Raw genomic sequence first — 144,179 nt, 5'->3', positions numbered from 1 at the left:
TCACATACCTTTTCCATCTTAGAGTAAGGTTTCAGCCTGAAAGGATCAGTCATCAACCATTGCTAAACATTTGTTAAGAGCTCAATGAAAATGCAGAAATGTTATTCCAAAATTCTGACATTTATAAATCTCAAGGAAGTGTGAAATATTTAGAAATAATCCTTCCTCAGATGAACAATATTTATCCAGTAAACACCACAAAAGTTTGCTAATGGCATTTAAAGAAGACCTGAGTAAATCAATGTGCAAAGTCTTGTCATGTTTGGAAGGCTCAGTTTCATCATGATGTGCTCTCTTCAAACTGATTGATCTATTCAATTCAATTCAATTCCAATTACTATTTATGGTTTTTTTATAACAGAAACCGACAGGTTTGTAGTGAAATTCATGTGAAAAATACAAAGGGCCTGAACTATAAGGCTAACTTTGAAAAAGAGTTAAGTTGAAAGGCAAAGAATATCTGACTTCAAGCCTCCTTACAACCTACAACAATCTGGACAGTAGATCTAAGTACAGAACAAACAATCCGGAGAGAGGGTGGGCTCAAAACGGAAAATAACAGGTTTTTTTTTACAAAGGTGTAAACAAAGTTCAGTGATAAAGGATAGTTATTTCCATACATTATGCCAGAGCTCAACACTTATGCACACAAATAGAAACTCTAATCCATCTATTATACTATATGCAAGAGTCAACTTAAAATGGATCCTAGTTGTAAATATGAAACCTAAGTCTGTAAAACTTCTAGCATAAAACATAGCAGAAAATGCCTATAATTTTTCAGTTAGGTGACAACTTATAGATGAGATACCAAAATTCATAATTGAATCCAATTATAAACTTATAAACAAATAAATTAATAAGTTGGGGTGGTGGAGAGATGGCTCAGTGATTAAGAGCACTGGCTGCTCTTCCAGGGTACCCTGATTCAGTTCCCAGTATCCACATGATGGAGCACAACAGTCTTCAACCCCAGGGGATCAAACACTCACCACTGACCTCCATAGACAGTGCACACATGTGGTGCAAATTATATGCAGGCAAAACACCCAGGGACATAAAACTAAATAAAAATAAAAATTATTAAGTAGGAATGCTCCAAACTCTAAAATGTCAGATATTGCAAAAACATTACTGAGAAAATGTAAAGACTTGACTGGGAGAAAATCTGGGCATGGAAATTTGGGGGTGTAGGATCTTTGACACTTTGATGACCCATTCTTGTGTCACAAGGTAAAGAATTTTCTGTGGTGTGTTCCTACCACCATGCTATTCTTCCCAAGGAAATGGGGCCAAGTGACTGTGAGATGACCAATTGATCCCAGGAGTCAGAGAAAGTGATCCCTTGAGCTGGTTATTGCAGTCACAGAGATAATGAAAGTAACTGATAAGAGGGTAGTGGGGCTAGACAGAGACAAGAGGGCTCAAGGAGTTTGAAGGGGGTTTGGGGATTTTAGTGTGACAGTGGGCCACACATCCCAGGACTGGGTGGAGACTTTCTGTTTTAGAGCACCATGATCTTTTTCTCTTCTTGAAAGTCCACCTGGATTTGACATTTTGGGACCAGTATCTGATTTTTCATTTTAGATAAACCAGTTCACGTGAATATGAAGAGAGGAAGGAAATTAGAGGAAATATTCTTTTTCTTTCTTTCTTCTTTCCTTCTTCCTTCCTTCCTTTCTTTCTTTCTGTATTTATTCATTCTTTCTCCCTTCCTTCCTTCCCTTTTTCCTTCTTTCTTTCTTTCATTCCTTACACTCTCCCCCCACCTTTCTTCCTTTCTTTCATTTTGAGACTACTGGCAGAAATAGTTAGACCAATAAAACAGAATGGAGATGTTATGTCTGGAAAACAATAATAACGAAATTTAAGTCTATGTGAGTATTTTAGTGTCCATGACTAAGTATAATTAAAGCAAGGAAAACTATTTACTGAAAGATCATGGTTATAGATCATGGACATATCAAACTTTGTCCTCCCAAAAAGAAACATAGAGACAATAGTAGTAGGTTTTCTTGGACTGTCAGCCCCAAAATCATGACATGGAAATTTATTAATTATGAATGGTCAGTCTCAACTTAGGCTTGTTTTTAGCTAGTTTTTTTAAACTTAAATTAACGCATTTCTACTAACCTATGTGCTGCCCCAAGGCTTGTTTACTTTATCTACATACTGTCCATCCTGCTTTCCTGCTTCCTCTGTGTCTGACTGGCTGGCCCCCGGCTGGCTGGCTCTTAGCTGGTTCTTGGCTGGCTGACGCCCCTTTTCTCTCTGCCTGCCAGCCTCACCTATCCCTCCCTTGCCTAGCTATTGACCATTCAGCTTTTTATTAGGCCAACCAGGTGCCTTGGGCAGGCAAGGTAAAACAGCAACACATCTTTTCATAGTTAAACAAATGCAGCAGAAACTAATGTATCTTTACATAGTTAAGCTAATATTCCACAACATAAACAAATGTAGCACATCTTTACATAGTTAAACTAATATTCCATAATAGACAATTATCTGAAGAGCAAAATAACTCTGAAAGACTCAAAGGCCCATTTGAGAATCTGTATCAACACAGTAGAGAAAAACAAAAAGAGACTATCCAGAAAAAAAAGATGGCTGATAAGATTTTCATGCATGAGACACCAAGGAATGGTTAAGAACAAAAGAAAAGCACAAGCTATCAATATCATGACAATTACCATATTCCCTAGGAATACAAGGCATTTTTTGATAACCACTAGCAATTCCTGTCAGAGAAACTCAAAGGAAATGTAGCTGCAACCCAGCCCTTCTCAAAAAGCGGACACTGTTATGCTGCATCAGAATGACAGCTGCTGCCACTTCCAACATCACGTGTTCTTTTGATCTCCCAGATGAGCTTCTTTGTGAGGGTCCACACTGTAGTATCCACCTCTGAGACTACACTGTGTTCTTTCACATGCCATGCACTACAGCCATCACCACAGTGAGTATATTCACACCTTAGGCCCTGGAGCTCAGGTCTCTCTGTGTGTGTCTTCACTTGAGATACTCCAGAGCATCATCAAAAGCTAGTCAGTACTCTGGACCATGGCTCCAAGACAGTTATACTTGAGTTAACACCAAAGATATCACAGCTACTGACACAGCTTGTCATGTTCCTGGAGCCAAGGACTCGATATGTGCTCATGTTCCAAACATTATCTCACCTGTCACTGAGAGCCAGCCCACATTCAAGGTTGGCTGTAAGGTTATAGTGCATGCACCACATGAAAGTCAAAACCAAAATTAACTAGCTCACATGTCTGGCCCCACAGCTCAGTTTTCTCTGTGCAATTCTGAGAGTTAGCCTAGAGGCATTATAGCTGTGTACACTCTAGTGTTCATATCCTCAACAGCCTTACTGCTTTATAAACACCTGAAGCTCACATACAGTTGTCTGGCTGTATTCCAGATACTACTGTCATCACTTCTGTATATCTCAGAGCCATATTAGCTTAGTCTTCAAGTCCCAGGTCTGTATCTACTTCATGGATATTACTTACCAGACATCAGTGCCCCTTTCCCCCTTAGTGAGTTCACAAGCCAGGATCCCATCAGCTACCACTTCCACATTAGAATCAAATACACAAAACCAGAAACCCCAAGGCTTCAGTGGCTTCTACCACTGCTATGGGCATCTTTAGTGTTTGTTATTGAGTATCTCTATAGCCTTTATCAACACCAACCTCAGCTACCCAACTACATGGAGCCTTTACTCCTGTACCTACACAGTATCACAACCACTGTATACCACCTAGCCAGCACAACTGCACCCTGAATGGGGAAAGTAAGGTATTCTCCAACCAAAACCAGCTTATAAATACATTGGAAGGTATAACTGTCCTAAGAAATTCACATTGGCAAACGATAAGAAACATGAAAAGCCAAAGATACATATCATCAAACAAATAATTCCCCAGTAGATGACCTCAAATAAATAAACAACTATAAATTACTTGACAGAGAATTTAACAGAGACTGAAGTTTTAAAACAAACAAAAACCCTGGAGCTAAGGAACACAATTAGTGAACTACAAATTTCTATGGTGAGCATTAGCACTGGAATTCATCAAGCAGAAGAAAGAATATATAAACTTGAAAGCAAGTTATCTGAAAATACACAGTGGACAATAAAAGAATGAAAAGAAGTAAGGAAAACCTACTAAAGTTATGATACTGCTAATATTTAAGTTAAAGAAGCTAAAACAGGAGAAAGATAAAAAATCTACAGTCTAATAAGGGAAATAACACCCATGAAAATAATTATTCAGGTACAGGGAAGTCAAACTTCTCCAATCAGATTCACAAAGAACAAGATGCTAGATGATAATCAAACAATCAAAAGCTAAGACAAAGTGAGAAACATTAAAAGATCAAGAGAAAGAAGTATATCATATATGAGGAAGTTAAAATAAAACAATTAGTGGACTTCAGAAAATGATAGGTCTGGAACAAGTGTGATAATATACTCAAACTCTTGAAAGGAGATAAATCAGCCATAATTTTTTTTTTTATCTAGCAAGGGTCAATTTCAGTCATAAAGAAGAGACAGATTCTTGGACATACAAAAGCTTATGAAGTTAATTGCTATTTGACCCAATTTGTAAGAAATACTGAAGTTCACCCAACTTGAAAACAAAACCCATTAATTTATAAAATGAAAAGATAAAAGTCATTGGTAACATTAATTTTATATACTTAATCAGAACTTTGTGATATTGCTATGGTGGGGTTAAATAAATCACTTACATCTTTAATAATAAAATTAAATAATGATATCTGGAATAATTTGTTAGGAGGCACACAATACTAAAATATAGATTTTTACATCAAAAATATAAATTGTGCGGCAGTTAAAATAAAAGCATAGGATTTTTGCTTTTATTTTATTGTTTTAATTTATGTGTAATGGATGTTTTTAGCACACACACACACACACACACACACACACACACACACACAGAGGCTAGAGGAAGATATCAGGTGTGCTGTTCTATTACTGTCCACCCAATCTCTTGAAACAGTCTGTCACTGAGCCCTGTGGTAGCCAGCAAGCCGCAGTGATCCTGTTGTCTCCACCCACCACCAAACAAATATACATCGGTGGGGCTATAGTCACCTGTGTCCATGTCCAACTTTTTTAGTGTTGAGTGCTAGGGATCTGAACTCAAGTCCTTATGCCTGCACAGCAAGCACTCTTACCCAATAAGTCATCTCCCAAGCCCCTCAAGATTATCTTATACCGCCTTCTTCATAGTCAAAAACAATGGGATAGGGGAGGCCCTCAGTCCATAAGGTCCAAAGGCAATGGCCAATTCCCAAAGAAAAAATAGAGTTAACAAAGGGCAATTTTGTTACCGTTAGATAAAAAAGAATGGTCCCCTGTTGCAGGACCTAGACACCATTTTACATGATCAAATGTTCTTCTTGTTGATGTCCTAGATAGAAGCTGTATGATAAACAGGATAAACAGGATAAATAGACTTTCTATATGGTTTCTGTCAATTTACAATGGAGAAATTGCTGTGGGATGTTCTCTATGCTGTGAATGTGTTGCTCTGATTGGTTAATAAATAAAGTGCTTATTGGCCAGTAGCCAGGCAGGAAGTATAGGCGGGACAAAGAGAGAGGAGGATTCTAGGAACAGGAAGGATGAGTCAGGAGATACTGCCAGCTGCCTCCATGAGAAGCAGATGTTAAGATACTGGTAAGCCACGAGCCACATGACAACTTTTAGATTAATAGAAATGGGTTAATTTAAGATATAAGAACTAGATAGCATGAAGCCTGCCACGACCATACAGGTTATAAGTAATATAGGCTTCTGAGTGATTATTTTATAAGTGGGCTGCGGGATTGCGGGGGCTTGGCAAAACCTGGAGAGAAACTCTCCATCTACAGGAAATAATGTTAACAATATACTGAACTTCTTAGTGATTCATTTTCCTCTCTAAAGAACCCCAAAGACAAATATGTAACAATAAGAACACTGGCATTCTGAGCTGGGCGGTGGTGGCACACACCTTTAATCCCAGCACTTGGGAGGCAGAGCCAGGCAGATCTCTGTGAGTTCGAGACCAGCCTGGTCTATAGATCGAGATCCAGGACAGGCACCAAACTACACAGAGAAACCCTGTCTCTAAAAACCAAAAAAAAAGGACACTGGCATTCTGATAACCATAACTAACTCCAATTCCATCTGCAATCAAGTGGGAGCTCACTTTCCCCTTCTCACTTTGACTGTTGGAATCTGCCCTTGCCAGGCCCTTCAAGAAATTCCATTAATGACCAATTCTGATTATAACTGACTCCTTTGCATCAGTTTTAAAAAATTGATCCCTTTCAGACCCTTTATCCTAACACACTACAACCTACCCACAAGCCATTGATATGTTTCAATGCAGGTTCAACAATTGACATAAGCCTTAAGGATACAGGCTACTATTTTCATTTTCTTTCTTTTTTTTTTTTTAGATTTTTTTTCAAATTTTTTTCTTTATTAAGAAATTTTCTACTCACTCTACATACCACCCACAGATCCCCCCTCCCTCCTCCCATCTCCAAGCCCTTTCTCCCAAGCCACCCCACATCCCCACATCCCCCAAATCGAGGTCTCCCATGGGGAGTCAGCAGAGCCCAGCACACTGAGCCTAGGCAGGTCCAAGCTACAGGCTACTATTTTCTATACAAAAACAAGTTGTACTTAGCATGGTTAAGTGGCGGGGCTGTACAATGGTGGCTGTCTGCCATTACAGAAGCCCAGGTTATTAGTGCTTCAGATTTCCAGTGTTCCAGTGCCTTCCTGAATCTAAGATCCTTAGATCTTTTCTTTAAAAGGAGGTGTTGGGCCATCAAGATGGCTTAATGTATGAAGGTGCCTACTACCAAGCCTGTTGACCTGAGTTAGATCACTGGGGACCCACGTGACAGAAAGCGAGAAGTAACTTCGGCAGGTTGGTCTTTGACTGCTACATGTGTGTGATGCCCTCCTAAAAACTAAGAAGTATGTTTGAAACAAAAATAAAAGACCACCAAAATATTTGAGATTCTTAACCAAATAGGCTTCTTGGTGGCAACAAGCCCTAGGTGGCTTTTCCAGATGGCTTTCACCACTTTTAGATCCCATATCCCCTTTCTTGTTTTCAATTCTGTTCATCCCAATTACAGACTTAAAGTACCAGATTAGAAATTATCTCAGGGACATTAACCATTACCTTTGACATCAATGACTGTTCCCCATCACCAACAATTTTTTTGATGGGATGTTACCATCTGATCTCTGGTCCCTTGTGAAAGCTGCTCCCTCCCTTCCACAAAATGCCCTGTGAACCTTTTATGTACTGTAATCCCATGACCCTATGACCCATCAGCAGCTCCAATCAGCCCCTGACTCTGGCTTGGCCACTAATCAGCTCTGAAGCAACTCCAAAAGAAAAGGGATTTTCATCTTTTGTCAGTGATTCTAACTTGCTGATTTGTGTGTGTGTGGCCGGGGTCCGGGGGATGCTGTTCTGGAAGGGATACATTATGAGCTCAAAGCAAGATTGCTATTGCTTCTAAGCAGGGCCTGAGAGATGTAATCACAGCATGCCTTTGCTACAGTTTGTTTTAGGGTGTCAGAACACTTCTGTAGAGAATTCCAAATTTTAGTGAATAGACTCAGATCACATGGAGTTTGACACTCAATGACCCATGCCATTTTACATCAATAGCCAGTTCCAAGAGAAAAATAATTGACATTATAAAAAGTGTTCCTCATCACAATAATAAGATGTCCATATAACCATACTGATACGAGCAGCACACAAGTGCCCTGCATAAGAAGACTGAATCACTTTCTTCTCCCCTTTTATTCAGTATGAACCCCTAGCCCATGAGATGATATTACCCCCATTCTGAGTGGGGGTTTCCTCCTCTATGAAAATGTTCTAGAAGACCTATCCAGAAGTGTTATCGCCTAGGTAATTCTAAATGCAGTCAAGTTGACAATAAATACTGATTATCACACACCCTTAGCATGGGATTTCTTCCAGAAATTTTAATTCTTTGAGGTCATTTTTTTCTCCAGAGTTAAATTTTAAGAGTCTTTGTTATACTGTTAGTTCCAGAATTAGTCATGACCCTAAAGAAAAATTCCATTTAAGTTAAGCAGCTACTCCAATTTTTCCATGTTCTTCATCCTCCAGCAATCCTTCCTCTACTCTGCCTTTATGGATTTGACTATTCTGAATAAATCAGATAAATAGAATCATAATACAGGGCCCTGTATGCCTGACTTAATTGGCATAAAAACTCAATATTTACTTTTTAGTTTATTAGCATAGACTGAAAGCCATAAATATATGCAGAGGATCCGGTGTAGACCTGTTGCAGACCCTGTGCATGCTTCCTCAGTCTCTGTGCCTTCATACATGTGTCAATCACATTGATTTAAAGGGCTTTGTTTTCTTGGTGCCCTCCAGCCCTTCTGGATCTTAAACTCTTTCCACTTCCTCTTCTGCAGGGTGTCCTGAGCCCTGAGGGGAGGGATTTTGTGGAGACATCACATTTACAGTAGATTGTTCCAAGGTCTTTCTCTCTGCATAATGTTTGGCTGTGGGTCTCTGTATTTGTTCCCATCTGCTGCAGGAGAAAACTTCTTTGATGATGGCTGAGCAAAACACTGATCTATGAGTATAGCAGAATGTCATTAGGAGTCATTTTATTGCTAATTTTTTTTAAAGAACAGTAGTATTTGGTTTTACCCTACGGCCCTGGTTTATCTAGTCTCAGGTTCTTGGTCACCCAAGCAGCATCGGGGTATGAGTTCCACCTGGTGGAGTGGGCCTTATGTCAAATCAGACATAGGTTGGTTACTATCACAAGATTTGTGCCAATATTGCACTAGCATGTCTTGCAGGCAGGACGGTATTGTAGTTTGCAGGGTTCGTAGCTGGGCTGGTGTTTACATTTCTCCTTTGCTAGAATGCAGAGTGGCTTCTTGTACCAAAGATGCTAACCTATAGGGGTGAAGGCTCTATTATCATTGACTTAGAAGCTAGTATCCACATATAAGTGGACAAATTCTATGTTTGTCTTTCTGGGTCTGAGTTACCCGACTCAGGATGTTTTTTTTCTAGTATCATCCATTTACCTGTGAGTTCATGATTTCATTTTTAATGGCTGAATAATACTCCATTGTATAAATGTACCACATTTTCTTTATCCATACATCTGTTGAAGGACGTAGAGGTTGTTTCCAATTTCTGACCACTATGAATAGAGTAACAATGAACATGGTTGAGGAGGTGTCTCTGTGGTAGGATGAAGCACCCTTTGGGTGCCCCAAGAGTGTATGTATAGCTGGATCTTGATGTTGAAAGTTATCAATAAGCAGTGTTTATTGATTTCTATTATTTTGTTGTGGTGGTGTCTGCATGTGGGGTGTGTGTGTGTGTGTGTGTGTGTGTGTGTGTGTATGTGTGTGTGTGTTTCCCCTCTTTTGATTTGCTGATCTGGGATTATTTATTTCTTGTGTTTTCTTGAACATGGTTATCCTCTTTAGGTTGAAGTTTTCCTTCTAGCATCTTCTGTGGGGTTAGATTTATAGATAAATATTGCTTAAATTTGGTTTTATCGTGGAATGCCTTATTTTCTCCATCTATTGTGATTGAAGGTTTTGTTGGATGTAGTAGTTTGGGCGGGCATCTGTGGTCTCTTAGAGTCTGTAGCACATATGTCCAGGACCTTCCCAGCTTTTAAAGTCTTCATTGAGAAGTCAAGTGTTATTCTAATAGGTCTGCCTTTATACGTTACTTGGTCTTTTTCCCTTGCAGCATTTAATATTATTTATTTGTTCTGTATAAGTAGTATTTTGATATTATGTGCCAAGGGGAATTTCTTTTCTGGTCCAATGTATTTGGTACTCTGTATGCTTCTTATACTCTGATAGGCAACTCCTTCTGTTGGTCAGGGAAATTTTCTTCTATATTTTATTGAAAATATTTTCTGTGCCTTTGACCTGGGTTTCTTCTCCTTCTTCTGTTCATATTATTCTTAGATTTGGTCTTTTCATAGTGTCCCAGATTTCCTGGATGTTTTGTGTCAGTATTTTTTTTTTAGATTTAACATTTTAGTGGACTGAGGTATCCATTTCTTCTATAGTCTCTTCAATGCCTCAGATTCTCTTCCATTTCTTGTATTCTGCCTCTGAGGTTCCTATTCAAATTCCTAGGTTTGTCACTTCCTGATTTCCCTCAGTTTGGGTTTTCTTTATAGATTCTGTTCCCACTTTGAAGTCTTGAATGGTTTTAGTCATTTCCTTCCACTGTTTATACGTGTTTTCATCGATTTCTTTAAGGGATTTACTCGTTTCCTCTTTAAGGACCTCTGTCATCTTCATAAAGGCTATTTTAAGGCCTTTGTCTTGTGCTTCAGTGATGTTGCGTTTCTCAGGGCCTGCTGTGGTAGGGTTGCTGGGCTCTAGTAGAGACATATTGTCCTGGCTGTTATTGATTGTGTTTTTCTGCTGGCCTCTAGGCATCTAGGTTTGGGACTATTTTAATTCTAGGTACTGATCTCTGGTCTTAAGTTTGTTGGGTGGGTGTTTTGTTCTTTGGTTTCTCTTGTCCTCTTTGGTTCTTAGACGTGTGTAGTGGCTGTGGGTTGCCTAGCAGAGAATGCTTCTGGGATCCTGCCAAATGTGGCCACTGAGGGTTCTGGGTAGAATGTGTTTCTAGGTATTAAAAGCTGACACTTAGGGATGGGGATGGGCTGAGGGGAGGAGGATTGAGGGGGTCCACAGGAGGGAGGAAAGCAGGGTGTGCCACCAGGATCTGCTTCGTACCCTAGGAATTGGATCAGAGAGTGAAGAGAGGCCACAAGAGGTACTCTGCTACAGAGTTGAGGATGAGACTAGGCGACTGAATTTGGAGGAGAGGAGAGAAAGTGAAGATTTGAAGCTCACTTATCTGCTTCAATGGCCGACTTGCCTGGTGGCTTCCTGGGTGTGCTTGCTGGAGTGGGGCTTGAGATAACAGGACGAGTGGAGAGGAGGGTTGGAGGAGATCTGTGTGATCTGCTGGGGATGGGGACAGGGAGGAGGGGGAGGAGGAGGAGGAGGAGGAGGAGGAGGAGGAGGAGGAGGAGGCTGTAGCAGGTAATCTATTTCAGAGTTGGGAGTGAGACTGGTGGATTGTATTTGGAGGAGAGGAGGGAGAGCCAAAGATCTGCAGGTAGCCTACCAGCTTCCCTGCCCAAAGTCCGGACACTTTCATATAGTGTTAATCATTTAATGTTCAAACAAGCAACAAGTATTAATATATAATAGTCAATCTATTTGAAAACATAATTAATTACACTTTGCAAATTTTTTCACTTAGAAATATTCTTACATTTCTCTAAAAATATGTGTAATCAGATGTTAACTGAGCAGAGATTTCATTGAAAATAATGCAAAACAAATGCAGAACACCTGGGAACTTGATAAATAGACCATACAACATCCACACAATGGGGTACTGTCATATTTGCTAAAAAGAAATTTTGTATGTACTAAAACAAAAGATTATCAATTTAACCTTTTAGGTTCAATGTCAAGAACAAATAGAATTATCAGCTACAGTTTAACTGTATGACATATAGTAACAGTCATCAGAAACGTGCATCAGAAACATAGTAACTTCCATCAGAAACAGTCAGAAGCATGATGAAGATTTGTTTTGTACTAAAACAAGGTGCAAGGGCAGAATAATTAAAACCTATAGAAGAATATACAATTTAATGAGATAGAATATAAAGCCCAAAGAGAGAAAAATATTTGTTTTATTTAGAAAATGGCTCTTTGTGGCTTCGACCATATCACTCGTTTGAGGCACAGTTCTTTATCTTTTGATCAAAGTATTTTTAACTGCTTATAATAATGAAAGTTACATGTTCCAGTTACTGAGAAAAGCCAGTTTCTCTTTCTTAATATTATTATTATTATTATTATTATTATTATTATTATTATTATTATTAGTGTGTGTTTGTGTGATGTGATGAGATGTGCGTGTAAGTGGGGACACACGTGTGCCAGGTATGTGAGGACAACTTTGGAGAGTCCGTTCTGTCCTTCCCCAGTAGGTTCCAGAGATTCAGCTTCAGTCACCAGGTTTTCATGAAAAGTGTTTTTACTCCCTCAGTCATTCAGCCAACTCACAATTGTGTCGTTTAAATTATATTTTCATTAATTTTTTTCTTGACGACTTTATACATGTATATAATAAATTCTAGTTCCTCTTACCTTCACATCCTATCTCTGTCCTCCCCTCAGCAATTCCCCTTCATGTCATTTTGTTTTGTCACTCACTGAGTTTAACCAGAACTGTCGGTGTGAACATGGGTTTGGAACTATCCATTAGAGCTTACTGGGTATGTCTATGAGTATCCAACTGAAGACAATATTGCCCTTCTCCCAGAATCAACTCGCAGCCAATAGTTCAGCAGGGTGAAATCCAGCCCCATGAGCCTCTCCCTCACAACACATGATTGATTACTGAGAGTCCCATTCTTATGGTTTGTCATGCCCAGAAGATACCATTTCATAGCCCTTCTTCCTGTCTTCTGGCTATTACAGTTTTTAGTCCCTCTTCCATACCATTCTCTGAGCATTAGAAGAGGTGATACAAATATCTCATTTCAGGCTGAGCACTCAACTGTTACTTATTCTCATCACTTTGAGCAGTTATGAGACTGCGTTCACTGTCATACTGCAAAGAGTAGCATCTCTGATTAAGGCTGAGAATAGCATTTGTCTCTGGGTATAAACAGAACTATTTAGAAGGTAATTTGAAGCGTGTCAATTTAGCTTTACAACAATAGTAAGGTTCCCCCCGCCCCCTGAAAAGTCGAAGGCCTCCTCAGCTATGGAATTTTATTGGGTTTATAGTAGCAGGAATTAATTCTTTCCTGTGGGGCAGGCCTCCAATTCAATCAGAGAGCAGCTGGTTTCTTTCTTTGCATTGTGTCGCTATTGTGTCAACGGGCACATCCTTCCATGCAGGGTGACATTGAACTTTCTATGGCTCACAGCTGAGTAAGACCATTGGTGCTCTTTTCCCCAAGCAGCTTGAATAGAACCTTCTGTCATTCCAGCTTGATTTCTCTATGTCTTGCCACAATGATGTATGATGTCTTCAGCAATAGGGTCTTTTTTTGGTTTTGGTTTTGGTTTTGGTTTTGGTTTTGGTTTTGGTTTTGGTTTTGGTTTTTTGAGACAGGGTTTCTCTGTGTAGCTTTGGTGCCTGTCCTGGAACTCACTCTGTAGCCCAGGCTGGCCTCGAACTCCCAGAGATCCGCCTGCGTCTGCCTCCTGAGTGCTGGGATTAAAGGCGTGCACTGCTACCACCTGGCAGCAATAGGGTCTTATCAGCTTGTTCCTGTTAGCAACCAAGAGAAATCACAAAAAGCCTACATTGTTTTGGGGGCCTGTGGGGTCTTCCTCAACAGCAACTCAAAAGGAAGTATCCCATACCCAGCACTGGGAGCTTTGTTTAATAAAGTTGGATTTTAGGAACCACGCAGCCATGCAGGATATTACCTTTCTGTTTTTAAACATCGGATTTTAAATTTTATTCTTTTTTATTAATTCTTTGGGAATTACATATCATGCCCTCTGATCACACTCATTTCCATGTCCTTCCATATCCACCCCCACCCTTGTGATCTCCCCCATCAAAAAAACAAATGAAAATTTTCATTTTACTGTCCAATTTGTGTTATCTATATACTCACTGGACCATGGTCAAACTCTCTCGGTGGCCTGCCCCTTTAATAGAACTGAGTCCTTCCCCTCTTGAACCCCTGTCAGAAGTCATCAATTGTGGAGAGCATTCAGCATCCTTATCACACTTTTTAGAGTTCTTCTCTCATGATATCTCTTTCATTGCTCTCCTACTCAGTTTGCTCCGCCAGCTCAACCATCCCATAAAATGAAAGAGAGATCTTGATAGAGGGAGACATTATGGAGTTAGGGAAAAACCTGGTGAGAGGGAAATTCCCAGGAATCCACATGGACGACCCCAGATTAGACGACTAGCAATAGTGGAGAGGGTGCCTGAACTGGCCTACCCTAGTAATCAGATTGATTATTACCCGAGTTATCATAGAGTCTTCATGTAGTAACTGATGGAAGCAGATGCAGAGATCCACAGCCAAACACCAGGCTGAGCTCCAGGAGTCCAGCCGAAGAGAGGGAAGAGGGATTATATGAGCAAGGAGGGTCAAGAGCATGATGGGGAAATCTACAGAGACAACTGAACCAAGCTCATAGGAACTCATGAACTTTAGACCGACAGCTGTGGAACCTGCATGGGACCAGACTAGACCCTCTGCATATGGAAGACAGTTGTGTAGCTGGGTCTGTTTGGGGGGCCCCCTGGAAGTGGGATCAGGATCTATCCCTGGTGCATGAGCTGACTTCCTGGAGCCCATTACCTATGGTGGGATGTCTTGCACAGCCTTGATGCAGTAGGGAGGGGCTTGGTCCTGCCTCAACTGAATGTATCAGACTTTGCTGTCTCCCCAGGGGAGGCCTTACCCTTTTGGAGGAGGGGATGGGGGGTGGGTTGGGAGGACGGAAGGCTGGAGGGGAGCAGGAGGAGGGGTGAGAGGGGGATCTGTGGTTGGTATGTAAAATGAATTTTAAAAATCCTTAAATTAAAAAAAGAGTTCTTCTCAATGGCTTCCTGTCTAGGCTATTACTTTTCCTTTGGGGGAGGTTTGGGGGAGTAGGGGTTGTCACAGAAGCCTTCAATGTCCCTCTTTCTCAACTGTGCACCTGCAATCATCAATATCACTGCAAAAGTAGTTGCCTTGCTCTTTACAGTCAGCAGGAACACTGATTATGTGCTTACACGTTTTCTGGCAACAGGTTTCAGACCTCGAACACGGCTCCCTGACTACAGTAGGACCACTGACCCAGACAGGGCCCTCGGGGGAAGCCCAGTCCATGGACACTAACCTAGCTCCAGGTGGCAGTGCAGGCCACCCACTTCAATATGGCCCCTGGGGGCAGCACAGCCTATGGACATCAACATGGCTTCAGGTGGCAACACGGGCCATGAACATCAATACAGACAGACTCCTGCTGCAGCAGGACCTTGGCCCCAGATATGGCCCTTGTGCAGCAGGACATATCTGGATATCACCATGGACTCAGATGGCAGGGTAGGTCATTCACATCAGCCTGGTCCTCCCCGCAGTCCCATCTCCAGTTCTGCCTCTCTCTCCATCACTTCCACCACTCCACTCCTCTCCGTCTCCCTTCTCACCACTACATACTCGCTTGCCTGTGCTAGGAGGCAATGGGCAGGCAGGCCCTGGGTGTCTTCCACCCACCAGGACCACCTCTTTTTACTTTTTTGTTAATGAAATTTGTTCTTTGACAATTGAATATATGTGTACAATGCAGTCTTATCTCTTAACTCCAACTCCCTCTCAGTCCTGGCAACTTCTCCATTCCTCCATCCATTTGCCACATTCATGTCCTTTGGTTTGGTTTTGTGACCTCCCTGACCCCATGGTCATACAGGTGACCCTAGTTCAAGTCATTGTTTAACAAGACACACTTTTTCTTTTATTCAATTAATAAGTTTTACTCTTTGACAATTTCTAGTCTTTCTTCTCCTACCACCACTCGTATTTCTCCCCACCCATGCTAGCCCCTTCCTTTATAAATCCCTTTTCCATATTCATAACTTTTGTTTGATGCCCCACAGATTTTACTCAAATCATCTGTGTGATCAGGGATCTGGAATCATCCAGTAGAGTCTGTGGGTACACAACTGTATAGTGTTTCCTCTTCTTCTTCCAGAATCTGTAGGGCCCCATGAGCACTCGCCCCACCCATATAGGAGGGCCTGACTTGTGAGAGTCTCGTGCCAGTAGACACAGCTACTGAGTTCATGATGGCCATGGCTGTGTCATATGTAGAAGATGGCATGTCATAGGCCTCTTGCCATCATTTATTGTCATCATTTTGTTTAGTCACGAGTTTTGGGAACAGTCACTGAAAAGAGAGGTTTCTTTGACTAAGGATATGAGTGACCTTTGCCCATGGGTACGAAAATACATATTTAGAAAGCAGGTTGGTGCTTTTCAGTTTAGCTGAGCAGAACTATTAAGTAGCCCCCAGAGCCTAAGACCTCCTCAGTGACAAATTTTGGACTAGATGAACAGTACTAGGCACGGATTTCCTCTTGTGAAGCAGGCCTCCAATCTAATCAGGGAGCAGTTAAGTTACCCCCATAATAGTCATGACTCTGTTGCACCAATGAGCACCTCTTACTGGAAGGTTGGCATTGTAACTCACACAGTTCACCAGTGGGTAAGACCACTGTTTCTTTTATTTTTTTCAAAGACTGCATGGCACTGGTACTATGAAAATTAGCCAACAGCTCCAACCTCATTCCAGTTTTGTTTTCCTGTATCTTGCATTCAAGGAGTGTTTTCTTCAGCAATAGGAACTTGTCAGCTAGCTCTTGTGGGTAGCCAAGAGCAACTAGCCTTTATCATCTTGGAAGACAAATGCTGCACATTCTTCCTCATATGTGGATCCTAGCTTCAAATCTTTAGAAGTGTGTGTTTAATGTGGAGTATCTGCAAAGGCCAGATACTTTCCTATTAGAAAGGGACTACTGAGGCTAGAGAGACCTTTAGGGAGAGGGATACTAGATCATAAGTGATATGAAAGTAGTTAGAGGGAATACAGAGGGTGGAAAAGCTTAAGGCAGGATGTGGGTAAGGGAATAGGGGAGACATTGGGAGGGCTAACCTAATTAAACGTTATATGAAAAACCCAAACAGAAACATACCACTCTGTAAACTAATTTCAAGTCAAGACTAAAAGCAGCTTCAGAGATCAAAGAACTGGTCTGGTCCTCACATCCAGTCCTCCTTGGCATTCTTTTGATTAATATCTGTTTGTAAAACATTATCATGGGGAAGGCTTCTCTGTCTGTGATATATCAAGATAAAAACAAGGCCACTCTGTACTCATTTATGAACACACAAAACATTGCTCAAATCACAAATATGACAAAATATCCATTCTCCCTAATAGCAGTAATGCTTGCTTATCAATTTTAGTCTTAGTCCAGTCTTTCCAATTTCTAAAACAAAAATTTATTTAGATACTAAATTGGAGAATTACTCAGGTTTTCTGACACCATTTGGTCTACCACAAAACCTCACTTCCTTAAACCCTCCTCTTAATCACCTAATATATCCCAAAACCTAAAAATAAGTCACCCTCTTTCTGAAGAACCCCATGAGTCTCCATGATGTGTGCTATTCCTGGGTGTTGGTTCAGACACAGGCATGCTCTTGGTGCTCTTCAGCTCCAAACTGCCACTCATGATCTTTAGCAAAACAGTTCTACTTTAAAGAATTTGCCTTACACAAATACTCTGAGATGTTAAGATATGAACAAGGATGCTGTGTATGCAATTCTCATAGAAAAAAATCCTATAAATGTTCATCACCAAGTGACTGATTAAATAACATGTGATACAAACTATATGAAAAAAATGTCTGTAGCTGCTAAAAAGCATTTTGTATAAAAACTTCAAAACAAAAATAAAATAAAATAATAAAAAACCTTCAAAACACTGCTGAAAGAAGTTAAACCTAAGGAATCAGACAGCAGTATTCTGTTTATGGGCCAGAATATTTACTATCCTTAGATGTCAACTCCTGTCAAATTTACCTACTGATTCAAAGCTATACCAATTGAATAATGGCTGGAGCTTCTGCATAAACTGATGAGTCTAAAATTCATATGAGAAATCAAGACTAAGAATAAAACAGCTTTGAAAAAGAGTGCAAGCAGAATCACATTGCTTGATCTTATGACAACATCAAGCTACAGTCTTTGAGGGCTGGGCAATGAATCAGTGGTTAAAGCACTCACTGCTCAAGTATGAGGATCAGAGTTTGGACCCTCCGAACCCACTTAAATGCCAGTTAGGCACAGCATCCCATCTGTAATTCCAGCCTTGGAAGGTGGAGGTAGGGAATTCCCAGAGCTAAGATGACTAGCCCTACCAGCAAATTCTGCCATGATGAAGAGACCATGACTCACTGAACAAAGTGGAAGAGCAATTGAGGATGATTTCCAACACCAACCCAGGGTCAGCACATGAATGCACACCATTGTACATGCATGCTCCCACACACACGTGCCCACACATAAACAAACATACATATGCAAACATATGCACATGACATGCGCATACATACAACAGAAAAAGAAAAACTATAAAGAACAAAAAGCTACAGTAATTATAAGACATCATGGCATCAAGATTAAGATATACAAGTGGATCAATGGAACATGGTAGATTCCAGGAAAAAAAAAAAAATAAATATATATATATATATATATATATATATATATATATATATATATATACACACAGATACTGTTTGGGTTACATATTAAATTTATACAGAAACAATAATATGGGTATAAAATATTCAAAAGTTATAGCTTTTAATTTTTTGGTGCTTACAGTCAAATAGGAGATTCTTAAATGAAATATGGGACAACTGATTTTTTTTTTTTTTTGATTTTTCGAGACAGGTTTTCTCTGTGTAGCTTTGTGCCTTTCCTGGAACTCACTTGGTAGTCCAGGCTGGCCTCGAACTCACAGAGATCCGCCTGGCTCTGCCTCCCGAGTGCTGGGATTAAAGGCATACGCCACCACCGCCCGGCGGAAAAGTACTTTAAAATGTTGTTTTTCGAGACAGGGTTTCTCTGTGTAGCTTTGGAGCCTATCCTGGAACTCACTCTGTAGCCCAGGCTGGCCTCGAACTCACAGAGATCCGCCTGGCTCTGCCTCCCGAGTGCTGGGATTAAAGGCGTGCGCCACCACCGCCCGGCGACAACTGATTTTTGACAAATACATAAAGGTAGCCAAGTGGAGAAAGAAGAACCTTGTCAATAAATAATAATGGAACTTCTGGATGTTGTCCTGATCAAAAAAAAAATTACTTTCACCTGTAACTTGCACTGTATTATAAAAACTCAAATGATATCAGTTGTTAAACCTAAAACTATAAAATTTTCAAAGATAGAAAATATACAACTTTTGTGATTTGGCTAGACAAAAATTTCTTATATATAACACAACCCCAACTGGTAAAGTCATTATTAATAATAAAAATAATTATTTTCCTATTAAAATCATTATTGTTTATAAAAACTAAAAACGACATGAAGGTAGGAGGGAGACCTGATGAGAAGTGCTCCAGTGGGAGAAGGAGGAGCATGAGAGAAGGGAGTGGGCGCCGAAAATGACGCAATTTAGTACAGGAATGCAAGAAATGCCAAATAACAAAGAAATAGATAAAATCTAATACTGCTTATCAAAACATTTGTAAGAGAATATGTGAAAATATTTTCAATACTTTTCTCTAACGACATTCTGCTATTATATTAAAAAAAAAAAAGCCGGGTGGCGGTGGAGGCAGCGGCGGCGGCGGTGGTGGTAGCGGCCGCGCATGCCTTTAATCCCAGCACTGGGGAGGCAGAGGCAGGGGGATCTCTGTGAGTTCAAGGCCAGTCTGGGCTACAGAGTGAGTTCCAGGAAAGGCGCAAAGCTTCACAGAGAAACCCTGTCTCGAACTCCCCCGCCAAAAACCAAAAAAACCTAAAACCTCTTACAAAACTGAGTGGAGTGGCCCATGCTTGTAGTCCCAATACTTCAGAGGCTGAAGTGGGCTGCAAGTTTGAAGTTAGCCTAGACTCCAATACCTTTTAACACCAACAATAACTTTTTAAACAAGACTTACAAACAAGATTTACAAATACTTCACTGAAGATATATGGGTGGCAAATACACATATGAAAAAATACTTAACATCTTTATTAGGCAAATGCAAATTTGAACTATGAGGTCTAGAAAAAAATTAAATGACTGGCCATAACAAGTACTAGCAAGGGTGGAGAGGAACAATTTTTTTTTTTTTTTTTTGGTTTTTCGTGATAGGGTTTCTCTATGTAGTTTTGGTACCTTTCCTGTAACTCACTCTTTAGACCAGGCTGGCCTTGAACTCACAGAGATCTGCCTGCCTCTGCCTCCCGAGCGCTGGGATTAAAGGCGTGTGTCACCTTGCCCAGCGAGGAACAACTTTTACATACTGTTTCTGCAGTGTAAACTGGTACCGCTCTGGGAAAAATAAAAGTTAGAACATACTGTATAATCCCAATACCCCATTCCCATTTCGTAAATCCAGATCCAATGAAAGTATATATTCAAAGAAACACTTGCACATCAATTCTCATATTAGCTTTATTTTCTGTAACTCAAATCAGAACCCAATGCCAATTGACACCTGAAAGGAAAAACCAACTATGGTAAAGACACAGTGAACTATTACTTGACATTAAAATGTGATGAACTAATAAGACACACAACATGGATGAAACTGAAATAATTATGTTGAGTGATAATAAGCCAATATCCCTCCCATGAGTAAATGTTCCATGCTTTCTTTTATATATTAGAGAATTAGATTGTGTTACTAGAAAGCAAATCAGTAGTTCCCTCAGGATAGGAATAAGGCATTGCAATGAGGCATCTTGGTGATGGCTAGGTTTTGTATGTTTATATGGTTATGGTTCCATATATGTCCAAACTTATCAAATGGTGCACTTTATGACAGTATTTGAAGTCTGAACCAAGGTTCCCTCAAGTACAGGGAACAACTGGTTAATACGAGTTTTTTTGCTTTTGAGCAAATATCTGGATGGTTTGAGAAACAGGATGAGTTATTCATGGCTTGCATTTCTATGTCTGACAGTACTTTTATAGTATTGTGTAGGGAAAGTATTCAGGGCTGGGTCATAAAATTTTCAGTTTAATGTACATGAGCTATATTTCAATAAAGTTATCATAAAAGCATGTGGCAGATTTATATACTAATCTGTAAAGATAACTGATCAGTGGAAAAGGAAAACTGAATACTGTACTCTAATTTTTGAAATGAATAAATTTGTACACTATGTAAGAATATGCAATGGGAGAACAGACTTCTAAGTTTATCACCAAAATGTGGAACAATAGAACCATGAGGGGTTGTTTTATTTACCTAATTAACACAATGTAAAGAGAAGTCATCCTTCTGTCAATACATAGGAATGACAGTGCCCAAAGAATGAGAATAACCCTGCTAAGGTTGTGAAACAAATCCCACAGCTGTTTTAGAGGGGAACCATCACACAAGAGAACCATAGACAGAAGCAGTCAGAATTTATAGGCAATATTCCTCATAGGCCCTGTCTATGAGTCTCCTCTATCAGATAGGTTGTCATCTGGTGGGTTGGCCTTATAATTGTCAGCTGTTATCTACTGGATCTTCTTGTGGACCCCATCAGGAATCATGCTGCTTTAGTAAAGTGAAAATATCAGATTCTCCTTAAATCCATGACTTCACTCCTTCTGGGTAGTTGGAAAGGCTTCCAGCACAAGGCATTTTTCCATGTCTAAAGGAAAAAAATCCAAATTCTTTTTATTCAGCCACTATTAGTCTAAAAACAAACACAGAGACAGTCCAACAAAACGTGATGTATATGTATATATATGAAAATCTATTATATACATGCATATACATACAGATATATACAGATATAATAGATTTTTCTTTTCTAACACTACCTAGGAGAAAATTATGTTGCTTGCAGGGAAATGTATGCAGAGATAGTTACATAAAGTGATTAAAACCAGTCATGGAAAATCAGAGAATTATATTAAGTGAATAGGCTGGTTATAGAAAAACTGTTACAGGACTGGTGAGGTGGTAGCACACCTTTAGTCCCAGCACTCTGGAGGCAAGGCAGGCAGATCTGTGAGTTCTAGATCAACTTGGTCTAAGTAGTGTGTTCCAGGAAAGCCAGCACTATGTAAAGAGCTCCTATCTCAAAAAATAAAATAAAATAAAAAAGTAGGAAAGAAATAAAAAGAAAAAAAAAGAAAACACAAAAAAAAAAGAATATGCAATGGAAGATCACATTATATATAGAAAAGAAAAACGTAAAATGATTTAAATTTGTACACTACGTAAGAATATGCAATGGAAGATAACACTATATAGAAAAGAAAAACAAAGTGATTTAAATTATTGTGTGGGATATTAATATGGGAAACTTTCACAGGGGTCACGTATCAGATATCCTGCATATTATATATTTACATTATGATTTGTAACAGTAGCAAAATTAGTTATTAAGTAGCAACGAAAATAATTATATGGTTGGGGGTCACCACAACATGAGGAACTGTATTAAAAGGTCAGAGCATTAGGCAGATTGAGAACCACTGGTGTATAGAATGATTCTGGCTCTTTTGGGAAAAAAAAGTACACACAGGAAGATAGGATCAAGCTTCACTTTCTTTGTGACTCCTACATATACTTTTTTTTCTTTTTTTTTTTTTTGTTTTAGTTTTGGTTTTTTGAGACAGGGTTTCTCTGTATAGCTTTGGAGCCTTTCCTGGAACTCACTCTGTAGCCCAGGCTGGCCTAATCTTATTCACACACCAAAGTTTTGGATATCAATTACCCACATACTGCCTATTAAAATACATACATGCACCTCAGACTTTCCTCCTGACATCTAGTCAGGTGTTGCCAAATGCCTAGTGGACATGCATTTGGAGAAAGCTAAAACTTGTTAACCTGGTAGGAAACATTATCCATCCTGAAATGAAACTACTCCTAAACCCCAAATAATCCCTGTGCTGTGAAGATCATCACCTAAAAAGGGGAATGAGTGTTAAGGTAGTATAGTAAGATGGGTTCAATTAGGAGAAAAGTCACCCGTGCCACCTGCCAGCTGTGAAGAACTCAGAGTAAGTATTGGTTAGAATTCTGATGGGGAGTGCTCAGGATGAGGTCTAACAAAAACATGAGTTAACTAGCTGACAGGACCACCATAAAAGGAATAAACTTGAAAAATAGTATGCTTATCTAAGCATCTGACAAGAGTGGGCAACTAATAATAAAAAATACTTCATTTTCATGCCTACCTTTTTCTTCTGAGATGACTGACACAGATGAAAGAGTCTAAAAATTTGAATTATAAATACACTCTAGATTTTGTGTAATTCTGGGCCATTTTGTGTTCTGTAATGAGTGTCTGGTGTAGTTCGAATAAGGGGGGATTGGAAATCCCTCTTATATTTAAGGGCCTATAACCTGCTTCCTTTTTGTATCAAGAGGGAGGGCACATTTGGAAATATGCACATATATGTATATACCATATATACAAACACACAGTGTAGGTACCATCAGTTATCTTTATTTGCATACGCCTTATTTCTGTAACTAGATTACAAGACCAGTAGTTTCTTTTTTTGCTATCTGGAGCCACAAATAGATCTAAGCAGATAACAATCACCAAGACACTGTACTTTTGATAGCTGGATCACAATTTCTTTAAGTAAAATGTTAAAAATCTGCTAATCTAGATAAGATAGAAATCAACAAACTTGTTTATCTCAAGGTTTAATATTCATTTGATACACCAAAAATGTTTTAGATTTGAGCTAGACCCTGTCACAGGTAATAATTTGTAAAAGATGTTAAGACAAAATGTGTGTACAGTTATTACCAAAATAGTATGCAAAACTCTTTGGGAATGTATAGCCAATCAGAATTTGGACACTGTTCAGTGTTACCTTCCATTTCTGGGTCATTTTACATTCTTTCAATAATCCCTTTAACTTCACGGAATATGGCAGTAAGAGTATTGTAACTCAAGTGATCGACTACTACAATTGAGCCCTTTCTAATATGTTCCTTTATGTTAATAAAGATGGCCACAGCACTAACAAGATTTGCTTTTGCCTCTTTTTGGTTAAAGATGAGTTTTAATGCTGCTAATGCCTTCATATTGATCATATCTCTGGCTGCCCTTGGATTTTCAGACATATTCAAAAATACTTTCAAAACAAGATTTCTAGTCTTACGATTTCCCTGGGACAGTAAATGGAAAAGCTCTGAAAAGTAACTCACGACAATGTAGTGATGAACAGACTCAGTAGTTAGCTGCCCTAGTATTTTTAATCCAGATTGCTGGCCGGGCGAGTTCAAGGGGAAAGACACAGTTTCTTTACACATATGCTTAACATGAAATTCAACTTTGTGTTGTCTTTCATCCCCAGAAGAATTCAGAGTAATAACAGTCTTTTTTATACCTTCAGGGGAAGAAAAACTGAGCAAGCTTTCAATAAGTGTCACCACACCCACTTCATTAATGAATTCCTGGGCAAATGGATGAACTTTATGTATACCCATTGCTATCTGTGCTATTTTATGAATGAGGGGATCAGTAGTTGACTTAAGTATGTTAACAAGCTTTTCAAATTCTGGGGAATCCAAATAGCACTCCATTTTGCAAGGACAAGCGAAGGGCTTGATGCCATTCATTTCTCTGATCTTGATTTGTTGTCTGATTTCATCTAAGGTCTGGATGCAAGGTTCAGAACCAAATGGATACTCGGGTATAGGCTGTAGGCTTGATCGCGTATTCTTAGTGGAGGCTGCTGTTGAAGTTTCTTCTTCGTTTGAGGCCAGCACGATATACGAAGAGGGCCTTCCCTCAGATGAGTCCTGAGATCTATAACCTAACACTGCTGGAGTTACAGCAGGAGCTTTGGGCCAAATGGTAACCTCAGACCAGTCCTTTGGCCTGTTTTTTTCATTAATTTCATCCACTGGCTGAGGTTTAACTATTCTGAACACAGGTGTAGGATTAGGATCAAAACCAGCATCATCTCCTTCCCAAAACCAGTTCCCAATAACATTCTCTTCCTCCTCCTCCTCGGCCCCTGACCTAGACTTGTGGCTGGCCCTTGGTGTAGGCTCTGACTCCTCAGTGCGACCCTGAGTACCAGTATTAGTTTTATTTTCACCCTTAGCAACAGAATTATTACTAACCTCTTCTCCCTTCCAGAACCAAGAATTGATGCCAGACTCTTCCCCAGCCCAGAACCAGGCGTCACTGGCCTTATCTTTACGCGTAGATCTCGCCACCTTGTTCTCAGCCTTATGGTAGTAATCCCATGTGCCTTTTCCTGGAGCCTTAGAGTCTGACCTCGCCCCTTCTTTCATCTCAGTACCTGCCTTGTTCTTAGACCCCGCCTTCATCTCCGCCACTGCATCTGTTCTAGTTCCTGCCTTCGGTTTTCCTTTGTCGCGGTTTTTGCCTGCAGCTCTGCTTGCATTGGCAGCCTCCCTCTCTGCCACCGCTCTGGCCTGGGCATTTGCCCTTTTTTCTAGTTTAGCCTGCGCTCTAGCCTTATTCTTTGCACCAGTCATGGCTGAAGCACAGCTACAGACACCTGTCCAGTCTTAACCTTAGTTCTCGGTTCAGTCCAGGCTACTCTCTTTACACTGTCTAACTTGGTCAGAGATGAACTTGGCAGAAAGAGTCAAAGACAGCTGTCAGTTTAGTAATTACAAAGGTCCCTTTTTGTCATACAGCCTCTATCAACGGCAGGGACAGAGGAAAGACTCGGGTTAGGGGAAGATGATGATTTCCAAAGGCAGAGCCGTTGAAAGCAGTCTTCTGCCAGTCCAAGGCTAGCACTGGAGAGACACCTAAGGTGGGAGAAAGAAATAGACTTTGAGTGTCCTCCAACCTTTGGTCTTCGTACAGACAGCTATGCAGAAGGACATGAACAGAGATTTGAACTGTGTGGTAGGAGATGTGGATTAGGAGAAAACTGCTAGCTCATTTCACTTCTTCCAAAGGTGCATCCAGCCCAAGTACTACCATTCTTTTGTCCCCATCAAACACAACAGTGATAGTAGGTAAGATTGCTTAGAGTAGGAGAGGCTAAAGAGCATCGAGCATCCAGGCCCTTTGGTCCACACTGGTACATACCATCAGGAACGTGTATGTCTTTAGAAAGGCCTCACACCAACTTGCACTGATGTGATGGGACTGTTTCCTCCTTCCTCACTTTCACTGTTGAAAGTCGTCCGGCTGACTTCACAGGCAGATCTATAGAGAAAAACACACGTGGGATTAGGATTTTGAGAATCTGACAGACTGACCCAAATTGTATCTCCAGGTATCTTAACGCTCCCTCATACCCTGTTCTCTCCTAGGGATTCTCTCCCCATTTTCTGAGCCACTATCTGCTGAATACCTACTGACTCAAGCTTGGCTCACTGCCCTCCCACTATCTGTAATGAATGTGAGGGCAGTGGCGTCTGGAAAGGTAGAAAACAATGGGTCCAAGGTAAGATCTGGTTTCACCCACTTGCCAACAGCCACCTCTACCACCCACTGACAGGTGTGCTCATGCTCACATTCATACTCACGTCAAATCCTAATGAAGTTTTGTTCTCTTTCTTAACTTCTAAGTGAACAGCTACCTACAGGTCTCCACAGCAATGATTCTCAACCTTCCTAATGCTGCGACCCTTTAATACAGTTCCTCATGTTGAGGTGACCCCCAACCATAAAATTACTTTCATTGCTACTTCATAACTGTAATTTTGCTACTGTCATAAATCTTAATGCAAATATCTGATATGCAGGGTATCTAATATGTGACCCCTGTGGGAAGGGTCATTCCACCCCCAAAGGGGTCGCAACCCACATTTAGAGAAACACTGCTCTACAGGAACCTGGAAAGAAACAGGCTAATGGATAAAAAGGCAACATCAGAAACAACCAAAAACACTAAAGGGACTGAGATGACAAAACACCCCTGAAAAGGTTTATAGCACATGCTCTTGTATACTCAAGGTTCTTAAATGTCTCCTACACGTCAGCTCCGCCCCAATTATTCCTCAGACATGCTCATGATCTGCAATCTTCCTGAATATACATCCTCCTAACCCTAAAGTAAGGAAATTTCCCATGCAGGGACTAAATTTCTTTCCCTGAAGGAAAATACAAGACATAGAAGTAGACAGTGGAACATATGCAACAGTATTTGGGAAGAAGGCAGGGGGGCTAATGAGTACAATAATTTCAGGACCACGGTTTGAAATACCAGACTCCCCATGTATGACTAGATCTTACCTTATGTGCTACCAATGCCAGACTCATCACAAAGCAGGATGCTCAGGAGATACTCTCCTTCCCACTAAAGAAGAATCCTCTGGCTGGAGAAGAGTCAACCTATAGAAACCAAGATACTGAGAAAAACATACAAGAGAGTATGTTGACCATGGTATAAAAATATTAGGTTTATATGCAGATTTCCAGAACCCAAGTTCAAACACCCCCTTTTAGAGAATCAGAAACCAAGTAAATGAACTCTGTAAACTCTCATCTGTGACCCAGACGGCCACCTTCAGAAATAGCACATTTTCTTGGACACTGCTTCTATACAAAAATATGAGGGACTAGGAAGAGTGGCTGGAGATGATATATGGGGTCCCATAAACAGATACTTAAATCCTATAGTAATTTCAAATATTCTAAATTGAACACCCACCTGCACAAAAACTTCTCCTTTACTTTAACTCCCATTCAAACATATAAAAAATCGTCAAAGTGAAACAGAATGTTGAAAAAATGTATCTTGAATATATCATATAATAAAATCATAATATCATATAATATCATAATATGACCAACTCCTTATCATGACCACTTGCTTGCAGTAAATTACGCACAAGATTCTAAATATAGAAGGGAATAAAACAATCAATCCTGTATGGAAAGCAGATGAACATTTCATTCTTATGTTCTGGTGCCCCTCTAATTATGTTTCCCCTTCCCCAGAATGCACCACTCCTACCACTCAGACAGGAGACTTTGCCACCAAGCAGAAGCCTATGGGAAGAGACAGGACACAAGGGCCTCCTGGAGTAAGGCCCAAGTAGCAAGGCAACTCACCACCCAGAGCTAAACTAGGCCCAGAGCTGGACACCCGCCCCCAACCCACCGACAGAGACCTCCAAGGGACACCACACTCCCCAGCGACCTCCAAGGGACACACACTCCCCTGCTCCCGCGCCGCCATTTCTCCCCTAGGCGCCTCCCCTACAACCTTTGCAGGGCCCAGACACCAAAAAGGGTGGGGAAAAGCCTGCTGCCCGGACATCTGCTCCGCAGGCCTCCAGACCATCACACCCAGCCGCCCTTCCCCCACCCCCGTGCCTGCGGCCCGACCCGGGCTCCCGCTTCCTCCTCACCGCCTAGGATCTCGGGGATCCGCCACCACTCCAGGGAGACCCCACGACCCGCTCGCCTCCACTGCACTGTCAGGGCCGGGCGGTGGTCCGCAGTGCGCGGCCGCCCCAGCCCTCGACACACCCCCACTTGCCTGGCCAGGCGCACGGCCCAGGTCTCCGGGCTCCCCCGCGTCCCGGTCTGCTCCCGCCCGTGCTCCGTCCTCCGCAGCTCCTCGCACTGTGCTCTCGCCGCCGCCGCTTTGCGCGCGAGTGCGATGGCAGAGCCGCGTCCCGCCCCCACGCCTCTGCACCAAACGGGCAGGGGCTGCTGCGCAGGATGCGGCAGGAGCAGCTCGCCTCGAGGGTGTCGGGAAGGGGCGGAGGGATACGGCGCACTGGGCTCGACGCCCCCTCCCGGGCCCACCCTAGTTCCGACTCCCAGTGGGCGGGGCCGGAGGCAGCCCCCCTCCACTCGGAGGGGTGGGTCGCGCCCGTGGGCTTCTGCAGACCCCTGTTCGTCCTAACCAGAGACCACCACCACTTTTCTGGCGCCACTACAGTGTGTGGGATGGCTGAGAGCTAGGGTCCATGAGGGCTTTGGAGTGGGAAGCTATAGAGAGGAGGTCTGGAGTTGGGGAGCAGGAGGGAGCAGCGGAGGGATACTGAGTGCTCCCAACACCAGGAGGAAGTTGGTCAGTGCCTGTGCCTCCCCGCACTCCAGCTCTGCTAAGCTTCGGTTCCCCCTCCTTTTCTGAAGGCTGTGGAAAGGGAGGAGGAGTTCTAGTACCGCAGCTGGAGAGGGGACAGGTAGCCTAGCAACAGCCTGCCAAGAGGGCTCTTGGTGCCTCTCCGATGTTTTTCTCTCAATGCTTCATGGAGTTCCTGGGGGAACAGAGATGAGAGCACCTTTTACAGGCCTCACCAATGCCCCAGGCTAAAGCATACTCCTATCTCTGGGAAACCAACCAGAGGTCTGAGCCAAGTCATTTTACCTTTTTTTTTTTTTTTTCTAACTTGGAATAAAAACTCACTTGGTCACATATGACATAAAAGAACTGGGGTTGGGTGGGGTGGATGATGGGAGGCCTTAGGTGATAGGTCAATCCAAACTAAGGATGTATGAAGAAACCTTAAGGAAAACTGCCAGTGTGCAAGCAATTTTAAAATATAATTTAAAAACAAAGGAGTTTGAACAGAGATGCTCTGCATGGGTGGACACTGCTGCTGTTCTTGGAAGAATGAGTTATTAAATAAAATTCCCACTGCCAAGCACTATGTGTTGTTGGTCAGAGACCCCAGAGCAGCATTTCTCAACCTGTGGGTTGCGATCCCTTTGAGGGGTCAAACGACTCTTTCACAGGGTCACATGTCAGGTATCTTGAATATCAGATATTTACATTAGGAATCCTAACAGTAGCAAAATTAGTTATGAAGTAAGAACGAAATAATGTTATGGTTGGGGGTCACCATAACATGAGGAACTGTATTAAAGGGTCCCAGGATCAGGAAGATTGAGAGCACTGCCCCAGAGGCACCCAAAAGAACATAAGCTTTGGCCCTGTTCTCAGTTGCATACCATAACTAGCTATTAAGCCTCTTGCTGAAGAACCACACATTTTATTTTTGTAGGACAGAAAATCAATCTTTTAAAAAAAAAATTTAATTTGTTCTTTCTTTTAAAAAACCCACACTTTTAACTCATAGCAATGGTGGAGAGGGCGCTTGAACTGGCCTTCCCCTGCACTCATATTGGTGACTACCCTAATTGTTGTCATAGAACCTACATCCAGTAACTGATTGAAGCAGATGCAGAGACCCACAGACAAGCACTTGGCCAAGATCCTGGAGTTCAGTTGAAGAGAGGGAGGAAGGCTTATAAGAGCAAGGAGGGTCAGAATCATGATGGGAAAAACCACAGAGACAGCTGACCCAAGCTAGTGGGAGCTCATGGACTCTGGACTGACAGCTGGGGAGCCTGCATGGGACCACACTAGGCCCTCTGAATGGGGGTGAAAGTTGCATGGCTTGATGTGTTTGTGGGTCCCCTGGCAATGGGACCAGGACTTATCCTGGGTACATGAACTGGCTTTTTAGAGCCCATTCCCTATGATGGGATGCCTTACTCAGCCTTGATACAAGGAGGAGGGGCTAGGTCTGGCCCCAACTTGGTATGCCAGCCTGTATTGACTACCCAAGAGAGGCCTTACCATCTATGAAGTGGGGATGGGGGTGGAATGAGGGTAGGTGAGCTGTAGTGGGAGAAGGGGAGGGAGGCAGAACAGGGTTTGGTATGTAAAAGAAAAAAAATTAAATAAAAGAAGAAATAAAGAAAGAAAAAAACATACTTTATTTTATATACAGTAATACAAATTAATTATTAGCAAACACTATAATACAATTATTTGATATAGCTTTAAACAGAGTAAATGAGAAAACAATCAGGTTACATAACCCCTCTCAAACAGATAAAGTGTGGGTAAAAACCAAAAATTTATAAAAGAGACAAAGAGAGGGTAGTCCTAGGTAATGAGGAGAGACAGAAAGTAGGCAAAAGGACATATGAGTCATGAAAGAGGATACAAAGCTATTCAGCTAAATCATAGTCACCCCCCCCACACACAACTTTAGTGCTGCAAGCAACAAAAATATATGAAGCAGGATTTCAGCTGATTATGACAAGCTAATATCTGGAAGAAGCCAAGGGCCTTCCAGAGGTCAAGCTGAGGCTCAGGGAGTCTTGGTGATATTGGTTTTTGATTATTAGCCGTTTCCTACTATGAATTTCTCGTGTGCTATTGTAGCTTTTCCACCATTTATTGGGCACCATTTCCCCTCTATTAATGGAATATTTAGATAACCTTCTGTGCTGACAGCTATGAACAGCCAGAACCCCAGTTCAAGCCTCCCTGTAATTAATCGTCATTGGCAGCTGCTGCGGGCTGCAGGAATATATTATAAGAACTCAGCTGGTTATGGCAAAGTCACTACCTGGAGAGATCAAGGAATTCCTCCAGAGGAAGCCAAATTCCAAGGAGCTTTTGGCTTGTTATATATCAGCTGTATTCTGTTATGAAAATCATGTGTGTCTTCATAGTTTTCCCAATTGATTTTTCCTTAAGAAGGGCTAACAGTGTGGACTGATCACTCTCTGGACATACACATTCAAGGTATTTGGAGAACAGCATTAGGAAAGGCTTCCTCTGGAATCAGATATCTCCCTTAGCCACATTCAAAGACTAACAGTAATAACACTCCACATGCAAGTCTCCTGATTTAAGGTAAATTCCACAAGGAGACACTGCCTAGGTCAGGTGGACATTAAGTAATAGTTTTACACAATTTAGCTCAGACCCTCCTTTCTTACAGCCTTACTAACTTTATAGACCTCTAACTCCTTACCTAATCACTTCTAGGAATATTTAGATAACCTTCTGCGCTAACAGCTATGCTCCGCCACCCCAGTTTAAGCCTCCCTGTAATTATCATCATTGGCAGCATCCGGTCAGGTCCATCCCAAGATGGAGGAAAGTACCTTATCAGAGATACCTCTGTACTCTCTAAGAACAGACTTAAGCATCCAGGCTACCCGTTTGAGAGGGCCTGGAGGATGTGCCAATTAAGCTTAAATTCCTCCTTTCCCAAATCTTACCTCTAGTTCCAGATCTCCCCTTAACTATCACCAGAGGCATCTAGCTGTACACAGGTTGCCTAGTGACAGAGCACACCTTCCCCCACCCTGCAGAAAAATGGCAGGTAGCTTGGACAGATAGGAGCCATAGGAAAAAGGCAGTTTAATTTTCTTCCATTGACCTAGCAACTTACAGATTCTTAACATTTTCTACCAATCATGTTTAAGACTATAGTGGAGCACATAAGATCCCTTTTCTTAGATATTACCTGAATTTAGCCTTTAGTTAATTCATTTCCCCATTAGTCACTTCCCTTTTGGGTTGCAAATGATAATTAACAATTACTGTGTCTCTGTGTGCTTCTTATCACCCCTCCATTTGACCCTGGAAGCCTGGCTTTGCACTGCTAAGGGAATACTGCTTGTAAGTGTATATATACCTGGACTTCCAGGGCACGGGAAGACGGAGAAGAGAAAAGAGAATGGAAGAACTAGATGGGTAAGAACTTGAGAGGAACAAACTGAGATGTGGAAGAACTAGATTGAAGGGCTAGAAGAGAGTACTAGAGGAACGAGATGGAAGATGAGGAAGAGTCACATGGGGAAGTCCTAGCTGGGTAAGAACAAGGTAAAAAGGACCCAGATGAAGCAGAATTAAGACGAGAGAATTAAGATAGAACTTAGAGGGAGCAGTAGATAAATATAGAGAGAAATCAGGCAAGAAAGGAGCTAGGCATAAAAACAGAACTGAAGCTGTGTAGATAGGATGTTATGCCAGAGGAATTAAAGCAAGTGGACTATAGAGCTCGGTGTGCTGAGATTCTATTTCCTGAAAATAGTCCTTGCTGTTAGTAGTTTTCTCTCCTGAGCCCCTGGGATGTATACTATTAAGGCTGGTCCTGCTAATATTATACAAGAGGCAGCATCCAGCCAGGACCATCCCCAGATAGAAGAAAGTACCTTATAAGAGATACCTCTGTGCTGTCTAAGAACAGACTTAAGCGTCCGGACTACCTGTTTGAGAAGGCCTGGTGGATGTGCTAATTAAGTTAACTTTCTCCTTTCCAAAGTCTTTTCTCTAGCTTTAGATCCACCCTTAACAATTAACTTAGAACTAAGGGTTCCAACTTACAGGTACATCCAGCTGTGATGTAAGTTGCCTAGCCAGGTTGCCTAACGACCAAGCACATTCACCAGAAATGGCGGGAGCAGAGATAGCTTGGAGAGATAAGGGTCCAAGGCTAAAAAGTTTTATTTTCAGAGAAGTACTAGATGGAGAAGAGAAAAGAGAATGGAAGAACTAGATGGGGAAGAACTGGAGAGGAATGAAGTGAGATGGGTAAGAACTAGATGGGATGACTAGAAGAGAGTACTAGAGGAATGAGATGGAAGATGAGGAAGAGCCAGGTGGGGAAGAACAAGATGAGGAAGAACAAGATGAGAGAGGAGAGAAGAGCTAAGATGGTGAAGAACTAGATGGATGAGAACCTATATGGGGCAGAACTAAGATGAGAGAATTAAGATAGAACTCAGAGGGGACAGCAGATAAATGTAGAGAGAAATCAGGCAAGAAAGAAGCTAGGCATGAGAGCAGAATAGAAGCAGCGTAGAGAAAAAACTGACTCAGAAGAATAAAGTGCATGGACTAAAGAGTTTCATGTATGTAGATTCATTTCATATCATCAAAGATTAAATTATCAGCTGGTTGTAAATTCTTCCCAGACCCTGGGAGGGGACTATCGAGGGGCTGGTCCTCCTTAGTCCCTGATACTTTAGTGGATATGTGAACTCAACTTTTTGCATATTGAAGTAGCAAAAACCATTTTGCATTCCAAAAGAATCTAACATGTGTTTTCCTTTAAGGCAGTGATTGTGAAAGTTGAGCTTTCTTTTTATTCCATTAACAATTATTGTAATAGGAATTTGTGGGAGCCCGTTCTCGGGTTCCTCGTGGCTTTACCCAGCATGTCTGCATAGAGGATGATTAGGACCACGGGCCTGAGTGTAGGTGTCTGAGATGGTCTGCACTTGGCTGTGCTGGGGGAGGGGGTCTTTTGCTCCACCCTTGGCGTCTTTATAAAAACCCTGGGGCAGAGACAGTCGGGGCTCATTGGAAAAGGTTCCAGGCCTTCTCGAGGCTATCCTTTATTTTCTATCTGTTTATCTCCGCGATATTCTCCGCAATAAATCCTTCTATCTAATATTTCCTGCTGCTCACACTCAACAAAACTCTGGGGAACTGTGGGGTTGGTGGGTAAACGCCCCATAGGAATTAGACATAACTGGTCCCTGAGTGCATTTGTCACATGGACTCAATTAGGTAAATCAATCTTGAACTGACCAGGAAACTCTCGGTTGGATAGATTTCATAGTGTTAGAAGGTGCTCTGCAGGCTGCTGGGGGAAGAAAGACAACAATGGTCATATCCAGTGCTGACCCTACATGCTACAGTACTGAGGCACCAGGCAAGCTGTAGCCACTGGTGCCATAGTGGCAGGACAGCTATAGGGCTAACCAATTGATTTCTGGTTGCATTCACAGTTTACTCCACAGGAGTGATTTCAGGCCTGGTACTGTGAACCTCATGAAAAATCCATGTCAAGGAGATCATAGATTCTAGGATAGAACCTGCTATCGCTATTTTGATAAATGATTATGAAGTCAAACTGCCCTCTTTTTTTTTTTTTTTTTGAGACAGGATTTCTCTGTGTAGTTTTGGAGCCTGTCCTGGATCTCACTCTGTAGACCAGGCTGGCCTCGAACTCACAGAGATCCACCTGGCTCTGCCTCCCTAGTGCTGGGATTAAAGGTGTGCACCACCACCGGCTGGCCAAACTGCCCTCTTAAATGTTTATACTCATATATTTGTGCTGCTCTTGGTCAGAGAAGCTTCATTTAGAAATGAGCAGTGGTTAATGCAGAGCTTCATAACTGGTTAAGTGCTGAGAATAAGTATAAATGCTCAACCCTAAATGGGTATCTGTATCAATCCTCCCCCAACAGAAGGCTATGGGAGCATTGCAGAAGAGGGGACAGATACAACGTATGAGGTGAAGGAAGGGAAGGGACCCTGTGAAATACTATCTGTCTTCTGGATGTAACATGGACTCAAGGACACAGCACCTGTGGTTTCTGCACAATATCTGTACAAGATTAAGACAGTTAAAGTTCAATAGAAAACCAAGACTGCCCACATCATCTCCACACACTCAGGCCTAACCCTGAATGCACATGTCACACACTCACTTTGCCTGGTGAGCTCTCCGAGAACCCTCCCTTCAGCACCATTCCCACACTCTCACACTTAGCTTTAACTGTGCAGCTTCTGCACTAGTATTTCCTGTTGAGTTCTCCAAGAATGAACACCACCTGAGCTATCTGTGCTTTCCTGAGCCAGGCTCTAGCTCTAGAAATGCAGTTCCTGCACCTGCCTTGCCTGGTGAGCTCCTCAGAACCTCACCTGCCAATGTCATCCCCATACTCTCCTGCCTAGCTACAGATATGCAGCTCCGGCACCAGCCCAGTCTCAGGTAAGCTAGAACCTGATACCAGACATACAACCAATGAAATGAGTCCACATACCCAGGCACATCACAAAAACACAAACAATATAAAAATTGTATGCGCTCCTCCCCTCCCCTTCTATAAGCTACTAGTCTTATAGAAATGTTCTTCACTGAAAATTACCCCAATAAATACCAGAACACATAATTTAAAAGAACTGTCATAAATTTCATCAAGAATTCAAAGTGTTTAAAAAAGACATGAACAAAAGCCCCAGTGAACATATAGAGTACAGAAATAAATGCTTAAATGATGTCTAAAAATACAAACATACAGCTGAATGAACTGATGAACTCCAAGATTTGAAAACTGAATTCAGTAAAGAGATAGAAATATTGATGAGAATTCAAGCTGAAATGAAGATGGACTTGAAAAACTCAATAACACAATTACAAAATACAGGGAAAAGCCTTACAAGCAGAATGGTTCAAGTAGAAGATAGAATATCAAAGTGACTCTGAGATTCCGTCTTGCACCTGTCAAATAGCTAAGATCAAAACCACAAGTGACAGCTCATGCTGGCAAGGATGTAGAGCAAGAGAGCATCTCTCCATTGCTTGTGGGAGTGCAAACTTGTACAGCCACTATGGGAATCAATATGGAGATTCCTTAAAAAATCGATCTACCTCAAGACTCAGCTATACCACTCCTGAGCAAAGGATCCCAAAAGGATGCTCCATCCTACCACAAGGATACTTGCTCAAGTATGTTCATAGCATAATTATTCATAATAGCCAGAAACTGGAAACAACCTATATGTCCTTCAACTGAAGAATGGATAAAGAAAATATGGTAAGAAAGGGGGTGGGGGAGGGATGTACACAAGGGAGTATTACTCAGCTGTTAAAAAGATAAAACAACGCGAGGCGGTGGTGGTGCACCCCTTTAATCCCAGCACTTGGGAGGCAGAGCCAGGTGGATCTCTGTGAGTTCGAGGCCAGCCTGGTCTACAAAGTGAGCTCCAGGACATGCACCAAAACTACACAGAGAAACCCTGTCTCCGGAAAAATAAAAGACAAAACAACAGCCTACAGAATGGGAAAAGATCTTCACCAACCCCACATCTGACAGAGGGCTGATCTCCAAAATATATAAAGAATTCAAAAAACTAGACATCGAAATACTGAACAATCCAATTTAAAAATGGGCTACAGAGCTAAACAGATAATTCTCAACAGAAGAATCTCAAATGACTGAAAGACATTTAAGGAATTGCTCAACATCCTTAATCATCAGCAAAATGCAAATCTAAATGACTGTGAGATACCATCTTATACCTGTCAGAATGGTTATGATCAAAAACACTGAAGACAGCTTATGTTGGAGAGGATACGGAGCAAGGGGAACACTCCTCCACTGTTGGTGGGAATGCAAACTTCTATAGCCACTTTGGAAATCAGTATCGTGGTTTTTCAGAAAATTGGGAATCAATCTTCCTCAAGACCCAGCTATACCACTCTTGAGCATATACCCAAGGAATGCTCAATCATACCGCAGGGACAGATGCTCAACTATGTTCATAGCAGCGTTATTCGTAATAGCCAGAACCTGGAAACAACCTAGATGCCCCTCAACCAAAGAATGGATAAAGAAAATGTGGCACATATACACAATGGAGTACTACTCAGCAGTAAAAAATAATGATATCATGATATTTGTAGGCAAATGGATGGAACTAGAAAATATCATCTTGAGTGAGGTAACCCAGACTCAGAAGGACAAACATGGTATGTATTCATTCATAAGTGGATACTAGATGTAAAGCAAAGGATAACCAGACTACAACCCACAGCTCCAGAGAAGCTAGCTAACAAGGAGGACCCTAAGAGGGACACATAGATAGCCCAGCGAAGGAGAAATAGATGAGATCTATATGAACAAACTGGGGGTGAGGGGGGCAGGTAATAGAGGGCAATGAATGGAGGATGAGAACATAAGGAAATGGGATGTTCGAGCTGGAACAGGGACAGAGTGGGAGAGCAAGAAAAGAGATAACATGATAAATGAAGACATCATGGAAATAGGGATAAACAGGGCGCTAGGGAAGTTCCCAGGAATCCATAAGGATGACTCCACCTTAGACTACTAGCAATAGTTGAGAGCGTGCCTGAACTGGTCTACTGCAGTAACCAGATTAGTGAATACCCTGTTATCATAGAGCCTTCATCCAGTAACTAATGGAAGCAGATACAGAGATCTATGGCCGGGCGCCAGGCCAAGCTCCAGGAGTCCAATCAATGAGAGAGGAGGGATTCTATAAGCAAGGGACATTGAGATCATGATGGGAAAACGTACAGAGACAGCCAGCCAAACTAGTGGAAACCCATGAACTGTAGACCAATAGCTGAAGAGCCCCCATGGGACTGGACTAGGCCGTATGGAGATGCAAGACTGTTGCTTAGCTTGAACTGTTTAAGGGGCCTGCAGGCAGGGGGATCGGGATCTGTCTCTGGTGCATGAGCCAGCTTTTTGGAGTCTAGTGCCTAAGGTGTGACACCTTGTGCAGCCTTGGTGCGGGGGGGGGGGGGGGGGGGGAGCTTGGACCTGCCTCATCTGAATGTGCCAGTCTCTGCTGACTCCCCATGGGAGACCTTGACTTGGAGGAGGTGGGAATGGGGGATGGGTTGAGGGGGAAGGCTTAGGAGTGGGAAGAGGGAGGGGGGATCTGTGGTTGGTATGTAAAATGAATACAAAATTTCTTAATAATTAAAATGTTTTAAAAAAGAAAAAATAAAATCATGAAATTTGCAGGCAAATGGATGGAACTAGAAAAAAATCATCCTGAGTGAGGTAACAGACCCAGAAAGACAAACATGGTATGTACTCACTCATAGGAGGATACTAGATGTAAAATAAAGGATAACTATGCTACAATCCACAGACTCAGAGAAGCTAAGTAACAAGGATGGCTCAAGTGGGAACACATGGATCTCTCTGGGTAGGGGAAATAGAATAGATTTTGTGAGGAGACTGGGGACAGGTGGGGATAGGTACAGGATGGATTAAGTAGGGGTTGGAGGGAGAGAGTACTAGGAGAGATGACTGGAACTGGGGGACATTTCGGAGGCAAGGTAGAAACCTACAGCAATGGAAACCCCTAGGAAGCCACGAGGGTGACCCTAGAGAAGACTCCTAGTAATGGGGTATATGGAGTCTGAAATGTTCATCTTCTATAACCAGGCAAGTCTTTCAGTGGAGGGTTTGGGACACCAACCCCGCCACAAAACCTTTGGCCTACAATTGGTCCTGCCTGCAAGATGTGCTGGGGTAAAGGTGGCGCAGAACTTGTGGAAGCAGCCAAGCAATGACTGGTCCAAATTGAGATCCATGCCACAAGAGGGAGCCCATGCCAGACACTGCCTGGAGGGCCAGAAACCAGAGACCAAGGATAGAACCAAACAGGAACAGAAAAAAAATCAATGAAATGATTCTTAATGATATTCTGTTATCCTCATAGACCTGAGCCTAGCCCAATCATCATCAGAGAGTCTTCATCCAGCAACTGATGGGAGCAGATGCAGAGACCCACAGCCAACAATTGGGTGGAGCTCAGGGAAACCTGAGGAAGAGGAAGAGGAAGGATTGTAGGAGTCATAGGGGTCAAGGACACTACAACAAAACATTCCACAGAATCAACTAACCAGGACTCATAGGGGTTCACAGAGACTCAACCAACAATCAGGGAGCCTGCCTGAGTCTGACCTACATCTTCTGCATATGTGTTATGGTTGTGCAGCTTGGTGTTCCTGTGGGACTCCTAACAGTGCTTGCAGGGGCTGTCTCTGATTCTTTTGCCTGCTTTTGGGACCCTTTTCCTCCTACTGAGTTGCCTCCTCCAGCCTTGATATAAAGGGATGTGTCTAGTTTTATTATAGACTGACATGCCATGTTTGGTTGATATTCCTGGGGGAGCCTGCCCTTTTCTGAAGAGAAAGGAGGAGGAGAAGTAGATCAGGAGGAGAGGGGAGGTGGGTGGGGCTTGGAAGAGAGAGGAGAGGAGAAACTTCAGTGGGGATATAATATATGAGAGAAGAATAAATAAAAAAATTTTAAGAATTTAAGAATTCATGGCTCGTACAATATATTTTTTTTACTCTCAGTAAGACTGCTATTGTCAAATTCAGCTTTTGTCATTCACTAGTTGTGCCTAAAATTTTGCATCTTTATTTTATTTTTATTTTTTGGTATGTGGGGGAATAGGCTTACCTAAAACTATTGTTATAAAAACTAAATAGATAATACACAAAAAATACTATCAAGCCTTGAAGAAGTAGAGGAATTGAACTAATCAAGCAAATAAAATGAAAAAACAAACAAACAAATCACAGAGAGAAAACACCCAGGAACTCTAGGAAACCTTGAAAAGACAATATTTCTGAATTGTGAGCACAGAAGGAGAAGAATCCTGGGTCAAAGGCATAGACGAGATCTTCAAAAGGCTCATGGAATAAAAAATCCCCAAATTAAGGACATACCCAAATAAAGCACACAGAACACCAACTAGACAGGACCAGGTAATAAATTCCAGTGGCATATTATAGTTAAAACACTAATACAGAATCTATAAATAGAGGATATGAGAGCCGCAAGAGAAGAGCCATAGTCACATATGAAGGAAAACCCATCCAAAAAAATAGCTTATTTCTCAATAGAAAACTTTACAGCCAGAGGAGCTTGGAGCAATGCACTCCAAGTTCTAAGGCCTTAGACTACTTTACCAAGCAAAACTATATGCTGCAGTTGAAGGACAGAGACAATCTTTCCATGATGTAAATATATGCTAAAAAAATATGTCCACCAAACTAGCCCTATAGAGAATACTGGAAGCAATGCTTCAGACTAAAGACAGAAATAAACATAGCCAAGAAACTATAGGAAGAAAATAAACTTAGTCCTAAGTACTGAGACACAAAGTATGACTAAGAACACAAACAAGAAACAACTACAAAAATTTTAAAAAATGACTGCAATTAACACGCACTTTTCAATAATAACTTTAAAAATATTAGTGGCCTCAACTCGCCAATCAAAGTACACAGGTTACTTAAATGAATTAAGAAACAAAATCATCTTGTTGTCTACAAGAAACTCAAGCTTTTGCCACCTACAAGAAATTGAACTTACTCTCTAGGATAGGCTGAGATTAAATGAAAATGACAACACAACAAAACAAAACCTCTGGGACACATTAAAAGCAATCCTAAGGAGGAAATTTATAGTTCTAAGCACTTATATTTAAAAAATCAGAAATAGCACAAATGCCTTAATGACAAACCTTCAAGAATTTGGAAAAATGAAAAGAAACCAAACCCAAAACCAGTAGAGGATAAGAAATAATGAAAAATAAAAGAAAACAATACAGAGAAATAACAAATCTAAGAGCTGAATCTCTGAGGAGGTAAACGAGATTGACAGATCACTGGCCCTATTAACCAAAAGAAAGAAATGACCCAAATTAAAAGAATCAGAGATAAACCAGAAAACAGTATAACAGGCACCAGATAAATTTAGAATATTACAAGGGAATACTTTTTAAAAACTATACTCATTAAGTTAGAAAATCCAAAAGAAATGGATGAATTCCTAGATTTATCCAAACCACTGAGGTTAAAGCAAGAAGAGATCAAGAACTTAAATAGTGCCGCCCCTTGCCTCTCAACACCTACTGCAGACAGGAAAGCTGATCCTGAGGAAACAAGAGTGGGTGAGTTGACCCTGCTCCTCACCAGGTGCAGCACTTGGGAGAACAGGTCTTGCACCTCGCTTGAGTAATACACTAGAACTGACCCTGTTGACAGGGGCACAGGAGATCCGGCCCTAAGTGTGTGAGAGATCTAACCCCACCCCTCATCTGCCCTCCTCCATCCCCTGCCCCTCACTATCTCTGGTGAGTGGGAGAGCTGGCCCTGCCTCTCACTGGGTGCCGTACTTGGGAGAGTGAGCCCTACACCTCACCTGGGCAACACAGTAGAGCTGACCTTGTTGGGCCAGGTGCAGGTGAGTTGGCCCTGAAGGTATGAGAGCAGGAGAGATGACCCCACTCTCCCTCATCTGCCATGCGGTAGCATGGGTAAGAGAAAGATGCCCCCACCACACACACACACTCCTTGCCACCTGTGGCAGGCAGGAGAGCTGGCCTTGGGGGCACAGGAGCCAGAGAGCTGGCTCTGCACCTCACCAACTGCAGCAGCCCTGCATTTTGCCTGGGCAAAACAGTATAGCTGGCCCTGGTGGCATGGGTGTGGGTGTGGGTGAGCCATCCCCCCAGAGCATGAGGGCACGAGAACTGGCCCTTCTCCTTGCTGTCTGTTATAGTGGGTCAGCTATCCGGGTCAATGGTGGAGAGCTTGCACTGGTGGTGGTGATGAGGTAAAGCTAGCAGGCTGACCAACCCAGCTACCACCTAGGCCCAGAACCAGGGCTATGAGTTGGCCCACCCCAACATTCACCTTATCTATGAACTGCTGGAGCACTTAAAGGGGCCAGACCTGGAGATCCAAAGCTGTAGGATCTCCACGACACAGGGCAACAACAGAATATCAAAGAGGAGTCCCAGTGAGGGCCCAGTATGGAGGACGTAGTAGCAGCCAGAGATTTTGAACCAGACCAATGACTCATTGCAACAAACAGTTAAGTAAAGATATATGGACTAAAGCATATAATATGTGGCTCACAGTGTCACACTACAACTTCCATGACCAGACTTTTTTTCCCTTTTCTTTTTGTATGTTAGTTAGCTTATTTAGAATCGATAAAAAAAAAGTCTAAAAAAGAAAGAACTTAAACAGACACAAGGAATGAGAAAATTGAAACAGTAATTTAAATGCCTTCCAAAAAACAAAAACAAAGAAACCCAAAACAAACAAACAAAACAAAATCCAGGCCAAAAGGTCTCACTGCAGGATTAATACTTCTTAAATTATTCAAAAAATTAGGAATAGACGGTATTTTTCAAAGTTCCCTCTATGAAGCCAGTATTAGTCTAATACTAAATCCAGTAAAGACATAACAACAATACTAAAGCCAATATCCCTGATGAACATATATACAAAAATCCTCAATAAAATACTTGCAAACTGAATAAAAATATATCAAAAAGATCATATACCACGATCAAATTGGCTTTATCTCAGAGAAGCAAGGATGGTTCAACATACATAAGTCATTAAATGAAATAAAACATAAAAATGGGCCATATACGACAAACCCAAAGCCAACATTTATCCTTAATGAAAAAAACTCAAAGAAATCCCATTAAAATCAGAAGTGAGACATGGCTGTCCATTATCATCACTCCTTTTCAATACAGTGAATGAAGAAGGTTGATAAATAAAATGTTGATTGGCCAGTAGCCAGACAGGAAGTATAGTATAGGCGGGACAGTCTAACTAAAAAACAAAAACAGAGAGACACTGCCAGCCACCACCATAAAAAACAAGACATAAAGATACCTGTAAGCCATGAGCCATGAGGCAGGCAAGGTATAGATTTATAAAAATGGGTTAATTTAAGATGTAAGATCTAGCTAACAAGTCTGAGCCATTAAGCCATACAGTTTTAATTAATATAAGCCTCTGTGTGTTTATTTGAGTCTGAGTGGCTGTGGGCCTGGGCGGGACTGGAGAAAACTTCAGCTACAAAGCAGCGCTGGCTGGAGCCATAAGACAACAGAAGGAAATTAAAGACATACAAATAGGAAAAGAAATCGAATCATCCCTATTTGCAGATGATATGTTCTAATACATGATATAACAAAAATTCTACCAGAAAACTTTTTAGAAATGATCAACACTTCAGAAATGTGGCAGATTACAAAATCAACTTTAAAATTCAGTAGCTTTTCTAGATGCCAATAACAAATGTGATGAGAAAGGGAGCATAGAAACTTGGCACTCAAAATTGACTTTAAAAAGAGTCCTAAACAAGGGGTGGAAGACTGCTACATTGAAAACTTTAAATATTTGAAGAAAGAGATTGAAAAGGCCACTAGAGGATGAAAAAACCTCCCCGGTTCATGAATTTGTAGAATTAATGCTGTGAGAATGACTATCCTACCAAAAGCAATTTACATATTCATGCAACCCCAAATCAAAATTCCCACAACATTCTTCACAGAAATAGAAAAAAATTCTAAAATTCATATACAACTGCAAAAGACCCTCGATAGCAAAAGCAATCCTGAGCAAAAAGAACAATGCTGGAAAGATTACCATGCTAGATTTGAAGACAGGCTACAGAGCTATAAAAACATCCTGATACTAGCATAAAACAGATAGAGATCAGTAGAATACAATAAAAGTCTCAAACGAGTATATGTAACTATAGCCCTCTGATATTTCACAAAGATACCAATAAACACCCCGGAGGAAAGACAGCAACAAACAGTACTAGGGACATTAGATGTCCATATGTAGAAGAATTAAAATAGAATCATATTTTTCAACCTGCACAAACATAAACTTCAAATGGACAAAAGACTCCAAAGTAAAACCAGAAACACTGAAAGTGGTAGAAGTAGAAAATATGGCACACATACACAATGAAATTCTGTCATCTATATAGAAAAATGAAACCATAAAATTCGTAGATAAGTAGATGGAACTAGAAAATATTCAATTGAGTGAGGTTACTCAGACAAAGAAAGACAAACATTGCATGTTGTCTCTTATTTAGGGATCCTAACTCAGCATCTTTAGACATCAATATATAACCTGGAGTAACTGCAGAAACCAGGAAAGTGAAAAGGGACCATGGGGAGGGGTACTCTAGAGAGAGGGGTAGGCGCAGGTACTATGAATGGGTAAATGGGAAAAATGAGGGGGCTTTAAGTGGGGAGAAGGGAGGGAGGGCAATACAGAGGGAGAGGAAGTAAGAGATAAATAATACTAAGGATGTTTGAAATGTCATATATTTACTTAATATATATGTGTAATATTTAAGTGTACACACACAGTTTGCATGCAGTTATGACAGTTGGGAGGGATAAGGCTTCCCCTAAAAAACCATAGACCATCTAACAAAAATCCCACTGCTAGGCATGGAAAACTTTCCTTCGAGTTGTTAGTTCATGAGATTCCCAAGCAACAGAGGCTATTGCAATTGCCCTGAACCTGAAGACAAAACCCCGTTTCTGAAGACACCATACATTTCAAACAGGACTTGGAGGAACTGAGCTGTATCTGACCTGGAGGCTTCCTTCCTGAAGACTAGCTTACATAGTCTCCAAAGGTGCTGTGCACTGCCAATGCCAACAAAGGACAACAATCAATAGCCCTACCGAGTTGTAATGCCTAGGAACCACAACAATTACCAGAAGACCAAGATACCCCAAGTGTGCAATAGTGGAGCATATATCGTGAAGGATAGTCAACAACTTTCTAATTGAACTTAGTAAGGCCTGCTTAAGAGAAAGAATCTTGTGCCTGGTAGTGTAAACCTGTCACTGGTGAGATCATGGAGCCTAGAGAAGAACCTATACTTGTATAATATTAAAAGGACCAGCCTTAATATTATACTTCCCAAGGGCTCAGGAGAGAGAACTATGAATGGTGAGAATTATTTTTGGGAAATGAATCTAAGTACACCAAGCTCTTTGTCCGTCTACTTTATTCCTCTGAGATAAAATCCTATCTACACAGCTTCAGTTCTGTTCTCGTGCCTAGCTCCTTTCTTGCCTGATTTCTCTCTATCTTTATCTACTGTTCCCTCTAAATTCTATCTTAATTCTCTCATCTTAATTCTGCCTCATCTAGGTCCTTCTCATCTTGTTCTTAGCCAGCTAGTACTTACTTCCCCATTTGGATCTTCCTCATCTTCCATCTCATCCACACATTCTCTCTGGTCAAAATCCTTCTTATCCCTCTCAGTTCTCCATCCTCAAGTTCTCCACTCCTCTCTTCCTCTCTGTCTCCTCATACCTCTAAGTTCTATCCTCCTCCTCTGAAAATAAAACTGTCTTTTTATCCCTTTGACCCTTATCTCTCCAAACTATCTCTGCTCCCGCCATTTCTGGTGAGTGTGCTCCATCACTAGGCAACTTGGCTAGGCAACTTCCATCACAGCTAGATGTACCTGTAAGTTGGAACCCTTTAGTTCTGAGTTAATTGTTAAGGGTGGATCTAAAGCTAGAGATAAGACTTTGGAAAGGAGAGAGTTAAGCTTAATTGGCACATTCTCCAGGCCCTCGCAAACGGGTAGCCTGAATGCTTAAGTCTGTTCTTAGAGAGTACAGAGGTATCTCTTATAAGGTACTTTCCTCCATCTGGGGATGGACCTGGCCAGATGCTGCCAATGACGATAATTACAGGGAGGCTTGAACTGGGGTTCTGGCTGTGCATAGCTGTCAGCGCAGAAGGTTATCTAAATATTCCTAGTAGTGGTTAGGTAAGGAGTTAGAGGTCTATAAAGTTAGTAAGGCTGTAAGAAAAGGAGGGTCCGAGCTAAATTGTACAAAGAACTCAAAAAATGTCAATGAAATAAATGACTTGATTAAAAATGGGCTAAGGATCTAAACAAAGAAGAAGAAATAAAATAAGGGCTAAAAAATACCTCAAAAATGTTCATCATCCTTAGAAATTAGGGAAATGCAAATGAAAACAACTTTGATGTTTAATTTTACCCCAGTCTGAATGGCTAAGATAAACAAAAGAAATGACAACAAATGTTGGCACAGTTGTGAGAAAATGGAACCTCATTCATTGTTGGTGGGAATGCATATTGGTGCAGCCACTCTGGAAACCAGTATGGAGAATTCTCAAAATACTAAAAGTAAATCTACCATATGACCTAGCTGTATCATTCCTTGGCATACATCCAAAGGACTCAAAATCTCACTCCACAGATAATTGCTCAGCCATGCTTATTGCCACCCTAATCAAATAACTAGGAAATGGAAGCAACCTAAATGTACCTCAATAGATTAATGGATAATGAAGATGTGCACACAATGGAACACTATGCAGCTATAAAGAAAAATGAAATTTGTGGGTAAATGCATAGACCTAGAAAAGACTTATTGAATGAAGTAACTCAGACCCAGAAAGACAAATGTTACACATTCTTTCTCATCTGCAGTTTCTAGCTCCAAATTTTCATGAATGAGTATATAACATGGAGTAACCACAGAAACTAAATAAGCTACCACCCCTCATCAAAGAAGCTTCTCTTTTCAGCAAATGGAAACTATCACAGAAAGCCACAACTGGACACATGCAGAGATCAATGAATCCTGGGGAGTTTCACCTCAGTGTGTGCGTGTGCGTGTGCGTGTGCGTGTGTGTGTGTGTGTGTGTGTGTGTGTGTGTGTGTGTGTGTGTGTGCACATCACAGTTCCTTCATCTATGGTTCGGGAAACATCATAGAAGAGGGAGATGAAAGATTTTTAAAACCAGAGTATCAGGAAGTCTCCAATAGAAATGGATGCATGAACAAGATCTGAAGAACGGCAATATCAATGGACATGCTAAGGCAGATGGGGGAAAAATCTCACAGGATCACATCATGGTACAAGGAATTACAGACATGATGATGACTGCTGAGAGAGGGAGAATTAGCCTCTCCCAGAGATGAGCTAAGTAATTGGCCATCCAATAAAAAGTGGTCAGCCCTGAAGCCATATACACACAATAAACAAAAACATAACCAGTGAGATGTATTTATATATTTGTACGTGTGTGTGTGCACACGCGCATGCACACACACACACACACACACACACACACACACACACACACACACACTAATAATAATAATCAGTGAAGAAGAGGCTATCAATTTGACAGTGTGGGTTTATGGTAGGAGTTGGAGGGAGGAAACTTATGAGGGACTGAAGGAAACAAAGAAAAGGTACAAAGTGATAAAGTGATATTTTAATTAAAATATACAAAAATAAGTTTTAAAAAACAACAAAAGAACTTGTTAGCTGAAGCCAAACAGCACAAAAAGAACAAAGCTGGAGTCATCACACTACCTGAGCTAAAACAGACTACAAACCAACAGTTACCAAATTACATGATATTGGCATCAAAGCAGACACATGGACTGGATTAAAAAGCCTAGAATGAAATTTGTGCATCTATAGCCAACTGAATTTTTACAAAGGTGCTAAGAATACACAATAAAGAAAGAACACAGGGGCTGGCAAGACAGCTCAGCAGGCAAAGGCACTTATTGTCAAACCTGACAACTGTAGCAAGCGTTCTTGTCAGCCTTTCTGTGGACCGCCAGTCCACAGATAATGACATGGAGACTTATTATTAATTATGAAAGCCTGGCCTTAGTTTAGGATTGTTCCACTAGCTCTTATAACTTAAATTAACCAGCTTTTATTAATCTATATTCTGCCATGTGGCTAGGTTACCTCTATTCTGCACAGTATGTCCAACCTCTTCAGTGTCTCCCTGGCATCTCACTAGAGAATCTGCCTTTCTTCTTCCCAGAGTTTTCTCTCTGCCCGGAAGTCTGGCCTATACTTTCCTGTCTAGCTATTGGCCATTCAGCTCTTCATTAAACCAATCAGAAGGTGCCTTAGGCAAAGACACATCTTTACAGTGTATTCCTCAACAATCCCCAGGATCCACATGATGGAAAGAAAACCTGACTCCTGAAAGATGTCCTCTGACTTCCACGTGAACCTCCTTCAAAAATCACACACACACACACACACACACACACACACACACACACACACACACACACGAAAAAAATGCAATTAAAATTTCTTTTCAAAAAAAGAAGTGACAATATTTTCAATTTCGGTGCTGGGAAAATCAGATATCCACCTGCAGAAAAATGAAAAAATGAAACAAGATCCTCATTTCTTGCCATATACAAAACAAAATCAACTTAAAATAGATTAAAGACTATATTAGTCACTAACCATGAAAATGATCTACAGGCAATCTAATGGAGGCATTTTCTCAATTGAGTTTCCTCTCCCCAGATATGTCAATGCTTGTGTCAAGTTGACAAAAATCAACCAGCACATCATGATTCTAGTCAGAGTGGCTATTATCCAAATGAAAAATATAATTTAAGTGCTGTGGGATGTTCTGTATGTTAAATGTGTTGCTCTGATTGGTTAATAAATAAAACACTGATTGGCCAGTAGCCAGGCAGGAAGTATAGGCGGGACAAGGAGAGAAGAGAATTCTGGGAAGTGGAAGGCTGGGTCAGAGAGATGCTGCCAGCCACCACGAGCCACGTGGCAACTTGTAGACTAATAGAAATGGGTTAATTTAAGATATAAGAACTAGATAACAAGAAGCCTGCTGCGGCCATACAGTTTATAAGTAATATAAGTCTGTGTGTGTTTACTCGGTTGGGTCTAAGCGGCTGCAGGACTGGCAGGTGAGAGAGATTTGTCCTGACCATGGGCCAGGCAGGACTGGAGAAAACTCTAGCTACAAATAAGTGTTATTAATTATGCGAAAAGGGTAGCTTAAGGAAATACATGTGATCCAACAATCCCACCTCTGGTATACATCTAAGTCTGTTAAGTTAATTATTTATTGAGCAGTATTATTTATAGGAGCTAATATAACATATCAAAGTACATGTCCATCAATGGATAACTAGATAATGAAAATATCATATGTACAGAAAGAAATACTATCAGTGTTTAAAATGATGAAATTCTATTATAACACCTTAAAAGAACATAGTACCCACTATATTAAAAATGAAGCATAGAAATACATGATCTCATTTATATGCAGAATCTTTTTTTAATTATTGATAATAGATTCTTCTCTCATACAATACATCCCAACCACAGTTTCCCTTCTCTCTGCTCTTCCCAGCTCCCTACCACCTCTGCTTTCCCACAGATCCACTCCCCCTCTGTTTCCTCTTCAGAAAACAGCAGGCCTCCAAGAGACAACAGCCAAACTGGACAAAACAAGATACAATAAGACAAAGTAAAAACCCTCATAATAAGGCTGGACAAAGCAACTCAATAGAAGGAAAAGAGTCCCAAGAGCAGGCAAAAGACTCAGAGACACATCCGCTCCCACTGTTATGAGTCCCACAAGAAGACCAAGCTACACAACCATAACATATACACAAAGGACCTGGTGTAGACCCATTCAGGCCCCATGCTTGCTGTTTTAGTCTCTGTGAGTCCATATGAGGCCTGCTTAGTTGATTTAGTGGGCTATATTTGAGAATCTTTATCCATAGAACTGCAGAAGGTAGGTATAGAGTAATGGGGTAGAAGGAACAGATATCTCTCTTTAGGAAAGGGAAATAGAATAGCTAGATATGGATGAAAGTGGGGGCAGGAATGGGAAGATCAAGTAGGGACAGGGAGGATACAGAGGGTTGTGGGAGGGAATGCAGGAAAAGAGCTAAAATTAAGGGGCATTTGAGGGGTAGTATGGAAACCTAATACAGTAAACTTCCTGGAAATAAATACATATATGAAGGTGATCTAAATGAAATTGCCAAATCATGGGGAAGACAGAGTCCCAACTGGCCATCTTCTGTCACCACACAAAGCTTCCAGTACTGGAATTGGGTTACATCTAATTGAATTATCCAAACGGTCACCATGGATATCCCTAAACAACTCAGGCTGTTGCCAAGACTATAGGTTGCTCTCCACAACCTGACAGCAAGGCCCCATTGCTGAAGACAAAAGCTACACAACTTATGGAACCTGGAGATGTCAAGCTGGTCTTTGGTACAGGAAGGTACTCTGCACGCTATCAAAAAAGAAACAAACACCAAGCCAGCTACAAACCCTTTAATCTACAATGGTGTCCTGCCTTCAAGATATGCTAGGGCAATGGTGTCACAAAGTCTGTGGGAGTAACCAAGCAATAAGTGATTTGACCTAAGGCCTACTCCACAAGATGGAACCCATACCTGACACTACTTGGATGACCAAGAAACAGAGACTAGATAGCCCAGGGACATAGGGCAAAACTAAATAATACTAGTCCAAAACAAGAAAAAATATAGTGATAAAATGACTCCTAATGACATTCTGCTATACTCATAAAACAGTGCATTGCTCAGTCATCATCAGAGAAGCTTCGTCCTACAGTAGATGAGGACAAATACAGAGACCCACAACCCGACATTATGCAGAGTGAGAGACCTTGGAACACTTAGCCCTAAATGAGATGTCTCCATCAAATCCTTCCCCTTAGATAAGAATAAAAATCTCGGGGCTGGAGAGATGGCTCAGTGGTTAAAAGCACTGACTGCTCTTCCAGAGGTCTTGAGTTCAATTCCCAGCAACCGCATGCTGGCTCACAACCATCTGTAATGAGATCTGGCATCCTCTTCTGGCCTGCAGGCAAACATGCTGTATACATAATAAATAAATCTTTAAAAATAAAAGAAAGATGTTTTAAAAAAAAGAATAAAAATCTCATCATTCATATAGTTATCTTCTCTCACCCTTTTGGATAAATATCATAGGCTATTTTATGTAACATCAGGACCAGTTCAGATATTACCTGCCCTAAAATGTTATCATCAAAGGAGATTTGTCATCTTTCTAGTTATGAATGAAATAAGTAAAAAAGAAAAACAACACAAAACAAAAAAAGAAATGTGTGTCTTCTTGCAGCACAGGTGACAGTCCTTAACTCTGCATCAATTTCAAAAGAACAATCTTCAGTGAGATCTCATTTATAAAATATCAACTAATTTTCTATTAAGGTTTTCAAGGTTCGCCAGCCTTTCTTAAAGCTCAACCTTTCAATTTCCAAATTGTAACACTATATTCCAAGTTAAAAGATAGGACTAGAGATTAAAAGTTTAAAAATGTTCATAACTGGAAAAAAACTTGGGAGATAATCCTGCCCTCTCCAAATACCTAAGGAGTGATTAAAAAATCATGATTGTTATTTTTCCCTCTTAGCACATGCACTTATGTGCATACACACATCTGTTATGTAGCTGTAATTAACAATTTGACAGGCATGAATGGGTTAAATATTTGCTTGGCAGTAGCTATGGAACCTAGACATAACCTGCCAGTCTAAAATTTTAAGTTCCACAAACACTAATATAATAGTGACAAGATTTCCAGAATGAATGTGTTGATAAAATATAAGATTGATAACTTTAGAAATTACCCAAATTCTAAGTGAATGGCACAAAGTCATATATTGTAATGTTATGTATACTATACAGGTAGGCTCTTCCTCCATTGTAACTTAATCTGACGTGTATAGGATCAAATGTTGGCTTTATTGGAGTTGGAGTCAGACCCCAGATATTGAAGAGCACAGTCACCAAAGTGATCACCATCACCCAATGAGATAGATGCCGGTCATAAATCTCAGATCATCCATATTTCCTACTGACAAGTTATAAAAGTAGGGGTTCCAAAATTGGGTTTCATAATTTGCTGGAATAATTCACATAGGACAAGGTGTGGAAGGGTCTTAACCACAGCTTTTATGCTCACTCCATATGGAGTCAGGGTTTAATCTCCCTTTCCTACATAACAGTATATTTATGAACCAGTGACCTCTACTTAGCCTCGAAAAGAAGAATTTTTAATTTACTTTTAGTGTGTGTGTGTGTGTGTGTGTGTGTGTGTGTGTGTGTGTGTGTGTGTGTAGGGGGGGTTATGGTAAGTATGTTTGGCAAGAGGCCAGCATGGAGAATCTTCCTCTATTACTCTCCACCTTATTTCTGGAGAGATGATATCTCACAAAACCTGCGACTCACCAATTGGCTAAACTGATTGGCCAGAAAGCCTTGGGGTCCTTCTGTCTTGGCCTCCTGCTTTCAGCCTCTCAGCTCTGGGTTTACAAGTGTGTGTCACCACACTTACCCTGCTTTTTACATGGATGTTAGGAATATCGACTCAAATTCTCATACTTGTATAGCAAGTCCAATAAGCAAACTCCCTAACAAACTAAAGTATTTGGGAAGGGATTCATTATATGAGCATTATTGAGTGTCACTGTGATTGAATTAAATACTTAGTCCCACTTTCCTCCTTGGACCTTGAGATAGTCCCAAATTCCAAACTTCTAATTATAGGATCTTTCCTTCTGGTGACTGCCCACATCCTACAGCACAACAAAGACATCTTATTACTCTTATATGTCAGGACATTTCAAGGCTTTTTAAGCTCTGTGTCAAGAACCAGGGGTGGAGATCAGATAGTCTTTACTATGACACACCATGCTTGCAATCTTCTCTAAGAAGAACACACTGACATGGACAAGGAAAAACAGGTCTTGAGAGGAAAACCTCAACACTGAATGAACACTAGTATTACAAGAATTCTGCTGAACAGAAGGTAGAGAACAACAACAAATGCTTGGGCAGATAGGAATGTTAATTATTCTGATTTCATCGTGACACATTGTATACATATACTGAATTATCACAGTGTACCCTCTAAATATGGACAACTATGATCTGTCAAAAATAAAGAGAGGAGGCAGGGATCTTCATCCTTAGCTCTTGGCACAGAACTCATAAAGTCTTAGTTTCCTCAGTAACAGATACAATATGAGCATGTTTTAACATTTGGCCTTAGTTCCTTGCTCCATAATAAATGAGATTCTAAGAGTAAAAGAGCCTTGGAATTTTTCAAGTTTCAAGCCTTGGAAACTTGCATGCTGATGAGATTTTGGTGGCTCCTAGGTAGCATTAAGATAGGGCTGGTCACCAGCAAAAACAAAAACAAAAACAAACAAGATATGCTTAGAGAGCTGGAACTTTGAGCCACATCCCCTAATTTTCAGGGACAGCAATGGGAATTGGAGATTGAGTTAATCACCAGAGGTCAGTTATTTAATTAATCTAGTCTATATAACTGAACTGCTTTAATGATTTTAATTAATAGAAACTGAACGTTTCCTGATTGGTGAATGCACTCATGTACTCGAATGGTAGAGCACTGCAACTCCTTGGGGACAGCATCTCCTGTATCTTCTACCCTTCTAGACACTGCCCCGAGTACCATCTCATCTACCTTGTCACTCACAGACTTTAGAATATTTTATTATAAACTAGTAACATTAAAGGGCTTCCATGGCGCCGGGTGGCAGTGGTGCACACCTTTAATCCCAGCACTCGGGAGGCAGAGCCAGGCGGATCTCTCTGAGTTCAAGGCCAGCCTGGTCTACAGAGCGAGATCCAGGACAGGCACCAAAACTATACGGAGAAACCCTATCTCGGAAAAAAGAAAGAAAGAAAGAAGGAAGGAAGGAAGGAAGGAAGGAAGGAAGGAAGGAAGGAAGGAAGGAAGGAAGAAAGAAAGAAAGAAAGAAAGAAAGAAAGAAAGAAAGAAAGAAAGAAAAGAAAAAAAGGGTTTCCATGGCTTCTTTTGAGTATTTGTGACAAATTTCTGAACATGAAAATGGTTGTAGAAACCAGTGACTAGTAGCCAAGTCAGAGAGAAGTGTTAGGAACCCAAAGATTCACCATGTGTGATTGTAATCTGACACTGGAGGCAATCTTGTGACACAGAGCCCTTAAATCGTGGAGCCTTTACTAGCTTTAGTTAGCATTGCATTGGAATTAAATTGTAGGCCATGTACATAGTGTTTTCAGAGAACTGGAAAAACTACGTGGTTTAAAAAAAAAGCACACACACATTTATTGTCATGTGAACTGAGAAACTGTTTTCATTTACTTGGTACTCAGAAGATATGGAGGAGTACTCAGAAAACACAGGAATGTACCAACTGGCTGCTGTCTAGGATGGAAACAAAGGAACGCATCCTCAGAAATGAACAATGAGCAAAATACAAGGAAGATAGAAAATAGTGTGCAGAATAAAACCTATGAGGTTTTTTTAGGAAGTAATTTGTATAGGACCCCCAAAGACAAGTATCTCAGATGCAGGAGAGCAGAGAAAGGGAGTCTCACAAGAGTTACCGGCATGTTTTTCTAAATAGGAAGGAGCTGCTGCCTGGGACTGAGATCCAGGACTTAACCTTTTAGAGGTTAAGATTAGAGAATCCCAATGAGAAATCCCATGGAAAAGCAAAAAGCACCTAGATTTTCTCCCTTTCACTCTATGTGTCCTATCTTCATCCCTAGATTTTTCTCTAGTCCATCCCTGGCCACTTGGAACCCTGGAGGAAAAGGCAGATACCATGTGAGCTCTTTTCCTCGCCACACTGTGAGCTGCCCTGAGACATCTCCAGTGGCTGGATGCTGCCATTAAGGAAATCAGACAGAAATCAGAAATCAGGCCACATCATGGGGAGCAGAGTGGCAGTATAACCACTGTTACTGCACTGTTTCCCCTCTCTGGGTTCCTAAAGCCAATTCTACCTGTAAGGTCATCACCTCCCTCCCCGACACACACAGGGTGGGGAAGGGGAGGGACGAAGGGAGGGAGAGAGAGAGACAGAGACAGAGAGAGGAGATACAGATATAGCATGGGGTAGGAGCCTAGAGATGGAATGAAATGGTATTCAGAAGACAGGAGAGAGTGAGATGGTCTAAGGCATTTCCAGCACTACCATCTAGTCTGAATCACTACCACCCAAAGGATGCCATTTCTCAGATCCCACATACTTCAGTAGTAACTGCTGTTTCTCCACAGGAATTCATCCTCCAGGATGACTTGTACCAGCTTCTTGAGCTCCTGATCTGGCAAACATGCCTTTGACTGACTGAGGGCTTATCTCTTCCATCCAATCAATACTATCATTCTGGACACATAAAAAAATGGTTTTCAAGCTAACACAGCATGGACACCAGCTCAACCACCTTAACCTCTTGCCCCTTGTTCTACCTATCCCAATTGTCAGGTATATGCCTTTCCTGTCCTTCTCTGTGACAGTAAACATGCCTCTCTCTGTGTCCAAGCAAAAGCCTCATCTCCACAAAAACATACACATAGACAACACCACATCAGACCAGCAAGACTACAGAGCATCTGTAGTAGCTCTGAAGCACGGAGAACAGAACAATATCCTGCCTCTGGAGTTGAGCTCCTTACCAGAAGAACCTGAACCTCCTTACCTTGAAAATGGTCAGAAGGCTAGCTGGATTAGTAGTCAAAGCTTCCAGCCTGAAGCCTGGGGGCTTGCTCTCTAAGAGTGCTTGGCCTAAAAGAAAAAGGTTCCCTGAGGAGTTGGGTCATGAAATGATTCTTTAGCAGTAATTTGTATAATGTTCAAACATGTGAAACCATACACAGAAAATCTTGAAATATATCAACAAAATGAACTTGTAAATTCTAGTTCCTACCATGACGACTATTCCTGTTAAGGTTTGTGGTTTGTAAAGGGAGACTAAATTGCCACTTTGTCCTATTTCTAAATTTCATATACTAAAATCAAACGGGAAAATGTTTCACTGGCAGGTACATTCTACAATGTTCAGGCAAAATCAACACAGGTTACTAGATACTATTTTAGTACACCATGGGACTCCATATTCTATTGATTGAGCTATGTTTTAGCCTTGATTAAGCCTGATATTCATTTGTAGATATTATGCTTACTAGATATAGAAAAAGATTTGTCCAAGAGTATGGATTAAATGTTCAAGGTATTGCATGTAAGATGGTAATCAGCTTGTATAATTCTGTGATATTATCCTATCATTTGATTCCGATATATAATTTTTAACTTTATATTGTGTATATGGAATACACATCTATCCCCTTTGACTGTTTTTTGATCTTAGCAGTTGTTCATTGTGTTGGTAAAATTCTTGCACCATGCTCCCATTTTATTAATACAAGTCACAATTTTATCTGTTTGAAAGTATATAGCATTCTCAGACCAAAGAAAATAAATATTTTTCTCCTGTCTAAAAATGACGAAAAGTTTTCTGTTTCGCACAATTTTTCTATTTCCTGACTTGTGAAATACTCCTCTATGAAGGCTTGTTGTAGGCTGTGACTTTTTGGTTGTGGCAAAATATGCAGGACATAAGACTTACCATTTTAATCAGTTTACAGTGTACAATTCAGTGACATAAGTAAATTCTCAAGGGTGCTGCAACCATCCCCACTGTCTAGTTGCAGAATTTTGTTGCCACCTAAAAAAGGAAATGTTATGATTGTTTGAGTGTAATAATTACATGAGAAATTTCATTTTTTGTACCATCAACAGCCTAATACAAACTTAGTAATCTTGGTTCTGAGGTCTCATTCATCTGTATCTTTTCTAAATCACTTTATCTCTAACTTTTTTTTTAACACTTTAGGTTCATCATTTATACAAACATACCCTTTCCCGGCATGCCCGTCTACAACCAGAGTCACATTAGATGGGAACGTATTAACTTTTGTATGTTATGCTAAATTTTGTGTTTCTTAAATGCCCGTCTCTAAGAATTTAACTTTGTATATTTTAATTCAGATAAGGGCTATATGAAGCTGCTTTAGTCACAATGAGCTCAGACATTTTATTTATACACAATTTTTAAAGTAATAGCTAATTTTTCAAATATGACGTCCAATTCTTCTCTAGTTACTATATATTAAATTACTAATGTTGTTTCATGTCAATAAGTCAATCCATACATAGTTATTTCGATGGTTAATACTTTCCTTGGACTATCATCATACAAGAAATATTACTTCTGAGCCCATTTAATTAGACACGGTGGTCCTCAACCTTCCTAATACTGTGACCCTTTAATACATTTCCTCATGTTGTGGTGACCCCCAACCATAAAGTTATTTCTGTTGCTACTTCACAACTATAATTTTGCTCCTGTTATAAACTGCAAATATTTTTTGGCTACAGAGGTTTGTCGAAGGGGTCACAATCCATAGATTGAGAACCACTGAGTTAGTGTCCTTTTCATTCACCCTTTAGGTAGTATTGAAGCAAAACCTATACTTGGAACTGTTAACTACTGTTTGGATTACCCAGTTGCTCAAAACTTACCTTATCCTAATTTTCCAACTGTATTACTTTCTCATCTCCTCTCACTTATTTTACCCATGTTACTGGAACAGATTTTCCTACCACACACTTTCCTTCACACCACCATGGTTCATTTCCAAGAATGCTTACTGTTCAGTGACTTTCTAGGTCCCACTTCTTTGAAGCATTTCTTGAGTGCCAAAGCCCACAGTAATCTCCCTTCCTAAAATAGGATTTTCTAGTAAGCATGTATTTGTTCTAATACTAATCATTTATTTTGGAATGTGTATGATGTATCTGCACCTGGTTTTGAAAGTGAAGAAGGGTCATTTATGGCAATTTCAACATTGAACTTTATTGAAAACACAGACTCAAGTAGAGAACCACATGTTTAAAGAACACATAGCAAGATAGCTTACTCATATGACTTGGTTCACTGGGAGCTCAACACTAAAAATACCACAATCTGGACAGTAAGACAAATAGCAACAAATGTGTTTTCAGTTCTGATATTCATTTTGGCATCCACAAATGATCCAGCTCACAACAAGAGTTTGACAAGTTTAACATTAGCATTAAAAATATAAGTTACAACACAGGACCAGACTGGGAACACCGAAGCACTACTTGGGGCTCTTTGGGAACATAAGGCTGATCAGTGGCAGGCGGTTAATCACACTGACTTCACTGTCCCTCCTCGGGATCATTTTGATTGTCTATTTGGATTTGCAGCCGTTTAGCCAGCTCTTCAAACTCATGGAATGCAGAAACAAGTGGCTCAAGACTGAAATCGTCATCGATTAAAGACATTGTTCCACTTTTTACAATATTACTGATATTCTGAAACATTTTGATAACAATCTGAATGTTATCGTTTGTCTCCTCTATGTTGAAGAGACCCACAAATATTGACAGAGCTTTGGCACTGAATAGTTTCTTTGCCACCATAGGATTCTCAGACAAGTTCAACAGCATTTTCAGAACATGAAACTTTGTTCTTGCATTGCCTGTGGTCAATAAGTTGAGAAACCCAGACACATAATTGGCAATCAGTGTGTGATAATCAGTAGTTATAGTGAGGTGTCTAAGCATCCTTATTCCAGTTAGCTGCTCAAGCGAATTCACACCATGTGCAAGGGTTTCCTCACACACTTGGCATATAAATGTCTCAATCATGTTTAGATTCGGATAAGGTGGAGCCATGTGGATCATATTCTCCAAAAAGTTAGTCCTAACTCGGGAGGAAGGATAATTCATCAGGGTTTCAATAAGTGAGACCACACCAGAATCTCGAATGAAATCTCGGGTAAACTGAGAAGCGGTTCTCATACCCATTGCAATTTTAGATATTTCGTGGATAAAAGGATCACGAATTTTGTCCATTAGCAGAAGGAGCTCCTCAAACTCTGCAGAGCCAATTTTAAGCTCACACTGTATGCAGCTGCAAGACCAGTTCGCAGGGTCTGCACTTTCCTTGGCCTTAAGATGCGCTCTTATTTCTTGGACTGAACGGTAAGAGGGATCATACTGAAATGGGAACTCGGGTTCAGGCAGATCAGGCTGAAGCCCAGATTCCTGCTCTTCCCCTTCTGCACCAAGTTCTGCATTCTTGGCTTTTGCCTCAGTATTTTCAGAATCCCCTTCAGGGATTCTAAAGGGGAAGCCAAGCCCACGGCAAATACCAGGTTTGAATTCAACAGTAACTTCATCCCAGGTTTTGGGCCTAGATGCTACATTAAGCTCCTCAGCTGAATTTCTGAACCTGCTCTTAGCCTTGTACACAGGGGTGGGATTTAGGTCAAAGCAGGCCTCATCTCTATCCCAGAACCAGGACCCAAATATGGCCTCTTCTTCAGACTCAGGCCTGACCTCATCTCTGGCTGCAGCCCCCAAAGTGGGCTTTTCTTCGGTCCAGAACAAAGATCCACCAATGGCTCCCTCTTCAGCCCCTGGTTCGGATTCACAGATTGCTGAAGCTCCAGTCTCCAAACCAGTCTCCTGTTCTGCCCAGAACCAAGACCCAATAATCACTTCCTCCTCAAACCTGGATTCTTGTTTGGCCCTGTCACCGTTTTCAACATCTTTTTGGTTCCTGTTTTTTAAGATGTTATTAGACTCTGCCTTGTCTCTGCGCCTGAATCTATTAGCTTCTTCCCCAGGCAAAAACCAGGACTCTTTATAGAACTCATCTTCAGATTCAGATTCAAAATAGTCCTCCCTCTTTGTCCTGATCTTCGGTCTCACATTGGCCTCTTCCCTGCCTCTGGGCCTAAACAAGTCATTGGTGTTTTCTCCAGCCCAAAAGCAGAATGGGTTCCCCGCCTCATCCTCAGACCCAGACCAAGAATCAATATAGGGCTCTTGTTTGGACCTGGGCCTGGACCTGGCATTAGTCTGATGTTTAGCCCTGTGCCTGGACCTAGTATTTGCCTCTTCCCTGGGCCATGATCTGATACTGGTCTCCTCTCCAGTCCAGAAAGAAGACATTGTAGAGGTTTCATCTGCTGACCAAAACCCAGACTCATTAGAAGTCTCCTCCCTGGCTCTGGGCCTGGGATAGCACCAAGAACCCGAATTAGCCTCCTCTCCTGGTCCAAACCAGGGCTGGATTCCAGCCTGACCCTGGGTCCCAGGAAAGGTCTCCCTGTTCATAGTGACCAGTTCTCTCTCTATAGACAGACTCTTAGATTTAGTAACTGATGAAGGGTCAGACTCAGCATTGACCAGGGGCCATGTGACAGCATTAGACAATGGTGCTCTCCCAGCCCGTGATATTGCCTCTCTCTGGGCCCATGCTTGGGCATCATCCTTAGGCCTTGCTCCCGGGATTGGCTTGGCCTCAGTCTTAGGGCGAGCACCACCTACTGCCCTGGTATCCGTTTTGGGCCTGGCACCAGTCATTACCTGGGCCTCAGATCTAGGCCTTGCTCCAGGCAGTGCCTGGGCACCATTTTTAGGTCTTGTTCCAGACCCTGACTGGGGCTCAGTTTTAGGCCTTGCCCGAGATGAAGATTTCGATTCAGTTTTGGGCCTTGCTCCACTTGTTGCTGGAGCCTGGGGCCTGACTTTGGGTCTGACCACCATAGGGACTTCACTTTCTCGATCAGCCCCACCCATAACCTCTTCCTGAGGCTTCTTATCAGGTTTGGCCTGAGACCCAGTCTCAACTTCTGCCCCAGTCATGGTAAAAATTAGAGAGAAGGCTCAATTAAGAATGCCTACCAAAGCCTCAGTCTCAACAATAGATCTGCCACAGTACTGTATCTTCACACACTGATCTTTGGATGAGTGAGTAGCAGGGATAAACCACCAATCCGGCACTCAAGGAGGCTCCTACCCAAGCACAATCTCAGTCCATAACACAGATACAGTGCAGAAGAGGCGAAACCAAGCCAGAGGAGGATGGACAGGTCCCAGGTGGGTGCAGACCTGTTGACTGCGCTGGTCAGCAGCAACCCCGGCACCACCAAGCAGCCACTGCAGCTGGTCTAGGAAGAGAAAAAAAGAGGAAGTCAGCCTTCTACAATTCTGTTGCCTCCTGTTGAAACTTACACAGAGACACTGGCGCAGGATGCTGAGTGGAAGAGCTCAGCTATGAGAAAACCTCAGTGTTCCCTTTGCCTGCTGGAAAACAGGGACGGGGGTGAGCAAACAGTACACACGCGAGAAATGAAGACAGAGGGGAGCCCCCAAATCTCACAGTAGTCACTCTTGGGTGATCTCTACTACCCCCATCTAAAAGTGAACCCTCTCCCATACCAACCTTCACCGATGTGGGGCGATTCCCTCCTCTTTTCTATGTTCAGGTGGTGTTAAGACCAACAGAGAAGGGCAGGGAGTCCTACAAATGCATAAAAGAAAATGGAGTCTCAATGCTTGGTATATAGGCACACATCTCTGAGCCCAAACAGACAATAACAAAACCACACCTGCTTTCTATCTAAAGTTTATGTTCCCTGGTCTCAGCTCTCAGCTCTTGTCTTTTGGATCACAGATTAACTCACATCTCCCTCAACATTCCTAGTATCTCTGAAAGGAAATAAAGGATGCTGTGGCAGTGAGCAAATTTAGGGGGCAGTAAAGACAACATGTACCCTCTTGGGTTACAGCAGTCTGCACTTGTCTCCTCAGTACCTGGATCCTGCACTGCCCCTGGGTCTCACCAACCTGAGAGACCTGAGACCGTCTCCTCGATGTCTTCTTTCTTACTTGCAGAACTACCAGCCTTAAAGCAGGCCTGTGGACAAAGAGATGAAAATGTAAGACAATCGGGAAATGATGGCAGCATCTCTAGGCAAATGTAGGGGGCAGTAAAGACATCATGCACCCTTTTGGTTTACAGCAGTCTGCATTTGTATCCTCAGTACCTGGATCCTCCACTGCCCCTGGGTCTCACCAACCTCCAGAGATCTGAGACAGTCTCCTCGATGTCTTCTTTCTTTCTTGCAGAACTACCAGCCTTAAAGCAGGCCTGTGGACAAAGAAATGAAAATGTAAAACAATCAAGAAACGATGGCAGCATCTCCAGGCAAATGTAGGGGGCAGTAAAGACATCATGCACCCTCTTGGGTTACAGCAGTCTGCACTTGTCTCCTCAGTACCTGGATCCTGCACTGCCCCTGATTCTCACCAACCTGAGAGATCTGAGACAGTCTCCTCGATGTCTTCTTTCTTTCTTGCAGAACTACCAGCCTTAAAGCAGGCCTGTGAACAAAGAAATGAAAATGTAAGACAATCGGGGAATGATAGCAGCATCTCTAGGCAAATGTAGGGGGCAGTAAAGACATCATGCACCCTCTTGGGTTACAACAGTCTGCATTTGTCTCCTCAGTACCTGGATCCTCCACTGCCCCTGGGTCTCACCAACCTCCAGAGATCTGAGACAGTCTCCTCGACGCCTCCTTTCTTTCTTGAAGAACTACCAGCCTTAAAGCAGGCCTGTGGACAAAAAGATGAAAATGAAAGACAATCGGGAAATGATGGCAGCAGCTGATCCGGCTGAGAAGAACACCACCAAGGATAAGAACCAGATCATGTGTCTTTCAGCATTTAGGGTCCTACTGCTGGAACATTCTAGTTCCATTTTGCCTGGCTGCAGGGTTTCTGTGGTAACACCCACTTCTTGATGTCATACTTATTAGTCCTTCTGCAATTCTGAGGATGCGCCACTAGGTGGCCACATTTCCTCGCCTTGCGCAGCAAAAAATGGGGGAAGGGCGCCGCACATTCTAGAAGGCAGGTTCTGAAGTGGTCCTTGGATTTATGACTCCGTCATCATGCCCAAACCATCTTTTCAGACCCCAAATTTGGGAAGGAGGGAAGGGCATTGGGGAAAATACCTGAAAGGCTGTGAGAAATGAGATTAGGAGACACTAATGGATACCCCACCTGTTCTGGTCTGTCACCCCCACCCTTTTCGCATCTCCAATCACTGTCTGGCGCCCACTCCCATTGCCACACACCTCTAGAAATCCACGCCATTTTCCTGTTCCTCTTTCCTCAAGCCTCTGGTCTACTGATGCTCACTGTGGCCTGTCAGAATACGCCAGACCTACCGCGCAGAGAGGAGACTTTGCCATCAAGCAGGAGCCTGTGGGAAGGGACAGCACCCAGGGCGCAGGGTACAAGGGCCCCTCTCCGGAAACAGATCAGAGCCCTAGTAGCCAAGGCGACTCACCACCCACCAGCTGAGCTGGCCCCAGAACTGGACATCCGCCTCGCACCCCCCACATACACACACCCGTGGGCTCCCGGCGCGGCCCCCCCCCCAATTCCCGCACCGCCATTTCTCCCGCAGCCGCCTACCCCATAATCTTTTCCACGGCCCAGACTGACACCTGAAGAGAGGCTGTCAGGCTGTCTGGCGCGCCAGACTCCAGACCATCACACCCAGCCGCCCTTCCCCCACCCCCGTGCCTGCGGCCCGACCCGGGCTCCCGCTTCCTCCTCACCGCCTAGGATCTCAGGGATCCGCCACCACTCCAGGGAGCCCCCACGACCCGCTCGCCTCCACTGCACTGTCAGGGCCGGGCGGTGGTCCGCAGTGCGCGGCCGCCCCAGCCCTCGACACACCCCCACTTGCCTGGCCAGGCGCACGGCCCAGGTCTCCGGGCTCCCCCGCGTCCCCGTCTGCTCCCGCCCGTGCTCCGTCCTCCGCAGCTCCTCGCACAGTGCTCTCGCCGCCGCCGCTTTGCGCGCGAGTGCGATGGCAGAGCCGCGTCCCGCCCCCACGCCTCTGCACCAAACGGGCAGGGGCTGCTGCGCAGGATGCGGCAGGAGCAGCTCGCCTCGAGGGTGTCGGGAAGGGGCGGAGGGATACGGCGCACTGGGCTCGACGCCCCCTCCCGGGCCCACCCTAGTTCCGACTCCCAGTGGGCGGGGCCGGAGGCAGCCCCCCTCCACTCGGAGGGGTGGGTCGCGCCCGTGGGCTTCTGCAGACCCCTGTTCGCCCTAACCAGAGACCACCACCACTTTTCTGGCGCCACTACAGTGTGTGGGATGGCTGAGAGCTAGGGTCCATGAGGGCTTTGGGTTGGGGGGGGGGCGGACTATATGAAGGGGGGTGTCTGGAGTTGGGGAGCAGGAGGGAGCAGCGGATGGATACTGAGTGGGCCCCTTGCTACATCTGCACCTCAGAACGAGGCTGGACAGTGCCTACTCATCTCTACTCCCCCTCCCATTTTCCGCCCGTTTTTGACGCCAATGGAAGGGGAGGGGGACTGTCAGTACTGCAGCCTGAGAGGGGACAGGTGACCTAGCAACAGCCAGCCAGTAGGTTCCTGTTGTTTCTCCCATGTTTTCTTTGGTTCATGCAACCATGAAGAGGATCAGGGCACTTCTGAAATGGGGGCTTCCATTACATACCCCACCACTGTCCCTATTCCAAAGGGGAGACAGAGGCAGAGAGGAAAGGAGGGAATGAAAGAGAGAGGGAGAGAGGGAGAGACAGGGAGAGAGGAAGGGAGGGAGAGAGAGAGAAACAGAGAGAGGGGGAGAGAGAGAGAGAAAGAGAGAAAGAGAGAGAGAGAGAGAGAGAGAGAGAGAGAGAGAGAGAGAGAGAGAGAGAGAGAGAGAGAGAGAGACTGAGACAGAGAGTGAATCTAAGTAGCAATACCTTCTGCTATTTATTGCCCATCCCACAATGCTCTTTCCCTGTCAGTATTTGCAGGGTGTCAGAGTCCTGCTTCTCAGCTGTCCCACAGCCAAGTGTTGGGACCCAGTTTGGGCCTGTTCAGTTTTCCTTGCCAAATGGTTCTGAAATCTTCTCTTGCCAGTCATGTCCAAGCCTTCATATTTGACAGCGTGCAAACCCAGGAGGGATTAACTAGCTTGGATCTCAGCCATAGCTAACTGCCTAGGTTCACTGTATGTCTCAGGGAAAGGACCCTCCATGCATCTTTTCCCTTAAGACCCACACCTGGCTGATTTTGAATCTTTTCCTTTTGCTTCACCCACAAAATTCCCTCTGCTTTTCGTCCTCTCTTTTCTGTGCTTGCTTTGTGGGAAAATCAGCAGTGACATGAAGCCCACACTGAAGCAGTTGGCCTTGCCCGTTTAGAAATTCATTTAAGCACCTACTCAGTGTTTAGCAAAATAACAGCCCCAAGTCCATACCCAGGATATGTGAATATATGTTATTTGACCAAGGAGAATTGAAGTTGCAGGTGGAACTATGGTTATTAATTGCAGCATTTAACACACAGTTGTGCTGGATTATTCTACCCAATATAAATGCAAGAGTACTTAGGTGTGGCATAAGGTTCTGTGTTTGAAGAAAGCAGCATAGGGAAAGAGGAGCTGGAAAGTCCATTGTTAGCTTCGAAGATGGAAGGAATACAGTAGCCATAGAATGTAATCTGTCTCCAGAAGCTGGGCAGAAAACCAAAGATTCTCCCATAGTGATGTACCAGGAAAGGAACCTTCAGAACACCTTTGCCTTAGTCACCTTTTAAAGTAATTTCTAACCTCCATAACTGTAAAATAATAAATATGCATTATCTTAAGCTACTACATTTGTAATACAGTTGCCTCTGTCTAGCCCCTATTCCACCTCTGTATGTTCAAGGAACCCTGGATGGGAATTTTTTTTCTAAAATATGTTCCTGTACTAAGCAAACTTTTTCTTGCCAACATTCCCCAAGCAATGGAATTTAATGAGTTTCACAGTCTATATATAGTATTCAGTATTTTAAGCCTTTTAACGAACAATTTATCATTTTATGTACATAGCTGTTTTTGCATACAAGCATGTCTGTGCACAACATGCGTGCTTCGTACTTGACAGGTTCAGAAGGAGCATGGGATCCCTTGTAACTGGAGTTACAGATGTTTGTGGGCCAATATCTGGGAATCAAAAAAACTCAGGTCTTCTTCAAGGGTAGTAAGGGCTCTTAACAGCTGAGCAATCTCTCTAGCCCCTTGTTTTAGTATTTTAAGCAATCCAAAGCAGGTGAAGGTATATTGGGAAAAGTGCATACATTATATGGAAATTTTGTGGTGTTTTGTGCAAGTAGCTTGAGTTCCCCCATGCTTTGGTCCGAGGGGATTCTAGAAGCACTCTGCTGTGGATACTGAGGGAGTCGCTGTAATCTGTTATAACAGTATTAAGAAACTCCTTTCCCATCCTGGCAAGTCCTACACTCACTATCTTTCACTGTGTTTCTGTCTCTAGGAAAATCTGTTTTGCAATCATTTCTCAACACTGCTACTACCCCTATCTCTTTTCTCTCTTTGTCCTAAAGAAGAAATATTTTTGTGATGGTCCTTGAAGCTCAACTTGGAGACTACTACCTTTTTTTTGGGCAAACAATCACTTATATGAAAGGAGAACCCTGTTTTCATCGTGAGGTTTCCTGTATTTCCATATCAGTATTTATTTGTGAAGAGATATTTTACTCACATTGTTTATATGTTAAGAAAAAAGTAACTCCCAAATGATCCAGGCTATTGCCAAGGGTAGTTGCTGCTCTCCACAAACTGATGGTAAGGCCCTATTGCCGAAGACAATATCTACACAACTCATTGAACATGGAGAAGTCGAGTCTGTGCATACACAGAGCCTTCACCCCTACTGACTAGTGTGCATGCTACTGGACATTGCTCTGCACACTACCAAAGGGAAAAGGCATACAGGCCCTTCAATCCACAATGCTGTCCTGTCTATAAGAAGAACTAATGGCAGCAGTGGCACAAAGCCTGTGGGAGTAACCAGTCAGTATCTGATGGGATTTAAGGCCCCCCCAGGAGATGGAACCCATACCTGAAACTGCTTGCTTGTCAAGAACATGAGAATGGATAGGCCAGGGACCTAGTGTAAAACCAAATACTACTGTTCTGCTAAAGTAATGTTTGAATAAAATGGCTCCTAATGACACTCTGCTGTACTCATAGATCAGTGTCTTGCTCAACCATTATCAGAGAAACTCTTTCCTGAAGTAGATGGTAATAAATACAGTGACCCACAGCTGGACAATGCCGAGTGAGAGACTTTGGAACACTCAAGTCTTAAATGGGGCGTCTCCATCAAATTCATCCTCTCAGCGCTCAGTGAACACTGCAGAGGAGGAGGCAGAAAAGTTGAAGGTCCAGAGGGGATGAAGAACACCAAGGAAACAAGGCCCTCTAAACACAGCAGAGCCAATGCACAGATGACCTCACAGAGACTGTGGCAACTTGCATAGGGCCTGCAAAGGTCTGAGACTGATGGGGTCCCAGTACTGAGATGGAAAGTGGACACAAGCCCACATCCCTAACACAATGGAGTCTCCCTGAGTATACATATAAGGCTAGTCCCCATGCCCAACAATAGATGACCAACAAAAACTAGCTCAACGACATTTTTAGAGGTTCTTGGTCTCATAAAGCTTTGTCAAGTTTTTTTTTTCATGCAGGTCCCTTGCATGCATGCATGCATATATATATATGTGTGTGTGTGTGTGTGTGTGTGTGTGTGTGTGTGTGTATGTATGTATATATACACACATATATACATATATGTATATATAATGATTGCTGGTTTTATATCTTATGGGTTTTCTGTCTCTGTTTCTGCATCTATATATGTTTCTTGTGCTTTTTCTTTACTTCTTTTTCTGTTTGTTTTGTCCTATTCTAGTTTGTGGGCTTGTGTCCACTTTCTTAGATGTCTGTTTGTATCCTAATGAGTGAGAATAAAAGGGGTGTGGATTTGGATGTGTGGGGAAATTGGGAGGATCTGGGAGGAGTTGGGGGAAGAAAGGAAGGAAGAAAAGAGTTCCTGAGAGTAATTTCTATAATATATCTGGAGGTGTGTGGATGCTGTCTATTAGAAAAAGACCAGTTCTGCTAGTTAAATGGTCTTACCTGAGGCTGGAGAGATGGCTCAGTGGTTAAAAGCACATTGCATTACCAGAGGACCCACCTCTGTGAGCCACCTGTAACTCTAGCTCCTGGGAATCTGACTCCCTCTTTGGGCCGCCGTGGAGTGGACATGTTCACATAAACAACAAATAAATCTTTAAAACAGTAAGTAAATGGTCTTCCATGGTGTACTTTTCTTTTTCTCCACAGTATAATGCTGTGGGATGTCCTGTATGCTGTGAATATATGTTGCTATGATTGATTGCTAAATAAAAACGCTGATTGGCCAGTAGCCAGGTAGGAAGGATAGTGTAGGCAGGACAATGAGAGAGGAGAATGCTGGGTGGAAGAAGGCTGAGTCAGGAGATGCTGCCAGCCGCCTCGATGAATAGCGAGATGTAAGTTGCCGGTAAGCCAGGAACCATGTGGCAAGGCATAGATTAATAGAAATGGGCTGAGTTTAAGTATAAGAGCTAGACAGTGGTAGGCCTGAGCTAATGGCTGAGCAGTTTAATTAATATGAGCTTCTGAGTGGTTATTTTATAAGCGGTTGTGGGGTCCGTGGGGCTGGGCAGGACTGGAGAAAACTCCAGCCACAGTATAATCTCGTTGGTGAATAACACTTGAGAGATGGGGGTCAAAGTTATGAAGGAAAGAGAGAGAGAGAGAGAGAGAGAGAGAGAGAGAGAGAGAGAGAGAGAGAGAGAGAGAGAGAGAGAGAGAATCTGTATTCTCCTAACTGTTCTCCTTACTGCCACAGGTGACTTAAAGCCACTGGTACTTTTCATTTCAATCCCCAAACCTATAAATTCAAAGGCATTTGAAAATGATGTCAGCACCAATTCTTCTTCTCATTTTGGGGCGGGGAGGGGGCACTGGCATATTGTTGTGATATTTACCTACAGAGGAATGCTTTTACCAAAAGCTGACAAGTTTTGGTGCCAGACTGGAAAACCTGTTGGAAAATGTGTTGTGAATTTATTTAAAGACATGGACTATGTGTGACTAGCATTTTTTGACCTGAGAACAGCTTTATTCTATGCTCTTTCTGTGCATACCAGTGCTTTGCCTCCTCCTCCTTTTCCCTTCGGGTTATCCCAGCCTGCAGCTGCTTGCCAGGGATAACCCCTTCCTCCCCTTTGAACCTGTCTCCTTTGTTTCGAGACTTAGCTGATCCCAGCCTTGTTCCCTCTTCAGCAACACAAAGGGAGAGGGGAGAGATAAATAACACTAAAGATGCTTGAAAAATCCATAGGGAAGTATATATTTCATACTTACCTAAAGTTACACATAACATATACAAGTGTGTATGTGTGCATAAACACACACATACTCACATAGTCTATCTAACAAAAATCCCAATATCAGCCATGAGAAACCTCATTTAAAGTTGCTGTTCAGGGGAGCCCATGAGATTCCTCCCAAACATTCCAGGCGATTGCCATTGCATTTGGTTGCCTCCCCGAATTTGAAGGTGACACTCACTCGCTGAAGACACCGCACACTTTGAACACAGAACTTGGAGGAATCAAGCTGGAAATGACCTGGAAGCCTTCTCCCTGAGGTTTAGCTTTCACAGTACAAGAAGGAGATATGTAATCTTCCAAAGGAAAAACAAATTCAAGTCTTAACCCAGCTATGACACCTATAAATACCAATGACCAGCAAGGGAAGATATCCCCAAAAGTGTAATAGTGACACTTATACCTTGAGGGTAACCAACAACTGTCTAATTGGACTTAAGGTCTGCTCAATAGCAGGGAATTCATGTCTGGTACTATAAATCTATCAACTACCCTTAGCTGGTGATGTCAGGACTCACAGGAGAGCATACTACCACCACTTTTTAAAACCAGTATAATTTCTAAATGCATTCTAATAATTACCTTTATATACACAGATAAGTATAACTTTCACCTATCATCAAAGAAAACTTTTTGCAGCAGCAGCAGCAGCAAAACAAACAGACACCATTACAGAAAGGTACCAGTTGGTCAAAATGCAAAGAACAACTGGCTATGGGGTGCCCAGCCTCCACCGGTACGTCTACAACACAACCACTACATCTAAGGATGTACATTTGGGGAACATCACAGGAAAGGGTCCGGAAAGACTGTAAGAGCCAGACAATCGAGAAGTCTGCCATGGGACTGTCTTCTATACAGAACAAGGAAGCTTCACCTATAAATTCTCAGCAATGTGTAGTAGCCTGATCAATGACAATGCCAGCTGACATGCCAATGTATCCAGATGGGTGAAATCTCACAAAGTGCTACCCTAGGTGAAGAGCTACAGACAATTAATGACTGCTGAGAGAAAGAATCATTCCTCCCCAATTAATTACCTAATAGTAAGTAGTCAGCCTCCAAAACATATACATGTGAGCAACACTAAATTAACTTAGCAGATTGTATTTATATATGTATATGTAACAATAACAATCAAAGAAAAATAGAACAGATAAAAAGAAAAAGAAAAGGACATAAGGATGGAGAGATGATGGCTCAGCAGTTAAGAGCACTGATTGCTCTTCCGGAGGACTCAGGTTCAATTCCCAGCACCCACACAGTGACTAACAACCATCTTTAACTCCAGTTCCAGGGTACCAGATGCTCTTTTCTGGCCTCCACAGGCATCAGACATGTATGTGGTGCACAGATACACATACAAACAAAACATCCATACACGTACAATAATAGAATAAAATAAAGAAGAGGACATGAAGTTGGAAGAGAGATACGTTGAGAGGCCCTAAGGGGGGTTTAAGGAAGGAAGTGAGAATAGATGTGGTCATTATATACATGTATAAAATTTTCAAACAATAAAGAAAAAAAAGACAGCTGACCCAAGCTGGTGGGAGCTCATGGACTCTGGCCTGTCATCTGGGGAACATGCAGGGGACCGAATTAGGCCTTCTGAATGTGGGTGACAGTTATGTGGCTAGATCTGTTTGGGGAGCCCCTGGCAGTGGGACCAGGACTTATCCCGGGTGCATGAAATGGCTTTTTGGAACACATTCCCTAGGGTGGGATACCTTGCTCAGCCTTGACACAGGGGGAGGGGCTTGGTCCTGCCTCAACTTGATAAGCCACACTTTGTTGACTCCTCAAGGGAAGCCTTATCCTCTCTGAGGAGTGGATGGGGGTGGGATTGGGGAGGTGGGGGGGCGAGAGAAGGGGAGAGAGGGGGAACTGGGATTAGTATGTAAAAAACTTTTTTTAATAAAAAAATTAAATAAAAATCTGCAACTTAAAACAACTGAGTGTGTGTGAGGAGAAGTGGTGGGGAAGTTAGGAAGGAATGAAAGTAGAGGGTGGGACGTGGACCAAAACACATTGTGTGCTTGTGTTGAATTCTTCAACACATCATTGTGTGCTTGTGTTGTTGAATTCTTAAACAACACATTGTGTACTTGTGTTGAATTCTTCAACAACACATTGTGTGCTTGTGTTGTTGAATTCTTAAACAACACATTGTGTACTTGTGTTGAATTCTTAAACAACACATTGTGTGCTTGTGTTGAATTCTTAAACAACACATTGTGTCCTTGTGTTGAATTCTTAAACAACACATTGTGTACTTGTGTTGTTGAATTCTTAAACAACACATTGTGTACTTGTGTTGAATTCTTAAACAACACATTGTGTACTTGTGTTGAATTCTTAAACAACACATTGTGTGCTTGTGTTGAATTCTTAAACAACACATTGTGTGCTTGTGTTGAATTCTTAAACAACACATTGTGTACTTGTGTTGAATTCTTAAACAACACATTGTGTACTTGTGTTGAATTCTTAAACAACACATTGTGTGCTTGTGTTGAATTCTTAAACAACACATTGTGTCCTTGTGTTGAATTCTTAAACAACACATTGTGTACTTGTGTTGTTGAATTCTTAAACAACACATTGTGTACTTGTGTTGAATTCTTAAACAACACATTGTGTACTTGTGTTGAATTCTTAAACAACACATTGTGTGCTTGTGTTGAATTCTTAAACAACACATTGTGTCCTTGTGTTGAATTCTTAAACAACACATTGTGTACTTGTGTTGTTGAATTCTTAAACAACACATTGTGTACTTGTGTTGTTGAATTCTTAAACAACACATTGTGTACTTGTGTTGAATTCTTAAACAACACATTGTGTCCTTGTGTTGAATTCTTAAACAACACATTGTGTACTTGTGTTGTTGAATTCTTAAACAACACATTGTGTACTTGTGTTGAATTCTTAAACAACACATTGTGTACTTGTGTTGAATTCTTAAACAACACATTGTGTGCTTGTGTTGAATTCTTAAACAACACATTGTGTCCTTGTGTTGAATTCTTAAACAACACATTGTGTACTTGTGTTGTTGAATTCTTAAACAACACATTGTGTACTTGTGTTGTTGAATTCTTAAACAACACATTGTGTACTTGTGTTGAATTCTTAAACAACACATTGTGTACTTGTGTTGAATTCTTAAACAACACATTGTGTGCTTGTGTTGAATTCTTAAACAACACATTGTGTGCTTGTGTTGAATTCTTAAACAACACATTGTGTACTTGTGTTGAATTCTTAAACAACACATTGTGTACTTGTGTTGAATTCTTAAACAACACATACAAATATATTTAATTAAAAACTTTTAATGATGTAAAATTTATTTTTACTTTAAGTTTTGCCTGTATGTATGTAAGTGTAGTGGGTGTGTACCTGATCCCAGAGGACACCAAAAGAGGGTATTGGATCCCCTGATACTGGAGTTACGGATGTTGTGAGCTATCATATTGTTTCTGAGAAAAGAACCCGAGGCCTTTGCAAAAGCAGAAAGTGCTCTTAAATGCTGACCCATCTCTCCAGTCCAATGTTTAAATTTTTTAATTAAGAAGTTACTTTTTTTATTCCCTTTCATATGTTTGACTAGCTTAATTATATTTTTCAGATTGTGTAATCTTTTTTGTCCCCATGTTTACCTATTTTCTCCTTCTCTGCCATAATTTAGCAGTACTTTGGTTATGTTTCCTAACCCAAGTTTTTCTTTTTCACTCCTTTTCTCTTTACAGTTTTACACTATATTTATTATTATTTGTGTGTGTGTGTGTGTGTGTGTGTGTGTGTGTGTGTGTGTGTGCTCATGCATGCATAAAATACAGAGCACCATAGTGAGCCTGTGGATGTCATATGAGAAACAAAGATCATCACTTTGTAACAAAAGCACTGGAATCTTACATTAGTGAAAGTGAAGGAATTTATTTTCTGACTTTACAAAGTCAGACATTGTCTTCGTTAGGGATTCTCTTGCTGTGAAGAGACACTATGACCATGGCAACTCCTATAAAGAAAAACATTTAGTTGGGGGGTTTAATAAAAATATTTAATTGGCTGGTTTTGGTGTTGCACATCTTTAATCCCAGCACGTGGGAGGTGGAGGTAGGAGGATCTCTGTGAGTCTGTTAGTTTGAGGGCAGCCTGGTCTACAGAGTGAGTTCCAGGACAGCCAAGGCTGTTACACAGAGAAACCCTGTCTCAAAAATAAATTATGGTTATATTTGCTACAATATATGTGATTCAACTCTGGTTTACAATATGCTCTATATGGTGATAAAAATTTAAGGTTATAAAGGTCTATTCAGATTAGCAAAAGCTGACTTAGGTGAGATTTAAACCTAAGTACTTATGTCTTTGCTAATTGTTTAACCCTAAACTTCTAGAAACAACATATGTTTGATAAATAAGGTATATTGATAATCAGGATTTATAAATTCCTAATGTCTACTCAGGTTCACAGTAATATTTGTCTAGCTTCTCTGTATTTGCTCAATTTAAGCTTTAGACATTTGGATAAACTAAGCCATACAAAAACTGCAATATTCTATAATGATTGCTAAAGTTGCCAGTCTCTCTGTGGACTGCATGATTTAAAAGTTTTGTTTCGATACTAGAAGAGCTTTAGTTAAAAATTCTTATTTTTTAAGGCTAAACCTAACAGGGATGGAATGTAAAGTCTTATTTTTTTTTTTTTTTTTTTTTTTTTGGTTTTTCGAGACAGGGTTTCTCTGTGTAGCTTTGCGCCTTTCCTGGAACTCGCTTTGGAGACCAGGCTTTCCTCAACTCACAGAGATCCGCCTGGCTCTGCCTCCCGCGTGCTGGGATTAAAGGTGTGCGCCACCACCGCCCGGCTTAAAGTCTTAGTTTTATAAAAGCTACTAACTATTGTAAATTGTTAAGGATAATTACAACATTCAAGTTAATGGTCAGTCACCTTATAAATGATCATATTCTTTAATGTGTTCAGAACTATACTTGTAGACATATGCAGCCAGAGGCTTTTCTGCATCCTGCCTGGTCATTTCTCTCCTGCCCGCCTGTTCCCAAGTACCTGGCAGCTGCTTCCCAAATAATTGACTTGGAGGCTTAATATTACTTATAAATGCTCCACCCATAGCTCAAGCTTATTACTATCTAGCTCTTACACTTAGAGTAACTCATAATAGTTATCTATGTTTAACCACATGGCTTGGTACCTTTTCTCAGTGAAGCATTCTCAACTTGCTTCCTCTGCATCTGGCTGGGGACTCCTGACTCTGCTTCACCTCTTCACAGAATTCACCTAGTCTGGTTGCCCTGGCTACACTTCCTGCCTGGCTACTGGCCAATCAGCATTTTATTAAACCAATTTGAATGACAAATCTTTACAGTGTACAAGAGAATTATTCCACAGCGGACATACTAATTACTAATGCAATAATTATAGGGTAAGCTTTATTTCGCCTCCTGCATGTTTTCAAAGTTAAGCCTAAAGCAAGTAACTAAATTCAGGTATACTTAAAAGAGAGGTGGTCAAAAAATAACAGGAATGAACAATCACTGGTCATTAATTTCCCTCAATATCAATGGACTTAATTCACCTATAAAAAGACATAGGCTTACAGAATGGATACGAAAGCAGGACCCATCTTTCTGCTGCATACAAGAAACACATCTCAAATTCAAAGATAGACACTACCTAAAAATAAAAGGCTGGGAAAAGACTTTCCAATCAAACGGTCTTAAGAAACAAGCGGGTGTAGCCATCCTGATATCCAGCAAAATAGACTTCAAACTAAAATCAATCAAAAGAGATCAAGAAGGGCATTACATACTCATCACAGGAAAGATCCACCAAGATGAAGTCTCAATTCTGAATATTTATGCCCCAAACACAAGGGCACCCACATATGTAAAAGAAACATTACTAAAGCTTAAATCACATATAAAACCCCACACATTAATAGTGGGAGACCTCAACACCCCACTTTCACCACTGGACAGATCTCCCAAATTGAAACTTAACAGAGAAATAAAGGACTTAACTGATGTCATGACTCAAATGGACTTAATCGATATCTACAGAACATTCCATCCTAACAAAAAAGAATATACCTTCTTCTCAGCACCCCATGGAACCTTCTCTAAAATTGACCACATACTTGGCCACAAAACAAATCTAAACAGATACAAAACAATTGGAATAACCTCCTGTGTTCTATCAGACCACCATGGTCTAAAGTTGGATTTCAACAACAACAAAAACTACAGAAAACCTGCAATCTCATGGAAACTGAATAATACCCAACTGAATCACCAATGGGTTAAGGAAGAAATAAAGAAAGAAATTAAAGACTTCCTAGAGATCAATGAAAATGAAGACACCACATATCCAAATTTATGGGACACTATGAAAGCAGTACTAAGAGGGAAATTCATAGCACTAAATGCCCACATAAATAAGTTGGAGAAATCTCACACTAGAGACTTAACAGCATACCTGAAAGCTCTAGAACAAGAAGAAGCACAGTCTCCCAGGAAAAATAGACGCCAGGAAATTATCAAAGTGAGAGCTGAAATCAATAAAATAGAAACAAAGAGAGCAATACAAAAAATTAATGAAACAAAGAGTTGGTTCTTTGAGAAAATCAACAAGATAGACAAGCCCTTATCCAAACTAACCAAAAGACAGAGAGAGAGCATCCAAATCAACAAAATCAGAAATGAAAAGGGGGACATAACAACAGACATTGAGGAAATCCAGAGAATCATCAGGTCATACTTCAAAAACCTCTATTCGACAAAACTGGAAAACCTAAAAGAAATGGATGACTTTCTGGATAGGTACCACATACCTAAGTTAAATCAAGACCAGATAAACTATTTAAATAGTCCAATAACCCCTAATGAAATAGAAACAGTCATTAAAAGTCTCCCAACCAAAAAAAGCCCAGGACCAGATGGTTTCAGCGCAGAATTCTACCAGATCTTCAAAGAAGAGTTAATACCAATACTCTCTAAATTGTTCCACACAATAGAAACAGAAGGAACATTATCAAACTCCTTCTACGAGGCTACAATTACCCTAATTCCTAAACCAAACAAGGATACAACAAAGAAAGAGAACTACAGACCGATCTCCCTCATGAACATTGATGCAAAAATACTCAATAAAATACTGGCAAACAGACTCCAAGAACACATCAAAACAATTATCCACCATGATCAAGTAGGATTCATTCCAGGGATGCAAGGGTGGTTCAACATACGAAAGTCCGTCAATGTAATACACCATATAAACAAACTCAAAGAAAAAAACCATATGATCATCTCACTAGATGCAGAAAAGGCATTTGACAAAATCCAACACCCCTTCATGATAAAGGTATTGGAGCGATCAGGAATACAGGGAACATACCTAAACATAATAAAGGCAATTTACAGCAAGCCAACAGCCAACATCAAATTAAATGGAGAGAAACTCAAAGCAATTCCACTAAAATCAGGAACGAGGCAAGGCTGTCCACTCTCCCCATACTTATTCAATATAGTACTTGAAGTTCTAGCCAGAGCAATAAGACAACATAAGGAGATTAAGGGGATACAAATTGGAAAGGAAGAAGTCAAGCTTTCCCTATTTGCAGATGACATGATAGTATACTTGAGCGACCCCAAAGATTCCACCAAGGAACTGATACAGCTTATAAACACCTTCAGCAACATAGCAGGATACAAGATCAACTCAAAAAAATCAGTAGCCCTCCTATATACAATGGACAAAGAAGTGGAGAAGGAAATCAGAGATACATCACCCTTTACTATAGCCACAAATGACATAAAATACCTTGGGGTAACACTAACCAAGCAAGTGAAGGACCTATATGACAAGAACTTTAAGTCCCTGAAAAAAGAAATTGAAGAAGATGTCAGAAAATGGAAAGATCTCCCATGCTCATGGATAGGCAGGACTAACATAGTAAAAATGGCAATCTTACCAAAAGCAATCTACAGATTCAATGCAATCCCCATCAAAATACCAACACAATTCTTCACAGACCTGGAAAAAATAATACTCAACTTCATATGGAAAAACAAAAAACCCAGGATAGCCAAAGGAATCCTGTACAATAACACAACTTCTGGAGGCATCACGATCCCTGACTTCAAGCTCTACTATAGAGCTACAGTAATAAAAACAGCTTGGTACTGGCATAAAAACCGACATGTGGACCAATGGAATCGAACTGAAGACCCTGACATTAATCCGCACACCTATGAACATATGATTTTTGACAAAGAAGCCAAAAGTGCACAATGGAAAAAAGAAAGCATCTTCAACAAATGGTGCTGGCAAAACTGGATATCAACATGTAGAAGGCTGCAAATAGATCCATATCTATCACCGTGCACAAAACTTAAGTCCAAGTGGATCAAGGACCTCAACATAAATCCAGCTACTCTGAACCTGCTAGAAGAGAAAGTAGGAAGTAGTCTTGAACGCATTGGCATAGGAGACTACTTCCTAAATAGAACACCAGTAGCACAGACTCTGAGACAAACAATCAATCAATGGGACCTCTTGAAACTGAGAAGCTTTTGTAGAGCAAAGGATACGGTCAACAAGGCAAAGCGACAACCTACAGAATGGGAAAAGATCTTCACCAACCCCACATCTGACAGAGGACTGATATCCAGAATATATAAGGAATTCAAGAAATTAGACATCAAAATGCCCAACAGTCCAATTAAGAAATGGGCTATAGAACTAAACAGAGAATTCTCAACAGAGGAAACTCAAATGGCCGAAAGACATTTAAGGAACTGCTCAACATCCCTAATCATCAGGGAAATGCAAATCAAAACAACTCTGAGATACCACCTTACGCCTGTCAGAATGGCTAAGATCAAAAACACTGAAGACACCTTATGCTGGAGAGGATGTGGAGCTAGGGGAACTCTCCTCCACTGCTGGTGGGAATGCAAGCTTGTACAACCACTTTGGAAATCAATATGGCGCTTTCTTAGAAAATTGGGAATCAATCTCCCCCAAGATCCAGCTATACCACTCTTGGGCATATACCCAAGAAATGCTCAACCACACCATAAGAGCACTTGTTCAGTTATGTTCATATCAGCATTGTTTGTAATAGCCAGAACATGGAAACAACCCAGATGCCCTTCAACTGAAGAATGGATAAACAAAATGTGGTACATATACACAATGGAATACTACTCAGCAGAGAAAAACAATGGCATCATGAGGTTTGCAGACAAATGGATGGATCTAGAAAAAATCATCCTGAGTGAGGTAACCCAGACTCAGAAAGACAAACATGGTATGTACTCACTCATAGCAGGATACTAGACATGAAACAAGGATGACTTGTCTGCTACTCACATCACCAGGGAGGCTACCTGGAAAACAGGACCCCAAGAAAGACACAGGGATCACCCAATGACAGAGAAATGGAATGAGATCTACATGAACAGCCTGGACATGAGTGGGGGTAATGAAAGGCGAGGGTTGAGGGAAAGAGAGCTTGGGGGAGCGGGAGATCCCAGCTGGATCAACAACAGAGAGGGAGAACAAGGAATAGGAGACCATGGTAAATGAAGACCACATGAGAATAGGAAGAAGCAAAGTGCTAGAGAGGCCCACAGAAATCCACAAAGATACCCCCACAACAGACTGCTGGCAATGGTCGAGAGACAGCCCGAACTGACCTACTCTGGTGATGGGATGGCCAAACACCCTAATTGTTGTGCTAGAAACCTCATCCAACTACTGAGGGATCTGGATGCAGAAATCCATGACTAGGCCCCGGGTGGATCTCTGGGAGTCCAATTAGCGAGAATGAGGAGGGTTTATATGAGCGAGAATTGTTGAGACCAAGGTTGGATAAAGCACAGGGACAAATAGCCAAATGAATGGAAACACATGAACTATGAACCAATGGCTGAGGGGTCCCCACTGGATCAGGCCCTCTGAATGGATGAGACAGTTGATTGACTTGATCTGTTTGGGAGGCACCCAGGCAGTGGGACCAGATCTTGTGCTCATTGCATGAGTTGGCTGTTTGAAACCTGGGGCCTATGCAGGATTGTTTGGCTCGGCCTGGGAGGAGGGGACTAGACCTACCTGGACTGAGTCTACCAGGTTGACCTCAGTCTGTGGGGAAGGCTTTGCCCTGGAGGAGATGGGAATGGGGGGGGGGTTGGGGGGAAGGTGAGGGGGACGGGAGGCGGGAGAACAAGGGAATCCGTGGCTGATATGTAGAACTGAATTGTATTGCAAAATAAATTAATAAAAAAAAAAAGAAAAAAAAAAGAGAGGTGGTCCTCAAACTCTTTAGAGATCTGTTGAATACGGCATTTAAAATGTTTAATAAAAAAGCTTTTCATGATAGAGAGACATGTTATCTCCTGGCAGCACTCCTAATCCCCCGCAAAGAAGATGGGCACAGAAGAACTCCACCCGGAGCTTGCTTTAAATGCGGCAAAGCTGGCCAGTAGATGAAAAACTGCCCTTCATCTGGCCTGCTGCCGTGACCCTGTCTAAACTGTGGACAAGCAGGGCGCTGGGGAGTTGATTGCCCCACTTCGCCTAGACAAGGTTCACCAGTCTCTCCAAGTTCCTACTCCACAGGAAAGTCTGTCAGATCTTCTGGACCTGGTGGCCAAAGACTGACACTGTCCTGGGACTTCTGCCCCTAACAATCAATGGGGGAAGCTAGGTGACTGTCCAGTTAGCCAGTAAGTCTCTGTCATTTTTAATATATTCAGAAGCTGCTTGGTCTGTACTTCCTGTTTACTCTGGTAAAATTCATCCTTCTCAGATCTCAGTTGGTGTTGATGACTAGGCTAAGGATCGCTTTGCCAGTTTAACAGCAGCAACCAAGGCTTCAGCTGCCTTCTCAGTCCTCATCATGTAAAAATCAGGCCTCAGGCCTCACTTCCTATGGCTACTACTAAGTCTAGACACAGTTTACCTTATCAGACTCTAAAAAGAGATAAACTCACAAAACAGAATTCAATGTAACATTGTACTCTTCCTTTATTTAAAGAAACTCACTTTACGATTGCCCTCAGTTATCAACCACCTGTATCTCATGGTGAAGAGGGGATAGAAAACAAGGTGGAAAGTTTATGTAAGGTCTGAAGATATGAAAGCTTAAGTTATGAGTATCTAAAAATGTTTTAGGGTCTCAAAGAGGTGTTTTAAGGCATGTAAATGTGAGTTATAAAGGTCTGAGGATGTGAAAGCTTGAGTTGTGATAAGAAAGTGACTTAAGGTTAAAAATAAAAGAAAAATGTTTCAGATTTCTTTTCTTCACTATGCTATTGTCACATTAAGACTTCAAAAGTTCAGAGTTTTAACATTAATCATTGGAATTCTGATAAGATATTAATATAGATTTTGTAAATACTACTATTATCATAGTCACAAGCTCAAGATTTTAAATTTCCTTTGGGTGTTTTCTATAGACTTAAAAGTACTTGTATAGACTTAAAAGTGGTTCTTACTGTGCTAAAAATGTCTGTCTAATCTATATACACCCAGTCTTCTGGATAGAGGAAAGAATGTTAATCCTTTTAACCAAAATCATTTTGGGGTTCACAAGCTTCTACTATGACTCAAAGGCCTGCGTCTACTGCCTTTTTCTACAATGTGGATTTCAGTAGAGATTACAAACAGTAATAAGGCTAACATAGCTAAAACATTTTTCTCTTTATAAACCGAAAAAATTCTTGTAAACTTCAGGGAATCAACTTGGATTCACCTCTCACAGGTCAAATGGACTCCAGATAAGTACTGTTGATCAACAGCCTGTTTCTCCACCTGCCTATTCTGAATGTGGGATCTCTTCCCCTTTCCCTTGTCTTGGGAATTCCCTCCCCCAACTACCAGGACCATGAGATTAAAAGTTTCAAATGTACACCTAAGAAAAAATTTCCCCCTAAACTCCTTAATTTTACCTTCTGTCATATATATATATACTGCTGGAACAGATTATCAATCAATTAAAAACTACCAACTGTTCCAACTGCTGCCTTCATGTACCTAGCCCCAGATGAGTCCTGCAGCGCTTGGACAGTGAGTGAAACAGCCTGGTCTTCCTGGACTTGGCCAACATTCCACTTTTGGGTCCCCAACAACGATTCCCCAATGTTAGCAGAAGGTAGCTCTAGATGATTACATTGCCACTTACCATTCATTTATTATCAACAAAAAGGATGAGGTGTTAAGGTTCAAACCCAAAACAAATGGCTTAGGTGCCTACTTAACATATGGACTTGGCCACCAGGTTCTCCCTGCGTCCCTCAGTCCCTACCTGTCACAGGATATGGCTGACATACCACGCCCTCTACCCTGAACTCTCCAGTCCAGGGACTGGGCTGCCCTGTCCACAGAGGCTCTTCCATATATAATCCACACACTTTGGTTACCGCACCCATTTAGTGTCTCTGGCCTCCTGGCAGCTGCTCCTGGTTCCCCTCTTTACCCTTTCCCTTCCCCCACCCCCTTTCTCCACATGCCCCAGCTCAGTCTAGTCATGTCCATTCTGGACTTTCCCAGATGTCCTGCCTCTACTTACACTTTCCTTTTTATCTATATTTAACTTTCTCTTTCGCAATATTGAGGAGCAGTCATGTCCTTTCCTTTTTCTTTCTTTTTTTTATTCAGGTGGCTGGCAGTTCAGAGGTTTAGTCCATTGTCATCATGACAGGAAGCATGGTGGTGTGTAGGCAGACGTGGTGCTAGAGAAGGAGCTGAGAATTCTACCTCTGGATCCACTGGTAGCAGGAAGAGTGAGCCACTGGGCCTAGCTTGAGTTTATGAGACCTTAAAGCCCACCCCTAGTGACATAGTCCCTCTAACAAAGCCACATCAACTCCAACAATGCCACACCTCCTAATAGTGACACTCCCTATGAGCCTATGGGTACCATTTTCATTCAGATCACCACATTCTAGTTCCTGGTCCCCATAGGCTTGCAGCCATATCATAATACAAAATGTGTTTAGTCCAACTTCAAAAGTTCCCATAGTCTATCACAGTATCAGCATTGTTTAAAAATCAAAAGTTCAAAGTCTCTTCTGAGACTTACACAGTCTCTGAACTGTAATCCCCTGTAAAGTCAAAAATGAAAAAATAGATCACATACTTCCAACATATAATGGTATAGGATATATATTACCATTGCAAAAGGGTGGAAAGGGAGAATATTGAGGAAATACTGGACCAAAGCAAGACTGAAAACCAGCTGGACAAACTCCGAAGTCTGCATCTCCATTTCTGATGTCAAAACACTCCTCCGATCTCCAACTCTGTTCAGCTTTGTTGACTGCAACACACTTATTTCTCTTTGGCAGGTTCCACTCCCTGTTAGCAGCTCTGCTCGGCAGGTATCCCATGATTCTGGCATCTCTAACATGTTTGGTTCTCCAAGCTAACTCAGGCTTCACTTTCACAGCTTCACACATGGCCTCTCTAGGCCTCCATGCAGGGACACACCCCTGACATATGCCTGGCCTCAGTGGCTTTCCTTAGTCGCAGAGGGAGGTTCCATAGCCCCTTTCTTGTATCCTTGACTCTAAAGCCAGAACCACGTGGCCAAAGCTGCCAAGTTCTGCTAGTTGCTGGGGCTGGAACTTGGCTCCCTTGTTCAAATACATTTTGACCAGCTTTCTGTTTTTATGGTTTCCTTCACTGCCTAAACTTGGCTGGCCTGGAACTCACTCTGTAGACTAGGCTGGCCTTGAACTCAGAGATCTGTCAGCCTCTGTCTTTTGAGTGCTGGGATTAAAAGTGTGCACCATCATGCCTGGCCCTAAGATTTTCCTTAATTCCTTTTCATTTTTCCTTAATTCCTTTACACAAGTTGGAATCTTAGCTGAGTGGGGTCTTGCTCTGAGGTCACCACTCCCTTTATTCCACTTAGCATCAAGCTTTTCTCTTTCTTTTATTCTGTTTATATTTCCTGGTGTTCTTTTTCTCCTTCAACTGTATAATTTGAATTTTCCTTGCTCAGTTTGTTCCTTTTCATTAAAGATCCGCATAAAACTGGCCACTAATAGTCACACAGTACAGTCAATTCTAGGTTGTTTGGAAATGTCCTCTGACAAAGCTATTAATCTGCAACTCTTCACTTTAACCTCAGGCAGCCTTTTTAGACAAGGGCAGAAAGCAGCCACATTCTTCACCAAATTATCACAAGAATGATCTCTAGACCACATATTAGTATTCTTCCCCCCAAACCTCTTATGCCAGGTCCCCACAGTTCAAATCACCCTCCCCACCATTGTTTCCTGTTCTCCTATTAGTATGCCCCATTAATGCCTGCTTAAAGTGTCCAATAACTTTTTAGTCCAAAGTTACAAAATGTTCCATATTTCTCCAAACAAAAGCATGGTCTGACCTATCAGCAGTACCCCAGTCCCTGGTACCAATTTCTATCTTAGGATTTCTATTGCTGTGAAAATACACCATGATCACAGCAACTCTTATAAAGGAAAACATTTAATTGAGGGCTGGCTTACAGTTTCAGAGGTTTAGTCCATTGTCATCATGGTGGGAAACGTGACAGCATGCAGGCAGACATGGTGCTGGAGAAGTCACTCAGAGCTGTACATCAGGATTTGAAGTCAGCAGGAATAGAGAGTGAGCCACTGGACTAGCTTGAACATCTGAGACCCTAAAGCCCACCCTAAGTGACACATTTCCTCCAACAATGCCACACCTCCTAATAGTGTCATTCCCTATGGGCCTATGGGTGCCATTTTCACTCAAGCCACCACAGACATCATCTCAGAATATTATAACTTAAGCAGAGAGCTAGCTTTATAATCCTGAACCCATGACTCTTCCTTCCTTCCTTCCTTCCTTCCTTCCTTCCTTCCTTCCTTCCTTCCTTCCTTCCTTCCTTCCTTCATTGATAGAGTGTGGTAGTTTGAATGAGAATGGACCTCATAGGTTCATATTTTTGAATGTTTGGTCCTCAGTTGGTGGAACTGTCTTGGGAAGGATTAGGAAGTGTGGCCTTGTTGAAGAAGGTGTATCACTGGGGGTGGGCTTTGAGGTTGCAAAAGTCCATGCTAAGTCCAGTGTCCCTCTCTCTGGCTTTTACTTTTGGATAAGATGTAAGCTCTCAAGTATTACTCAACTTATACCTACTTGCCTGGTGCCATACTCCCTTCAATTATGAAACTGTAAGAAAGCCCCCAATTAAATGCTTTGTTTTATGTTACCTTAGTCATAGTGTCTCTTCACAGCAAAAGAACAGTAACTAAGACACTGAGTAATCAGGAATCAGGAAGGTAAAATCTTACATGTCATCAAGGTCTATCTTTCCCTCTGTCTTTACATTTATCATTTTCTCAACCAAAACCATGCGTGGTTTCATCTGTATATTTTACATGTTGTTTATTTTTATTTATTTATCTAAATATTTATTCTCAATTATATGTATATGCATGTGAGCATATCACAGAGGCCAGAGGATGGTGTTTAGTTCCCTAGAGCTGGAGTTATAAGAAGTTGTGAATTCCATGATGTGGATCCTGGAAGCTGAACTGGGGTCCTCTGTGGAAGAGCAGGAAGCACTCCTAACAGTTAAGCAATCCTTATAGCCCTTGTTTATTTTAAAGTTTATTGGGTGAAGGACCGCACATTCAGGCATTATGTATTGCTGTTAGTAGCTTTATTATAAACGTGTTGTTTTGGGTGGGGGTATATCTTAGGAGGGTAGATAGCTAGATTAGCAGATTCTAGCAAGGGTCTAGTGTTTTCTGTTCATCTGTTTGGACCTAAGTTGGCTCAAGACATATTTAAAGATGAACCTTCAAATTTTTATTTCTCCTAGTCAAGAGACAACCTGCGGGAGTTAGTTCTCTCCTTCCACCATGTAGGTAGGTCCTGAAATGGATTTGAGCTCCGATCATCAGGCTTGGCAGAAGGTGCCTTTATCACTGAGCCATCTCTCTGCCCACTTCTTAGTTTTGTCTAATTTTGTTTTAAACTTTGTAATTATAGGAACCATCTGAGTTTTGTTCTTTCCTTTATCTTTTCTAACCTGTTGCTCTCTTCTGTTCCCTTCCACCTCCTTTTGTCTTCCTCTTCTTACTTTTTTTGACTGATTCAACCTTGCCTCACTTACATTTTTCTCCCTTCCTTATCCCCTTCCTTTATGCATTCCATTCACTATGTCTATATTTATCCTAAATAATATTTAATTTCAGCGCACACTCGCATTTGTGAGTTTGTGGTAGTACATTGGTGATGTATTAGCGAGTTCTAACCAAATTTAATGTATTTCTATATCTTGTGAAGTTTTAGTTGTTGCTACAATAACTGTTTTCTCCCCCACTTAATGGTACTGAGAATTAAGTTCTCAATTAGTGTACTGCTCAACAAGGCTATCTCTAGAGACTTTGGGGCAAGATGGCAGATTAGAAGGCATGTTTATGTGACTCCATGAAGGAAAACAGAATAATGCACAATAATATCCATTCCTAAAAAAGACAATATCCATAAACAAATTTTCCAAGCCAGGTGAGACCTCCATGGAGAATCATGCAGGGGAGGCTCCAAACCTGTATCTAGCCACATCAAGTGGTTCTGGCAAGGTCAATGAAAGTCCCAGGGAAACACTTTGCCCCCACACAAACACTGCAGGAAAAGTTAGCTAGATGATCAAGGATTGGATACACAGCTGCCAGTGAGGCCTGGCAACTGAAGACATTAAACTTAAGCCTCAGTTTCAATGCATGGTACTCCAGCAGAGACCATTTGGAACTACCAGACAGTGGCTCATCACCATCCACCACCCCACACCCTCGCCACACACACACACCAACTCTATGAAACATCCTCAGGGAAGAACGGCAGCACAGTCAGGAATTGAGCTGGCCCAAGAGCCCTCTGAATCTCCCTGCGACCAATCATGGCTGTGGAAGTAGGGATGAAGTGTGACACTGCAAGGATGAAGATGGATCCTCATCAAAGTTGCAGCAGCTCACTGGGAACCCTCCAGAAAGGCTTCTTCCCTTCTCTCCTCAATGTGCCAATATCATGTATGATCATAAGGGAAGCGACTGCTGCAGAGCCCAAGGATAGGTAGAACTAAAGTTTCTATAAACCTCCATGGGCATAGAGGCCAGAATCAGTCCTAGCTGTGAAGGCCATTGTTCAAGTGTGACATTAACAACCTGAGGCTGCCACTGAGATCGGTGGGAAGTGGCAGCAAGAGATCACACCCTACTCTTACACATGGTGTAAGATCCTCTCTGCCCAGCTAGAGAGGATCAAGGAGAGAACCGAGTACTATAGTTCTCAAATCACTGCAGTTGGACGAGAAGCTCAAGCCTAAAGGTAATCCTTCTGAACTTCTCTAGAAAAAATATATATCCTAGTTTTATGAATTTGAACTGGAATTGCAAATTGCACATCCTAGATCAGCATACTTTACTACATAAAACATCACAGGAGTGAAAGAATTCAAAACCTATTCCACCCAGGAAGAAATACTAATTGATGTAGTGTTTGTAAGTTAGTATATTCATGTTACAGTTTATCTTTTGTTATAAAAATTTTTGCTATTTTTAATCTTTACACTTGCATAAATATTTCATAATGCTCTTGCTTTAGTCAATATGTTTTTGATTTATTGTTTATGATTGTATGTTTATCCACACATTTTACTGCTGCATACTCTCTATAAGTCTTTCTACACACAACTCATATGCATTCTCTCTCATTCATACCTCTTTTTCTTTTCTCTCTTCCTAGTGCCATTCTTGGTCCTTCTTAACTATAATCTTCCATAGATTTCATAATTGAAATTATGTGGACCACAACAGTATCCTCACTGTATGCTACCTTTCCCACTCAATTGTTTTTCTCGATTTATCTGATACCAAAGTTTGATCTTGCCCACACTAACCTTAGTAACTAATATCCTAATGTACATCTTTGTTTATCCTCTAATTCTTGTTGAAGTTAAGGTGATGGCAGTTTTGCCCTGACTAATATTGCATCTGCACAGTGGGCTGGCTCATTTAGTAGTTCTGGTTGGTTCTGCAGTTACTTTTATACTCTAGGAGTAATATAGAAGTCAGGAATGAGCACATAAAATGGGAGTTTGACTTCATCACAATCCAACCCTAATTGAATATTGTTAATACTTCAACTGAAAGAATACAGCTGATAAAACCCAATGAACAAAATAATAATATATAGCCAGTGCAGTAGTATTTTAAAAAGGTGAGAAATCAAGGAAGTACAACATTCTCCTTGAAAAATATCAAGTTTACAGTAAATGACTCCCACTCAGGGTTAAATGGACAAAATTATATATATATATATTATATATATATAATATATATATATATATATAATATATATATATAATATATATGTGTGTGTGTGTGTGTGTACATATGATTTATTGTAAAAAAAACATGCAAAAAAATTGCACACTTAAATTAACCAGAACCAAAATACACCTCAATAAATTATTTTAGTTATAGTAGTCATTCGGAAGGGAAACTGTGGAGTTCCATCATGAATTTTAAAGTTTCACTATCATGAAATACATTTTAATGCACTTACTCACCACCAAAACAAAAAGAATTCATGACATTTAAAACTAGAAAACCAGTTTTCCCTCCTCTTTTATAACTTGTATCCATTACCTGCACTCAGCCTTTCTTCATCCTTTAATATATAGCCTTTCCTGTTCTCTTTTCTACGTGTTATACTGTACCCAAATGTACATTTATTTACATATATGCACACACTGTTGGTTAGAATCTGCATATGAGAGAGAACGTGGAATTTTTCTTCTTGAAACTGTAGGACCTTGCTTAATAATACATATTCTTAAGCCCATCTCTTTTCCTAAAAATTTTGTGATTACATTCATCTTTAGAGCTGAGAATTTTAAAATAATTTAAAAATTGCTAATGAAGCCAAAAAAGATACAAATAAACTTCCAAATGAATTAAAGACAATCCAACTAAACAGCCAAATGAAATAAGAAAGTCAATACAACACTCCAACCAGGGAAGCAGATGCGAACTACAGACCTTCATCTCTCCTTCTGATCCTACAAATCAAATCCCCCAAACTCATCCCCAGCTCTGCAACAGAACACCTTCTGCAGCCTTCCTTCCCCCTCTGCCCACAGCTTCTGTGAATCCCACAGATCTCCCCACCCAATACTGCCCTATCTCAGTCCTCAACTTTTGCAGGCACTCCCTGCTAACCCACAGGCCATTCATACCAGGGAAGCAGGTAGACTGACTGTAGATCTTCCCCTCTCTTCTGTTCTTCCAGAGTCAATCCCCCAGTCTCATCCCCAGCCCTGTAGCAGATGTTCTGGGGTGAAATCTCTTCACTGTTCTACCCCCATTCCAAGGAAACTAAGTAGATTCTGGTTGAACACTCTGCTCTCCTCCCTCCTGTGAACTCAAACTCCAAATACACCTACACACACGTTTGTAGTAGAAACGCCACTACAGATGAAATCACATGTTACACACTTATACTGGGAGACTTCAGTACCTCATTCTCATCAATGGACAGGTCATCCAGACAAAAACTAAACAGAGAAATTCAGGAGCTAGCTGAAGTTATAAACCAAATAGGCCGAACAGATATTTACAGGACATTTCACTCAAACACAAAAGAATATACCTTCTACTCAGCACCTCATGGAATGATTTCCAAAATTGACCTTATACTTGGACACAAAGCAAGTCTCAACAGATACAAGAAAACAGAAATAATGCCCTGCACGATAATACCACCATGAATTAAAGCTGGATATCAACAACAACAGAGGTAACAGAAAGCATACAAACTCATGGAAACTGAACAACTCTCTACTGAATGAAAAATAGGTCAAGTCAGGTGGTGGTGGTGCATGCCCTTAATCCCAGAACTCAAGAGGCAGAAGCAGGCAGATCTCTGTGAGTCTGAGGCCAGCCTGGTCTACAGAGTGAGTTCCAGGGCAGCCAGGACTGCTTCACACAGAAACCCTGTCTCAAAAGAAATGAAGAAAAAAGAAAAATAAGTCAAGACAGAAATAAAGAAAGAAGTCAAAGACTTCTTAGAAATCAATGAAGATAAATACATAACATACCCAAACTTATAGGACACTATGAAAGCAGTGCTAAGAGGAAAGTTCAGCATACTGAGTGCCTACATAAGCAACTTCACAGCTTATCTGAGAGCTCTAGAACAAAAACAAGTAGTCATGCCCAAGAGGAGTAGACTGCAAGAAATAATCATACTCGGGGCTCAAATCAGTAAAAGAGAAAAAGTCAAAGAATCAATGAAACAAAGAGTTGGTTCTTTGAGGAAATCAACAAGTTAGACAAAACCTTATCCAAACTAACTAAGAGACAGAGAGAGAGAATATCCAAATTAACAAAATCAGAAATGAAAAGGGGGATATAATAAGAGACACTGAGGGAATCCAAAGAATCATTAGGTCATAATTTATAGACCTGTACTCCACCAAATTGGAAAATCTAAAAGAAATGGATAATTGTCTCTATACATACACTTGCCAGTGTTAAATCAAGATAAGACAAGCAATTTAAACAGGCCTATAATCCCAAGTGAAATAGAATCAGTCATTAAAAGTCTCTCAACAACAACAACAACAAAAAGCCCAGGGCTTGGTGATTTTAGTGCCGAATTCTACCAGATTTTCAAAGAATCATTAATACCAATACTCCTCTTATTCCACCAAATAGAAACAGAAGTAATGTTGCCTAATTCATTTCACAAGGGCACAGTTACCCTGATATCCAAGTCACATAAAGACCCAACAAAGAAAGGGAATTATAGATCAATTTTCCTTATGAACATAGATAATAGCCAATAAGATACTTACAAACTGAATCCAAGAACACATCAAAAAGATCATCTACCATGATCAAGTAGGCTTCATCTCAGAGATGCAGGGATGGTTCAACACACATAAATCGATAAATGTAATACACTATATAAACAAACTGACAGACAAAAAAACACATGATCATCTCATTAGATGCAGAAAAGGCCTTTGACAAAATCCAACACCCCTTCATGACAAAAGTCCTGGAGAGATTTGGGATACAATGGATATACCTAAACAATTTACAGCAAGGCCATAGTCAACATCAACTTAAATGGAGAGAAACTCCAAGCAATTCCACTAAAATCAGGAACAAGGCAAGGCTGTCCACTCTCCCCATACTTATTCAATATAGTACTTGAAGATCTAGCTAGAGCAATAAGACAACTGAAGGAGACCAAGTAGATACAAATTGGAAAGGAAGAAGTCAAACTTTTGCTATTTGCAGATGATATGATAATATACATAAGTGACCCGAAAAACTCCACCAGGAAACTCTTACAACTGTTAAACACTTTCAGCAAAGTAGCTGGATACAAAATTAATACACAAAAAATCAGTAGCTCTCCTATATACAAATGTCAAATGGGCTGAGAAAGAAATCAGAGAAACAATACCTTTCACAACAGCCTCAAGTAATATAAGTGTCTTGTGGTATCTCAAACCAAGCCAGTGAAAGACTTATATGATTAAAAACCTTAGGACACTGAAGAAATAATTGAAGAAGATATCAGAAAATGGAAAGATCTCCCATGCTCATGGATCTGTACGATAGACAGTAAAAACAGCCATCCTACCAAAAGCAGTCTACAGATTCAATGTAATTGTCATCAAAATTCCAACACAATTCTTCACAGATCTTGAGAGGACAATTCTCAGCTTCATATGGAAACACAAAAAACTGAGGATAGCCAAAATAATCCTGAATAATAATAATAATAATAATATGAAGGATAGGAATATAATCAAAATATATTTAAATTTAAAATTTGTTTTAAATAATAAAAATATAATAAAAAAGAAAATAAAGAAAGTCCATATAACATATGAAAAAGATAGTGCTAGGCATGGTGGCATATGTCTGTAATTCCAGCATTTAGGAGGTAGAAGGAAGAGGATCAGGAGTTTAAGGCCAACCTCAACTACACAGTGAGTAAAGGGACACTAGCCCACTTGAACATGTGGCTCTGGCAGGCCTTGCCCTTCTCCCCCATTCCCTCTGCCTTGCTAAAGTTAAATTGCATTCCTAACCCTAGCCACCAAGGTCTATCCCCCTTATTTGGCCACTTCTTCCTCCTGAGGCTGACTACCAAAGTCCAGCAATCAGAAGCCCCCTTTGGCTCACTTAATTAACATGCCCAATTAAAATTAAACACCTCGTACTAACACAAGGTTTCCCCCTTTACCTTTATAAACCACCATTTGCCTATTGCCAAATCTGCCTCCCCTCTATCCAGAGGCAGTTCCTTTTCCCTCTGGGACAAAAACCCCACTCTTTCCTTTGTTCCCTCCCTGTTTTCCCTGTCCCCTATCTCCTTTACCACTGCATCCTAGCCCATTCTAACACAGACATCCTCTTCTCCTCTGAAAAATTACACTTGCACACCAATGACTCAAGGCAATGAACACTTGCAAGTAAAGATGAAGGGACTGTGTGACTCAATAGGCCACACTACAGCTTCCATGGCAAGATTCTCTTCCTTTTGTTTTGTTTTGTTGCTTGTTGTTTGTTTTGGTTTGGTTTGTTTTTTCTTTTAAATTTGGTTTTCATTTGAGGGGGGGAGTTGCAAGGGCAGAGGGCTGATGCAAGGAGACAGGAAATAAGTGGGATTGTAATGTATGATGTGAAATCCACAAAGAATCAATACAAATTTAAAAAATTACGCCTGTAAGGTCATTTGCTGCTCTTTTTCTGCCAGAGTCAGAAAGCAGCTACTTTAACTTGTCTTGCCTGCTTAATAAAGGATCTCTCTGTGAAAACAGGTGTTTGGGTGTGGTTCGTGCCTAACCCAGGGTACAGGAGGAAGCCCCTACTGTGTGGGAGTCCCCTTCAGTGAGTATGAGGTTGGCCTGAATTATATGATACCCTGTCATGAGAGAGAAAGAAAAAAATAATTTAAAAAATCCATTTGAAATTTCATAAAAGTAAAACATTTAAAAAATTGAAAGCTTTACTAATAGAATGGATCAAGCAGAAGACAAAGATATCAGGTAGATACAATTAATAAATTAGGGCATTTAGATACCAACCAAGATAAAATAATAAAAAATATGAAGATAACATAAGCTCTATGGGACACCACTAAAAGATCAAATTTATGAATCATAGGAATTGAATAAATATAAGTACTTCCGGCTAAAGTAATAAACAATGTGTGTGTACTCAATAAAACTATAGCATAAAACATTTGTAAATCTAGATAAAGAAATGACCATGAAGAATCAGAACATATTTAGAACATAAAATGAACAAGACCAGAGAAAAACCTCCCTATGTCATGCTTCACTTATAACATTAAACAGAGAGAACAAAGAGAAATATTGAAAGCTACAAGAAAGAAGTATAGTTGCATATATAAAAACAAACCCATCAGAACTACAGTAGATTCTGTAACAGAAATCCTAAAGTCCAGGACATCCCAGAACAACGTATTCCAAGCATTGGAAGATATTAACTGCCACCCAGATTTACTGTGGGATGGTCCTTCTGTACACAGTGAATGTGTGTTGCTCTCAGTGGTTGATAATAAAGCTGTTTTGACCTATGGCAAGGCAGGATAAGGTTAGGCAGTTCAATCAAACTTGAAAGAAGAGGAGCAGAGTTGGCAGACACAAGCCAGCTGCCCAAGGAACAAGATGTTAGAAAACTAGTAAGCCACAGGCCATGTGGTGATGCATAGATTAATAGAAATGGGTTAATTTAAATGTAAGAGCTAGTTAGTAATAAGTCTGAGCAATTGGCCAAGCACTTATAATCAATATAAGCCTCTGTGTGGTAATTTGGGAAGTGGCTGCTGGGAAAATGTGGGACAAAAGCTCCACTTCTGTTTACACAGATTACTTTATTTAGCAAAATTATTTGTTGCAGTTTGATGAGTAATGCCTCTTACAGATAGATGCATGTGTTTGAACAATTGTTTCCCAGTTGGTAGTGCTCTTTGGGAAGGCTGTGGAACCTTTCCAAAGTAGAGCCTCACTGGAGAAATTGGGTCACTGGGAGCCAACCTTGAGACTCTATAGCCCGGCTGCTGTAGATATCTGTATGCTGTGAATGTGTTGCTCTGATTGGTTAATAAATAAAGTGCTGATTGGCCAGTAGTCAGGCAGGAAGTATAGGTGGGACAAAGAGAGAGGAGAATGCTGGGAAGTGGAAGGCTGTGTCAGGAGACGCTGCCAGCCACCACCATGAGAAGCAAGATGTAACATACTGGTAAGCCACGAGCCATGTGGCAAGGTATAGATTTATAGAAATGGGTTAATTTAAGATATAAGAACTAGATAGCAAGAAGCCTGAGCCATTAGGCCAAACAGTTTAAATAATATAAGTGTCTGTGTGTTTATTTGGGTCTGAGTGGCTGCCAGCCCCGATGGGACTGGAGATAACTCCAGTTACAAATGGCGCCAGAACGTGGGGCAACAGTTTCCACCTAAAACATGAAAAAGCTTTTTAAAAAAAGGTTCTAAAATGGAGCTAAAAGGCTTCCTAGTTGTCTCTCTCAAGTAAGCCGCAGCCTGTGTGTTTGAGCTACTCTATGGCAGGTTTGTGGCATGCAGGCTTGACCTGCAGCAGGAATGAGGCATCTGCAAGCTGCACATTATGCTGCATGGTGGATTTAGCCTTTACTAGTACAGACTAAAAGAAAAAAAAAGAGGTTTCTGGCTACATACTGCTTTGATAGAAGCATAGACTCACTGCTTCTGAGAATTGATGGTACACATGGCTTCCAGACCCAGAGCTGGTGGTAAACATACCACTGCTAAGTTGAAAAGCTGAATTGGGCAGAGCCAGCAGCCAAAGCTGCATTAATCATGCTGCAGTTTAAAGCAATAGGTTCACAATAAGGCAGATTCAGATGGAATGGTTTACAATGCATGTAAAATGTATGTAGGCTTGGAAGAGAGAGAAAAAGTAATATATGCAGTTATATAAAGAAATGATAGTTTTAAAAAATAAAGTATTTAAAGAGAAAGTAAAAGTAATATAAAAAATAAGCCACATAAAGATGGATATTACACAGAGAATCTTGATTGTGTTGTCTTTGATATTTTTAACTGCAGAAAGACATTTGATTGTAAAGACTGCTCAGGTAAACAAATATGTATATTTTAAAGGTACCTTGACTTCAAAATTTGGATGTAAGGATATGTTGCTTTGGAAAGGGGGGTCTGCTTTTGTTTCCATAGAAAGCAAGAGGCTATGGATTTGTTCCAGATTAAGATACTTCAGGTTTGACCAGCCAAGACCCCCTGAAAGGTCTCTGATGACATCATGGCCCAGATGATCCAACATCCAGAATGGTTTCAAGGCAACTGGCTCAGACAATACAGCCTCACGGACTACTCCACAATCCTAAAATTTTCTTTATTTCCCCATAAGAATACAGTGCCCTTATCCAGCAGGAAGTAGTATGAGAAGCTACGCCCAAATTCCCAAATATACCAAGCTGGTTTTGGAGATGGAATTGGCTCACTCCTCCTCTAAACCCAAGCATATTGCTAAAAAAAAAAAAAAAAAAAAAAAAAGGTTGAGAGATTCTTCTGTCCTATATCAAAAGAGCCCTCTGGTGTGGGACAGAGAAAAACCAATATTTTTATTTAAAACAGGTTGATTATAAATGCAATCTCTTTCTAAAGAAGAAAAGGGGATAGTATTGATATCATAGGATAAAAGGGTAGATTAATGAACCTACTTTTAAAGAGCAACAACTTGTTTAGAAATGTTTTACATTGCTATGGATTTTAGTTTATTGATTAAAGTTTAAACTTCATTTTGTTATACTGTATATATTTCTACTCTCGTTTGAGGTATTATGTTTATGTAACTCATTTGAAATTGTAGTGGATAATTAAGAAATACAGATTAACAGTCTTCTATGATAATCAAACTTATAGTCATGTTAAGTTTTCTAGGTATACATAGATATAATTCAATTAGGTAGGTAATCTTCAAACACTTCAAAGACTTAGAGAATATGGCATTTAAAATGTTTTAAAAATTTAGACTTTCTAGACAGTGAGACATGTCTGCTCCTGGCAGCACCGATTTACTTCATAGACGAGGATGGACATCGAAAACATTCTGTATTGAGTTTATCTTCTTCTTGGCAAAAATAGCCATTTGGGCAAGAAACTGTTCTTGCCTGGACTGCTTGAAAAAATGTATCAACTGGACATGCAGGACCCATAGGAAGGTGACCACTGAACTTTGCTTGGCAAAATGGTCCTTCAGGTTCCTGCTTCACAGAAGAAACTGTCAGACATTCTAGATGACACAGAGAGAAGTGACTGAGAGACTCTAGGCCTGTGGTCTGAAGACAGATACCCCAACTTTACAGAGAAACTTTGGATGACTGTCAAGGCTGCCAAATGTCTCTGTCTACTCTCGTAAGACTCCTGAAAGTTGCTTGCATCCTTCTCCTTTTTCTCAGATAATATTATATCCTTCTGGGGTCTTTGATGTAGTTGAAGACTAGATAGTTATAATTTCCTTAGTTACAATAAAAGATAAGTTAGATATGAAACCTTGGACTCACAAATAAAGGATAGATAGGATATCTTCTTTAATTTTGCCAAATACAAATAGACTAGATATTATAGACAGACTAAATTTTGTAACTGTAATTCTTGCTTGATAATTGTTTTGTTATATGTAATTATACTATGTTAAAGTTAAAACCTTCCTTTTTAAAAAAAAGAAAAGGGAAGTGCTGTGGACATCTGTATGCTGTGAATGTGTTGCTCTGATCGGTTAATAAATAAAGTGCTGATTGGCCAGTAGCCAGACAGGAAGTATAGGTGAGAAAAAGAGAGAGGAGAATGCTGGGAAGTGGAGACGCTGCCAGTCACCACCATGAGAAGCAAGATGTAACATACTGGTAAGCCACGAGCCATGTGGCAAGGTATAGATTTATAGAAATGGGTTAATTTAAGATATAAGAACTAGATAGCAAGAAGCCTGAGCCATTAGGCCAAATAGTTTAGATAATACAAGCATCTGAGTGGTTATTTGGGTCTGAGTGGCTGCTGGCCCTGGTGGGACCAGATAACTCCAGCTATACCCGGCCTCACTTCTCTCTCTACTTTCTTAATGTGGATGCAATGTAAGAAACTAGCCTCCTATTTTGTCATCATGTATCCCTTGCTTGCTGTTATAGCTTCTTCTTCTTTTTTTTTTTTTTTTTTTTTTTTTTGGTTTTTCAAGACAGGGTTTCTCTGTGTAACTTTGTGCCTTTCCTGGAACTCATTCTGTAGACCAGGCTGGCCTTGAACTCACAGAGATCTGCCTGCCTCTGCCTCCCAAGTGCTGGGATTAAAGGCATGTGCCACCACCACCCGGCTATATCTTCTTTACCATGGTTGAACTGTTTGCTTTTGGAACTGCAAACAAAAGTAAACTCTTTCTCCTTTAAGTTGATTTTGTCAGGGTATTTTATACAGCAAGAAGAAAGTAACAAAGACACAATCTGTTTTAATTTAAAAGCAAAGAAAAATGTTCCAAAACAAAAAACAAACTGAAGCAATTCATGACCACAAAATCATCACTACAAATGTTACTAGAAAGAGTCATTAAGACTGAAGATAAATATAAAGATAATAAAGAATGAATCATGTTAGATAAGTAGTTAAGTAAATGAACACCAAAAAATCAATAAAACAACAGGAATTCACATATACTATTTAACAAAACTTCAAATATTAATGGACTAAATTCTCAAATTAAAACACAACTAGCAGATAAGCTTAAGAACAGGATCCATCAATTTGTTGATCTAGGAGACACATTTTACCATCAAAGACAAATTCAATGTTAGGGTAAATGAATGTGTAAAATGCATTCCAAGCAAATAGCACTAGAAAGCAAACAGAGATCAATAAAAACATTGTGGGACAAAACAGACTTCAATGGAAAATTAGCCTGAAGAGATTTATTTTTAAAAAGGACACTTACTATTGAATAAGGGAACAGTTCATAAAAAGGATTACAGTTCTCAACATATATGTACTAAACACTAGTGCAAGAAAATTTCATGAAAAGGAAAAGCACCACTGAAATTAAAAGCAGAATAACTCAACACACCACTGGTGGGTAATTGCAACACCTCATTCTTAACCAGTAGACCAGTCATACTGACAAAAATAAACAGAGAAACTCCCAAGTTAAATGACACCATATACAAAATGGACCTGAAAGACATCTGTAGAACATTCATCCAAACACTGCAGAATATACATTCTTCTCAGGATTCTGTGGAACTTTTTCTAGCATAGATCATATAATAGGACACAAACTAAGTCTTAACAACTATAGAGTATTGAAATAATTCCTTATACTCTATTTAACCACAATGGAATATGACTAGAACCTAACCACAACTGAAACTATAGCAAATACACACACTTGTAGAGATGAAGAGTCACAAAAAAATGTCAAGAAGAAAAAAATCAAATTCCAGGAATTAAATTAAAATACAACACACCAAAACCCAGGGTGTACAACAAAGCAGCAATAAAAGAAAAGTTTATGGCTACAAATGCCTACACTAGAAAATCCAGAGATAGGTGTATAAATAATTGGATGATGTATCTTAGATTCTTGGGCGGGGGGGGGGGGGGGGGGGGGGGGGGGGGGGGGGGACTTGCATAGGCCAAACTGAAAATTAGTAAACTGAAAGACATAATCAAGATGGGAGCAGAAATTAATAAAATGAAAAATAGCAAAAGTAAAAAGAGTCACTTCTGCCAACTTCACCCCATAGGTCAGAAACACCACACTCCAAGAAGGTGTTTCTTCTAAGTGTTGAAACTGGAGTGCCATCAGATACTGGTTTACCATGTCCTTCTCATGAACCAGACACCAAACTCATTGGAGACATGCTACTGCTGCCCATCAGAAGTCAGTTCAAATGATCTGCCACTTGAAAGACAAAAAGTATAGGTATTCTGGATGAGGCCATGTATTACTTCAAGACAACTATGAAATTAAAAATGAAGACTATAGTACTTATACCTGTATTACTCTCTACATTTATAAATGTTTAGAGCAACTCCAAAAGTGAAATTCCAAAATTCAAGGTGGGAAAGACATGTACATGCTGGGAACCACCAGTTTTCCCATTGTGAGAGAGCCTGAGTTTTGCACTTAATGCAATTTATACCAAACCTACAAACAGAAAAATGAAGTGATGAAGTCATACACGTACCAGCTAGGCCAAAAGACTATACTGAGAATCTGTAAAAATCCTTTTGACCTTAGAATACTAAACCCAGCAAGTGTTGGACTTGTTTCATGAAGAGACAGTTGGGTCCTTTGCCTTTATTTTATAAAGTTTTATATGGAAGAGAGAAGAAATGCTGAAAAGCTCTTAATCAAGAATTCTGGTAAGGATGGGGGTTATAACTAAGGCAACTCACCAGACTGATCAAAATCTATAATTTAAATGGATGCAAAATTGTGCTTATACTATTCATACATAAAAACGATTGCCATAGATAGAATTCCTCTTTACAGTTGAATACTCTCACAGAAGGAAAATTCAATAATCAAAGATGAGGTTAAAGGAATGTAGTCTAAAGAGGAAAAAAACAGAAAAAAAATGGAAATCCTGAACTCCTGTTTGGTTTCATCTATTCTCCCAGAATATTCCTACAATTTTTAAAAGCTCTCTTTGAGAGAAAAATTGAATACTGAAGTCATGAGATCATTAAACAAACCATTTAACAGTACAAAATAATTTGACATCTTTAGGTTAAAAATGTAGCTAGAAATAGGCTAAGGTAATTTGAAAAATTAACTGTGAATTTTATATTCTTAATGTTACAGATTATTTGGAGAAAGAAAGAGGATAGTACATTTTAAAAAACTGACAATGTGAACTTTAAAAACACCTCCCCCCCCAGTGTATGTGTGTGTGAGAGCACATAACACGATGTGTAAAGACCAGAGTATGGTTTCCACAAGTTTGTTATCTCCTTACACCATGAGGGTTCTAAGAATCCAGGACTCGGGTCCTCAGTTTAGAGCAAGTGCCTTTATCCTTGGAACCATCCAATCCCAGTGTGAAATGCATAAGTAAAAGGAAGAACTGGAGCTCTAGAAACAGGAAAAGTGAGCTATTACAGAGGAGTGTCAACAATATGCAACCTTACTAAAGTGAATATTTGTGATCACTTTTAGAAAAGAGTGTACACGCTTCCAAGAGTCCATATGGATCCACCAATAATAAGCTGTGATTCATAGATTTCACATTTAAATAAGGGTAGTCATCACACAAATAAGGCAGGTGTCTCTGGATGTTCAGCTCAATGATGATGTAATTTGTGAGTGCATTTTGAAAAACACAATGTGACAAAAAAGAACTGAGAACATTAATAATTTTGGCCAAGAAAAGAAATTAAGATATTGCTTCCATGGTTACATCTTTTGATTGGCCAATAGAGTGAAATGAACCTGAAAAAGGGTACCTGTGGTACATAATACAGCAAGGTTAAATACACAAGAGTCATGGTCCATGAGATTTGACCTACATAGCCTCTAATGTACTGTATTTATGAAGATTTGCTTATAATAATTTTCACTTAATTTTATACTTTCTTGCTAATTTACACCAAGGTAATGATATTAGAATTTGTAATAGGTGAATAAATAGATGTAATATGGATTGTTTCATAAATAGGCTAATATGAATAAAAAAATTCAGCCCCTTTATTAACATAATAATATTTTAATACTACTTGGAATTGCCTTATGTATTTCCTTATAACATTAGTAAAATGTTTCAAATTCAGAATATAATCTTTGGGCATTCCTAATGCAGCAAGAAGATATGAAGTGTGCACAGAGAACATTAGTATACAGTATTACACATAGAGTTTTCTGTGGAAATGTTTTTACTACAAATTACCATCATAACTTAAAGGTAAAATATTCTTGGAAATTTAAGTTAATTTTGGAAGAACTAATTTTAATTTGAATACAATACAAATTTCTGACATACTTAATTAAGAACAGAAATACAAAAAGACCAGAAAACCATATAACAGTATAAAAACCTGCAGGTGGACATCCCTTCTTACATAAATAGCTCTTCAGCCAGTTATTCACATCTTGAACTTGAAAAGTGGAATCCTGACCTCACTCACTTTTTCATGTAAAATCACCCTTTCTGATATTCTTAAATCAATCCTTATCTGCTCACTGGATTCAGAAATGGTGAATTCAAGTTTTTCTATAATTGTTGGAAGACCTTGGTATGGAAAGCAAGAAGACTAACCAAATGAGACATGGAAATACTAGTTTTCCCCTAGGGTCCATGACCTATCTAGGTTCAGGTTCTTGGCCACTTCAGTAGTGTCAGATATGGATTCCATCTCCTTTTTTGACAAAACCTTCAAAGAAATTAAACTCATTTTTATTCCCGTTGGCAATAGTGTGTTGTGTATGTCACAATAAGTGGGTAACATTTCCTGAATCATTTAATAGGCCTGCGCCCTTAAAATTCATACCATTGTTGTACCAGTGGGCATATCTTACAGGCAGACCATTTTTGTAGATTGCAGGGTTCATAGTTGGGTCAGACTGATAAGTACTTTCTCTTCTGATAGCATCTTCTGGAACTATAAACAATAGCCAGTAAAGATAAAGCTTCCAGCTGAGTACCAGCTAAATTTCTCCATGTCCTATGGAGTAAGTATATGATACCATCCAAAGAAGGGCTTTCCATCAATTTGTGGAGGGTAACCAATAACAATGACAATTACCTACAGTGTTTGGTGGGGGTCTATGGTATATCTTTGGCCAATGAATCAAAAATATATAACCCATTCCTGGTAATAGGAGTTTTACTTGGTAGCATGTGATAAATATATAATGGAGGTATTGTCTCCCCATTATATGGTAACTCCATGATATATAATTATTATATATATTATTATATATAATATAAATATATATTACTTCTCCTTCTTTAGAAGATCCCTTACTCCCTCCTGGTCACTTACTATCTACCAAATGTGATTTCCTAAATGAAACACACCTACCTAAAGCTTAAATGCTAATACCCACACATAAAAGAAAACATACAATGTTTGTATTTAGGGTCTGGGTTACCTCACTCAGGATGATTATTTCTAGCTTCATCCATTGACTTGAAAATTTCACAACTTCATTTTTCTTAACAGTTGAATAATATTCCATTCTGTAAATGGACCAAATTTCATTATCCATTCATCAGTTGAGGGACACCTAGGCTGTTTCCAATTTCTGTAAATAGAGCAGCAATGAGTATGGATGAACAAATATATATGTAGTAAAATGTTGAGTCCTTTGGACATATACCCAAGAGTAACATAGCTAGATCTTGTGGTAAATCTCTTTTCAGCTTTTTGAGGAACTTCCACACTGGTTTCCACAGTGGCTGTACTCCCACCAGTAGTGAATGAGCATTCCCCTTACCCCACTTCCTTGACAACAGGAGCTTTCATTTGTTTTATTGATCTTTGCTGTTCTAATGGGTGTAAGATGAAATCTCAAAGTGGTTTTAATGTGCATTTCCCTGATGGCTAAGGATAATGAATATTTTTAAAGTGTTTATAAGTGTCAGCTGCCTGAACCTATATGCAACGTTTTCACTTCAAACCACCACATTCCAGTCCCTGGTGCCCATAGGCTCGTGGCCATATTATAGTGCAAAAAAGCAGTTAGTTAAATTTTATTAAAGTCCCTATAGTTTCAACACTGTTTATACATCCAAAGTACTTCTGAGATTAAAAGCAATCTAACTCTGACTTCCTCTAAAACCATTTACACATTTCCAACATATGTTGACACAGGATATACATTTGAATTCCAAGGGGAGAAATGAGACATAAAGAGGAAATACTGGACCAAAGTAAGATGGAAACTCAGCACGGAAAGTACCAGATCCCTGTAGCCTCATGTCATGTGTCAAAGGTTTTGCTGCCTGCAGCATACAACTCTCTTTTGGGTTGCTTCCATTCCCTGTATGAGGCTCTCATTGGCAGATGCCTCATAGCTCTGTCATTCCCAACGTCTTGGAATCCCAACTTCAACTGAGGCTTCACTTTTTCAGCGTCATATAATAGCATCTCACAGTCTTTTAAAAGGCCTCTTAGGTCTTTCTTCTTCCAGTGACTCTAGCAGTACCACACATTGCCTGGCATCAAGAAAGCTTTTAGGTCCTGGGCAGAATTAAGCCAGATTCTTTGCCAAAATTTCACATAAGAGGGTTCAAGTCCTGTTGCTAATGGTGACCTCGTTCCCCTATGAAGCCTCTTGAGTCAGGCCTGACTCGGCCTGCAGATCCATGTACAGCATTTGGGGAGATCAATCAGATTATTTGAGCTCCAATAGTTTGGGATAGCCCCACCGCGGAAGTTATGCTGCCTGCACTGCATTATGCATAATCTATCTATCCCCACTGGATATGCAGCTTTCTTCAGTGGCGATCCCACTATCCGGGGGTCTCCAACATCCCGAGTTCACCATTTGCACACAAGGTTTTTCTCAACAGCCCTTACTTAACGCTTTACTTACAGTGTTCTAAAGTTTCCCAAAAAACAACAAAGTCAAATTATTCACAGCAGTACTTTACTTTCTGGTAGCAACAACTTCTGTATTAGTTACTTTTTGTTGCTGTTACAAAATACCATGACCAAAAGCAACTGATGGGAAAAAAAGAGCTTATTGGATAATGGTTCCAGAGAGAGAGTCCATAATGTTGGGGGAGGCATGGCAGCAGGTAGCCAGAGCATGAAGCTGAGACATCACACCTTCAACTTACAAGCACTAGACAGAGTGAACTGAAAGTAGGGTGAGACTATAAACTCTCAAAACCTGACCTAGCGATGTACTCCCTCCAGCAAAGCTCCAAGTTCCAGACATTCCACGACCTCCCAAACAGGGCCACCAACTAGGGATTAAGTGTTCAAATATCTTAGCCTATAGAGGACATTTTTCATTCAAACCACTATACACAAACCACTGAACAATCTCTCCAGCCCCTCTCTTTCTTTTTCCGTTTTTGGTTATGTGTTTCTACTAATTTACCAATTTCTCAAAGCCTATCTACTCTTTTGGAGCATAACTCTTCATAGTAGTGTTAAAAACCTTTTCTCTGTGTCGTCCATTTCAATGTTCTGTGAGAGCAAAAGTTATGTTTTAAGTTTTAATTACTATGCCTAAGCAATCTATAAAACAAAAATGTATCTAACCTGTAAGCCCCTGGCCCAAGGACAGACACTTCCTGAAATGCCGGAGGTTATTTATGTAAGATAACAAGCCACATGTTTTCATCCCCTAAACAAGTTTGACCCTATTGCAGTGGATGTGCTTGATTACATGTGGGTGGGAGGCACATAGGCGGAAAATATTCAAGATGTATGCTTGCTCCTGACTGGATGTAGGCATGAGGTAAACTGGCAGGATTTACATCAGGATACATGCTTGCCCCTGATTGGACCTGGTGAGAAATACTTAGCCTTATGGGATTGCCTTTATAAGCCTCGGCAAAATGTGTCTCATTGCCATTTTCTGGGAACCCTGGAATGGACCTGGCCAGGGTCCATCCTGGACAGTACCTAATTAAAGATTGCTTCAAATTTGGCTCAAAAATTGTGGTAGTGGTTCTTAATTCTGACATCATGGGATTAACATCTTCTTAATTTTTTATTTTACTTACTTGGATCTTTGTTCTCTTTGCCATTTTTGTTAATGTTTTCCAAATGCCATCTTTCTTTTGTTTCCTATTAGTTTTCTCTATAATCCAGTCAATCTGTGATATAATTTATTATTTTTTCTATGGGAGTTTAATTTGTTCTTTTTCTAGTTTCTTTAGGTATAAAGTTGAGTTATTGATTAGAGGGGATTTTTTTGGCATATGCATCTACAGGTTAAAAAAATGCTTTTGCTCCAACCCATAACTTTCGGTGTGTTTCTATTGTTTTCATTTTTGACAGGCATTCTTTAATTAACTATGAAATTTCTCTGTTTTGGATGGTCTTGTTGTTTTAAGAGTGTGTTAATTTTAGTATGTTGGTGAAATTTTCAGTTTCTGTCTACCAGTTTCTAGTTTCATTACAGCATGATCAGAAAAGATACTTCGTATGATTTAAATCTTCTTGAATTTCCTTGCATTTGCTGAAAGTGTATATTGTGCTAGTGTTGAGGCTGATGTGCCATATATGTCTATCATGTTCAATTGTTTTATATCACTCTCGAATTCGTTTACTTTCCTGATTTTAATACCTTTATTCAGGAATTGAAAGTTTGCTGCCAAAGTGCTGTTATGTAACTAATTCAACTCTGAAAAAAATTGCACCACATAAGAGCCCTTAAGAATAGAACATATTTAATATCTGTCTATATTTCATTGTTCTTGATTTAATGTTTGTCTGATGTTAGTACAAACATCCATGTCTGTATAGTCACCATCCTTTCATTTTTAGTCTGTTTTTTTATTGATTGAAGAAGTTCTCTTAAATATGGACCATCATTTTACTCCAATTTTAAACCTGTCTAGCCAATCCATGTGCTTTCATTAGGAGTTTAGTCTACATAATTAATAATATAAAAAGATATTGTTTTCATTTTGTTGTTTCCTTAATGCTCTATAGGTTTTCTTTTTCTTAACTTTTTTTTTTTTTTTGCATTTTCTTCACAGGCTTTGGTGTTCCTTCTTGTTTCCTTTTAGATGTGTCCTTCCTAGCTAACATTGAAGTTATGTAAAGCCCTCTTAAGAGTGTACCATTTCAATGAAGACTTAACTTCAGTTGACTACAAAAGCGTGGCTCCCTGACAGCTCTCCTCCCTTCTTTTTATATCCCGAGTCAAATCTTTACATGTTGCACAGTCATTAAGCAGCTATATTCTCCGACTGTTGTTTAAATTGCAGTTCCCAAATCACAATAACACCAATTACTATATTTGTCCATGTACTGGAGACTTTTTAAAAAGTTTGTACATTTCATTTTTTTATACGGCTTGGTGTTGCTGATGATCCTTTCATTTCTTCTGAGAAGATTCAGTGGAAAGAAACTATTGTAGATTTGTCTTGGAAAATCCATTCTCTCCTTTATCTTTTCAAAGACTGTTTTTTTTTTGTTTTGTTTTGATTTTTTGAGACAGGGTTTCTCTGTGTAGTCTTGGCTGTCCTGGATCTCGCTCTGTAGACCAGGCTGGCCTCAAACTCACAGAGATCCACCTGCCTCTGCCTCCCTGAGTGCTGGGATTAAAGGTGTGCGCCACCACCGCTTGGCCCCAAAGACTGTTTTGATAGGTAAATTTCTTGATTGACACATTTTTCCTTCAGCAATTTGAACATGTCTTCTATTTCCTTTCAACCAACATAGTTCCTACTGAGATGTCCACTCAGAATCCTACGGAAGCTCTATGGTATATGGCAAGTCATTTTTCTTTTGCAGCTTTCCAGTTTCTGACTTTGTCTTTGAGTTCAGACAAAAGTCTCCTGTTGCTTTCATTTGATTTATGTAGTTGGAGTTCTGGTTTATTGAACTTGCTTTCAGCTTCTTTCCAAGGATTTAGGAACTTTTCACTCATTATTTTATCAAACAAGCAATTAGTCCTCTTCTTTCTCTTTGTAAGACATGGATAGTGCATATACCCACTTCCTTGATAAAATCCCACCAAGTCCCTCTTCACTTCCTTTTCTCTGATGTCATGATTTCAAATGACACGTCTTCAAGTTTGCAGATTCTCTCTTCTGCCTGCTTGAGTAAGCCTCCTGCTGAATTCCTCTAGAGAACTTTCAGTTCAGGGATAGTATTTATTGGCTCCATAATTTCTTCTTGGTTCTTCTCTATAGTTTTTATTTCTTTGCTGATATTCACACTTTTTATTCATTCATCACCTTCCTGATTAAATTTACATTGTGTTCTCTCTTATCTCATTGAATATGTTTATGACAGTTATTTTAATTTATTTGCCAGATAATCACAGATATTTTACAGTTGCTTTCTGTAGTTTTATTTCTTTTCCCTTTGATTTGGGCTATGTTTCCATTTTGTTGAATACTTTGTAGTATCTTACTGGGATTTGGACATTCATTTGAAAAAAAAAGCAATCAATTCTCTGTCTTTGTGTCCTGATTATATGTAAATGAAGATCTTTACCAATCAACCTGATTAGATGTTCCCGGACTGTCTCTGATCTTTTGCTCCCTCTAGTGTCTACCTGCAGTACTGTATCTCAAGGATGCAGTGGTAGGTTTCAGCAGCTCCCAAATTTTGTCACCTGCCTGTCTACTCATAAAGTGAGGGAGCTTCAAGCCAGGTGAGGGATAAAATAGTCCCTTAGGCAGCTGCCTAACATGACAGAACATCACACCACCTACTCCTTTGTCCCCACTCCATTTATGATGTTTCTTCTTGGCGGTACCATGGTATGCTGTGTGGTGGTATGTATGGCCTGGAAAACACCATATATTGCCCCAAACCCTTTATTGGAAGTCTTTTATTGTCCTTAAAATTGCCTGGGTACTCTTTGTTCTTGCCTCTTTTCTCAAGTTGAACAGAACTTAATGCAGTCTTTATGAGGGAGAAGGGTCTTGAACTTCCTAGGAAGCCATTTTGCTGACATACTCCACTCTTGAAACTTAGCGTCTCATTAAATTATCTCTATTAGTTAGCTCTCTGTTATTGTTATAGTTGTCATAAAGACACACTATCGTGTACACGCCAAAATAAATTAATGATCCTCTTGATACATATGTGTTTTAGATCATCTAAAAACGAAACAAAACAAAAACAGAATCACAACATGCCAATAATAGGTTTTGCACAACTGTCTCTATGAGTGCTTGTGGAGGACAGAGATGGTGTTGGGTCACTTTGATCTGGAGTCACAGGCTGCAACTGAGTTATGAGCTGCCCAATGTGGGTGCTTGGAAATGAACTCTGCTCTTCTGAAAGAACAGTAAGCCTCTTAATGGCTGAGCCACTACTGCTCTAGTCCCAGGAAGGAACATTTTTATCTTGTTCTGTTATTGTTGTTGTTATTGTTTTAAAATTGAAAACAATTTTTTCATATCATATATTCTGATTATGGTTTCCCCTCCTACATCCTCCCCACTCTTTCAATTCCATGACCCCTTTCTCCCTCTCTTGGGAAAATAAACAGCAAATAAAAACCAAGCAAGAATAAAACAAAACGAACAAAGGGGTACAGAACTAAACAGAGAGTTCTCAAAAGATGAAACAAATGGTTGAGAAACACTTTAAAACATTTGTTTAGCTGGGCGGTGGTGGCGCACGCCTTTAATCCCAGCACTCGGGAGGCAGAGCCAGGCGGATCTCTGTGAGTTCGAGGCCAGCCTGGGCTACCAAGTGAGTTCCAGGAAAGGCGCAAAGCTACACAGGGAAACCCTGTCTTGAAAAAACCAAAAAAAAAAAAAAAAACAAAAACAAAAACATTTGTTTAACATCCTTAGTCATCAGGGAAATGCAAATCAAAACTACTTTGAGATTTTATCTTACACCAATGAAAATGGCCAAAATCAATAAAAAGAATAACAGTTCCTGCTAGCAAGGATGTGGGCTAAGGGGAACACTCACCCATTGCTGGTATGACTTCAAACTTGTGCAGTCACTAAGGAAAGCAGTGTGGTGGCTCATTGGGAAGCTGGGAAAAGATCTACCTCAAGACCCAGCTGTACAACTCTTGAGCATATATCTAAAGGACTCTACACTCTACTACAGGGCCACTTGCTGTTTTAGTCAGTGTTCTATTGTTGTGAAAAGACACACGACCATAGCAACTCTTATCAAAGAAAGCGTTTAAGTGCTCACAGTTCAGAGGTTTAGTCCATTCTCATCATGGTGGGAAGACTGGCAGCAGGCAGGCAGATGCGGTGCCGGAGAGGCAGCTGAGAGTTATGCATCCAGATAGACAGACAACAGGAAGTGAAGTGACACTGGGAAACCCCAAAGCCCATCCCCAGTGACACACCTCCTCCAAGATGACACCTCTTAATCCCTCTCAAGTAGTGCCACTCCCTGATGACCAAACATTCAAATCTATGAGCCTATGGGGGCAATTGTGATTCAAAGCACCACACTTGCTCATCCATGCTTGTTTCTGTTCTATTCACAATAGCCAGAAATTGGAAACAGCCTACATGTCCATCAACAGATGAACAGATACATTAGTTGTGGTACATTTACACAATTATTCAGCTGTTAAAAATAACAGAAATCTTGAAATACACAGGTAATGGATGAAGCCAAAAACAGTTATCCTCCATGAGATAACTCAGACCCCAAAAGATATATATGGTATGCATTTGATAAGCAAGCTACAACCCATATAACCACAGAGGTTAGGTAAAAAGTAAGGAACTGGAGGAGGGAGTGAATCTATCAAGGAAGGAGGAATAGAATCAATGGTTAGGGAGAGATGAGGGGGTAGAATGGGAGGGGTAAAGAAAGGGGGTAAAGTCGGAAATACGGGGAGGGGCAGATAACATCAAAGGCCATTTCCGGGGTCACATGACAATCTTATATTGTTCTTGATCCTAGAGGGAAAACTTTCAGCTTTCTCCTACTCAGCATGATGCACATACAGCCTTTGATATCTTCAAGTCTGTTCCTTCTACGTCCTCTTTTTTCACAGCTGCAGTAATAAAGGAACACTACAACTCTATTCAGAATAGCAAGGAAATTGAATTAGACTGGATGTCCATCAGTTTATGGATGGACAGTTAAAACTGGTACATATACAAAATGGAATTAAAATTATTCTTTTTAATTATATTATATGTATATGTGTGGGCACAATCACCTGAGTGCAGATACCCCCAGAAGCCAGAGTTTTCAGACCATACCTGGAGCTGGAGTTACAAGTGTTTGTGAGCCACCTGATGTGGGTAATGGAAACTGAACTTGGTTCCTTTGGAAAAACAATGGGTGCTCTTAACCACTGAGCCATCCCTCTAGCCCCCCAAAATAGAGTTTTACTCAGCAGTAAAGAAAAATGAAATTAGGAGGGAAATGAATGGGATTAGAAAATATTAAGTGAGGCAACCCAGGCCCAGAAATTCAACCACCACACGATCTCTCTCATATGTGGATCCTAGCTTCTAGTTTTTAATGTGTGTGTGTGGGAGTGAGTGTGAGTAAGGGCCAAGAAACTAGAAAGAAAGGCCCATGAGATATACAAATGGGGCTTTAAACTAGGGGAGGTAGTAGAACATGTGTGATGTGAAACTGGAAAGGGAAATGGTGACAGTGGAAAGGTTTAGGCGGGGGTGGAGAACAGGGAGATGGAAGAAGGGAGGCTGTAGTGTGAGGGCCAATCAAAACTAAGTACACATTTAAAAAGCCACAAGGAAGCTTGGTACATCCTAAACAATTCCTAGAAGCCATAATGTTATTAAATAAAATTCATGTATCAGAGATGGGCACCTCTCAATGAGATACTGGCCAGGGAGGCTCATGCATCCTCCTCCAATACAGGCTATCACCACTGTGCTTTGTTGCCCATCATAAGCAAATGGAAAGACCCTATTGCTGAAGGTAATTCACTCTTTATGGGACATAGAGAAACCAAGTTGTAACTGAGTTGGAAAGGTCTTCCCTGTGGACTAGCTTTCATAGTTCTGGAAGGTGCTATGTAGGCTGCTGAGGTAAAATTGTCATTGACAGTCTTACTTAGCTGTCAACCCTACATTCTACACTGTTGATCTGCCAGGCAAGATGTGCCCACCCTGATGCAACAGTAGCATGACTGTTATGGGGTAACCAGCTGCTTTCTGGCTGATTTGAGGCCTGCTTCACAGGTAGGAATTCACATTCGGTATTGTAAACCTGGTCAAAAGTCCATGGCTGGGGAAGGGCATAAGCCCTAACGGAGAATCTACTGTTACTGTTTTGCTAAATGGACATGATATGCATGTTAAAATGCCTTCTAAATATTTGTTTCTGTATTTTTGTTGTTGTTGTTTATTTGCTGTTTTTGTTTTTTGAGACAGGGTTTCTCTGTGTAGCCTTGGCTATCCTGTGTAGGCAAGGTTTCTCTATGTCCCAGCAGCTACTCCCAAATAACCACACAGAGACTTAATATTAATTACAAATGCTCAGCTGATAGCTCAGGCTTATTCCTAGCTAACTCTTACATTTTAAATTAACCAATATTTCTCATCTACCCTCTGCCATGTGGCGGTTCCTTCTTTCAACACGGCACACTCATCTTGCTTCTGAGTCTGCTGGCAACTCCTAAGACTCCACCCTTCTTCTTCCCATCATCCTGTGTCTGGCTGTCCTGCCTATACTTACTGCCTAGCTACTGACCAGTCAGCCCTTTTATTAAAACTATCAGAAGATGCCTTGGCAAAGACACATCTTCACACTGTACAAAAAGATTATTCCATAACAGTCCTGGAACTTGCTCAGTGGACCAAGCTAGCCTCAAACTCACAGAGATCCACCTGCCTCTGCCTCCTGAGTACTGGGATTAAAGGCATGTGCCACCACCATCTGGCTGTATTTTTTTTTTTTTTGAGACAGGGTCTCATGTAGCCCAGACTGGTCTCAAATTTGCTAGGTAGCCAAGGCTAACCTTGAACTACTACTGCTCCTTCTAACCCTGTAAAGTGTGATTACAAGCATGAACCAATAGGCCTGCATACACAGACACACACACGCGCACCTGTATATTAGTATTATGTCAATTCTGCTCAGAGAGGTGTAGAGAGTGAGTGAAGTCCTGAGTGAACATGTGTTGTTGACACGGGCATGGCTGTGCACAAGAACCCCAATGCCTCAGTCCCATGAGAGTGACAAAGCCTGAGTGAGGCTCAGAAGGATGGTAAAGCCTTCCTCTGGTCTGAGTGTGAATGTTGACAGTGTGTGCAGAAAATATCCACTGTAACTTTCTCCCATAGATGTTTGCCTCCCTTACAGAGACTGCTCCTTCCAAAATGTCGCTAAACCTTGTTCAGTTATACACAATAATCCCGACTCCTTGTTTATCTGTATGTAAGAACTCCACCACCTCCTTCTTCAGCTGTATTTGATAATCCTGCCTTCCTATTCAACTGTAATAAACACACCAAGCTTCTGGAGTGCTGCAGCTACTCCATCCGAGCAAGCACAAGCCACCCAATCCCAGCCAGCCTTTCTGTACTCATGTTTGTCACTTCTTCACGTCCTCACCACTGCAGTCAAGTCCCTGGAGCCTTGCAGAACACCTCAGCTTCTTTTTGCACTGGGCAGCAGTTACTGCAGAGACACAAAACTGGTTCCAGTGCCGAGAAAGCCACTGTTGAATGCCCATCCCTAAGTGGGACATCTATATCCCCCCATCCAAAGCTCAGGAAATACTGTATAAAAGGGGACAAGAAGAATGGAAGAGCTGGAGGAAGGGGTGCTGTGAAATGCTGTCTTCTGGACAGGACAGGACTATTGCACTCTAGAACTCCCAGAAGCTGTGGTTACTTGCACAAGATTGGGCCTTGAGACTTTTTATTGTAGAGGGGTGTTCCTGTTAAGACCTTGCCCTTCCCTGAGGGTTTAGTTAATTAGGGGTTGCTTGGGGGAGGAAATTAGCAAGCCCTCACCCCTCTCTGAGGTTCTCTAGACAGTTAATAGTTGCTGGGGGAATGAGAGGCATTTTTATCCACGGTGTAACCATGGCCAAGTTGACCATGCTCCCCTAAGTAACCTTAACTAAACTCACTGGATCATCAGAAAACAAAAAGGACTTGAAAGGTGGGGGTGGCTAGTTGGTTAAAAGAAAGGGATCACTGGAAGTGGGAGTGGAAGACGAGAGAAATGGGGGTGAATACGATCAAAATAGATTATACACATGTACGTATGCCAATCGAATAAACTGTCAGGTACTCTCCTTCTGTTGTGCTCGCTCTATCACTCCCGCCGGAACCTATGCTACCACCTTTGTGAATGAACGATACATCGTGTGCGATTGCGGATGGCAGTCAGCCCTTAAGAGTGCTTGCTTATCATGCTTGAAGGAAGCCCCTGGTTCAATCTCAGTGCTGCCTGAATCTCAGTACAGCCACCTATTATCCTAGCATTAGAAGTTCAAAGTGAGTCTCAGGTACATACCAAGTTTGAAGCCAGCCTGGGTTTCACAACACCCCGTTTTCGGAAACCACAACAAAGTGTGGAATGAATTAGTAAACTTTGGTAGTTTTACAGATAATTTTGGTTTTTAGATAATTTTGTACTTTCATTGACAACCCAGTTCTGAAGTTGTGCCATTATCTCTTTGATGTTTCATATGTGAAACTGCAGAATTTTCATAAACAAGTAGCATAATTTGACTAATTTTGTCCCACCTACATTGATTTTTTTAATGTAATTATTCTTAACTTTTCATTTAAAAACTTTTTTGTATGACAGATTTAATCATATTTTCTTCCTCCTCCAACGACTCCCAGACCCTCCCATTATTTCCATTCACACAACTCTCTACAAATTGTTGAAAGGGTCATGGCTTATTGCATTTTAAAAGCAGTAAACACCTGAGAGCACCTGAGTTCATGCTATGTGTATGTGGTGTATATATGTGTGTACATGTGCACAGGCCAGAGGACTAGATCAAATTTCCTCCTCTATTGTAATTCACATCATTTTTGAAACAGGGTCTCTCCCAGAACCTCAAGCTTACAGACTGGCTAGATTGGCCGTCCAGAAAGCCCCTGGGATCTTCCTGTCTCTCCCCCCACTCCACCCCCAGCACCAGGATTAAAGCCATGCACAAGCATCTCTGTATTTTTATGTGGGTGACAGGGGTCCTAACTCAGGACACGATGCTTGCCTAGCAAGCCTTTTACAGTGGGCCATCTCCCCAGCCCTAATACCACATGACAGGGGCTTATCAAGTGATACCAAAACCATCATGACTTAGTCATCCACTTGACTGAATTGAAATGTTGTGCTTTCTAGTGTTATTCTTTTACCCTCTGCATTGCTCTGATTCTATTTTGAACACAGTAGTTTGAACAGCGAAGTCCAACTTGCTCTTCAAACTTACCTCATTTTCAATATATTTCTTCAATTTATACTCCTCCCCCCTAATCCAGGCAGTTGGATATATCCGTATAGAAACACTTTTTCCTACCCATGCGCTTCTCCTTACCATAAGTTGTATTAGAGTACAACTTAAAGTGAGTCCTCTCTGAAGTACGCTCTGAGCTGTAGTCCATTTCACCCTTTGAGATTCAATGCCAAGAAGAAGCCTGTGGAAGAAGCATGTTACTCACACATTAGCGGTGTACACGGCCATGTGTCCTCTTTGCATCCGTATTGTACAGTGAAGGGGAGATTGTGGCTAACTTTAATAACACAGAACTTTATTGAAGCACAAGACTCAAACAGATGCACATGAGAACAACAATTACAAGGGTATCTTATTTACAGTGGCTCAGTTCACTTTCAACTCACATTATGAACATCACAATCAACAAAACAAGTATCACCAACAAATGTGTTTTCAGTTGTGTATTCATTTGGCATCAGAAAAGCGATACAGATTACATAAGCATTGGGCAAATTATCACCAGCATTAAAGAGGTACACTGACACAAGCAATCAGCTGGGAAACCAAAGCATTATTTGAGGATCATATGACTCAGGAACACAAGGACAATCATAGGCAAATGGTTAAGCATATTTTTTTTTTGTTCTACTTCAGGGTGATTTCTGATTGTCAGGATTGCGTTTCAGTTGCTTAGCAATTTTCTCAATCTCTTGGAATGCAGAAATAAGTGGTTCAAGATTCACCACCACATCATCATCATCATCATCCTCAGCAAATAGTGCTTCTTTTTGTATATTCTTACTGATATTATCAAATATTGCAAGAACAATCTGAACATTGTCATTTGAGTCCTCCTTATTAAAGAGGGCCATAAATTCTGACATTGACTCAGTAGTAAGCAGGTGTTTTGTCATGGCAAGATTTTCAGACAAATTCAGTAGCAATTTCAGAACTTGAAGCCTTGTTTTAGTATTGCCTGAACTTAGTAAGTAGAAAAAGCCAGACAAATATTTGGCAACCATTTTATGATAGTCAGAAGTAGCAGTGAGATGTGTAATCATTGTCAATCCAGACAACTGATCAGAGGAATCCAAGTCATAATCAAAGGTATCCTCACAAACCTGACACACGTATGTCTGAATCATGTTCAGATCTGGATAAGGTGGAGACACTCGAACCATATTTTCCAAAAATGTTGTCCTAACTCGGGAGGATGGATAGTTAAGTAAGGCTTCAATCAGTGAGATGACACCCGAGTTTCTAATGAAATCTCGGGTAAACGGAGAAGCGCTTCTCATGCCCATTGCAATTTTAGATATTTCATGAATAAAGGGGTCTTGATTTCTGTCCATTATTAAAAGAAGTTCCTCAAACTCCTCAGAACTAATTCTAAGATCACACTGTACGCAGCTACAGGACCAGCTCTCAGGCTGCGCACTTTCCCTGGTCTTAAGATGCTCTCGAATTTCCTGGACTGATCGGTAAGAGGGATCATACTGAAATGGGAACTCAGATTCAGGTTGACCTGAAGATTCCTGCTCTCCTTCTGGACCAAGGTTGTCAAGCCTAGGTTTTCCCCCAAACATTTCAGCAAACAGAGATGCTGCTTCTTTTGGAAATCTGAAGGGGCTTAGGGACGGGAAGCCAGCCTTTCCCCATGGACCAGGCTTAAATTGAACAGTGACCTCATCCCAGCTCTGGGGTCTGCGGGAAGGATCAGGTTCCTGCTCAGTTGAAGACTTAGGCTCACAAGTGGCCTTGAACACAGGGGTAGGATTGGACTCAAAGCCAGTTTCATCCCCTTCCCAGAACCAGGATCCCACCATGGTTTCAGCTTCTGTATTAACTTCACAGTTATCTCCACTGCCAGTCTTGTTAATTGCCTCATCCTTTGCTCTTGACCCAAACTCAACAATTGGCCCTTTCTTATTTTCTGGACTGGACTCACTGATAACCACAGTTTCAGATTTTTCTGTGGCCTTGTCACTAGACTGGAACTGGGACTCAACAACCATTTCGCCCTCACCCTCTGGCTTGGACACACGGTTTACTCCTGCTCTTACAATGTTCTTTTTTGCGGCCCAGATCAAAGACTCAAAAATTGCCTCCTCTTCAGTTTCTGACCCAGTTTCGACTGTCTGTGACCCAGCCCCAATTTTGGCTTCTCCACTCCAGAACCATGACCCAATAATTTCCTCCTCCTTAATTCCAGGAGCGGACTCAAAAGTGCCCCTTCTCATTGGCTCTAGACCGGCCTCTTCCTTGCCCCAGAACCAGGATCCAACTGCATCTTCCTCTTCAGATGCTGTCTTGTTCTCTTCATGAATCTCAGTAGCTGGCTGGAATTTGTCCTCATCTCCAGCCCAAAACCAAGAGCCAATAATGTCTTCCTCTTCAGCTTCTGGCCTGGATTCCTGTATGTTGGTAGCCTCTACAACGGTTTCTTCATCATCCTTCCAGAACCAAGAACTGAATATGTTGTCCTCTAAAGTTGGTAGCTTAATCTCTTCTCCTGTCTCATCATCTATATTTCCTTCTTCTGCAGCCCATAACCAGGACCCTGCAGTGGTCTCTGTCCTTGGATAATTATTGGACCAGAGCCATGAATCAACAGTGTCCCCTTGCTCTCTCAGAGCAGACTTCGAGCTTTCTCTATTGGTAGGATACAAACTGGGTTCCTTTGCCCAGAGGCAAGACTCTTTATTAGTATCCTCAGCTTCTGCCATAGGCTTGTATCTGGCCCCAGCTGCATACTTCATATTGGCTTGTTCTCTGGCACCAAGCCAAGGTGATATAATGGGCTCTTCCTCATCCTCCAGGCTAGACTTACTGTTAACTTCGGCCTCCACACTAGTGTCTACTTTAGCCCAGAACCAGGGCCCAATTATGGGTTCTTCCTCAGCTCCTGCCATGATGTCAGAGCAAGGTTCAGTTCCTAAATCCACATGTGCCTGCTTTTCAGACCAAAACCAAGGCACAAAGATTGTCCCTTTTGTAGATGCTGGCCTGGCCTGTTCTTCAACCTCGGCCTCTGTACTGACTTCTCCAGCCCAGAACCAGGAATCAGTAACTTCTTTTTCCTCAGACTTTGGCATCTTCTCACAACCGACTCTAACAGATCTCAAGCTGTTCTCGCCAATGCCCCAGAACCAAGATCCAAAAATGGACTCGTCCTCAGCCTGCAAGCTGACATCTTCATCATCTGCCCAGAACCAGGACCCAATAATGTTCTCCTCCTCATTAGCTACTGACACAGACTTAGAGGTAGCCTTAGGCCCATTTTCAATACTGGTCTTCTTCCCAGAACCTAAAGAGAAAGTACTAACTTGGTCCTCCTTAGCCCTTGGTCTGGATATACAACAAGTCTCAGAGTCCACACTGGCTTCTTCTTCACTCCAGAACCAATCTCCAACAATGGGCTCCTCCTCTACATGTAGACTGGGCTTGGTGATTACCCTATCTACCATCCTGGATTCCTGGGTATCCCAGAACCAAGCTCCAACGAGGACTTCCTCCTCTGACCTGGCTTCTTGTTTGGTACTTGCTCTGACCTTGGTTTTGACTTCTTCCTTTGGCATTGCTCTGGTTCTGGGCTCTTTCTTTATCTTAGACTTTGCAAAAGCACTAGCTTTATCTTCAGGCAAGAACCAGGACTCTTTTTTACTGGTATCTACAGATCCAGATGGGCCATCATTGTAAGCTTCTCGCTTGGCCTGGTGTCTGGCCCTCATATTGACCCCTTTCCTGACTCTGGGTTTGGTTCTAGATTTGGCCTCTTCTCCAGAGCAGAATGAAGATTTTGGATGATTTTCACATTCAGACCCAGAAGTGGATTCAGCATGGACTTCTTTCTTAGGCCTAAACCAGGACCTATTATTGGGCTCTTCTTTGGGCCTAGACCAGACTTTGGTCTTTTCTTTGGCCCAGAACCAGGGAGTCTTAGCAGACTCATCCTCAGAATCAGAACTAGAAATATTATAGAACTCTTGTTTGTTTTTGTGCCTAGGCATGGTATTTGTCTCCTGTTTGGCCATGTGTCTGAACCTGGGATTATTGGCCTTCATGTTTTTCCTAGGACGGAATCTTGTACTGGGTTCATCTCTATTCCAGAAGGAGGAACTTCCTGAGGGTTTATCTGCCCATCTGAAATCAGAATTCTCAGAAGCCTCTCCTTTGGGGGCAGGCCTGGAACGGTACCAGGTCCCCGTACTGGTTCCCTCCTCTGGGCCAAAGGAATGCTGGAATCCTGCTTGAGAATTAGCCCTTCTGGGATAACTCTCAGTGTCCATATTACCAAGTTCTCTATCAACAGACAGGCACTTAGCTTGAGCAATCACCCCAGAATCAGTACTGACCAGTGGAGAGTTTGCAGTACTCATCTGACCCTGCTTGCCCATCTTTGACATGGGATCTGCCCGAAACCTATTTGGGGCCCAGACCTGGGCATCATTTCTCGATCGTGAAACAGGGATTGACTTGGGCTTATATTTAGGATATGCCCCACCTGGTGAACTGGCTTCAGTCTTAGGTCTTGCTCCAGGAGGAGCTCTAGGCTTCACTTTGGGCCTTGCTCCAGGCATTATCTGTGTCCTAACCTTGGGTCTGACCACCAATGGGGCTTCATTCTCTACCTCGGCAGCATTGGTATTGGCATTCTCATCCCCAGGCCTATTTTCAGTCTTTGCCTGGGCACCAGGCTCCATCTCTGCCCTAGTCATTGCGTATGTTAGATAACGCCCCGATGTCTACCAATTAACAAGAGTAAACCTCACTATAGCTATGTTACAGGATTGGTCTTCACAACACTCTTTGGTACGCGAGGCTAGGAGATTGAAAAGAAGACCCGAGTGTCAATCCAGCACTCAAGGAGGCTCCTACCCAAGCAGTCTCAGTCCATAACACAGATACAGTGCAGAAGAGGCGAAACCAAGGCAGAGGAGGATGGACAGGTCCCAGGTGGGTGCAGACCTGTTGACTGCGCTGGTCAGCAGCAACCCCGGCACCACCAAGCAGCCACTGCAGCTGGTCTAGGAAGAGAAAAAAAGAGGAAGTCAGCTTTCTACAATTCTGTTGCCTCCTGTTGAAACTTACACAGAGACACTGGTGCAGGATGCTGAGTGGAAGAGCTCAGCTATGAGAAAACCTCAGTGTTCCCTTTGCCTGCTGGAAAACAGGTACGGGGGTGAGCAAACAGTATACACGCGAGAAATGAAGACAGAGGGGAGCCCCCAAATCTCACAGTAGTCACTCTTGGGTGATCTCTACTACCCCCATCTAAAAGTGAACCCTCTCCCATACCAACCTTCACCGATGTGGGGCGATTCCCTCCTCTTTTCTATGTTCAGGTGGTGTTAAGACCAACAGAGAAGGGCAGGGAGTCCTACAAATGCATAAAAGAAAATGGAGTCTCAATGCTTGGTATATAGGCACACATCTCTGAGCCCAAACAGACAATAACAAAACCACACCTGCTTTCTATCTAAAGTTTATGTTCCCTGGTCTCAGCTCTCAGCTCTAGTCTTTTGGATCACAGATTAACTCACATCTCCCTCAACATTCCTAGTATCTCTGAAAGGAAATAAAGGATGCTGTGGCAGTGAGCAAATTTAGGGGGCAGTAAAGACAACATGTACCCTCTTGGGTTACAGCAGTCTGCACTTGTCTCCTCAGTACCTGGATCCTCCACTGCCCCTGGGTCTCACCAACCTGAGAGACCTGAGACAGTCTCCTCGATGTCTTCTTTCTTACTTGCAGAACTACCAGCCTTAAAGCAGGCCTGTGGACAAAGAGATGAAAATGTAAGACAATCGGGAAATGATGGCAGCATCTCTAGGCAAATGTAGGGGGCAGTAAAGACATCATGCACCCTCTTGGGTTACAGCAGTCTGCATTTGTATCCTCAGTACCTGGATCCTCCACTGCCCCTGGGTCTCACCAACCTGAGAGACCTGAGACAGTCTCCCCGACGCCTCCTTTCCTTTCTTGCAGAACTACCAGCCTTAAAGCAGGCCTGTGGACAAAGAAATGAAAATGTAAGACAATCAAGAAACGATGGCAGCATCTCCAGGCAAATGTAGGGGGCAGTAAAGACATCATGCACCCTCTTGGGTTACAGCAGTCTGCACTTGTCTCCTCAGTACCTGGATCCTACACTGCCCCTGATTCTCACCAACCTCCAGAGATCTGAGACAGTCTCCTCGATGTCTTCTTTCTTTCTTGCAGAACTACCAGCCTTAAAGCAGGCCTGTGGACAAAGAGATGAAAATGTAAGACAATCGGGAAATGATGGCAGCAGCTGTAGGCAAATGTAGGGGGCAGTAAAGACATCATGCACCCTCTTGAGTTACAGCAGTCTGCACTTGTCTCCTCAGTACCTGGATCCTCCACTGCCCCTGGGTCTCACCAACCTCCAGAGATCTGAGACAGTCTCCTCGACGCCTCCTTTCTTTCTTGAAGAACTACCAGCCTTAAAGCAGGCCTGTGGACAAAAAGATGAAAATGAAAGACAATCGGGAAATGATGGCAGCAGCTGATCCGGCTGAGAAGAACACCACCAAGGATAAGAACCAGATCATGTGTCTTTCAGCATTTAGGGTCCTACTGCTGGAACATTCTAGTTCCATTTTGCCTGGCTGCAGGGTTTCTGTGGTAACACCCACTTCTTGATGTCATACTTATTAGTCCTTCTGCAATTCTGAGGATGCGCCACTAGGTGGCCACATTTCCTCGCCTTGCGCAGCAAAAAATGGGGGAAGGGCGCCGCACATTCTAGAAGGCAGGTTCTGAAGTGGTCCTTGGATTTATGACTCCGTCATCATGCCCAAACCATCTTTTCAGACCCCAAATTTGGGAAGGAGGAAAGGGCATTGGGGAAAATACCTGAAAGGCTGTGAGAAATGAGATTAGGAGACACTAATGGATACCCCACCTGTTCTGGTCTGTCACCCCCACCCTTTTCGCATCTCCAATCACTGTCTGGCGCCCACTCCCATTGCCACACACCTCTAGAAATCCACGCCATTTTCCTGTTCCTCTTTCCTCAAGCCTCTGGTCTACTGATGCTCACTGTGGCCTGTCAGAATACGCCAGACCTACCGCGCAGAGAGGAGACTTTGCCATCAAGCAGGAGCCTGTGGGAAGGGACAGCACCCAGGGCGCAGGGTACAAGGGCCCCTCTCCGGAAACAGATCAGAGCCCTAGTAGCCAAGGCGACTCACCACCCACCAGCTGAGCTGGCCCCAGAACTGGACATCCGCCTCGCACCCCCCACATACACACACCCGTGGGCTCCCGGCGCCCCCCCCCCCAATTCCCGCACCGCCATTTCTCCCGCAGCCGCCTACCCCATAATCTTTTCCACGGCCCAGACTGACACCTGAAGAGAGGCTGTCAGGCTGTCTGGCGCGCCAGACTCCAGACCATCACACCCAGCCGCCCTTCCCCCACCCCCGTGCCTGCGGCCCGACCCGGGCTCCCGCTTCCTCCTCACCGCCTAGGATCTCGGGGATCCGCCACCACTCCAGGGAGCCCCCACGACCCGCTCGCCTCCACTGCACTGTCAGGGCCGGGCGGTGGTCCGCAGTGCGCGGCCGCCCCAGCCCTCGACACACCCCCACTTGCCTGGCCAGGCGCACGGCCCAGGTCTCCGGGCTCCCCCGCGTCCCCGTCTGCTCCCGCCCGTGCTCCGTCCTCCGCAGCTCCTCGCACAGTGCTCTCGCCGCCGCCGCTTTGCGCGCGAGTGCGATGGCAGAGCCGCGTCCCGCCCCCACGCCTCTGCACCAAACGGGCAGGGGCTGCTGCGCAGGATGCGGCAGGAGCAGCTCGCCTCGAGGGTGTCGGGAAGGGGCGGAGGGATACGGCGCACTGGGCTCGACGCCCCCTCCCGGGCCCACCCTAGTTCCGACTCCCAGTGGGCGGGGCCGGAGGCAGCACCCCTCCACTCGGAGGGGTGGGTCGCGCCCGTGGGCTTCTGCAGACCCCTGTTCGCCCTAACCAGAGACCACCACCACTTTTCTGGCGCCACTACAGTGTGTGGGATGGCTGAGAGCTAGGGTCCATGAGGGCTTTGGGTTGGGGGGGGGCGGACTATATGAAGGGGGGTGTCTGGAGTTGGGGAGCAGGAGGGAGCAGCGGATGGATACTGAGTGAGCCCTTTGGTACATCTGCACCTCAGAACGAGGCTGGACAGTGCCTGCCCCTCCCTCCACTCCCTCTCTGCTTCCCCCCTTCTGCCCCCCTCTTATGACGCCAGTGGAAGGGGGGGCTCAGTACTGCAGCCTGAGAGGGGACAGGTGACCTAGCAACAGCCAGCCAGTAGGTTCCTGTTGTTTCTCCCATGTTTTCTTTGGTTCATGCAACCATGAAGAGGAGGAGAGCACATCTGTCTCTAAGGGATCTGAAGTGGGGGCTACCTTTACATCCCCCACCATAGCCCCTATTCCAAAGGGGAGACCAAACTACACCTGGCCTGGTAAATCAACCACAGGTTTGGGCCAACAATCAATTCTTTCTGTCACACACTGTGAGTGTGTGTGTGTGTGTGTGTGTGTGTGTGGTGTGTGTGTGTGTGTGTGTGTGTGTGTGTGTGTGTGTGTGTGTGTGTGTGTGTGTGTGTGCCTCTGTGTGTGTGTGCGCCTGTGTGTGTGCGTGCTTTTCATTCTAAATAGCAATATCTTTGTGGGGAAAACAGCAATGGCATTAATCATGCACTGAAGCTGCTGGGCTTATCCATTTAGAAATTCATTTAAGCACCTATCCAGTGTTTCACAGAGTAACATCCCCAAGTCCATACTCAGGTTACGTAAACATGTTATTTGGCCAGGAAGCATTGGGGTTTCTGGTAGAACTAAGGTTGTTAATAGTGGAATTTAGCACAAAATTATGCTGCGTCATTCTAGCCGATGTAACTGCAAGGGTACTTAGGTATGACAGGCAGAGGCCTAAGAATCACTGTCTCAGGAAAACAGCATTGGTAAAGCAAAATAAAGCCATTGTTGACTTTCAAGACGAAAAGAAGCCAGGGCCCATGGAATGCAGGCTGTCTGTAGAAGGTATAAAAGATAGAGTCTTTCATAGAAATCCCTGAAGGAAAGGAGTTGTTTGATTTAGAATAGTAAGGCCCTTTCTGCATCCAGGGCTGTGATATTAAGTCTCTCATTTTAAGCCACTAAATTTATAGTAATTGTAATAGCAGGAACAAACTAGATACACTGTCCTTATTCATAATGTTGATCTTCCTTAACTATCTTTACTGCACGTCAATGCCCAGGAAGAAGATTCACTTTGTGTCTGACGTTTCACCAGCATTAACACCAATCTTCTGTTTCACAAGCATAACTAAAATAACACCAGTACAAAATTTGCTCACATATGTGGAGGTTTATTGTCTTTTTTTTTTTTTTTTGGTGCTGTGGTGCTGCAGAGGATTGAACCCAAGCCCTTGAGCGTGCTAGACAAGCAATCTGCCAGTGAGTTATATCCATAACACTTGTTTAAACATTGTATTGGGAAACTCGTCTCATCAAGCTGCCCAGGCTGGCCTTAGGTTTACCATGCAGCCCAAGCTGTCTTCAAACTTACAATTCTGTTTCAGATTCCAGAGGGGCTGGGATTATATGTGTGAGCAACCATGCCCCTAACCCGAAGTACCAGTATCTTTTCGCCAATTTACTTATTGATAGGAGTGGTTCTAGCAATAGTTGAAATATTTGTTGCATAATCTCTTGTCAATTCATTTACAAACTAAAGCCATTGAGTGGCTAAGAGATACTGATCAAAAAGGCCCTATAGGAAGCTTTTTGTGTGTTTTATTAGTATTTATTGATCTATGGTCAAATACTACACAGAAGATGCTGACCTGTATTATGACCACTAGACATGATTTACTTCCTTCAAAATTGCACTCAAGTGCAACATAAAACAATGACTATTGTTCTACTACCCAGTATCTCTAGTATCTGTGCAACCTGGCCTTAGCATTAACCCTGGTATAAAAAGGCAGCCATGCTCACTTAAATCACCATACTCACTTCTCTCTTCCTCATCTCACTTCACCTCACATTTGCACATAAACTTGCACAGTAGCATACCCATTGCCATTATGGTTCACAACATCTCCTCTTGTACCTCTCAAGAATCTGCTTTTGTAGATTTAGGTTAACTTGCCTCTCTACTGACCTCCACATCCCTCGGTTAAACCTTCTTTAACAAACTCCCGTCTAGATTAGGTTGAGCCAAATTCTGTGTGTTCTTACAACTTATTTTTCTTTACTTACACTGCAGAAGCTTCATGCTCCAATTAGAATTATGGCTATCCCCCTCCCAAGTCTGTATCTCCTTTTTCATTTGTCTTGCTAGGTGGCCATTGAGGTGAGCAGTTTTGTTCTGCTGTGTGTGCGCCACGATGTGCTACTTTGCTACAGTCACTTGGTCATGGACTAAAACCTCCAAAACCCTGAGCCAGAAAAAAGTTGCCTCTTTATATTTTGATTACCATAGGTACTTTCTTATAGTGATAAAAAGCTAACATGCTATACACAGGAAATTGAATCTCTCCAGTCAAGACAAAGTAAATAAAGGTGGGTGAAATATGCCCAAAGAATATGTACTTCTAGTGCAGGAGAGAGATGCTCTGGGCAGTATATTGGTCTGTTTCTACAACTTGAGAAGGGGCATTTACAGAACTGGGAGAGGCCACATCTAAGAATATTTTCAGGTTATATCTATATATATATCTATCTATCTATCTATCTATCTATCTATCTATCTATCTATCTATATATATATATATATATATCAGGCTATGTCAAATCAAGTTATGTACATACCTGTAATCCCAGCACCTGGGGTAGAGGGCAGAGACAGTAGGATCACCACAAGTTCAATGTTCAAGGCCAGCGTGATCTGCATACTAAATACCAGACCAGCCAGGGTTACACAGTATGATTTTTCGATCTCAAAATAACAGGAAGACAGAGAAGGAGAATAAGAAGGAAACTGGTGTGAGTTGGGAAAACAGAGCTAGGAACAATGTCCGTAGTCCATGAATAATGCTTTCTCTCCAGGAAGCACAGCTGTTCTAATGGCAGCACTGGGATTAGGAATCTTCTTTGTCCTGTTTCCAGCACAAGTCCTCAACTATACATTTGTCACAACACAGGCATGTTTCTAAGTGATCTCAGAAACACTGAGTTCCAAATAAACTCAAAAGCACGTTACTGTGTTATTGACATAAGGATAAAGTGTATTCCAAACAAAGGAAAACATTCTATCCTCCAACATGGCTTCACGTTTGGACTATTACTTAGTTTTGACATCATCTAGGCTCTGTAGAGGCGTGTTGTTTGGGAAAATGCAACGGAACAGATGGAGGCACTTAAGTGCCTGGAAAGAAAGCTCAGAATGGCAGCAGCAGCAGCTGCAAGACTCATGGCAAAACCACTGAAATTCTGAACATGGGAAATACTCCTTGAAAAGTTTACAATCAAAGGAACTGAGGAGGTGAGTGAACAAGATTTGTATGGATAAGAAATTCTAAATGTACACAATTAAAGAAAGTGATATAAATGAATGGAATGCCAAATTACTTCTCAAAATATAAAGTGTGAGAAGTCCATATTACCATTTTGTTTTTTATGGGTTTTTTCTTTTTGGTATTTCTTATTACCTAACCATGACCTTCTGCTTCTTCATGAGAAGACCTCATCATGGCCTGCATTCAGGCAGAAAAATGGGAAAAGGCAGGAAAATAGAAGTAATTCTCTTTCTTAAAATCCTTGGTTACGAAATGCTCATATCATTTCCACTCATATTCTACAGACTGGATCTAGTACTACCCTTTCCATTTTCATGTCACATATATTATATTACCCTCCTCTTAATTCTCCCAAAACCTTCCATTTTTCTCATGTTCACCTTTCTAATTTCTTGTCCTACACACATAACCTCTCCAAACATATACACATACAAATAAATTTAAATCTGGAATCTACACAGTAGCAAAAATATTCAGTATTTGTCTTGAAATAAGTCAATGTTAAAAGACAACATGTAGACCAGCAAAATATCAGCAAGTAAAGACACTTGCCCTTGGGGTTAAGGACTTGGGTTCAGTACATGAAATCCACATGGTAGAGGGAAAGAACAAACTATGACAAATTGTGTTCTAATCTTCACTGAATAAGAATAGCCCCTATAGGCTCATATATTTGAATGCTTAGGGAGTGGCACTGTTTCAAAGGATTAGGAAGTGTGGCCTTGTGGGGGTAGGTGTGTCCTTGTTGGAGGAAGTGTGTCACTGTGTGTCTCTTCCTGCTGCCAGTGGATCCAGATGTAGAACTCTCAGCTACTCTCCAGCACCATGTTTGCCTGTGTGCTGCCATGCTCTCTGGCATGATGATAATGGACTAAACCTCAGAAACTGTAAGCCAGCCCCAGTTAAATGTTTTCCTTTATAAAAGTTGCCATGGCCATGGTGTCTCTTCACAGCAAGTAGAACACCAAGACATTCACATACCAGCCATAGGAAGGCTCTCTCTCTCTCTCTCTCTCTCTCTCTCTCTCTCTCTCTCTCTCAGACAACATGCTATTTGAATCCAATTATATGACATCTGGAAATGGTAAAACTATGGAGACAGAAAAAAGAAGTTAGTGCTTAGGGTTGGAGGTGTACCTCAGTCAGTAGAATGCTTGCCTGGCGTACAAGAAGTCTTCAGTTCTAGCTCCAACACTTCAAGAAAAGAAACTATTTTTCAAGGCATGGTAATGTATGTCTGTAATACCAGCAGGAGCAGGAGGATCACTCAAAATTCTAGGCCAGCCTGGTCTACAAAGCAAATTCCATGCTAGTCATGTCTACATAGTTAGGACTTGTCTCAAAACAAAACAATACAAATATTAAATGGTTCCAGGGGTTGAGTTAGAGAAAGATGAACAGACGTATTTTAGATAGAGCAGTGAAGTATTCTGTATGATATTATGATGGCAGACACATGTCACTATATTATATATCTGTCCAAATGCACACACCATATAAAATCATGAGTGAGTCCTGATGTAAAAAGCAGAGTTTGGGTGATGATACTGTGTCAACCTAGATTGATCAGTTGTAACAAATGCACACTTGCACAACTGTTGTTGGCAGCTGGGGAAGAATATGCACAGAGATACAAGATATATGGATATTGCCATTCTTTCCACTTACTTCTGCTATGAATATAAGACTTGTCTTTAAAATAATTTTGAAACAGACTCCTCTCTACCAAAACAGTCCCATCAGCATTTAAATATGCTATACTGTCTCTCATTTTGAAGATAAAATTCCCCTATACCCCTATCATTCCATGGCTACTGTCCCATTCCTCGTCTTTTGCTGCAAATACCCTAGCGTAGGTGTCTGTAATGAACACACTGACATGATCTTCTTCCTTTTGGAACCACTCCACTCTTTACTCTCCAACATCCAATGAAGTTTCACTGTTCCACTGCAATTTTTTCATCTCGACTGCCGATGGTTTTTATGTTGTGAAAGTGAAAAGGTTTTCGGACCTATCACTATAGGGGTCATATAATTTACCATCTGAATAATGACTCTACTGAGAGTAAAAAGTGTGTTGTTAATCACCTCTTGTGAAACCAACATAAAGTAGGATTGTCCTCAGAAACTATTTGGCCACTTTACTAATCACCGGTGTTGAATATCACTGACATTACACCTTTGAAATACCTTCATTTCATTTCTAAGAGAGCAAGGATTTCTCATACATTTCTACCTTACTGGCTACAGCTGACCAGACAAGCTTCTTCGCTTTCTGTGGCTTTACAAGTTCATTCACATCTTGTGTACTTCAACACTGAAATGTCCCAAAGTTCATTCTTTGAATGTGTTCCCCTAGTGCTCAACAGTATTTATATTCCTTAGTCACATCCATTCTTACAACTTTAAATACATCATCTCTATTTTGGTGCTTCCTAAATTTCTATGTCTAGTTTGGATCTCACTCAAAAATCTGAGAAGCACATGTCCAACTGCTCACTTTCAATCTACATGTAGACAGCTAAAAGGCATCTCTAACTCAGTATGTTCTGAACTGAGCTCCTGATCTTCTTTCCAACATCTGTTCCTGCCAGTCTCCACCCATCTCACTAAGAGTTCTTTATTCAGAGCCACTCGGCATCTGAATTATTGATTCCACTTTCTACTTTATGTTCAACCCACTTATAAAAGCCATTTGCTTTACCTTCAAAATATATCTGAAAATTGCCCACTACCACCATTATCCACAACCAACTCCTCATCCAAAACCAATATCATCAATGTGTGGAGAATTGTTGTGTTATAATTACAACTAATTACCTGAATTTCCATTCATGTTTCCCTAAAGTACAGTTTTTGTCCACATAGTAGCAAGAATCATTCATCCTTTAAAAAATGTACGCCAGATTACAGTGATCCATTTGTCAAACACTTCTAATGGTTTTCAACAAGACTCAGAATAAAATCCGAACTCCTTTTCACAGTGAATCTGTATCTCACATGGTTTGGCTCTGTCTCACACACTAAAATAACTCTGTTCACTGTTTCTTTGCTTTCTTCATTTTTTTTTCCTATAGTGCTGGGGACTAAATCCAAAGTGTTGTACATGCTAAGTAGTCATCTCTACCATTCACCAGCCACTGATGTCTCTATTTTAGCCACACCAGTCATGTTACTGTTTTTAGAAGCAACCCAAGAAGTTCATTTGTTCTTTCTCAGGCTTAGAATACTCTACAACATAGAGTCATGCCTCACTCCTTCATTTCATTTCATTCTTTTTTTATTTCAAGAGAATTTCTCTGACAATCCCATCTAAAATAATATTCCTACATTCTAACACTCCCTAGCCTTGTACATTATGGCATTTTTCTCCATATCAGTTATTACCATTTATTAATTTATTCTTACCTCATATATTACATCCCAGCTGCAGCCTCCTCTCCCTCCACTCCTCCCAGTTCCCCATCCACCCCTTTTCTCCAGATCCACTCCATTTCCCTTCAGAAAAGAGCTGGATTCCCAGGGATACATCAGGGGTGTCCCTGCATGGAGGTCCAGAGAAGCCATTGCATGAGGCTGTGAAAATGAAGCCTGGATTTTGTTGGAGACACCAAGATGTTGGAGACAAGATGCCAGAGTCATGGGATACCTGTCAAGGAGAGCTGCTAACAGGGTGTGGAACCAGCCCAAGAGAGAAGTGTATTGCAGTCAACAAAGCAAAAAGGAGTTGGAGATTTGAAGAGTGTTTTGACATCAGACATGGAGATGCAGAGTTTAGTTTGCCCTGCTGGGTTTGGGTCTTACATTGGTCCAGTATTTCCTCACTATGCTCCCTTGCTTCCCCTTTGGAATGGTAATGTATATTCTGTGACATTGTATGTTGGAAGTATGTGATCTGCTTTTTCATTTTGATTTTACAGGGGGTTACAGCTAAGAGATTCCCATGAATATCAGAAAGTTTGAACTTTGGACTTTTAAACAGTGTTGAGACTGTTATAGACTATGGGAACTTTTGGAGTTGGACTGAGTGGATATTTGCATTATGATATGGCTACAAGCCTACTGGGGGCCAGGGATGGAATGTGGTAGTTTGAATAGGAATGGCCTCCATAGGCTCATATATTTGAATGCTTGGTCATTATGGAGTGATGCTACTTAAGAGGGATTAGGAGTTTGAGTGAGTGTGGAGTGGGTGTGGTCTTGTTGGAGGAAGTGTGTCACTGGGGGTGGGCTTTGAAGTTTCAGAAGCCCAAGCCAGGTCTAGTGCCATTCACTCTTCCTGTCACCTGTGGATCCAGATGTAGAACTCTCAGCTTCTCCTCCTACATGTTTGCCTGCATGCTGCCATGCTCCCTGCCATGATGACAATGGACTAACCCTCTGAAACTATAAGCAAGCCCTAATCAAATGCTTTATTTTATAAGAGTTGCTGTTGTCATGCTGTCTCTTCACAGCAATAGAACAGTGACTAAGATATATTAGATACTTGTTACAGTAAATGATCATCTGAATAGCATTTTCCCACATCAGAATCTAGAAGCAATATGCTTTTCTCAAATTGTCATTTAGTGTTTTTCTCCCTCATCTTTAATACACAGACACAGTCTCTTTAGTATCAAGTAGCTGTTTACAGAAGCCATAAGCTATGCATAGTCATAAATATTGCACAAGCTACAGTTGAGGCACCTAGACAAACACTACCAATATTTGTGGGAAAAAAAGATGTTGGTTTTAAGTAGAAGTATTACAATGCACCATTCATGCTCTTCTGAAACCCAAATGAGGGAGAAAGCCTTATTGCCATTCTGTTAGGTGACAAGTAACTAATCTTCCACATCATGGATCATGAATCCAATGTGTGCATCACAGGAGTAAAGCTCTGGTTAACTCCTGGACGAGCGGGACACAAGGAAAAGTGACTTCTAAACTCTGCCAAGACAGGGTAAGATGATCTCTCAGAATTTCTGCTTCTGAAAATGGTCTATCAGATACTCTAGGCCTGTAGCCAATTTGAATGCACCAACAATGCTGAGAAACATTAGGTGACTGTCCAGGCTGCCAGCTGTCTCTGTCTACTCTTGCAAGACTCCTGAAAGTTGCTTGCATCCATCTTCCATTTCTCAGGTATCATTATATTCCTTCTCAGGTCTTTGATGGGATTGAAGACTAGCAGTTATAGTTACAACTTAGTAGATAGAACATATTAAGTATTAGATTCAGGTTCTTTAGGATAGGACACCTTTTGGAATGATCTTTGTAACATGTCATTTACCTATGCTCCAGACTTCTCTGGATTTTAGTATGTGTCTCTTGTTTGATATTGTTCGCATTGGTTGTAGTTCCATCTTATCTAGGTCATTATCCCTCATTACTCCTGGACAATATTTGATAATCATTCCTATTGTATATAGTCTTGTATTCGGTTAGAACCTTCTTATTAGACAAAAGGGGGAGATGTAGTGGGTAGTCATTCCAGCTTTGAACTGGAAATACCACCCCCTTTGAGGCTTTGGTAACTGTCACGCCTACAAGGCGGAGCCGAGAGAGGACCCCTGAAGACCCAACATCTGGATGGGGAGCTCTCTTGGTTCCTGGACCCTGGACCCTGGAGGTAGACTGAGCAGAGTTCTCCAGAGAACACAGCCGGACTGTGCTACACCTTTCCCAGTCCCTGTTACCTATCCCTTCACTTGTAAGTTACCCCACAAAATAAACCTCCCTTTTAACTACATGGAGTTGCCTTAATAATTTCACCAATAGGGCAGTTTTGTCCTAACGGTCCAGCCTACCTGAAGCATCCACAGGCCGACTGGGGCCATTATGATGAGCAAGTATATGGTGGAGAAATGGGGGAGAAAGAGGCAGAATGGTTCATGAGCTATGGTAAGAGGCAGTTCTGAGAAAGCTAGGGCAGTGAGGAATGGGCTGATGTTGGTGGCCTGCTTGCCACCTGGGACCAGGGTGACATCTGGGCCTGGGCTGCCGCCTATGGCCATATCTGGGTCTCCGACAGCCTGGGTCTATATTGACATCCATGTCCCATGTTGCCACCAAGGCCACAGGGATGCCCCAAGATCTGGGCTGCCACCTGGGGCCACTTTGGTGTCCAAGGGCCATGTTGCCACTGGGACCATGTTGATCTGAGTGGCCTGTGTTGCTACAGGGGTGGGAGTGGGGGCATGATGACCTCCAGGGCTGGCATGTCTGGGCCTATGGCCCTGCAGCAGCCAGGTTCTGTGTTTATGTCCATGGCTTCAGTAACCACCGAAGGTTGTGTGGATGACCAGGGTTTGGTCAGACACCTGAGTCCATGTTGGTGTCTGAGGTTCATGCTGCCACTGGGGCCATGCTAATCTGGATGGCCAGTGCTACCACCCAGTGCCATGGTGACATCCAAGTCAGGCTGTGGTATAGGACCATGTCTGGGTTCGTGGCCCCACACAGCCAGGGTCTGAGTTGATATCCATGGCTCCTGATACCACTGAAAGCCATGCAAATGCCCAGGGTCTGGGCCATTATTTGGAGCCATGTTGGTATCTGAGGGCCACACTGCCACTGGAGCCATGGTATGATCTGAATGGCCTGCAATGCCACCTGGGGCAAAGATGCTATCTAAGCCCAGGCTGCTGATGAGGACCATGTCTGGGTTTGTGGTCCTACCACAGCCAGGGTCGGGGTTGATATGCATGTCTCCTGATACCACCAAAGGCCATACAGATGCCTGGGGTCTAGGCCACAACCTGTAGCCAGGTTGGCACCCGAGGGCCACTCTGCCTTGGGCGGCCATGCCAATCTGAGTGGCCTACACTGCCACCTGGGGCCATGGTGTTGTCTGGGCCCAGGCTGCTGTCATGGGCCATGTCTGAGCCCATGGCCCAGCAGCAGCCAGGGTCTGGGTTGATATCTATAGCTCCTTGCCACCGAGGGCTGTGCAGAAGCCTAGTGTCTGGACAGTCACCTGAGATCATGTTGGTGTCTGAGGGCCTTGCTGCCAATAGGGCCATACTGATCTGAGTGGCCTGTGCTGCCACAGGGGCCATGGTGATGTCCGGGACCCAGCTGCTGCTGAGGGCATGTATGGGTCCGTGTTCCTGTTGCAGCTGGGGTCTGTGATGATGTCCATGGCCCATGTTACCACAGGAGGTCATAGGAACCATGTGTGTTGAAATCTGAGAGCCCTGCCGAGCCAGCTCTGCCTCTCGCTGGCCCTGGGATAGCTGGCCCTGCCCCTCGCTGGACACCGCAGCAGGAGTGCTGCCCCCCTCCCTGGGAGAGCTGACTTCAGCACTCAGAAGAGATGGCCCCCACCCTCACCACTGGCGTGGGAGAGCTGGTCCCAATGGCATGGGCCTAGGAGAGCAGGCTCTGCCCCTTACCTGAGGGGGGCAGCCCCAGTGGTCTGGACTGAGCAGCTCAGCTACCACCTAGACACATATTCTGGGCCTTGGGTTGGCCCACCATAACATCTAACCCATCTACGACCTGCTGGAGTGCGTGAAGGGACTGGTCCTGCAGAACAATAACCACAGGCTCTCCATGACTCAGGGCATCAGCAGGAATTCCAAGAGAAGTTTTGGTGAGGGTCCAGTGATGATAGTGTACCAGAAACCAGAGACCGTGAACCAGACCAATGACTCATTGAAATGAACATTTGTAGGTGGGGATGACTGGACAAAAGGGTATGCTATGCTGTGTGACACACAGTAGTTCCTTATGCCACTAGGATGAATAAAGAGGGGTTGGAAAGATGGAGGAGCAAGGTGGGGTTTTTGTTGTTTGTTTTGTTTTGTTTTTAATTGAGGGGCATGCTGCAGGGGTGAGGGACTGGGAAGTGAGCGGGATTTGGGTGAAATTCCCAAAGAATCAATAAAGGATTATGTTTTAAAACGATCTACAGATGGAAGACTGCACATGCTTACCATATCACTTCATGTGGGAAAGCTTTTGAATGGGTTTTCTTGAAAATACTCATTGCTATGACGAAAATAATTATGTGCAAACTTCAAGGCCTCTAAGAAGCAGTTAAGAAATGGCAGTATCTGATTAAACATGCAAGAGATGGAATTCCCAGTTTATAACACAGAAGAGTAATACCACAGGTTCCTCTTCCATGGTTCTCTTCCTTGGGTGTCAGCTGGATTTCTTTGTTCTGCTCCTGACTTCTCCATAGCCCAGGTGTCTGAGGGATCTTTTCAACAAGTTCCTCAATGATGTATTGAAGAGTCACAGGTTTTTAGTCTTTCCTTTATAAATAACTTGGAATGCTTTCATGTAGATTTCAGGCCTTCATTTCTATCAACTTCAAGATTTGCTTTATCAATTTTATCCCCAACCACTATGTTAACTATATCATTTCATGTATGGTATGTTTCCATTTTACTTAACCAACTATCTAGTTTAATGAAGGTGTCTCTTCTTGTGACATCATAAACTAACATAACACTTTATGTACCACTATAATAGCTGGGAGTTAATCTTCTAGACCTCTCATGGCCAGCAATTTCCCTTATTGTAAGTTTAGCCTCATTTCCATCTACTGAAATTGCTTTTCACTTTAAAGTCAACACCTAGTGTTGCTACAGGTTCTGGATCAAAAGTATCATTTGTGAATTTCAATACCAGTCTGGACTTGCCCACTCCACTCTTGCCAATGATGAGGATCTTCAGAGTGATCAGTGTTCAACATGCACTCACTCCAGTCTGCCCCCAGCTAGCCTCCTGTGCTCAGTCCTTCATGGGGGGAACAGCCCATGCCTATGCTGATGCTTTCTTTTTTAAGTTTAAATTGGTTTAGAGCAATCTGCCTACTTTTCTTGAAGTATTTGTATGTATTTCAATTTAAATGGAAGGGACAAAAAGAGAGCAAGATATTTTCATTGATTATAAGTTCAGTTTATTTTCAATTCACATTTGATGCAAATGTTGGGATTTAGTTTGGGGCTTTTTTGTTTTTTTAATTTTTTAGATAGTATCTCACTGTGCAATTGGTCTGGATTCAAACTGATGGTCCTCATACCTCAGTCTCACAAGTGCTGGGAATGGAGTGTATATGAACAGGTCTGGCTTCTTTATTTCATTGACAAAAAATTCTAATTTATTTATCATATACAATATTTTCCTTTGAGGTATGTATACATTGTAGAATGGTTAAATTCAGTTAATCTGTAAAATTTGTCTTGTTCTGATTAGAATTAGGCTTACATTTCATTCTTTTAGCATTTTTTCAAGTATACAATATATTGTTATTAGCTATGTTACCATGAGGACCAACTGAACCCTTGACCTTATTTCTCCTGTCCATATATTTAGAACCTTTGACCAAGCACTTGTAATCATCATTCAACTCCTTCTGTGAGTTCAGCTTTATTATATTATACATTTAAGGGTAAGCATACATTATCCATCTTCCTTCACCTGCTTATCTACTCCAGGCTCATCCATACTATCCTCCAGTTTCATCCATGTTGTCTCAAATGGAAGGATTCTTTCCTCAGAAAATGGTGAATAGCATATTCTTTGTTCATTGATGAGTTATTAGACTACATTTGGTTCTAAATCCCAAGGCCGTTGCACACAGTGTTGAGGTAAGTATCAAAGTGCAGATATCTTTTTAGCATACTCATTTCATTTCCTTTGGATATTATTGTGTAGCAATTCCTCTGAGATTAAACTGTCCATCTTAAGATACAGGATTTTAAGGAGGTGTGTAATGGGTATTCATTCCACCTATGATCTTGCAGTACCAGCCCCTAGGACATGGCCTCTTGGATAGCTTAAGACCTGAGGAGCACGTATAGGGGCCTTCTCTCTCTCGTGAGATGTTATGAGTTCTTTCCTGTACTTGAAGTGAAGTGGAAGAACTAAACCATTTACTACATTGCTTACATTGATAGGGTTTCTCTCCATTTAAAAAAAATTATTTATTTTATGTATATGAGTGACCTGTCTTCATGCACACCAGAAGAGGGAATCAGATCCCATTACAGATGGTTGTGAGCTACCATGTGGTTGCTGGGAATTGAACGCAGGACCTCTGGAAGAGCAGACAGTGCTCTTAACTGCTGTGACATCTCTCCAACCCTCTACAACAAAATCCCACCATCAAGTACCACCACTGGAAATCCACAGATTACCGCTAATGAATCTATTTATTAAGAGATTATATGGGGTATCAACTCACTGATACAGGATATGGCAATTTCAGTCACAGAGTTCCTGGAAGGCTGAGAACCAGTTCCACGCTGTTTCATGCCACCTGGCCCGGTCTTCACCATCCAAGAGCGTGAGAGAAAAGGCCTGAGTACATGATCCTTAGATCGTAAGCTAGCCAAGAGGCCATGCCCTAGGAGCTGGCACCCCAAGGTCACAGGTGGAAGGAATACCCACCACAGAGGTGAAACAACTGGATGTTCTAAGGTGGGTATGTGAATCATCCCATCCTGCAGGGAAGCTCCTAGAGCACAGGAAAAAAAACAATTCAAAGGACTTAGGAAGTCTCTGATACTGACCAGATCCACTAGCTCTTGGCCCCATTCCCAAGCATGTACAAGCTGTAAGGACTGCTGAGAGACACTCTCAGACCAGACAAGTCACTTAAAAGAGACAGAGAGAAGTCGAGCTGCCTGGAAGAAGCAGACCAGCCACGCTTCTTGGAAGAATCAAAGAACAGCCAGGCGGCTTGGAAGAGGCTCAGACTACCTGAGCTGCCCGGAAAGAACACGCTTCAACTTCTTGTGCTGCTGGCGGGCTATGTACTGTACTCCAGGTTTCTATGTTATGTAAGCTGTTATGTTGGGTGGGCTTTGGTGACACAGCTGTCTTTCGGTCATTTCTGCTTCTGTAAGTAACCCCTCACCCACATTCTTGAAAGTAACCCCAATAAACACATTGGCTCACCAAGATGGACTTTGTTGGTATCCTTACTTTGGTCTGTTGTCAGTTCCCATTTGTTCACATCTCCCCAGGAATCTGTCACCCAACCTGTATGTGGGTTGTTAGATTGTATTCTACCTTTCAAGTGATTTCTGTACCATTTTCTGTAAGTGTTGTATTCATTTACAACAACCATGTGTAAGGTTCCCTTTCTTTATATCATCATCAAGCCTAGTTATCTCTCCTCCCTCACTCCTCCTTCCTCCTTCCCCAACCCCTCTGTGTCTGTCTCTCTCTCTCCTGTGTCTCTGTGTCTGTCTGTCTACCTCTGTGTGTGTGTGTGTGTGTGTGTGTGTGTGTGTGTGTGTGTGTGTGTGTATGTGTATGTGCGCATGTGTGGGTGTGCGTGTATGTATGTGTGTATGTGTATGTGTGTGTGTGTGTGTGTGTGTGTGTGTGTGTGTGTGTGTGTGTACAGGCATGCATTGGGCATGTATGTGGAAGTCAGAGGACAACCACCAGTGTCAGTTTCTCCCTTCTATCTTATTCAAGACAGAAGTTCTTCTTCTTTCCTACTGCATACACCCGGCTAGCTAGTTAGCAAGCTCCCAGGGACTCTCCTGGCTCTGCTTTCCCTCTTGCTGTAGGAGTTCCTTCTGGGACTACAGACATACACTTCCATGTCTGGAATGACAAGGATTCTGGAGATCTGGACTCAGGTCCTCATGCAAGCACTTTACCCCGTGAGTCATCAGCCCCTCACAAAGGACAAAGGGTGAATATGCACAGTTCAGGGGACTTTTATGGTAGTGAGGAATATGTAAATGAACAAGGACGTATAGGAACAAAAATAAGAAGTACCTGGATTTGGGTTTGGAAACTAGTCACGAAGCAAGTATAGTAAAATATATAAAACATTGAAGAAATCGAACACATCGAATGCAACCTGAAATCTTGTATCCAACAAAACAATGTTTCTTGTGTAAATGTGAGATACTTTTTCAGAAAAAAAATGAAAGAATTTGATGCTGGTAAGCTTGTCTTGCAAAAAAATGTTAAAACAAGTTCTTCAGAAAAAAAGGAAAATTGCATAAGTTAGAAATGTACGTCTATATGAGAAAATGAGGATATTGAAGAATGGGTAAATTAAATTTTAATATATTTTATTTTTAACAGTCTAAATAATAAGTTTGTCCAAAATAACAATAGAAAAGGAATGCATTCCATATTATTGCTCAGGAATATTTGATATGAATGAAAACAGTGTTATAATGGATAGGAGAGACAACTTGAACACTCGGTCATAAAGCATGTGAAGTATCGCTTCATAAGGAGTACGGTATCAATTGAAATGCGATGCAAAATATTTGGTAACATGTATGACAAGTTCTAGAATAACCAGAAAAAATTACAGAAAAGAATAACATATGCTAATAAGTAAAGGGGATAATTTTGTAAATACTAGATTAAAAACAGATAAGGCACAAAAGAAGACAAAAACATGAAACTAAGAACATGGGAGCATCCATAAAGCAGTAACCAATGAGGTAAGTACTAATGTAAACACCTCAATGCTCAATCTAAGTATTTTAAAATTGGAATTGTGTGTACTTGTGTTCATGTCTCTGTGTGGGTATGTGCACATGAGTGCAAGTGCCCAGAGGCTAGAAGAATGTTTCGGATTCCCTAGAGCTGGAGTCATAGGTGACTGTGAGCCACCGGATGTGGATGCTGCAAACCAAACTCAAGTCCTCTGAAAGAAGCAGGACCTGATCTTAACTACTGAGCCATTTCTCCAGACCCCAATATTCATTTGAAATGTGAATTTTCTGAACACTCTAATTAAAAGCTAGATACATTCAGGGTGAATGAAAACAAATGAAGATGGGACCATGTTGTATATAGGAATCTACTTTAGGGACTGGTGAGTAGAGTGCTTGTTCTGCAATCATGAGGACCAGAATTTAGACCCCAGCATCCACATAATAAGCCAGATATCCCCATGAACACATGGACTCCTACTCTGAGCACCGTAAGGACATGAGGATTGTTGGGGCTTGTTGGCCCAAGTTTAAGGGTTAGATCCCACCTCAAAGGAAAAAACAGAGCATGATAAGGAGGACACCCAGTGCTCTCTTCTGACTGCTGCACTCACATATATGTGCATACACTCAGACAGAACCTACACATAAATACATCAAAACTATCTTGGAATTTTTACTTCACATAGAAAGGCAATAATCTTTTTGCTGTATGTCTGTGTTCTGTTTGCATGTATTTTATTGAGCATTTTAAAATCTATGTTCTTCAGAGTTACTGGCCTATAGCTTTCTTTTTTGCCGTGTCTACCTGGTTTGGTACTAGAGTGATACTGGCTTCATAGAAGTTGGGGAGTGTTGTGGTGCTAAAACACTGAGAAAAATAAGACAAGAAAGCAGGAAGGGGATTTGACAGAAGGAAGGAAAGTTTCAGCTGAAGAGGGAGGAGGAAGGAGAGAGGTGAATGGGGTGTCAAACAATAAAAAATTATTGAAATAAATAATTCAGTGACACTGAATGAAAAGCCCTGGGAAAAAGACAAATCTTTAGCTGGATTGACTAAAACAAACCAACAAAAAGACTAAATTTAACAGTCATGAATCAAGTTAGAAACATTACTAGATAAAGTGAGGACATAACCACTCTAAGGTATGGTTGAGGGGAAGGTTTATATTGTAGCTACGAGGGAGAGGACAGTCAGAGGTATCTGGAAGGATCCAGAGCAGGGATTAGGCCAGGCCATGAGAGGAGAGAGAGGACCAAGAGAGCACATGGCTGAAATGGCAGGTTATATAGGAGTGAGAAGCTGGGAAGGAAAGCCCATGAACTGGAGAAGTTTGGGGTAGGGGGTGGGGTGAGAAGAGCTGAGAGCCACAGGTACAAAGTGGGTCTGGAGGCCAGCATGCATTTTGGTATGCTAATAGGCACCACAGGTAGCCATTTCTTTTGGACCTGACAATTACCACTTTCACAGAAATAAAAACTATGAGTACTGTGTGCAACTGAATGCCAACAAATTAGACAACCCAGATGAAATACACATTTTAGAAACACAACTTATGAAGACTGAATAATGAAGTAATAGAAAAGCAGCATAGACCTATACCTAGTAAGGTTATTAAATCATTAACCACAAACTCAAAAAAGAAAAATAATGAAGGCTGGACGTGGTAGTGCACGCCTTTAACCCCAGCACTTGGAGGCAGAGGTGAGTGGATCTCTGTGAGTTCAAGGCCAGCCTGGTCTACATAGTGACGAGTTCAAGGACAGTCAGGGATATGTAGAAACTCTGTATTCCCCCCACACACACACTAAAAAAAGCAAGAAAAAGAACAATGAACCAAATGGCCTTATTGGTAAGCTATACTAAATATTTGAAGGGTAAACTGCTGATATTTATATTAAATATTAATAATCGTCCTCCACAAAATTGTAAAGAAAATAGGTGGAGAATACTGCCTCATTTCATAAGGCTACTACTAATTCAGACAAGGTACCACAGAAGAAAAAACTATCTCCTGTGAATGCTAATGCAAAATTCATCAACCAAACACTAGCAGATAACATTCATTAGCCTATTTAAAGAACAATGCTCTATGGCCAAATGAATTTTATCCCACAAGTATAAAGGTGATTAAAAACAAAAAATCAATGTAACATGTCCTATTAAAAAATGATGGCACACACTTATCCTCTTATGTAGAAATAACAATCTATGAAAATACAATATACATCCAGGCAGCAGTGGCTCACACCTTTAATCCCACCACTCAGGAGGCAAAGGCAGGCAGATTTCTGAGTTCGAGGCCAGCCTGGTGTACAGAGTGAGTTCCAGGACAGCCAGAGCTACACAGAGAAACCCTGTCTCAGGAAAAAAAAAATATATATATATATATATTTTTTATTTTTGAGATTATAATATACTTACATTTCTCCTTCCCTTTCCTTTCCTCCCTCCAAACACTCCCAAATACCACTCTCTGCTCTCCTTCAAATTCATAGCCTCTTTTTCACTAATTGTTACTGCATGCATATATATGTACACATACACATATATATTCCTAAATATAACCTGTTCAGTCTTTATACTGTGGCTCGTGTGTATGTTTCAGGCCTGACGACAACCAACTGGTGTGCTGTTCCCTGAGGAAGAGCACCTCTCCTGCTTCCAGCTTTCCTCTGTTGCCTGTAGTTCTTTGTCAGCACACTTTCTTAAAGAGAAAAACAAACTAGGAATAAAGTAAAACTTCTTCGCTGGGTGGTGGTGGCGCATACCTTTAATCTCAGCACTCGGCAGGAAGAGGCAGGCAGATCTCTGTGAGTTCCAGACCAGCCTGCTCTACAGAGTGAGTTCTAGGACAGCCAGGATGCCAGGACTGTTATATAGAGAAACCTTGTCTCAGAAAAAAAAAATGAAACCTCTTCAACATTATAAAGCCTACAGCAAACTCATTAACATGATCAAAGTCTGAAAGTTTTCCCTTAAATCAAGAATAAGGCAAGGATGTCTACTTCTCCCACTTCTATTCAACATGTTATTTCAAGTCACTGATACAGCAATTAAACAAGAAAAATAAGAGCCATATAAGTTAGAATGGAATAAATAAAATGATCTCTTTGCAAATGGCCTAATTATATGTAAAAGAAATAACCTCAGGATTTTACAGAAAACCAGTTAATATTAATTAACAATATCAACACATTTTCAGCATACAAAATGTGTTGTGGGGTTGGAAAGATGGCTCAGTAGACAGAAGCACTAGCTGCTCAAGCCCCAGTACCCATATAAAAAGTGTAAAAGGCCGGAAGTGGTGGCACGCACCTGTGATCCCAAAGCCAGATGGGAAGTGAGAGAGAAGTGCCTGGAAGCTTACAGGCTAGCTGACTTGGAGTATACAGGACAGCAGCATAAACAAAAGAGCCTGCTTCAACAAGGTGCAAGTTGAGAAGCAATTGTTGAAAAGTGTCTTCTGACCTCCACATGTATCATGGCACATGCACACCTGTATTCACACACATCAAATACACACATATACACACAATAAATAAATATAACTTTAAAAATGTGTCATGTCCATATATAAGCCTTCTGCTAAAAATTTAAATTACAACATCATTGAAAGATTAGAATCTTCACAAATATACTTAAAGAGGCCAAAGACTTTTATATACTGAAAACTAGAAAATATTGCTGAAGAAAATTAGAGCTATAAATTAATGGAAAGTCCTTCTGTGCTCAGTGATTAGAAACCTATATTAAGATATCAACAAACATTTTGTTACATTAAGATATACATAAAGGAGAAAAAAAGAGAAAATGACCTTTACATTATCACCATTTCTGTTGCTCTGCACCCTCTCCACCATGTGAACTACTCCTCCGTACCTTTCCTGATGTAGTAGACCGAATTATCTAAAACTGTGAGCAAAATAATCCTCCCTAAGTTGTTTATGTCAGGTACTTTGGTCACAATAATAAAAAGCTAACTAATACAAATTTCAAGATAATTTAATATGGCAAAGACAGTCTTTTTTAATGCAGTGTATACGTCTGTGCAGGTGCTCATGGACATGAGTGTATGTGTATGTGTGTGTGTGGAGGTCAGAGGTGGCCATTGGATGATATCCTCAGGAACACCATCTACCTCCTTTGAGACAGTGTCTCAGTGGCCTGGAGTTCATCAAGCAGGCAAGACAGTGGAGAGTCAATGAATTCCAGGGATCCTCCTGTTTCTCCAGAGCTGGGATTACAATGCCATAACACTTGGCATTTTTACAAACTCAGATCTTTGAGTCTGCTGACTAAGTCATTCCGCAGAACAATCTTTCAGAAATGGGATTGGACAAAGCATGGACCTGCATGCCTGTAACATAAACATGCAGGAGGATGAGGCAGGAAGATGACTGCATGTCTGAGGCCAGCCAGAGCTCCAGAACAGACCCTGCCTCAAATTCTTCCCACAACACACACACACACACACACACACACACACACGCACGCAAGCACGCACGCACGCACGCACACATGTACACACACAGAGAGAGACAGAGAGACAGAGACTCACTCACCAAAAAAATATACTGGAGAAACTATATAGCCACACGCAGAAAAAGAAATTCCAACCCTAACCATAGACCAAAAATGAACACAAATAAGTCAAAGACACAGAACTAAAATAAAGTAAATAAAACGCAAAGGAAAAGTACTCAGCATTGGATTTGGCAGTGCTTCCTGGATACTAAAACCACAGAAACAATAAGAAAAATATACAAATTAGACTGCATCAAAATTCAAAACTTTTGTACCTCCAAATACACTATTACAATAGAGAAGGGGCAACTCATAAAATAGGAAAAAATACTTGCAAATCAAAAATACGGTGACTGATAAATATCAAGGATTATATAATGAAAAGTTCCCAATAAAACCTCTATTGTAAAAAGGATAAAGTACTTGTGAATTTTTCCAAAGAAAATGACTAATCATCACAGGAAAAGTTGCTCAGCATCACTAAATATTAGGAAAATACAAATTAAAACCACATTAAGGGATCATCATTTTATATCACCACATAAAATTATCAATGTTGGTGAGAAGATGGAGAAATTAAAATATTTCTGCATTACTTATGGGAACGTATAATAGTGCAGCTTCTATGAAAACAAGATGTTTCCTAAATTAAACACAGAATTACATAATGTAGAAATTCTCTTTCTAGATTCATCTAAAACGACAAAGGTGAAAATATATATTTGTATAACCAATGTCCTTAGCAGTATTTTTCATGATAAGCACAAACTGGACACCAAAATGTCCATTCACGGAGGAACAAATAAAATGTGGTCTATACATACAATGTAATATTATTCAGCCTTGAGAAAGAAAAGCAAGTGTGATTCATGTAACAAGGATGAATGCTGAAAATATTATAGTATGTGGACACAATACACAAAAGCACAGATATTGTAATACTTATATAAAATATCTAGGAAATTCGCAGAGACAGAAAATAGAAGAGTATCTTCCAGGACCTAACGGCAAAGACTAATAGGGGTTATTTTTATAATGAGTATAGAGATTCAGTTTAGGATGATCAATTCTTCTTAAAATAATGGTGATATTTGCATAGCAAGGTATACTTTATGCTATTGGAAGATGTAGTTAAAAGTGATTGAGCCAGGCAGTGGTGGCGCACACCTTTAATCCCAGCACTCAGGAGGCAGAGCCTCCTGGATCTCTGTGAGTTCGAGGCCAGCCTGGTCTACAGAGTGAGATCCAGGATAGGCACCAAAACTACACAGAGAAACCCATAATTTCTAAAAATTGAAGTGCACAATAGAAAGCGAATATTCCAGAGACTCGAGTTACTAATAACGCACTCGCACTGTATTCACCAAGCATTGGTAAAGATGTACTACAACACTACGAAGTCTGAGTAATACGGGAACCTGTGTGCAAAGACTAGGCAAATGGGAGAAGTCCAGCCACATATTGCTTAACAACACGCAAATGCTTAACAACCAGGAAAACTTCTGCGAAATTCTACACTAAGCAATTTTATCACTGCATACTGATCACAAAGTATACTTACACAAACTAAGATGGTAATTATGCTGCCTAATTTTAGGACAACTCAACACAAGTCAGAGTCATTTTGGGAGAGGGAATGGCAATTGAGAAAATGCCCCCACTACACTGGTCTGTGTTGATGCCTAGATCACAGTGGGTGGTGCCACTCCTGGGCAGGTGGTCCTGGTCAGTATAAGAAAGCAGGCTGAGCAAGTCATGAGGAGCAAGCCAGTAAGCAGCACCCACCCCTTCATGGCCTCTGCATCAGTTTCTACCTCATGTTCCTGCTCTGAATTCCTTCAGTAATGGACTACAAGCTGTAAGGTGAAATTAACTCATTTCTTCCTAAGTTGCTTACGGTTATGGTGTTTTACCATAGCAATAGAAACCCCTACTAAGATAGTAATGTAATCTTTCTTGACAATTATTGTATCATTGGTCTTATAATGAAACATGGTTATGTATTCATAATTAGACTGCATATATGTTTTTACTATGCACTTTCACTATTTTTTTCTGTAAATATAAAAAGTACTCTGATAGTCACTTTTTGGTTGTTTTTTTTTTTAAATCCAGCCTTTACAATATCTTTGCTTTGTTATTCATGCATTCTTTCCCTGGATATTTTAAAAATGAAATTCATAAATGTATATGAATGGATCTACAGTAGATATAAATAGAACTCATGACAAGTACAGCATAAACAGGGAGACTATTCTGAAAAGGACAAAGAGTCCTGTAACTACTGAAACTGAGCTGGTGTTAATTGCAACTTAGTGTTATATAGTTAAGATATTAATATTATTCTCTAGGTTAACTACTTAAAAGAAAACTAAAAACTTGGGGAAACCCAAGAAAAGTGAAGCTGTGTGTGGTGGCATGTGCTTATAATTCCAGCACCTGGGAGGTAGATGCAGGAAGACCAGGAGTTCAGAGGCAGTATAGTGAGTTCAAAGTCACACAAGACTATATGAGACCCCATCTCAAAGGCCAAAAAATAAAAGAAAACGAGAGAGAGAGAGAAAGACAGAGACAGAATTGAAAGCAGTATACTAGACAAATCAACTGTCTTGCATATTTGCCATACCATTTTATTATAGTCCCACTAGTAATGTCTAAGTGTTCTGATTTCTCCACATCCTTGCCAACATTTTCCCATTTATTAAAAAATAGAAATATGAATTGCT

The 144,179-nt window shown here is 41.4% G+C and overlaps 4 protein-coding genes and 1 pseudogene across 5 annotated transcripts; all 5 read right to left on the bottom strand.

Annotated features, from left to right (window-relative positions):
• Window positions 1-23,307: 23,307 nt before the first annotated feature.
• Gprasp3 (G protein-coupled receptor associated sorting protein family member 3) lies at window positions 23,308-28,286 on the bottom strand. 2 transcript variants are annotated; one of them, XM_052735973.1, is made up of 4 exons: window positions 28,192-28,286; window positions 27,071-27,186; window positions 25,919-26,038; window positions 23,308-25,632 (listed from the first exon to the last, which is right to left on the bottom strand). In XM_052735973.1, exon 4 carries the CDS (start codon window positions 25,348-25,350, stop codon window positions 23,728-23,730), a length of 1,623 nt encoding a protein of 540 aa, XP_052591933.1. In that variant the 5' UTR covers window positions 25,351-25,632; window positions 25,919-26,038; window positions 27,071-27,186; window positions 28,192-28,286; the 3' UTR covers window positions 23,308-23,727. The 2 variants fall into 2 exon arrangements, with proteins under 2 accessions (XP_052591933.1, XP_052591925.1); XM_052735965.1 differs by lacking the exon at window positions 28,192-28,286 and adding an exon at window positions 27,489-28,163.
• A 2,208-nt stretch (window positions 28,287-30,494) lies between these two features.
• Window positions 30,495-130,331, bottom strand: LOC128117164 (uncharacterized). The gene is made up of 14 exons (XM_052749096.1): window positions 130,302-130,331; window positions 120,600-120,872; window positions 119,354-119,457; window positions 119,149-119,223; window positions 118,653-118,755; window positions 62,015-62,118; window positions 61,782-61,884; window positions 61,548-61,651; window positions 61,275-61,417; window positions 60,944-61,021; window positions 60,403-60,668; window positions 56,246-56,344; window positions 55,319-55,404; window positions 30,495-48,141 (listed from the first exon to the last, which is right to left on the bottom strand). Exons 1-10 carry the CDS (start codon window positions 130,329-130,331, stop codon window positions 60,993-60,995), a joined length of 1,068 nt encoding a protein of 355 aa, XP_052605056.1. The 3' UTR covers window positions 30,495-48,141; window positions 55,319-55,404; window positions 56,246-56,344; window positions 60,403-60,668; window positions 60,944-60,992.
• Gprasp2 (G protein-coupled receptor associated sorting protein 2) lies at window positions 57,510-60,404 on the bottom strand. The gene has a single exon (XM_052735939.1). The coding sequence runs from the start codon at window positions 60,361-60,363 to the stop codon at window positions 57,865-57,867; it is 2,499 nt and encodes an 832-aa protein (XP_052591899.1). The 5' UTR covers window positions 60,364-60,404; the 3' UTR covers window positions 57,510-57,864.
• Gprasp1 (G protein-coupled receptor associated sorting protein 1) lies at window positions 113,272-118,726 on the bottom strand. Its single transcript, XM_052735925.1, has 3 exons — window positions 118,613-118,726; window positions 118,282-118,359; window positions 113,272-118,006 (listed from the first exon to the last, which is right to left on the bottom strand). Exon 3 carries the CDS (start codon window positions 117,695-117,697, stop codon window positions 113,630-113,632), a length of 4,068 nt encoding a protein of 1,355 aa, XP_052591885.1. The 5' UTR covers window positions 117,698-118,006; window positions 118,282-118,359; window positions 118,613-118,726; the 3' UTR covers window positions 113,272-113,629.
• LOC128117158 (ras-related protein Rab-18-like) lies at window positions 122,358-133,191 on the bottom strand (annotated as a pseudogene).
• Window positions 133,192-144,179: the final 10,988 nt, after the last annotated feature.

This window comes from Peromyscus californicus, unplaced genomic scaffold, assembly GCF_007827085.1.
Source record: "Peromyscus californicus insignis strain IS unplaced genomic scaffold, ASM782708v3 Scaffold_10__1_contigs__length_136768540, whole genome shotgun sequence".
Classification (NCBI taxonomy): Eukaryota; Metazoa; Chordata; class Mammalia; order Rodentia; family Cricetidae; genus Peromyscus; species Peromyscus californicus.
This window is presented reverse-complemented; position numbering and strand designations above follow the sequence as displayed.

Coding starts and splice junctions, on each gene's coding strand:
- Gprasp3 (XM_052735973.1), bottom strand. CDS start 25,350: ATGACTGGTGCAAAGAATAAGGCTAGAGCGCAGGCTAAACTAGAAAAA.
- Gprasp2 (XM_052735939.1), bottom strand. CDS start 60,363: ATGACTGGGGCAGAAGTTGAGACTGGGTCTCAGGCCAAACCTGATAAG.
- Gprasp1 (XM_052735925.1), bottom strand. CDS start 117,697: ATGACTAGGGCAGAGATGGAGCCTGGTGCCCAGGCAAAGACTGAAAAT.
- LOC128117164 (XM_052749096.1), bottom strand. CDS start 130,331: ATGGCCCCAGTCGGCCTGTGGATGCTTCAG. Junction 119,458..120,599: donor TGGGCCGTGCGCCTGGCCAG/GCAAGTGGGGGT, acceptor TTTTGTCCACAG/GCCTGCTTTAAGGCTGGTAG. Junction 61,652..61,781: donor AGGGGCAGTGCAGGATCCAG/GTACTGAGGAGA, acceptor CTTTGTCCACAG/GCCTGCTTTAAGGCTGGTAG.